The sequence below is a fragment of the Paralichthys olivaceus genome, chromosome 18 (assembly GCF_024713975.1).
Source record: "Paralichthys olivaceus isolate ysfri-2021 chromosome 18, ASM2471397v2, whole genome shotgun sequence".
Taxonomy (NCBI): Eukaryota; Metazoa; Chordata; class Actinopteri; order Pleuronectiformes; family Paralichthyidae; genus Paralichthys; species Paralichthys olivaceus.
In genome coordinates, this window is record NC_091110.1 from 6,285,681 (window position 1) to 6,421,202 (window position 135,522).

At 41.3% G+C, this 135,522-nt stretch overlaps 1 protein-coding gene across 2 annotated transcripts; it reads left to right on the plus strand.

The window, feature by feature from the left end:
- Positions 1 to 29,889: 29,889 nt before the first annotated feature.
- Positions 29,890 to 103,684, plus strand: col5a1 (procollagen, type V, alpha 1). 2 transcript variants are annotated; one of them, XM_069513445.1, is made up of 66 exons: positions 29,890 to 30,278; positions 46,326 to 46,493; positions 52,411 to 52,624; positions 53,089 to 53,251; positions 64,157 to 64,288; positions 65,526 to 65,618; positions 65,704 to 66,162; positions 66,475 to 67,059; positions 67,163 to 67,219; positions 69,027 to 69,068; positions 69,671 to 69,733; positions 69,853 to 69,927; positions 71,620 to 71,712; positions 72,088 to 72,144; positions 72,303 to 72,356; positions 72,572 to 72,625; positions 72,780 to 72,833; positions 72,943 to 72,996; positions 73,087 to 73,140; positions 73,519 to 73,563; positions 74,251 to 74,304; positions 74,697 to 74,741; positions 75,782 to 75,835; positions 75,924 to 75,968; positions 77,159 to 77,212; positions 78,169 to 78,213; positions 78,337 to 78,390; positions 79,379 to 79,423; positions 79,806 to 79,859; positions 82,005 to 82,112; positions 82,695 to 82,748; positions 83,425 to 83,478; positions 84,237 to 84,281; positions 84,814 to 84,867; positions 84,964 to 85,008; positions 85,102 to 85,155; positions 85,244 to 85,297; positions 85,392 to 85,445; positions 86,027 to 86,134; positions 86,341 to 86,430; positions 86,961 to 87,014; positions 87,188 to 87,295; positions 87,397 to 87,504; positions 88,550 to 88,603; positions 88,697 to 88,750; positions 88,852 to 88,959; positions 89,054 to 89,107; positions 89,228 to 89,335; positions 91,843 to 91,896; positions 92,060 to 92,167; positions 92,259 to 92,312; positions 92,415 to 92,468; positions 92,580 to 92,633; positions 92,751 to 92,804; positions 92,891 to 92,998; positions 93,161 to 93,214; positions 93,313 to 93,366; positions 93,609 to 93,716; positions 93,987 to 94,040; positions 94,131 to 94,166; positions 94,276 to 94,329; positions 94,485 to 94,752; positions 95,073 to 95,185; positions 97,671 to 97,739; positions 100,636 to 100,869; positions 101,331 to 103,684. In XM_069513445.1, the coding sequence occupies exons 1-66, from the start codon at positions 30,179 to 30,181 to the stop codon at positions 101,475 to 101,477; spliced, it is 6,111 nt and encodes a 2,036-aa protein (XP_069369546.1). In that variant the 5' UTR covers positions 29,890 to 30,178; the 3' UTR covers positions 101,478 to 103,684. The 2 variants fall into 2 exon arrangements, with proteins under 2 accessions (XP_069369546.1, XP_019937599.2); XM_020082040.2 differs by lacking the exon at positions 97,671 to 97,739 and adding an exon at positions 97,544 to 97,612 and having other exon boundaries at positions 101,331 to 101,631.
- Positions 103,685 to 135,522: the final 31,838 nt, after the last annotated feature.

Consider the following 135,522-nt stretch of genomic DNA (forward strand, 5'->3'; position numbering starts at 1 on the left):
GAGAGAGGAGGAGGAGTAAATAAGATGGGGAGGAGGGGAGTGAAAACGGAATGGAAAAGGTATTGGGTGGCAAAAAAACAACATAGGAGGAGGAATTTGGTAACACTTTACAAACAGTAGACTCTAGAAACTATTCACTTCTCCTATCTGTTAGCTTAGCTTAGCATTAAGTCTGAATACAACTGATGACCTCATTTTTGTGAGCAGCCCTCAAAGGGTAAGTGGTGTAGATAATGGATAGCTTTTGGCAAGAAAACAACTATCTCAGTGTCACGCTATTCCTTTGGACAAATTAATTTTCAACCATTGTAAAAATTGTGATTACATTCCAAGGGCCAACTCTGTACACGGATCAGCCACAACAGAACCTGATTCCTGGACTGAGGAATCTGGATCTGCTCCTCAATATGAGCAACCGTTGTGCAGCTGCAAAATGTGCAATCATCACAAGTCTCATTTTGGTGATATATAATGATAAATGGGGATTTATTGCAAAGTCAAACTGAAAAATGAAGCAGGCTGGATGAAACTTTCTGCTTGGAGAAGAGGCCTCTTGGAGATGTACAAATATGCGCCTGCCAGTGCTTTCAAGAAGCACTGAGGCTTTGCTCAGCTCCAGCAGACGGGGGAACACCGTTTCTGGAAAGGCACATTGAATTTTTTTAAAATGTGGCTCATCAATGACTGGAGCAGGATGAATTTTCCGAATTCCACTGACCTCTTTTCTGTTGAGGCAGGAGTATCAGCAGCAGATAGCCCAAAGCGTCAGTAGATAAAACTGAAACATGTGCACGTGTGAAATGATGTTATTTGCCATTTAAGTAAGTTGTGTGTGAGGTTAATGCAAATAGAGAAGACAGACGGTGAACTGAGAACAAACAATCAGAATACTGAAATGGTGACAGCAATGATGTTTCCTGTTGTCTCAGTAAACAGGCCCACCCAGCCAGCCTTGGGTGTCTGTGTCGTGTGAGTGCCTTCACTTACATACACATATGTGTAGGTGTCAGGCCTCACTGGGGGTCCCTGGTCCTGTTAGAGCCAATTTATGGGGAACAGACCCACACCTGTTTGCCTGTCTGCTGTTTTCAGCAGGACCCAATGGTTGGCCTCCACCTCCAGGACTGGAGACCCTCTCAAGTTCCACGTCGCCAACTTCCTATCGAGGATGGGGGTCTGACTTATCATGCTTTGGGACGACCTCCCAGTAGGGGTGGCATCCAGTGTATCAGCGAGGAATCACTTTGGACAGTGTAAATCAGAGGCAAGGGGGGGGGCGCACTCAGGGGAGAGCCAGGCAAGGGTCAGAGGGGCCGAGCCTGCCCAGGGTACAGCCCTCTCTGCCTGAGATGACTCAACTGCAAAGCATCTCGCAAAGCATCCACGTCAGCACTCTCCCAAAAGCCCACTGGCTTTTTTAATTACAGTCTAAACTATATGTTCCTTATCTGCATGATTCATTCAGGAATTTTATTTCTAGGAGATGTGCCAATGTGTCGTTTCCTTGTTTGTGAGAGTTGAATCTGTGTTGGTACGACTGAGATTATTTACAAGCCATTCTGGAGGCACTGTTAGTTGGGGGGAGAGGGCTCTAATGTCTTTAGCAGACTGTGGAAATGAGGCCTTTCAGCCCCCTGATCCTCTCAGCCCTGCAATCCACAACCAGCTTCCTGTCCTCCTGCGGGACCCTCTATCATTACCGCCCCTCTTTCTTATAATCCATCTTGTCTTTGACCCCCGAACATCCCCATTTCTATCTGTATTATGTGTGCTGCTTCTCTGAGATCTCTTTTTCTCTTTCTTTTTAATGTCAAACTCCCCCTGACCCTCAAATGATAACTACCTTGTGCTGCCAAAGATCTTCATATTTCCACCAATCAATCAATGTTTCTCTGTGTTCACACAAAGCAGCAGTGTCTCCATTCAAAAAGACATGTCTCTGCAGTGGGAACAAATATAAAGTGCTGTTCCCATTTTGTAGTGTTAGCTTCCACATGTTAACACAATTTCTCTCTGTGAAAAAGTTTCTATGCTGAATACATATCCTGAGAGGGGATTTTACAACTCTCAGCTGCAGTTTCTTCATGTTTGGCAATTTTACTTGTAATGTTCACTTGCACCTATAACGATAGATGATGTCATGTTTGTGTTTAGGAAAAAGATGAGCCAATCAGTTTCCTTTTTTTCTCCTGAGACAACTTCTGCTTGTTTTTGCAGGAGCCCTCAGCATCTGGACCTCAGTGCATCAATGAACAAAGGTGTCTCACCACATATTTTTACTTTTGACCTCTGTTACTGGACTGCCACAATTACTGGCTATGTTTACCTTCATTTGATCTTTATATTTTTTGTATACTTTATTCTTGCATCGTTTTCACTTTTTCTTAAATACACTAAATATCTGCCATACCATAATTTCCAGCCTATGTTAGTCTAATGCACAACTTTTTATTGTTTCATTTATTTGTCTTTAAATCTGTTCTTAAATCACTAATTCACAGTGACCGCTTTTTAGTAGTTCTGGACTTTTTTGTGTGCTACTGGATACCTAAACGTCCCTAGGGATCGATAAAGTATCTATCTATCTAGACAAATTTGTCCTTGTTACTCAGTGAGATGACATCTGCATGCGATGGGGTCTGAAAGCAATCTATGAAAAGGACCAGAATGGTTTTAAGCACAAAGATCTGTGTCAGTCATTGCGTTTACTGCAGAGAAGATTTCTAAATACAACATATAATTTAATTGTGCAATGCTTTCACGCAACCTGATGCACATTTGTGCTCTTGCCACTATTAGCCTTAGTAAACGTGTAATTATTAAAAACATCAGCTGACAGCCAGCTGATTGGAGTCTAATAGGTCACATGTCAATTGTTTACACTCACATCAAGGTGGGTCATTTAAACATGACTCCATCCTCACAGACTCCTGCTGCACTAATGCTGCCTCACTGCTAATGCACACTGCCTTGCTTCGGGCTCACTGTTGTGTAGGAGGATTCTGCATTGCGCTCATACACTTTATAAAAAGATGGATGACATGACTGCCCCTAAAAGTGAAGCCAAAGTGTTCATTTCCCCCCTGGTGGCTGGCTGTAGTATAGGTCACCCTGCCTCCTGTCAAAGTGCTTGTCAACATATTGTGTCAAAGATGGTTTCTATCATGTTGGAGTTGTTATCACATTGACATAAGTTCAGGTTTCTGTTTAGTTTGGTTTTGATTGGTTATTTGATGATATAGAAACAGGGTGAAGCAGCTGACAGCTGAGACTGACTCACGATTGGTTGAATATGTGTATTGCAGGACCTTGGTACCGCAGCTCTTTTACTGGATTGCTATTGCAGAGACTCTGGCTCTAAATGATGTAATTGATGCAAGATTGCCGCATTTGTATCTGGCTTTATTTCTGGATATGCATCATCCATCTTTATTCACAGTCTCTGGTTGCACTTTAGCTTAGCATGCTGCTTCACTAATCGAGTGAGCATCAAGCAGAGCCATCAGTACCTGGCCTCACTATCATTTCTTTGTTGCAATAAACGATTTAATTACGACAGAGCACTCCTGGCTGAATGTGCATCTGTAAATATACCTTTGTAACACTGAGAAGTTTACTCTACAGAGAACAAGCATGTTTGGCCAAATTAATATACTGCTAGGAAAGGAAAATATTGTCATTTGCCAACAAAAGAGGGGGAAGAACAGGAAATACCAAACAAAAAAAACTTGAAACCATCGGTATTAAATGTTGTTTGACAGGATCTCCTTGATGTAGTTTCATTATTGCGGACTTGGAAACTTCCTTTTTTCTTGTTCGATAATAAATAGACTCTAAACCCATGGATTTCATGAGAAAAGCCATTAATGATGTATTGGTTGGCTTTACAGCTCGTTGTATAAAAGGCAGCTGAAGTCGAGGCTCATTAAGTGGTGCTAAAGACCATGTCCTGGAGCTTGGGTGAACTTCAGAGCGAGGGCGAAACATGCCTGCAACAGCCCACATCACACAACGCAAATATGTAGCCACAAGATGCCTATCACCTTACGTCAGGGCTTGTTATTGGGGTGAATTAGGAACAAAAGGGATTTTCAATGTTTGACAGGATTTGAAGAGAATTAAAGCGAAAGCAATTTTCAGCCACCGACGTGTGATGCAGCCTCCAGTTGATGGATTTATTTTATCGCAATGTCGCCATAACTCGATTTTTGGAGGCTGATAAAAAAGAACCAGCTTGCTGAATGATGGAAGAAACTTTATTACAGAGAAATTGCACCCCCTGAGAAAGCTTACCACCAGATATGTTTCCTGAGAAAACCTCTGTTAACAGAAGCTTTAAAATGGAAAGTAATATGAACTTTTGTCAGCAATTGGGAAAATATAAGGTTGCATTTGCATAATACGGTTATTTGTATGGACTCTGTGTGCAGTGCCTGACACTTTTAGCTGAGATACTTCATGAATACTACACTATAGGATTATTGCAGGGGTGTGTGCAGGAAGTTTGTGGATGACAAAGGCAAAGCTAATGTGAAATCCTGACCCTTACAGACCTGCAGCGCTGTGCCTTAACCTCAGGTTTTGCCAGGGCGGGACCAGATACAGCTCAGGAATCCAAACACTCACCTCAGGTCAACAAGAGAAGAAGAAAGAGAAAGTCTATGGATGCAATATAAAAACAATCTATTCTCTCATCGTGTTTGCAGCAAGAGATAAGGGACTTTCACAGGATTTCTTTTTTAAAGATGTGGTCAGACCCACCTAAAGAAAAAATGATCTCGCCAGGCCCCAGTGTTGCCATGAATCAAATTTAATTCCATATCACCTGACACCTAAATTGAGTGTCACCTACCAAAAGCTGTGGCTCAAAACAAAACAGGCAGCGGCGTGGCCACATCCGTCCTGCACTGTGACCTCAGCTGCAGAGCAGTGATAAAGACGAGCGTGATTTAGAGCCTTGTTCGATTCCAGAAGCTAAAAGTAGTTGTAGTTATGAAGCCTTAAGCTCACACGGGTGCGGTATTCCCGCACGTCATGTGCTAAATTTAAAAACAGATCCTAAATACAGTAAATAGAGGGTGGCTGTTTTTATCATTTATCAAGGGTTACTACTTGTTTGTCTATGACATTAAATACTTATGACTAAATGAAAAACAACCAAAGGTAAGTTTATTATGGAAAAAAACACCTTTTTGTTTATAAAGAATTTGAAACTTTAGTAGGGATTGATTAGGACTGCATGTGTGGCTTCATCTACTTTGACTGAAAGTTCTGATAATAAAAGCTAACAACCCACTAGCTGTCATCACAATTTGATTAAAATGCAGCTAAATCCTCACTCCAGAAATCTTTCGTCAACTTAAACAGAAAAAGGTGCAGTTATGTAAAAGCTCATTTACGCAAAATTTTTGATACGTATATGGAAGCAGCCAACTGTAAGTTCGTTTTCATCTTCTGAAAGCTTAAAGGTATACGAAAGGAGGAAGGAAGTAATTTCAACAATGTCAGAGAGAGACTTTGCAAGTTACATTTTTACAACCCCCCCCATCACACATTTGTTGTTGCCAGAAACTCTGCGACACCCTTTAGTGAATGTAAAGCTTAACAACCATGCCAACCTAAAGGGCGCATAATGCCGCGCCTGGAACTTTCAACTCGGGGTTATTCAGGTGTGACGTCATTCTAAAGGCCGAGCTCCGAGGTGTAATGGAACACACAAGTATGCGGGCAGTGATAGTTGTATTATTTGAAATTGATAGCAGCATAAAGACTCCATTGATTAAAGTAAGAAGCTGATTGAGAAATTTCACACATGGAATTATGTCTCGTCTTGCACCTTTGCTTACTGATCATGGAACGTGCACTGCTAACATCATTTCTTTGTAATTAACTTGTTATCATGGTTTCTATAGAGAGCATTTTAAACTTTGACAGCTTACAGGTGATTGGTTCAAGACAAGCTTGTCGGGCTGTTATTGGATGAAAAGAGAGAACGAGCTGGTGGAGACTAGAGTTGGCGGAAACTGTGCATGTGACGTAGGAGGCAAATGCAAGGAGACAATCGTCCTGATTATACTTTTGCAAAGTGTTATTTTGCAGGCTGGTTATTCAATGTTTGACTTGACACTTGCAATTGTTCACTACAATCTCCACCTTCACACCTAGAGTATTTACTTACAATGACCTAGTTATTAAAATAGAAACATTGTTTGTGTATCTGCTGCAGACTCCAGTCTGAGCAGAGTATGATAATAACATGTTCAACACAACATATGACCAGAACTATACATTCACCATAGAGGCCACATGCTGCCAACTAGACAGTGCAAGGACACGCCGTTCTCTCTTCAGAACCTCTGTGCTGCCTACAACACGCTGTCTTCCCATGCATGCTTATATGCGCTGCAGTGCAAGTCGGTTCTCCTGTCGAGGCTCGACACACACACGGACATGCCCCTTCAGCTGCTGAAAGTAAAACAGGTATTTCTGATATCAAAGAGCTTCTTCTTCTTCCTCTTAATCTTCCACGAGGACGTTCATAACATACAGGCTGATGCATCATGAAGAAAACTAAGCATAAGAATGACAGTCATGTGGTAATAACTTATTTGTTGCAACCACATTTAGCTTGTTTAAGGGAGTTTTGAAAAATTATGACACACTCTTGTAAAATGCTGCTTGTTTACATTCCCCCTGGGAAAAAATGTTTCTTGTCCCAGAGACCACAGTCGTCCTCCCTCTTTTGAGTAAACACCCACCCAGCCAAATAGTACAGTATACACTAATGAGACAGGCCTCAAAGAGAGGAAGCCGCCATCAAGTGGTGTCAGACGTAGCTGCGACAGGCGTAACTCTAATTGATTGAACATCTCTCGTCAGTCCGTCCATCCTCATTGTTGACATCTGTTTCATCGTTTAATTACGGCCCCACAGGTTTTATCCTTATTCCTTTTCAGAAATTAAATCAAACTGACTTTGGGGATTGGATACACAATGACAAGAATGGGTAGAGATATTATAAAAGAGAGAGGAGAGAGACGTGGAGTGGAGGGATCTAAAAGAAAGGGGTCATACAGTAGGGGAGAAGAGAAGGGAGGGAAGAGAAGGAGAAATAAAGGAGGGAGTGGTGGAAGAAGGGAAAAAAAGTGTTGGAAAGAGAAAACGTGGGAGCTGTGAGAACGTGAGGCAGGCGGAGCAGTGAGTGATGCAAAAGGGTGGGATGGAATTTTCTCAAAAGAAGGAGCCAAGACGAATATGCAGCTGTCAAGGACTTTTGTTCTCCTCAAAAAACATCTTTCAGCCTTTGCGCGACTTGTTTTATAATACACAAGGCAAAGGCTGAGACTCTATGTCAGGGAGGAAAAGAGAAAGGGAGAGAGGAGAGCAAAGGAAAGGAAGAAAGGCTGCTTAACAGTAAATGGAAAACAACCAAACAGGATAAGACACGAGGCAAAATGAAGATCTACAAGTTTGGTTACATATGGAACGAGCTAAAAGTGGGGAGGGGAAAGTGGGAGATTGTGCACAAAGTGAAAAGTACAACACAGCAGAGAGGAACTTAAGAGGGAAACAGGAAGAGAAAAAGGAGAGGAGAAGAATTAATTGTATTTTTGCAGTGCACCATGTATCCCTCATCCTCCCTGTGGACCCAGGGCCTGCGCACATGTCAGCGCACCACTGCGCATATGTTTCTACTATTACATGATAGGCTGTGGAGAAAATATAGGAAAACCGTATCTGTGTGTGCATTGGGAGGGTGCAGGGAGAGAGAGGGAAAGGGGCGGAGTAATATCGACAAAGCTGCCTCTCCAACAATGAGCTCCACCTTCGTCTGCATGTGTATCTGCTCGCCTGAAGTTTTCCAGGCATGGCTCCGGAGCCCGGCCCCCGTCCCCCGTCCCACCCCCTCTCCCCTTACTGCTTTTTCTTAACAGTAACAGAATAACATTACACATCAGCGCCCTTACCTCCTGTTCTCTCTCAGATCTTGACGGCCCCACCTGTCCAGACCCCAAAAAACTCATACACACTTAAAAGGTATATTTCTGTTTTGACAACATGTGAAATGTGGCTTTAGTGGTCATTTCAAATGCCTCTGGGATGTCGTCAAATCCGTGTGAGAACAATTTACCCATCATTACACTGTACATCAACAGTGTGGTCCTGGGGTGAGGACAGCGTGGTGATGTCATTACATGGAAGCCTTTTTTGTGTGTGTCATCCACATGTCAGTCCCATAATGCTGGTGTTATTTTCACAGCCGTGTTACAGCCCGTTTGGCAAGGTTTGTTGAGGTAACGGAAAGACAAGGGGCTCACCAAAGTGCTGCTGTGATGTCATTCTATGAGATCATCTATGACCTTATGCAGTGGTTGAACAGATGTGTTGAGGGGTGCATCCTGGTGCCGCAGTGGTTAAACACGTACTGTAATCATAAAGCCCCTGTTTGGTCCCCAGCACTTTTCTCCTGTGTTGCTATACTATTTATTACCTAATTGTTACATTAAGTCAAGATAGCTTCCATGAGTTAAATTATATTAAAGTCCCCCTCTGGGGAAAATCAAGTTTTAACATGTCTCCTGTGCTTTTTATATGATAAAAGACGAGTAAAAAATGTTTCCATCTTAACATTTTAGTAAACAAATGCAGGTCTGAGAAACGGATTCAGACAGGAAGGTTTTGCGGAGCCACAGTGGCATATTCATACATCCTAGTCATGAAATGAGGAGGGAAGGTGTAGAGTTACATTTCAGCCATTTTTAGGCCACAAGGGAAAATATTTATTGACGAACCTAATGAATGTATAATTTTGAGGAACTGAGTTTAAGGGGCTGCTGGAGTTGGTCATCAAGTTACAGTGAGCTAAATCGGAGACATGTGAAAGAACCGATTGCTTATTTCAAATGGTTTGACCATTTTTTTCTACCAGAAAAAGTTGATTAAACCCAAGCAGCAATAACCTGAGATCTAATACCCATCACCAGATTGATTTGGTTGAGCCCCGGGTGAGGAGTTGTTGTTGGGCCCTCAAAGCTCCCATGTGCACACAGCTCATAGAAGCTTCCTCATATTTTGCACACAGACCGAGTATCCGACCAATAGTCCAGTAATGCAATACTACCTGGCTTCCAGTTTTCTCTTGTGGTAATGTGATGAATCACTGCCAACTCATTTTCAATATTTAGACCAATGCACTGTGTGGTTGCAAAATATAAATTCCAAAGGTGTTACATTTGGATTATTACACATTAACCTTTTTGCACATTTTTTTTACTCTGTATTCAGTGTTCCAAACTTGCCATATTTGCCCACTGGATGGTAATCCGGCCAACATATAATGGTTTAATGGTACACAATGGAACAGACATTGAGCAACAAAAGTATTTAATTGGAATAATGACTGGACACGTAATGAATTTAAGTCCAATATTATACTTTTAGCTCTGACATTGGTCTCTTAAAGGGGAAATACCAGACTCTGTAGCTGCTACATGCTCACCAGTGAGCTGCTAACTTTTACTCTTTGTTGTTTTATGCTACTCGGGTAGAATGCAATTGGAGTTTTTTTCGACTGAAGACATTTATATGTCATGGCTGAAAAGGTTTGTAAACCAAAACAATTTGCTGATAGATATTAAAAAGGATTGTAGATCTGGGAGAAACTGCAGAGTCTCTGCAGGTTCCTCACTGCAAGCAACTACCTTCTATGCTATCTTATCTGATCCCAACCTTTAGGTTTGTATATGTTAAATCATTAGCACCAGCTGATCTTTAAAATGAGGAATCCTTCACATCCTCTACAAGGGCTGAGTCAAAGGAGAGGAAATAATCACATGCACTTGTGGTTGATGAGCCTGTCAAACACACTGTGTGTGGGACTGGATGTATATGGAAGAGTGAAACAAAAGTGTCACAAAGCAAGCAGGAGAAAAACGGAGGAATTCCAGATCTAGGGAATTTATACGACCACACTATAGGCATTGTTGTGCAAGAATACATATTTATTGGACTGTATAAGCACAAAGAACTTTTTTATTTACATCTGCAATTTCGAAATTCCTGGGTAATAAACATACTTAGAATTTGTGTGTAAGACTGTGTGTGTGTGTGTGTGTGTGTGTGTGTTTGAAAAGAAGAGGGCAAAGTTACTGGGGGACAGTAAAACAGGGGTTAAGTCTGTCCCATGTCAACAGGCTTTATATTAACTAGCACTTTGTATATACTGTAAAGACAGACCCTCTTAAACAAATCAGCTGACTCCTCCTTTTCTCTTCCTCTTTCGTTCTCCTTCATCAGATAACCAGCACAGGTGGTGTCTTATCTTACAATACAGGACTTGTCTGATCTATGATTGTTACCAGGGATGTTATGGCTGTAGTCAAATCTCTCAGTCCTCAAAGGGCTGATGAGGTAAAGGCGTTGGAAGGTTAGACCCAAAATAAGGTGTGAGCAACCACTGTTTTACCACCTATTAACTTTTAATGTAGCATGTAAGATATAGGCAGCAGAATTGCATTATCTTAATCACAAGCATGTGAGGCTGGATTTAGGCCCAGTGGAGGCGGTGGAAGCTGTTGTTTCAAACTAAAAATATAATTCCATTTAGACTCATAGTCCCACCGTGATGACACCACCATGTTCACACCAGGTTTACAAGGCTGACCAGTCCTGTAAGTACATAAAGTCCTCAGTCTGAAAAACTGCAGCAGGATGTGATCATGATTTAAGTGGTGGTGAGGCAGACTGTGCAAGACTGACCACAAGGTCTTTGAGCCAAAAAGACCACTGCATACACACAGTGAGGCACGGCCGCTTTCCACAATGAGTGTCTGCTGTGTGAAATCATTCTAAGCTTTCATACATTCAAAAAGCTTGAAGCGTGAAGCTTGTAGGGGGTAGTTACAAGATGATGTGTGAATTTAAAGGAATAGTTTGTTGCTTTGGAAAATGATGGACTCACACGTATGTGTTGCATTAAGCTTGATGGTGGGTGTGCAATGCTTAGCACTGGCTATATCATCATAACTAAAACAATAACAGTTTCATGCTTGGGACACACAACATAGTCGGTTTTCAAGCAAAAGTGCAATGCTAGCTGTCATTACAATGTCTCAGAAGTACACAAAATGCAGAACACAGACCAGTTTAGCTGCCTCTTCTGCATTAACATGATTTGATTGGCTAGCACCTACACTTGCGTGCTTGCTTAAACACTATTTGATTGGCTGCTGCTGCGTCAACTTCCGCGCAAGTGCCGCGATGCATCTGAACCGTAACGCAGTTTGGCAACACATGACGACACTTCATTCATATTGAAAGCAATTTGGGTGAGGTTTCTAACGCATACATGTAGGTCCAGCTTTAGGCCATTGGCTTTCTTGTCAAGAGTTAAATGAGATCAGTAGCTCTCTCATCCACACAGTATATGTCAGTTGCTGGCATCGGCTTAGACACTGCCAGACAAGCTGTTTCCCACAGCTTCCAGTCTTTGTGCAAAGCCAAGCTAATCAGCTGCCAACTGTTGCTTCACGTTTAGTGTACAGGTACAGGTATGAGAGCAGGTTCGATCCTCTTGTCCACCCCAGCCAGAAAGCGATTCTACAGCAGTGTTCTTGTTTTCTCAAACAGCAATGCAGATACTATAGAATTTGGTGAAAGCTTTCTTCTCGGACTTGCAGCAGTTCTTGTAGAACCGTTGCTTGCACTCATGGTGGTCTACAACTCAAACCATGATCATTGGAAGTGTCTCCCCATGACCTGCTTAAAGTGACTACCAATAACAATCTTGCAAATAGCCTTAGTGAAATGCTGAGGCAGTAGAGGCAGGTGGATACAACCACCATTGCAAGAACATGAAAACATGATAGCCCTCAATTTGCAATTTTTGCCGCTGGCTTTCTGATATGCATTCCCACTCCACTCCTGCAAACTAAAAATAATGCAAACTACTTCAGAGGGAACTACCCATCCCTTCTGGCTACAGCAAAGCATCAGGAGTATTTTGATCTTACTTTGATATACTGATACAAGATTCAGATTTATGTCAAGAAAATCTTTTACTGAAAACCAGGCAGATAAAAAAAGTCAGAAAAGTGAGGAGTCACGAGGTTGTGGTGCCAAGCATATGGTTTTGTGAATAAAAAGTTTGGAGGAGGAAAAAAGGAATTAGTCAGTTGGCTGTTGCTTTGTAATTCCTTGGTGCTCTTGATGCCATCTTCTTGATGCCTCTATTGATTTTCAGCTAGGTTTGCTCTATTTCCTGCTGATCCCATCTGGCTTAGTAACAGATTCTACTACGCACCTCTTTGCTTTCACATAAGCTAGAATCAGTGTTGGTGGCTATTTCAGGGTGATTGTACGTCTCTTCAAAGTGACAAACGACAGAAGTTAGTGATCCCTTCAAGAAAAAGCCAACTGATGCCATATCCTGTGCAAGAATGGGGCTGCATTCCTCCAGCAGAGGTCCAGATGGTCAGGGAATCAGTGCCAGTGTGTGCTGCAGGTTTCTGGCAGTCCCTGTGGCTCACAGTCTTATTAGCACACTTTAGATTTTGTGGCTGTGTGTTTTGTGATGGCTACCTGCTTGTGTTTAGATAATGTGGTGAGAGACACAGTTAAGTGGGTTCAGGCTGAGTTCAGAATTGTGTCACCAGAGTTTATTTATGGGTCAGTTTTTGTGTGTCAGTGAACCACATAAGAATGCGGACAATATTTTCAAATATTGCAAAGCAGGATCATTACGGCACTTTTATGATCTAACTGAAACACCACAACAGACATCCTGTCACCCAGCCCATAAGCTGACATGTGATGATGATGACGTCTTTAAAGCTGTGAAGTAGGTGAGCGTTGCATGCTTCCTCTCCTTTATCCTTTTAACCCCCCAAAGATTAGACTTTATATGCCAGGATAATTACAAACAGAGGTTGGCTCTTGGGGAGGGGGTGTCAGGTGCAGAGCTTTGCTGTATTGTGTAAGGACATAGCTAATCGGTGGTTAATGTCTGACAGAAAAAGGTTAATTGACAACACATTAATCATCCAGGGGGGCCAGTCCCACAAGCACACAGGTATTAAATTGGAAAATAAAGAAGGTGAAACGACTGTAACACATCTTTTTTTAACCCATACGTATCCTTATACTTTCCAGAAACAATAATGTGGATACTCCTGATAATAAGGAGAACCTGGTGTGGACAACTTTCATTAACACTGCTTTCTTTCAAAAGAACTAGAACGTATTACCCAAATTCTTCACGCCTCATCCAAAGCAGATGATTTAGAGAAGAATATCTTAAAATCTGATTGCACACAACAGAGACTGTGTGCATGTCAGGTGTCACTAAAAGGGTATAAATCATCTGTTAATTAATAAACCCAATTTAAAATCGCTAATAATATTTTTCAATTCTTGCTATCTATCGTAACTGAACAAACGGGAAAGTTATCATGTGTAATTTTGAATTTAGTCAAGACAATGTCCCATTCATCAACATGGAGGCGGTTGGTTTTATGACCTATTCTGCATGACCTATTTTTATATATATATCGTTTGCTGAAAACTGCTGCCTGGGACTGAAATGGTGCTATGACAATGGATGAGACTGAACCAAAACAGTAAAGTTGTGGGCCAGTGGTTCATAGAGAGTTTCAGCTCTGGTTGAAATCTAAAGTCAACAGGAGCTTGGCATCCTAATTCTCTGCAGGTCTAACGCTATGAGCAAACCCCTTTAATATAGTTTTCACAAGTCACACTGTTTGATGTTGTTTTCATAAAAAAATATTGATTATAGCTGCTTTAAGTTCTTTGGTTAGGCAAATAAGAACTTGAGACTTTAAGGAAAACTTGCAGTTAATTGCAGGTCTGTGACCTCAACGGTACTGGATGAAAGTCTGACTTTTTACTTGGCATCCAGCATCTAAACCTCCAAACCTTTAATCTACTTTCTTCCTCTTCACACACAGTTGGGGGGATTATACTTCCTGCATTTGTACTGAAATGTTGGCCCTCATTAATCATGGATTGTGATTTTTGATACAGATGATTTAAACATGTAATGACAGCTCATCTCCCTCGTTTTGAAGAGATTTGCTTTAGATGTTTCAGTGGGCCCAGTCTACTGCATATAGTCTTTGACCTGTGGATAAAAAGGGATGTTCTCAGGCTGAGCTGAGCCAAACTGGAGGTGGTAGCAGGGATAGGTTTGTCAGCAGAAAGACGGGCATGTTAGACTCAGTGACTCCCTCCCTTCATGCCATGCTGTCAATGTAATGAAGCTCATTCGGTTACCAGTTAATTCCACTGAGGTGTGCCAGGAAGCACTTGAGGCACTGATTTATGCCAGATAGGATGATCTCTCTGTCTGTCTCTGTGTCTCTCTAAAAACATGAACACTGAAACTGAATATTCAGCTATATTTCTAACCACTCCTGGTTGTCTTTAATTAAATCAGTGTCATTCCTCTTTGATTATCTGTAACTACACATGTTTTAGACTTCTGTCTGAGTCATCTGTGACTCAGATTCAGATTCAGATCCAGATTGCCTTTATAGACTCATCAGTATTCTACAGGGTACCATATTTTAATTCCTTTATCCATTCTCCAAAACTGTGTTCTGACATCACATCAAATCCCCTCAGTTGTGGGACTAAATGCTGAGAGGGGCAGACGCCAAACTACAACAAAACTGACCGCAGAAAATGTTAAGTCATCCGCACATCACACACACCATTTTAACATACACCCAGAAACTGCCAGCAGCTCCCGCTTGAGAAGACAAACCCTCATGTTCCCTTCCCTTCCTTCTCCCCTCCTCCCACCCGTCTTGTAATTTTCTGAAGTTTCTGGAAAGTGCTACCTCACCCTCTCTATAAACCCCCCATTAAACAGGGCAATTCTTTTTGTGTGACTTGCGGAAACGTTTCCACCACTTAAAAAACTAGATTGTTAAAGACCCCTTTCATTTATCTAGCTACAGTCCTGTGCTGAAGTAATTTTCCAACTCTTTTGTTGCAATGTCAGAGTTAGTGGTGTTGAGAGAGGTAGAAGCCCTATCTTTACATCTGATGAAAAATACAATCTCTCTCTGTTTCACACACACATACAACGTGTACACGCACACATCCAACATCTGCTTGGAATGTAGTGGGGGCCAGTTCTGCAATGAGGATGGAAAATGGCACGAGGGAGGGCAAGTGAGGGAGAAGGGGTGCGGAGGGGATACGAAGGGGAAAGAAATCTGTTGAAAGGAATTGAATGGAAGGAGGAAAAGACGAGGGACCTTAGTGCAATGGGCTCAGAGACTATAAACCCTGAGATGATGGTCTAAAAAAGACTAGATCTGTAGTAAGCCTCATCAGAGCCCTGCACATGTGCCCAGAGAGTGCAGCACGCATCACTAACACACACTTCAAAGAACAGAGCTAAGGCAGACCAGGAACAGTCTAGACACGCTTGCCCCATCCAAACCCCCCCCCCGTTCATTTTAACCTCTCTCCACCTCTCTTAAGGGTATTTATTTTCCGTCTGTGTCATATTTTGGACTGTGTCACTGCTTCGTGACCTCAGTGACTGATCTGAATTATATTTGCGTACTGTCTTGAAGCTCTCATGCCTGAACTAGTCAGGAAACAAGCATCTATGGCGCCGATTGAAGTTACTGCCAGTGGGTGCTCTTAAAAGTTGAATACCCAACCTCCGTGCCCGAAATAAACCAAATGGAAAAACCATGGCTTGCATCATGCAGAACCATATCCCTTAACTCAAACACTGATCAATAGGCCCAATCAACCTCAAAGTAAAAAAGTAAAAAGATTTGTTTTCTGTATGGTAGTATATTGTATCATCCAAAGCGACACTCTGATTTGTGTTTGGAGTTTGGAACCAATGGACACCTACTGGATAAATGGAAACTTTTAGCTGATTCATGGTCCCCATTGTGAGGGTACCAGGAAAACCAGTGCAGCATTTCATTGGCAGTTCATCCAGTTGAGAACTCACAAGTTTCAATTTCATGATGATGTACAATAAAATGTCATGAGGATCACCATACTATTGTTAATCATTCATCTTCTGGAGAAAATGAATGTCTTTACCAGACGTATTCATTTACAGAATACTTAAGATATTTCACAGGATAATCAAAAACTTTGATTTGCTGGTAATGCAATAGAAAGGTCAGGGGCACACTGAAGTGATTGGATTCATCATCTGTGGACAATAAGGGTCAATACAAAATCCCATGGCAATCAATTAAAACCTTGTTGATATTTCAGTCTACATCAAAGCAGTTGCCTGGCAAACAAACATGGCTATCCCTTCAGCCAGATTGCTTTTTTGGCTGAGCAGTTAAATTCCATTAGAACAAGACAGTATAAGGGGTGTTAGAAAAAGAAAGAGAGAGCAATGGAAAAGGGAATATAATGTACAAAGAGTGGATGAGTAGTTCCCAGTGAGTAGTGGGAAAGTACCACCTCTTCGTCCCTTCCTCCCCTGAAGCTCCACCTTCTCCTCTCTCCCGCCCACACCAGGGATTCCAGTCCTGAGGGACCTGGTCTGAATGGGAGCACTGGAATGAATCAAGGTTAGTTTCAGCAGACGGAATCTTCCACTGAACACCACAGACAGTCTTCACGATGGAGTTGTCTACATGATACTATTACCATTTCAACATCTACAGTCTATGTCTTGTTTATGGAGTGGGCTACTCCATTCTGAGTCACTCTATTGTCTTCTGGAATTGTATTAGGAAAACTTTCAGGGACAGTTTTTGTTCATTTGGAGTTTTGTGGTGTATATGTCATCAGCAACATGAAGCAGTCGTCACACTGGGATTTCGGACGTATGATTTGCCCCCACCGTGCCACTCGCTCTTCAGACCATTATGACTTGTGGCTGTCTGCATATTTTCAACATCGTTTGTGCCCATCTGTGTTTGGACAAAGAGGCCAAAGGCTTTTAAACCACATGTGCTTTCCCACTGAGCATCGTCCATCTTCAGAAAAAGTATCCCTTAACGACCCCCCGAATTTCAGACCTCCTCTCTTCCCTCCCTCTTTTGAAAAAGGTCCTCCTCCCATTCTCTTTTTCCAACTGTGCGCTCGCCAGCAAACATCTGGATTTCAACTGCAGACCATTACATAGTAACTCCTACAGCATTTATGATTTTATAGAGAGAAGTGGCAAGTAGCAGCCATTAAATGACAGACATCCAAGGAGTGGCACTGCTGAAACAGGCGTGTGATGAATGGACAAATTGTGCCCTTATGTTCTTTTCCTCTACACTTACAACTCAATGTTGATAAAAATGTTGATTTAAAAATATACCAGAACATCAAATTCACACATAAAAATCGTAACTGTGCTTCAATTCCTCTTACAGGACATTGTGCTACAATTCAGAGGAACAAGGACGCATGTCTAAACGTGTTATCTCAAGAAATCCATTACTCTTCCTTTGTAACACCTTGAAGGGAGATGATCATGGATTGAAATCAGATCTATGTAGTTCATGCCCTCCTGCCTCTATGCATTTGGCTATTAATGCCTCTTTTTAATGCGTTCATCCATGCATACAATAAACATGGGATTTTAAGCCTCTCATCTCACTCCTCCTGTCTACTTGAGGACTGAAGTTTGAGGGATTCATCCCTTAGGCCTAAAACACCACAGGGAAATAGTTAAAATATTTGAGACGGGTGCTCCTGGAATTCAGAAAGGCCCCTTAACTGCAGCGGACATATCCGTATTACATATGGGTGGGACTTTTTCGTGTGGTGTGAATGTGAACATCTGCTGGGCAGATCTGGGACGGGATAGGATGAGAGGGAGGCAAGGGTCCATCTGTCCTTGATCTCCATGCACTTTATACTTTTGGGATCATTTGTTGCTGAAGTCAAATCTTATGGTAGAATGTAAAACTCAAACATACTAGACTCAGTTTTATAGGCAGCGGATTTCTTCTTGTGAGAAAGACGAGACAGAAATCTTCTGTGGCATTTGAAGTGCATATTCAGAGTCTGAATTCAAACCATGAGATTTTGCCGTCTTAGTCAGAGGAGTAACTGAACCAATGACATCAAGACCACTTAGGGAAAAAGGATGACCACAAGCTGCTTGAGTCAGCACATCTGTGTTTAGAGCATTTCCCTGAATATCTTTCAAGGCTTTATACATAGACGTCCAATGAGTAAAAGGTTACACTCTAAGAGAGGGTTGGAATTATAAACAAGAATAAGCATCTGCAGTCATGATTGTGGCTCTGTGAGGCTGCACTTAGCATTTAGCTCAAAGCACTGCTGTATACTACATTACAATAGGACGATACAATTTTGATGTGAAGCAGGTATTATGTTTAATGTTTTCTATCTACCACTTAGAAATGAATACATAGTATGAAGCCAAAATACAAACAGCAAAAATCAACAAAATACATCCACATGGTACAATGAACATCTGTACAAAGTTTGTCCCAATCCATCTACCAAATGTTGAGTAGATGGATTATCAAGATTTTAAAACTACTCCTGGCGCTAAAAGAAAAAATAGGATTCAACCTCTGGTAACCATGATTAGCTACACATGATTTTTGGGCAAACCATCAATCATAACTGCAAAGGCAATTCAATAAAAGACAAAAATGTCAATCTGCTGGTGGTGCTGATCGAAACATGGGATTACCATAATGTATGAAAAGGAGAAAACTTCTTTGAATGTCTGTAAGATTTCATGACAATTCCACAAATAGCTCCACCGATATTTTAGGAGCTTTTCATTTTTTTCCTTCAAATTTTGCTGTGATGAGGGATTCTCACTGAGTTTGCTCGATCATCTGGCAGGTCACTGGGGAGGATGATCTCTCAGAACATCCAAGATCATCAAAGCTACAACAAACCAACAGAAAAGGAGACAAAAAAAGATTTGATCCAGATTTCAGGATTTCCCCTTCCTACTTCCAGGTGACATCACTAACACTTCAGTCCCACCACTTAAGGCATGTAATTTGGGCATTTTGTGCCGAACACAGCAACACCCAACCAGACTCCAGCTGGCCTCTGCTCTATCAACACTATAAAAACTCCACTTTTATCGTGGACTATTTGATTAGCATATCCTGCTGGCTCCTAATCATTACAGCCTGTATGTGATGTTTAATTTATGACATCAGTTCTCTAAAGACTGAAAAAAAAAGTGTGCGGGACAGAGAACAGCAGGACCTGTGTGAGCCAAGAACAGAGACTGCATGCCACATGTGAGTCCAGGGTAGTGTATTCAAATGCTTACTTTACTGCAGATCCGAATGTACGCTCAGTTCAGGGGCACGGAGGAATCCAGGCTGTTTCTCAGCTGCTGACAGAGTCATAGGGGTCGTTCAAGTGATGCAAATGTAACCTTGACATCCTTCAAGTAATTGGAACAGTCATTCTTTTATATTGATCATTGTTCAAATTTGTGTCTTGCACATATAATAGAATTATCCATCCCACATGGGCTAATAAAACACCAAATGTACCACAGCAGTGGTGCAACAACAGTTTTCAGCCAAGGACATAACAACTTACATAAAACATGAATCTGCAAACAAAGAACTTTTCTCTTCTCTCGCAAACTCCACAGAGATGAAGACTAAACTACAAGTCAGCGGATATAAAGGACATTTCACAAAAAAGACTTAAGAGTCACATCATCATGAAATATAACATAAACATAAAATGGACGTCATCCTCATGATACGATGTACAAAATAACCAAACCAGAAAGTATGGATAATTTCTGGTATGTATAATCACCTGTATGTTGACAAATGACGTATAAGATTTTGAAATCAGTGTTCGTAGCATATTGTGTTGAAGGAATTCACAAAAAATTAAGACTTCAGTGATGAGGTAACATTTCATCCAAGTGATTTCAGTCTGTGAAACCTCATCATACGTTTTATGCCCTGCTGCATTGCTCAGCATGAGTTACACTGCAGAGTCGAGGGAGGGGTTTTCCTCCTGAGCGCAAACATCCAGGCAGCGGGATCCCTGCCAGCGGGGGATTTGCACTCAATTGATAAGAGGCAGCTGGTGAGTTCATGACAACGTGTCAAGTGTGCAAGTGTGTGTGTGTATGTGGAGTGTACGTGTGTGTTTGTTAGGAGAGTGCGAGACTGCACGTTTGAGTCTGAGTGTAACAGTTGCTTTTATGGACTGGTCTGATGTCTTACTCTCTTGCGAGCAGCTGCTGAAGACTTCACATGCGCCCAAGCATAATGTTCTCATGATAATATTTACATGAGCTCAGTTCCAACTATGGGCCAATGGAAACTCTCCTTGTCTTGTGCGCTTGTATCATCATCAAAATCTTTAAAACAAATACCAAGAGAAGGGGGTGTACTTTTGGGGAGTTTATCTTTGCCCATAGGTGCCTTTGTACACATTCATTCATAATCAGCAATCTGTGTGTCTGCATTCAAACAGAAACATCAGACTCAGCGTAATTCCTGCACTGATACTTGAGATTTCCACACTCCCTTTACTTGTCTTACAAACTATTTAGAAATACAGCAAACACTCTTTAATTATATAGTAGCATCAAGACAAAGCTTACAATTCTAAGACGTAAATCAGTGTAATTGTGTTTTTTCCAGCTGACAAAAGCTGGTTGGATGGTTTGTAGGCACGACATGACAGGAAGCAGGTCCTAATGTAACCACAGACAACACAGTGATTCATTGCAAACTTTATTTTGGAGAGGAACCAGAGAGCAGAAGTAAAATACACAATCTCGTCTCACTTCAGTTGTCTTGTGAAGTAAAATGTGCCAACTTTATGTAATAATATCCAAATAGGTCCATTGCAGTGTGATGTGTTTGTGGCTTAAAAATTACTTTTTTTTCTGGCTGCTTTCAGACCTGCATTGACTTCTGGTTAATCTCCTGAAGTTACCCAGAGGGGCAACAGTATAGGCAGGAGCAGAGTTTCTGTGGCCAGCACCTGAGTAAAAACTCTGGATAATGTCCGAATGAGCCAAAGCGAGAATGCAGCATCCGAAGGATTCATCGCAAGTGACGCCGAGAGGATGCAACCCCCCTCCAGAAAATAATACAAATATCTTCAACGCTGATGTCAACTTGGAAAGACAAGAAGAGTGTTTAGTGATAAGGGTTGACGCCAGTGTTCATGTGCTGTATATAAAAAAACGCATGATCCCTGCAGCGGAATGTATACGTTACATTAGGCCTCCTACATGCTGCACTACCGCTAACGTGAGCGCTCTGTCGATTTCTGTGTTGTGAACGCATCTGAGCAGAGGATCTCTCGCAGCCTTATTCATATGTGAAAGGTGCAGAGAAAGTCCAGACTCGATTGTGCTGACATTTTCTGAAGTTCATGTCTGAAAATGGCTTTTGCTTTTTTAGTTATTGCTAGAACTTGCTGGAACAAGCAGCCAACTCTGCAGCCACAGCACTGCCTGCTTTTTGTTTGATGCAGACTGTGTGCAGACATAACCAGGACAAGATGGTTGGACTCATGGCATTGAGCACAGGGCTCATTTTGGGTGGTTTTAAAAAGAGGAAAGTCTACAAAGTCAGCAAAAATCTAAATACGTCTCATTCAGAATACGTTGCCATGTTTTTCTCTTTTACATAAGCCCGAGCTCGATTGACTGTGTAGTTGTACTGCCACAGGGTGCAGATCACGAAACAGTGTGGGCTCCCCTCACAATGGCCGGCGGCTTGTTTCGAGAGGCAGCAGGCCTCATAAAAGACGACCTTGACCCAGCGCTGTCTCAATTCAATGCATCCCTCAAGCAGAGAGAACGTGGAAGGATTGAAGGGAGCGAATGAACTCATGATACAGCATATTGAGGATGCCATGTTATGTAACACTTCACAATTTACAAGCAGCACTTTGTCATCAACACATGCATTTAAAAAGGAGCCAGTGCAGAGGGGCCCAAGTTAATTTTCCTTTCTACCGCCAGTGTACTTTGTGAGCCTATGGTGCAATTATACATAAAAACAAATTGCCATTACATATAACACAAATTCATGGTCAGTCTTTTTTCATTTAATTTAATTGTAAACTACTTAAATTTTATTATTAATTTGTAATCATAACATAAAATGTGTGATTATAATAATTATAATAACTTTATCTGTAGAGCACATTAAAACACAGCCATTACAAAGAGTTTCACAGAGAGAACAAAAAAAAAATCAAAGAAAACAAATCAGGGCTGGTTGGTTTTTAGATCAAATGTGAAAGGTTGAAATATAAACTTCTCCACATTTTTCCCATTCTGCTGGGTTGTCTTTGGCTTAAACAGAAATATGCCATATTTCAATTTTTCCAAGTGTAGGCTCATATTTTCAGTTTCAAAGAAAGCTTTGAGTCCTGCTGCACTCTGTCCTGCAGCAGAGTCGAACTAAAGATCATTTACTAATATGAATTTCAAACACTTTTACATCGTCTTTAAACGTTGCCATGGTGAAGACGCTGAGCTTAGTTTCTGCAAACATTTGAAGAAAGTGTGGATTTAAGTATCCTCCTGAGAAAAAAGACTTGCCAACTTACAAAAGGACTAATTCTCTAACCCATGCATGGATGGATTGCCTAACAGCTTCACTGGGCCCCTCTGCCACAGTCTGTGTGTGAACTGTTAATATTTCTCATCTGAAAGTCATATAGCTCAGTTAAAAGACAATAAACTGTGACAAAGAGACACAAAATGATACACTAACAATTATATTTTTTGTTTAATTCCCATAAAGCTCAGTTAAAAAATGCAAAACAACCACAAAAAATTTAGACATGACCACACCTTGACTTAAAATTCCAAGAAAGAGACAAAAAAGGCTACAAAGACACAAAAATAGTTCTTGTTTGATAGTCACAGAGTTCAGTAGAAAGAAATTAAATGACCGATGCAACACAATACTAACCAAAAGCAAAAACAACAATGATGCAAAACAACCACAACGAGACTCAAAAAGTGACAAAAAATGACCATGAAGAAATGACAAGACAAAAAATAAAATGTTCACAAAGAGACAGACAGTTCCACAGAAACAAAAAGACAACAGAGAAGAAAAAAACAACCACAAAGACACACACATGTCCACAAAGTTATTAGGAAGAGATGCAGCATGACCACAGAAAGACTCAAAATAGCAAGAAAGAGATTCAAATCAATGACATATGACAACATCTCTTTCAAGCTGTGGGTCCTAATACAGGAGGTTTTCTGGGACCCATTTAAACATTATCAATTCAAGCTTAAGCACAGTGTTTGCACAGTGTCACTCTGAGTCCACATACCTACGCGTTCATGAGCCGAGCCACCTTCAGCAGCAGTGAGAGAGGAACATAACCAATAGGTCTTGTTAAAACACGTGGGTAAAAAGCGCCTTCCATAATTACAGTCACCACTACAAACAGACGGCAGGGTGGAGCTAGGCTCGCTGGCGTGGGGAAGGAGACATGGTTAATTTATTCTTTAGACGACAGGCGACAGCTTTGGCACTTTTGCTTCCGTGGCTTAGGTCGAGAGATTTAACATAAGAGAGCGTTACATCTAAATCTGTAAAGTAATCATCTAAAACAGGAGTTTACTGAAAGAAACACACCTCTCTCTCTTCCAAATGCCCCACAGTGGACGGTTTACACTGGTGTTTGCAATTTGGGGAAACCTTTGCCAGTTAGATTGTACTTTATACTTGTTTTGATAAAAAGTATAATTTAATCATTGTGTAATACAATTAATGGTAGAACCCTCAACACCAGTTAACATTATTCATCAGTCCTCATGCACGCCATGCTCAAGTCTTTATCAATGTAAGCAAACATGATCGATTTCATTGTTGATTTCATAAACTTTTAAAATCTAATGGAGCCCAACAAAGTGGGAAGTCACCTCCTTTATAACCTGTATGTATCCATCCATTCACTATACTGCTCGTCCTCATGGGGCCAGAAGAAAATCCCAGCTGACATTGGGCAGAAGTTGGGGTACATACCAGACGTATAAGTTGCTTTCATTCATCCACTGAGCTCTGAACTTCCGGAACTTTTCCTATTAGTCCCCAAGTGAAATGTCGGGAAAATGCCTCAGTGAGCCCAAGTGATATTAAAGGAGGAAAATGTCAGCGGGTGATTGGGCGTGTTGATGATGTTTCTAATATGTTAGTCTCCAATCATCCGAACCATCGTGCGTTTGGACTGTGGGAGGACCCAGAAGAAACCCATGGATGCACAGGAGAACATGCAAACTCCACGCCCCCCTGTCAAACGGTGGATAAAAATTTATTTCCCTATGCTGCTCACTTCAGATGTTATAACAATGCATATTTTCCCCATGCCAAATGCAGCCTCTTTTGGAATATGGACAAAAGGTAAGAGAAAGAAAGAAATGATGGCAGCCATTTGAATCTCCATCCTGAGATGACTGGATGTATTGTGCTGTAACTAAAGGTTTGGGTTTTCAAAATAAAATCAACATTTCTGATTATATTCAGAAAATCAATGTGCATTTTTTAACAAGCACAATATGCAGTAGCTTCACACTGAGAAATGACTGGCAGTTTCTGAGAATCCACTGATTGTATCACCTAACTCTTTCAAAGAGGGTAAGCAGATGTTCTGCATTTCTCGAATAGCACAAGTTGGATCAAGCTCAGAAATGTTAGACAGGGATAAGGTGGCAGCCTTGAACTCACTTCTCATCGGGAACACAGGCCTTTGCCACATGGGTCATAAACTTAACTCCTTGTTACTGTCTGACAAAAGCATGTTATAGCCTCTGGAAACTTGAGAGCATCCAAGCACCAGTCCACTGTTAGAAGTGATTCAGTGGTGGAGGAAGTTTTCAAACATTTTTATCTATATAAAAGCTACACAAATAGACAAAGATGAACTCGAGTAAAAGTAACAGACTGACTTTTCTACTTGGCTTAAATTATTAAAAATAAAAGTACTTGCAGAGTGGAGCCTATAGACTGTAACAATGACCGCCCACTGTCATGGCTCTGGTTCTGGAATTCAATTTCCCATTCATTTTCTACACTGACTTTTTAGAAAGTCCTTATAAAAAGAGATTCAAGCCTTGAACCAGGCCGACCAGCTACGAGATGAATCCTGACCATAAAATATTTGATTCAGAGCAAAAAGAAAAAAATGGTACAATGCAAAGGTATGAGACTGTATAGAATTATGTGTGAAGGAACTACACATCCCATAAACCACTGCGAATGATCCAGCGCTTCTACTTGAATTTAAGCTTGTTGCAGTGATTACACCCCTTTGGACTCTCTTCCTCATCTCAAAAAAAAGCAGCATGTTGTTATGCAATGCTGAATGGTCCGACTGTAGCCGACATGATTTTCATGTGATAAACATTTCCATGTTAACGGCAAGCTCCGCCAATAACAGATGTCTCTATTATACCTGAGGCTTGTGGGTAGTGTAGTGCTTCTCTTTAAATCTTTAATTCAATCTTGTTGCTTGTGGTAAATCTACCTTGGATGGTTAAAGTATTGCAGCTGATACTCAAAATCTATATTCAGAAAATTAATGGGATTCTTACTTCAAGACCAGACAGTTGCAACAGTCTGCTGCATCATTACGGCGGGGAGGCGTGGTCTAACGCTACCTTCAGACACTGATTGGATCAATGGACCAAATCCTGTCTAATTATTGATCACTTTAAAAGAATATTTTAAAATAATGTAACGCATTGTATTATAAAAAGGTAATTTAGTAGAAAATCTACATTTTTGATGATATATGTAGTGGAGTAAAAGTGAAAAGTACTTGAAAGTATACCAACTTAAGCAAAGTACAGATAAAATATGTAGTAACATTCTACCACAGTACTGATGCCAATGCTTTCTGCTCCTGTTTCACACTCCTCTGCACACCTATGCAGGTCACACAGGGCCATGCCTGCATCATTGTCTCACCCTGTTAGCTTTCATTAATGCCAATTGATTGATTCATGTCTGGCATGACTATTTTTTGGCTTTGATTATCCATACAGGAGGAAATATGCGCTCACAAATCTTTTCCAGCATAAAATGTCAAAGCAGAGAAAAGCTGCAGCTGGGAGCATGAGCAGACAAGGTGAGACTGACTCATTAACCACCAGAGTGTTTTTCTTCTCTGATGAACAGGCACTGTTTAGTCATCCTCCCAAGTATACGTGGACCCAAGAGAATTTTCATCCTCTCTCCAGACTTAACACTCAACTCTCCTAATGCTTCAGACTTCCCTCCACTGTGCTTTGTTAGTTTTGCCGTGAACATAAAATACTGGCATAGGATGGCATTGCACATTGTGAAATGGAAAATGTAGTGTCCTGCCATTGTGCATCGTGCCAAATAGGCTTTAACGATGCCATTGGGTTCATGTTCTGTCAATGGTTCTTCTGCTTTCATCAAACACTCCTACTTAAAAAATGTTCAAGTTTTTACAACCGCTTCTTTTGCAGAGCAGTGATGCCTCACTTAGAAAACATCAGGAACTTGACCTAAAGACACTGAACATTGATGCCGTCTAAATTAAAAAAAAACTTTGATTTGGATTTCAAAACATAAAACTGGTGTCTAACTCACTCTTTCTTTTTCTTTTTTTTTTGAAGAGACAGTCAGCTCGTGGGTTTCCCCCTCGCCTCTTGTCTCTTTTTTATCCCAGGACTTGTGTCTGTGCCAACACACAAAACAGAGAATGCACACACACACACACACACACACACACACACACACACACACACATACACACACACACAGTGAGACTGTATTCTCAATACACACTCCTTTTGTTATACTCACAGATTCTCGATCTACAGTAAAACATTCTTTGTTGCGTAAATGTCTAATCTGTGTTTGGAGCTGCCAGGAGCTGCTCCTCAGAGCCAGAATCCACAATTTATCTGGTCTATTGGTTTCATGTTTTTGAATTTCCTACTTCTGTCTTACTACAAAGCTATCATTCAAGAGAAATGAGACCTTACTCCATCACAGCACTGGAGAGCGATGTTTTGATGTGGGGTCTGTGAAAAATGATTGGGAAATGATTAAGAAGATCTAAAGGGCAGGTATGTATAATTCGGGGTGTGCAAAGTTTACAAGACCCTGACGAATGAAATGTTTTTGTTTGCAAGGAAGCTGAAGAGGAAGTAGACATGCAGATGAGAACTCCTGTCTCCTCATGTTGTCTCCTCTGTTTTGCCCACAAAATAAATCCCTCTTAAACACACAATGTTACTGAGATTAAAAGGAATACATTAACATATACAGCATATTTGTTCAAATACAAAGAATTTATATTAATTTATATTAATTTCAAGCTGACGTAACAAGTTGTAATCGAAGGATAAATGACCTTTAAAACTACAACTCTTTGGGGAGGGATGAAAGTGTGACTTCAAGAAACTTCTGGTGCAACAGCTCCTGGTTAACTTTTTACATACAAGTTCATGACGAAAGAAAACATTGTGTGATTCTATAAAATATGACACGTTTTTACTGATTAAACCAGTGCTTTCTAACCTGGATTTGCTCTTACTCTGATATCTTTTACATCTTTTACTCGTAACGGAGTATTTCTTAATTGTCTTATTAGTTATTTGACCAAAAAACTGAATTGCGCCACTGATTGATTTTCTCCCGCTGACATTTCCATCCTGACACTTGAGGGAAGTGGATGCAGAAAATAGGCCTGAAGAAATGGCACTGAGACAGAAACCCTCCTTGTCTCACTGGGGCATTTTTAGTCAAAGATTATTCTGACTGAAAGTTCTCATATGTAACAAAGCTGCCAGCTTCAGATACATCACCATGTTTTTGGTTAGCGGACACATTGAGGGAGTGAGGCCTCGTGCAGGAGTTGTTGTGAGATTAGTGCGGTGTAGGTATAAAGCCGCACTAAACACAGGGCTCAGGCCATAATTTGCCCCATATATCTAACCACGTAACCATTATATGGCTAAGTGGTCAGTTTTGAGTGGTGAGTTTACTCTTGATGTAAATATCTTCTTACCCTCTGAGGAGAATCTACTTATTTGGCAGAGAAAACATTTAACACCTTTAAAGTGTGCACATAATGAGATGAGGGTAGGCTGGGGCGTAACTGCTTGGCTGAGAACTGGTTGATATGCTTAATCATGGTTATACAGCACATGCAGATACAGTCTCTACACTGAATGCACCAAAGAGGTGGGATTCTGCAGTGCTTTTCTTTTTGCTTAATGCCCATCATAGAGAGACGCCTCCATCTGAGTGATAAATAAGGGTCTGTTGGAGTGTGAATACAGATATGGACCATGTGGTGTCACAGGTGGCCTTCTTCTTCAAGTTGAACTGACTTTTTAACAATTTTTGCCAACTAACCACCAGGATATTAACACAGCGCCTCACGACAATAGCTCACTCTGTAACAGCAAAGGTCACCGCCTGTCATGTATATTCAAGACGGTCCAAGTTTACAGTAACCACCGGGCGTTCACGTTCAAACTCGTCTCTCACACAGTCGCATGTGTTCACAACCACTGTGGCGTTTGTTTACTGTGTTTAAAACGGACTTTTACTGGGCAGTTTATGGAAGTCTGCACCCCCCACCGGAGCAGCCATATGACACATTATAAAAGACAGCTGCCATTTTTGGCTCTTTCTGAGACGACGGCAGCAAGGGCTAGTGTCTGATGCTCACTGTGGATTGAACAAAATTGTATTTTTCTTTAAGTAGGTTCACATGATTAAGTCACATGTATGAACTGCTTTTTCACACTGTATTAATACACAATAGTGTTATTTAATATTGTACTTAACCATGGCCTCTGAGAAATAAATTGCTTCATGCTGTTAGTTTGTTGGTTGGCTGATAAAGTAGCCTTGATTGGAAGTTGAGTAGGTTAAGAATAATTTGATAAAAGCTGGGCCGTCTTCCCAGAGGGAGCGGAGCTTAAATCACTCAAGGTCCACACACTAGACTTTTTGTTAGTTTGTGCGGACTTGCATAGAATCTGAGCAAATCATCTCAAGTTAATAACTTAATAAAATTTAATTTCATCCTCACATTACTAACATTTTTTCAATGGGATGCAGAAAACACCATGTGTTGAAATCACAATATTTTTTCACATTATAGTTTTTTTTTATGTCAGCTTCTTTGTAGGGTATCACACAATCATTTGGGAATATGCACCACAGTCTGATACTAAGGACAATATAGTATATTAAAGTGACACAGAACCCCCCAAGCAACTTTATAGCCAAATATTTCATTTTGAATGCATATTTAGAACACCCTAATGATAAAATAAAGAAACATTAAACAATAAATTGTCATTATAATTTTTTGTTTCACATTTTAAATGGTCAACTTTTCCATGAATAGTTAAATTTTGATGAGATGGCAAAGCTAAATACAAATGCTGCTGGTAATGTCAAGGCAATTATATCAATGCAGCACAAAATCACCAGGCTAGAGTTCAATATCATGGCCACTGGGTTATAAATAATATACAGCACATTGGTGGTAGCAGCATTTGGGGATATTTTATAAAGTGGTGCAAATTCTGGGTGCAGGTTAGCATTGTTGCCTCACAGCAAAAAGGTCTTCACACCTAAGCTCATATATTTATATACATATATATATGTAAATCTTTGAGCAGTGAAACTGGAGGCGTGAAACTTTCTCTCAACTTTTCCTCCCTCCGTCGGCCAATAACGGGGCTGCCTCTCATGTATGGCCTGCTCTGATTTGTCCAGGCCTCCTGTCCGCTGTGTGAAAGACAGCCCGGGGGGGGAGAAGACTTTTTTTTGGTGTGTGTGTGTGTGTTGCCCCGTTGGACTTGAAAGGGGGGGGTCTCTATGTGACGACTGAGGGAGGGGGCAGCACTTCGGGATCGGAGGGAGCAGCGGTGCAGGACAGTCGAGTGGAGCAGAGAGGAGAGGAGCAGTGCGGGAGAAGACGGTGTCAGCCATCCGTCAGCCAGCTGGAGGAACCCCACACTCACAAACCCCTTATGGCTGCTTGAGAGATAACGATACACCCCCCCTCCCCCTTTCTCTCTCTTTCTCTGGGACTTTTTTGGACTTTTCTTTTTAAAGTTGTTGTCCAAGAAGTTGCTGCGCGTCAAAGTAGTTGAAAGTTGAGAAAAAAGTGAATCCACTTGCCGTGGACGTCTCTGGCGGTCATGGATACCCATATAAGATGGAAAGTTAAACGGAGGTTAAGGGACGCCCAGATCACTTTAGCGGTGATTCTGCTTTTTGTCACATCGCAAGCAAGTTCAGGTAAGACGCAGCTGGGGAGGGTTTGTGGATGCAGATTGTTTTTGGAGTTGCGCTGCGCTGCGCGTAAAAGTTTGTTTTCTCTGTCTTTTGGGTCATAGTGGACCACCCCTCCTCCTCCTCAAATCATCTTTGTGCCCTTTTTAATGTATTCAACGTGGTCTGCACAAAACCACGGGGCTGTGGTGCTAGTGTGAAAAGACTGCGAGTAACTGGGGGAAAGCTCTTTCTTGTAGAATGGAATTGGCCACTTCTGTCTGTGATCTGAATAAGGAGCAACCCTGCAGTGAGGTGTGCATTTGCAAAAGCATCAGAAAACGATAAGATCTGCACCTGAATAGCAAAAAGATCAACTTGCGGTGGCAAAGTTTACAAGCATAAGAAAGTGAAATAATAAACCTTCTGCTCCAGCCAGACAAATAGAATGTATTTCCCAGATGTCACTTTAAGATGAAATTCGTTTTTCTCTTGCATTCTGCAGACTCGTCACTGTACTATAATAGTAATTTTGCTGTGGTGCAGCTGAAGCAGCTTTTTTCAATCTTTTTTCTTTTTTTCAACTGATGAGAGGGATGAGCATAAGAGGGAGGGGCTGGAGCTTGTCTGAAGTGGCAGGGTGGAGCTGCCTTCAAGGACTGGGACACCATGATCAGGACACAGCCTCTAAAGCAGTGGGCCCTATATGCTAAGACTGCAACAAACTTATATTTCACTAATTATGTTCTATAGAATCTCCACATCTTCCCAGTGACACATATGTAACAGGATATGAATGTAAAAATTTGGAATTTGTAACTTAAAAACAGTTAAAACCCAGTCCGAAGGTAGACTGATGGAAGAAGCGATTCTTTAAAAATAATCATGTACTCGTGTGGGACTGTTGTGTCCCATAGATTCTCAGGCGTCATGCTTTGCTGTGGCAGTGGGGCTGGGGTCTGGTCCTGCATGTATTATTAGCACCTTAAGACCGCCTGGCATTGTTGGTGGTCCGCTGTGAGTCTCTGACACGGGACTTTGAGGTGAACAGGTGGCTTCTTCTGTCTGTGCAGGACAGTTGGAAACTGTTGGTGCGGACCGTGTAATGTGGCTGCCTTAAGCCAGAGAATTTGAAATAATGATTATGAAACACAGATGGAGCTGAAATGGTTTTACAGGCTCATATTTTTCTTGCTGTCAAATGTAAATGAGGGAATCAGTGTAGCTTGTTGGTTGTAAGCTCAACACAAACGTGGTCATCATATAGGCTAACGGTTGGTCCCAGATCTGGGTCATTTTTGATGACAGAGGGGGAGCTGGAGAGGTATTTAGGTGGGACACTACAGAGCATGGAAATGATTGTGATGCTCAGGGCTGGAGTTAATCAGCTCTTAAAACTGACAAAGAGCAGCCAGAGTCTTGTAAGTGATTTTTCAGGGGGCTGGTACACTTCCTGCAACTTGACAAATGCTGAATGAGAAACACTTGATGACTGAGCGTGAGCAATGTGCCAACTACAAGACAGGTTTCATGCAAACTAATTAGATTGAATGTAAATGAGCAAAGCAAGACAGTTAAACTTGAAATATCATGGTGTTGGCTTGAATAAAAAATTGTATGCAAGATTTGCACGTGTCTTCTCCATCATTGTGGGAAAATAGCAATTGCTGACAATTAGCCAGTTTGTCAGCACTGAAGATTCATGGAGGACCTGGATATACTGTGTTGTATGGATGTGTCAACCATGCAGTATATTTGCATTCCAATTTAGAATAGTAAGATAAGCATTGAACAAAGTATTAAGATTTAATTGAATATTTCGCGCTTTACTAAATTAGATATCTGGTGACTGAATAACACTGACATAGTTTATAGAGTTGATGTTGCATCTTTTCTTTTTATTTATATTTTAGATCTATTTTCTTCATTTACCATATACTTTGTGTATTGGGTCCAATAACTATTTCCATTATGGATACAATTCAAAATGGTTAAAACAACCAGATTTGCTCCAAGTGTAACTGTTAAATCAAACCACATTTAATAAATAATTAAGATAAATATTCACTCTCCTTTTATCTCTGCTTTGGTCTCCACCAACTATATAGAGGAAAATCTCCAGGTCTATAGTTTGCTAAATGTTGCACCGTGCTAACACGCTGGTTGCTAACTTTGCCTGTGCACCATTTGGTGTTTGTGCACAGTTGGTTTATTCCAGCTTGTCACTGGAAACACTTGTACGCTACTGATTTATACAAGAACAGAGACCAAGACAAGAACCGCAACAGGAAACAAAAAGTGCTAAATGCTAAAATGCTCTGTAGAGCGGACTGTGGTGAACATCTGCAGTGGCTTTGTTACTATGAGTCACTCATTTCACATCAAGCAGCCATTTGTTTCTATTAAACATAGATGAGTGCAGTTTTAAGGTTGTACTGGGCCACTGACCCTCAGAATGACTGGTCTGCAGTGAAATTAACCCAGGCCTGCTCCCCTGCAAAGTTCTAATGGAGTAGTATGTAATACTCTAAGATAGTATTTTAGCCACTGATAAACCAGAGAGTAATAGAGAAAATATATTAAAATAGGCCTCTAACACTACAGCATATTCTCAAAGTTCCTAGTTCAAAGCAACCTGAGGTCAAAGAGGTTTAACAGAGAGAGTGAGGGAAGTCAGAGTCCTGGCATTAAAGAGGAAACCTCATTTTAAACATATGTGAATAGTGGTAATAACAGAAGGCTCACAAGACATGGAGGTTAAGAATGAAAAGAGGGGTTGGAGTTCAAAGGTGAAGGTCAGGACATTGGGATTGCCACTGCTGTCAGGTTTACAGTTTCAGTGCCTGAAGATACGAATTCTTGCTGCGGCTCCTAGTGTCAGTAAATCCTCCGTTGGCTGGTGGAGGTCACAAAGATAATGAGTTGATTGGTTGGCTGTCAATGTTTCTTGTGCTTTGTATAGAACCTCTTTTTTGCTCGTAAACAGTCCCATTGGGGAGTTTTGTACTTTAGCCTAAGATTCAGAATTATCTTGATTTAGTTAATAATGGTGTATCATCAGTCAAATGTCCAGCTAGTAGACATTTTCATCCATTTAAGTGTAATGTAATGCCCTGGCCTCCCAGTGTGGGACCTCAGTAGTTGAGTAGATTAACGATCAGCATTTCTGCTGTGGACCAAATCTGGCTTCTTCTCCAGAAGGTTTCCTTTATGTTTCTGCTGAGTTGATTTTCTCCCAACTTCCTTCAAATCAATGGACTCTTTTCACGACTCTTGGAACGTCTGTTTTGACTCTTTTTTTGCTGTGGTTTGTTATCATTAATTAACCAAATCTTTATGGGATGGTCTTCGTCCATAACAAATATTCACACAGGACCAGAACCTACTTGTACGGAGTACTTTAGTCATCAAAAATACTGAGAAAACATTCTTTGAATACCATGTGCAAATGATAACAAGGATGGATTTTGGCCAAAGTCACTGATGGTAACAGAAGACAGAGTTGTATAGGTGCGCAAAATAAAAAAATAAAAAGCTAGTCTAAACTTAAGAAGCTGATATTTGTTTTATCCTCATGTACGTTTTAATGGGATAAACAGAAGAAAGCCTCGCTGTTTCACCGATCGCCTTCACATCTGGATTCGATGAGTTCCATTGTGCTGTCTGCTAAGCCCTCTAAAAAGCCAGCGAAATGTCTTCCAGATGTTTTCTTCCCATTCTTGGTGAAACAGGGGACCATGAAAAAAGTTTCTTAAGGAAATACACCGTTCTGGGCTGGTTTTAGTGAAAGATTCTTAATCAAATAACATCTGCAGCCTTATAGCTGAGTTAGTACCTTTGCGATTTAGCCAGGTTTGCGCACACACACTTTCAGGGTCATTAAAAGGTTCTTTCTGTTGAAGTGAGTCGACTTTATGACAAGGTTAAAGGTCGGATACACCTGGTCCACAGCTGTTTCTGTATTTACAGTCTCTTTATATCTGGACAACGCTCTTTCTTAAGGAATTTATAGGGCTAAGCCAATTCAGCCTTTTCTGCCACCATGTGTTGAGTTCTTCATGTGGCCAATTTAAAAAGCTTAAAGATGTGATTGCATTCTTACAGAGCTTGCAGAACTTTCCGTATGATATCTTTTTCTTTTCTTCAGACAATGCTAACAGCTAGTTAGCCCTGAATGAGGCTGCAGACACAGACATACCTTTGCATTACTATAGCTTTTAGAGCCAATACTACCATTGCTCTTTTCTATAGTTAATCATCTTTCAGTCAGACATGTTACTCAGCTGGGATTTCAGTGGGTGGTTTCTTAATCACCTTTAAGTGGGGATCCCGAGGTCCAGGTCCAGCTCAGTCAGATAAGTGGCAGTGAGAAACAAAATTGGCGTCTTGTGTGTGCCTATATTGCCGTGGAAGGAATCTGAGCTAGCTGGACTGTGGAGAGAAGCAGTGACCCTGCATTGCATGTGCCACTTCACCCTGTAAATGCAGACTTTTTGGAAAGGACTCTGTAAATAAGCCTCTAATGCCTGATAACAACATTGGAGATAGAACAAAATATGCAGGACAAGGTTTTGACCCCGTGTTAGAGTTGAGGAGATTCTTTGTTCGCTACGAATAGTGCATTATTTGCCACATCCTGAACAGGATATCATCTATCCCTTTCCAGACTCATTAAGGGTGAAATAATTGTTTCGCACTGCTCAATGGTCCTCTGTGCTCATGACACAGTGGATTTTGAAGCCGGGTGCAGATGGTTTTCTCTAAAAGGTGTTTCTTGCACAAATCTTTCATCTGTTAGAGACACCCAGACAGAGATGAATCATTTCAGCTTTAGACAGAAAGGGCTGATGTGTTCTTTACCCTTACAAAAAGGAACAAAATGGATGCAGTCCCGTTTGAAATGTCAACAGGGACACATCAGTGATGTAAAAAGTTGAAAGTGTTACCTCATGATGCAACTCCTACCCCTGCAGTTGATTTTTTAACAGTATGCTTTGTATAAAGTGCATGGCTTGAGTGAAACGTTTAGTCTGGTCCTGGCTCACAAGTCGACTATTCACTTGAGCTGGGAAACAGTGCTTTTCTCTGTAATGGGGTATTATAATCATTGAGCATGGAAAGCAATGTATGACTCATCCTTTCCAACCCCATTCCCCCTTCCCCAGCCCGAGCTTAGCCACAGCCTGGGCAGCAGAAATCCTGAGTGTAAGCACTTTTTCCTTCGAAAGGGAAATACAATGGTTTCTGGTAAAAAAAAAACTTCATTGAAGTCAGATGTGTTCTATTTTTAATTGCGACTTTAGCAAAATAATACTGTAGCAATTAAATAATAATACAACTTTGTAATGGTTATGTTTGCAGACACTACTTAGTCAAGTCTGGGAAAGACTGCAGTCTTGGAAGTTATAAGGATTTCTCCTGGAACATAATTTGCAAAAACAAAGTTAATAGTTTTTTTTTTCTTCATTCTAACCTCGGAGTCAGTACCTGATTTAGATTTTGTCTCAGGTAAACAATAACTTCTGTTCACCCTCAGGGTTGATGTTGCTCAAGTTTGACACTAGTTAAAGTGGCAGGAGGAGATTAATTGATGGTTGACTTGGCTGTCACTGCAGCTCAGGCAGATTATTTGGCACTACAGGAGATGGTAAGTTTTTCCTACCCCCAGGCTACAGGGTCTGTTATCACAAGAACATTACCTTCCCTTTGGTTTTTCCATGTCAGTGTTATATCAATCTCTCCTATGGTTTGGTTTAGGGTTGGTTCCAAATTGTCCACACCTAGCTGATCAAAACCTTTTATTGATGTCAAGTTTTTCAGTTGCAGTTTTCAAAACAATGATGTCATACTCCAAACACAAAGGAATCAATGCAGAGAGGAAGAAACGGTGACAGTGAAAGTTATAACGTCCATAAAAGGGAAGTTTGCTGAAACTAATTTCTACACAGCATGGGCTTGAATTCCAGTGATACCATGTATTTTATGGACACTGTTAGAATAATATTAGCACCATGCAGGTAGACTTAGCTCGTTTCATCCTCGCCTGATTATATGCATCTGTGTTGGCCTGCTTTTTACCATCGGAGAAATTTGTCAGGAATTGATAAGCATAAGCAGTTAAATCAAATCTTAGCAGTGCTACTACTTTATTTTTAAAATTCTCCATCCTTTCTCTGTGGTTTTCTCTTCCTTTAAGACTTGATGTCAGTATTCAATTCACACTAAAATAGGATAACTTCGAAAATAAGCTTGTGAATACGTTTTTCGGTGTTACGCTTTTATGTGGGATTACTTAAAGCATTTTTTTGCAAATGTTTGCAGTTCATTAATGAGATGAAACTTTCTTTGGAAGAAAAAAACATACAGTAGTTGGATCTATTGCCATCATTAGCTAAGAGGCACAGCACCTCAGTGAGGAGATATTGGAAAATATAATATGTAGGTTTGATAGGCTTTACTGGGTGTTTCAGCGCTGGAAAGCCCTTAACAAGAGGAAAGATTCATCACTGTGCAGAATTTTATATTTATACGATTCAGTTTTATGATTTTTTTTGTCAATGTGTTGGTGCTGGAATAATGGTTTTCTGTGAGTGTGGCTGAGAGGAAATGGTTTTGTAATTTCAGTGCTGCAGGGCCATCTTCTATCATAAATTTCTCAGCAGGCAGCCATCAAAACTATATCTGCTGTGGGAGAGACAGAATGAGGGAGAGGCGTCAATGCAGGAAAAGATTAAATAGGCAGAGGGGACTAAAGCAAAAGGAGGTTTTAAAATGAAGCTGGTGCGAAAAAGGACAAAGCCACAAATGGAAGATGAGATAAAAGACAGAGATAATGGTGATAACACGTTCGGAGCCTTTGGTGTCAAATGTGCATTCAGAGGTGCACCGTGGAATCTTGACTCCGTTTTTCCATCATCGTCTGGTGGAAGGCAGACTGCGATTTATCTTCAGAGCTGTGAGCTGCAGCGTGGAGAGAGTGAAGTAAACCATCTGGTATTCTCTCTGTTAAAGCAATAAGACCTCGGCTGAAACTCACAGAAGAGTAGCTGTGGTCAGAATAACTCTCTGTTCTCTGGATCATCTTTCACATCTGAGCGTCTGTCTTCTTTGTGTCTGTGTGTGAGAGAGACGGAGACAGTACATCTGTGTGAATATGTGAGACTGTATCTGCAGATCCTGCTGGGTGGATTTTGTCTGCATGACTTTCTGTCTGGCTGACTGTCGTTTCTTGTCGTTTCCTGTCATTTTGTGACTGGATGTTAAGGCTAATCTATCCCATCATCATGAGCTGGTCATTAACAGGGAAATGAAGGCATTAAGTCCATAAACAAAAACATTTCTCCCTGTGCTGCCTCTTCCTCTCCACTGCTGCGTTCACGTGCCGCACTCGGTCGAGGTCACCGGGTTAGTGTCATGTGAAGTCTAGATCACAGTCAGCCGATTAAATGAAACTTAATCAATACTGGCACGTGAGGTCATTGACCGACTTTGTTTAGTTCTTGTTGCTCAGAGTTCATACCTAAAAGTTGTTATTTAATCAGAGATACCTGCAGGCATTCATTATTCTTACTTCCTGTCTGTTCAAATCAAAGCTGCTGACAATGTGTTGAATGGTAATAGTTTAGCATGTTCAGAGTTACTACCACTATGGCCATAAGTAGTCATACACAAGCACTATTATAATAGTTGTTGAGATAATGAACTGACTCATGAATGTCAGTTACATGGCAAACATCTAAAGTTTAAAGTTGGTGTTTTTGTTGCTAAGATAGAGTGATTGTGTTTTTTGTTTATAAAATGTAGTTTTTCATTAAATTCCTCTTAATCTCACTTCACACCATCTCCTGTCATTGAACCATACTCAGGAAGATCTGATTGCATTTAATTTGATTTCCGGTCAAATTACCCAACCATGGTAGGGTTTTACAGATGTTTACTAAAATATAACTCACTTACAGTATGTTAGATTTCTGCCTGTACGACTTTTTGTCTTCAGAACTGTGTGTATGTGCGGGCACAGCATGCCGTCCATGTTGGTGCAGTGTTATTGCAAAGCGTGCAGAGGATGTGGAGATTGCCAGGAAATCTCCCTGGCAGTTGTTAAGCAGTCAGTAGATTTAATTAAGCTGCAGTGCTGAGGTGTGTGTGATTGCTTGCCATTTTGCCAAGCAATGTCTCAGTCAGGTTTGCGCTTGCATTAGTTTACTCATGTGTTGCGTGTCTGGTGATACCACAGGATCTCTATGCAGTGTATATAATGTGTTAAATCTAGCAGGCGTAATACCTGTGGTATGCTTCCCAGGTCTGCTCACATGAAACCCAGACACAACAATTTAAGGTCAGATTTGATGAGTGTGTTTCTTGGGCTTTTTGCTGTAATAATCCTGGACTTGAAACCTCGATGCTTTTGTATTTTTGCCAATATTGTGTTTTAACTCCACCACGCCTGAAACAAAGACCCTTTCCACAGATTTGATAGAAGCTGAAACACTTTAATGAGAGGAAACATTTACCCTCAAGGGAGAAAGGCACTATTACAGATTATGTCATGTATTTACTAAGCGTTTGATGGTTTTTAGGCTCTGTGTTCTGATCCAGTTAGAACCTCAGCTGAACAAGCCTCCCTCCTGATGGTTTACACTGCAAAACAAGCATTTGCAACTTTTGCTTTGCTGTGGCTATGGAACATGATTGGCTAATATCAGATAATGGTAAAAAATTCAGATTAAGTGTAAGAGTAGTGCATATAGAGAGAGATCAGTTACACAGTGATGCCAATATGACACTGATGTTAACGGTGCTGGTCATGCTGCCTGTAGCTGCCCAACCAATGAGTGCACTGAATTGAGTAAGAGTGCTACACTTGCTTATGAATTCAACTTTTAATAGAAGAAGAAGAATGTTGAACTCATTCAACCTCTCCAGAAACTTAAACAGTCTCGCTTTAAGTAATTAAAGTCAGGGCTATAACGATAACCTGCTGTAATCACAGTGAGACTCCAGCTTCACAACAGTTGCCTTCACTTAACTTTTTATAACAGAATCAGGTGGAAAGAAAAAACTCTTACACCCTCCCTGTCGGTGATGCACTCTAGGAGGGGGAAGTCTTTCATTGGACATTCTTGTTTTCAGCTGTGCGTGGTTTCCAAGAGAGGCAGGGTCCTCCTTATGGCTGCTAATTACTTCTTGTCCTCAGCACCAGGTCAAGCATGTGCCTGGAGAGTCAGGCCTCACTTCAGGAAGGGCCAGAGGAGGAGGATAGGGGGCAGTGGAAGAGGGAAGAATGTTAATCCCCGCCCCCCATGAAAAAGTCCTAATTCACTGGTCCGGCACCCCTCCTCCTGTCAAATGAGATGGTGCCGTCTGGAGTCAGTGAGCATTCTTACAGACATGGTGTGTGTGTATGTGCATGTGTGCATTAGTGTAAATTGCTGGGAGATGGATAGTTTAGGGGAATGGGATCCACCACAGTCTTGGCACTGAGCCGAAAGCAGGATTATGAATCTGGCACTTGAGCTACTGTTCAGAGAAACAGTGCAAAAAGGTAAAAAGAAAATGTAGCTAGGTAGGGAGGGGAAGATACTTGTAAAACCACATCATGCCTACTTCTCTCTGTAACTACTATAATATAGTATGTTCCATCACGCTTTTGTAAAAGTAATATACACTTTTACTGCACGCTTTTATGAATTCATTAGCCTTTACTGTGCTGTAACCTCATCCAGACCCATGTCTGACAAACAAACCCATAAAAGGCTTTAATCAAAGTTAAGTGCTCCTCTTTTAGCACATCACTTCAAAGATACAGGACTTTACTCGCTAATTTCAACATTACACTTACAAGTTTCCACTACATACATGGCTTTAGTAAAACCCTAATAAGGAGATACATGCTCCCGACCAATCCCAAGTCAGTCTTACCTGTCAGTCGTGACATTTCACCCCATTTTTATGAAATAAAATAAGTGATTAAAACCAAACTTACAGGGAAATTAGCACTTAAACATATATGAGTGAGTTAAGAACTACCTACAAGGACAAACAATCTTTTATGTGTAGTTTGACTTTTTTAATTTGATGCATATCCCATCTATTAACATAGGGGAGGCGGGGTTCATGACCTATAGTGCAGCCAGCCACTGGGTGGTGATCAAGACATTTTGGCTTCACTTTTGGTGAGCAGTCCATCTTTAAATGTATTCAATGGTTCCCCCATTTTTAAATTTACATCCACGAGTTTTGTTGCTTGCACTTCTTTAATTGTGTTGTAAATTAATTTGCCTGTGGACAAAAGAGGGTTTGTAGAAAAAACAGGGCCTTTGTGTGTTGTGCTGTTAATATATGGATCGATTGAGATTAAATGAAGGAAGGGGTTTTATTCAAACATAAAAAAGCTTTTGCAGGGAACTAGAGGTCAAAGGATGCTCTGTATTTACAGTGTAACTTTTTTGTATCATGTTCCATTGCATGAGAGCAGTTTATGCACTAGAGAAAGCGGGACTGACCGGCGGTGTGCATTGGTACACAAGACCGTGTTAGGTAAATAGCTTCTGTGTATGTGCGGAGAACCTGCCATTGAGGATGTGAAGGGCTGTGGTCGCAGGGGAAAGTATTTTTAGCATCATGTGCCAGAGGTGTTTGCCTCTCGAGGGAACTGCCGTGTTAAGTGGGCAAACATCTCAGCTTAACAAGGTGGGACATAGACCCACCTGTGGCTTAGGATGTGGTCAGGACGGCTTCTGCTGAAAGGTCGAGCGCCGGTGACAGAGGTCCATGAATGAAGGTGTGTGGGAATATGTCAAAGAGGAAGGGAAATAACTTTGATGCTTGCGTGTGTAAGTTTCTGAAGTGCCTGACTTCCTTTATTAAAGGAGAAAATGGTTCAGTTGCTAAACCGGTCAGCAGTTGGTGTGGAGATTAAAAGAGGTGGAACACATTAACGGAAATTCATCATCTATCAGTTTTTTATTTTATCTGCATTCATATGCATTGAGCTGAGATTATCCAAAATGTTATCTGGTCCTAAGACACCTACAAAAACTATCACAGTTTGTGTTTTGTGTGGAGAAGCTTTTGACTCATGCGATAAAACAAACTAGTCCGACTGTAAATTGTGTGACAGAGTCTTGGCCTGAACATCAGCCCACCACACTAAAAGCCCCAAAATATGGTCAGCTGCCCCCAGAGGCTATAATTCATAGTCAGGCGATAGCCAATGGTCTCCTAGAGTGATTGTTTTTTAGTTGGTGTGTGGATATAGAGATCGAGATACTGTATCATGCCATCTTTTCACCTTCCTACTACTAGCTGGCCCTCTCCACCCAGCTAACTCTCCCTAAAGTAGAGGCCCTGTAGTCGCTTATAGGTCCTTGAATACAAGAGATTACACATGAGGAAAAAAGGAAAGGAGAGAACAGTTTGATAACAGAACTGACCGATGGAGGGGAAGAGTGGTTAACAGGTGTGGAATGAGGGGGCATCCTCATGTCAATTGCTTCCTTCCTCAAAAAGCTGCTGATCTTCATGGGATTAGCTGGTGTCAGTGTGGATTAGCAAAAGCAACTCTCCTCAGCAGGGGTCGTGAGAGACTTCCCCCTCTTTCTTCCTCCCTTGTGTTGCTGTTATGATGATGTTATTGTTATAGTGACATCCGTATTGTTATGATGAACTGCAAGAGTGTTGGCGGCTGTAGCTCAGAGGAACTGCTTTAAATCATTAATCATTGTTCGTGTGTTGTTTTCATCTATAAACTCATAAAACGGCTGCAGCTTGTTGGAAACAACTGATAATTGTTTACCAGTAGTCACTGGTTGTTTGTGTGTGTTTAGACGTTCTGGTGTGAAGACAACGAAGAGATCGCTACTGCTAATGCATTGCCATGTTGATGAATGATTGTCGAGTAGTCTAACATCATTTTTTGGGTTATTACAAGATGCAAGATTTGAGGCAAGTATTTGTACACATCATCGCCAGTGTCAGGCACCAGGGCATATGCATATGCACGGTTGTGTGTCCATATAAGGTTCTGGAGTGATTGTGTGTCTGTGGTGAATTAAGAGGTGATGGAAAAGGGATGCAAGGTCTGGATGGTTTGTCTGAGAATCACAGACTCGCTTGTCAACCGCTTCCAACTTTGCCATTTAGACAGTTTAACAATCCCTGCGTTAACCAGTTCAGTCCTTGTATGGATTTCTGTGTAACTGTCAGTTATCAATTGATCAGTCTCCCAAGGGATGATGTGCAGATGGATGTTGTTAGGTTAGAGGGAATGACTACAGCAACAGAGGAGACGACTGTTGGTTGTCTGAGAAAAGGGCAACAATAAATATCTGCCTTGGTTACCTAGTAAATAAATGAAAATGCTTTCTGTCTTTCTTAATGTCACATACTGGTGCAAGGCACTAGCAAGGTTTAGACCGCAACAGTGCAGAGATTTTACTTAATTAAAATGAAAGGTGTCATAGCCTGTTATATTAAAGTAGGTGCAGACGACTTCCTAATAATCGCACCACATCTCTGAGACGGCCTCATCCAACTAGAACAAATTATACATTTTGGTAGAAACAACTGAGGCATTCAGGCGCCTAACTGCCTACAATAAACTCCAGAAAAGTTAATTGTAGGCTCTTAAAACGGTCTCTACAAGCAGTTTATTTTTTGTTGCTGGTTTGATGAATGAATAAAACATTTTCAGCGCAAAGTTTTTAGACGCTGTAATTAAACAGACATAGCTTCCTTTTGCTCCCCTGGGAGCTTGTCATGTCTTTTATCCTGAAAGTTTCAAACCCTTCAATTCAGAATCATTACGTCTAATTGAGTTTGGATAATCATTTCAACGCATGATCTCGTCTTTCCCCTGAAACAAGAGTCCCTGTGCTTCAATTACTTACTCTTCATGCTCCGAGCTGTCAAGTGTGAATAATAAACATTGTATTTAACTTTTCAGATCTTAGGCATTCAGGCCTTAGTTGCTAAGAGACCAACTCTGCAAATGAAGAGAGAGATTGAGTGTCCCATTTTTCAGTTCTTATGATCAGCTCTTACAATCTCTCATTACCATTACAAAATAACAATGCAGAACACAAATTTTGATTCATGGCAGATCAATCAGGGTATCTTGGTATCTCCCTAGTTGACAGTCTGTCAAAGTATATATCTACATATACTGTACATACAACATTTTTTGATCTCGTTAACCAAATATTCGTGAAGTTTTTCATTTGAATTGTGTTTTGCTGACCTTTACAAATAGCAGTTTTCTTGTTTTGGCCTCTGTGGCCGTTTATTAACAAACTTTTCCACAGACAACTGACAAAACCACATCCCTCATGTTGCTGCCATCACCATGGCTACCCACAGCTCTTTAATGGAGTGAGTGACAGTGCATAACAACATTACAACAACAGAGTCCCATAACCTCATAATGTGCTGAACCCATGCCCAACAAGCTTTGGTGAATTATGTGAACACATCTCTTTTCCTGTGGGGCCTGGCGTGCCGCAGAAATGCCGGAGACTTGAGTTTGAGTTTGGACGGACTTTTCGGAAATGATGATGCTGTCACTCACATTCACCTCCTAATTAGGTCTTATCAGTCTGGACTACCAGCTATTAATGCAAAGCGTTGCTGACCTTTACTGTCAGTGACAGTTCCACCTCATTGTGGGTCCAAGCAAAGAAAAACCTGGTCTTACTTTTAGTCATTGCTGTTTCTTGTTCGTTGCCAGTAGGAAATCTGCTTCCTGTTTACATCGGCATGCACATGACTTGTGTCAGAACACTGACTTCTCTCTTACTGCAGCAACACCCCCTAATAAGTATAGGGGGACCATACTTAAAGAGATTACTTCTAATGGCTTCACTTATACAACATTGTCAAGATCAGGTGCACAATCAAACAAAAAAGTTGACACTTAATTCAATTTCCTAGTCTTTAAATCCAGACCATCTGTATAGCACAACAAAATGAAAGAAAAGCAGCCTCCATCAAAGCATTCTACCTAATTGAGGAGCTCATTAAGTGAACCTCTGTCATCATGGTGAATGATAGACATTTTCTGGCCCGTGGTTGAGTTTCTGCTTGTCTCTTCATTATGACCTGATGACAGACAAAGCTTTCTCTTTGTTTAGACCCTTCACTTGCTTAGAGGCTCTGTCAGCCTGTGGTATGCACATCCAGGAATATGAATGCAGTTATCTGTTTGACATGCTTATAGGATGGACTAGATGGCTTTTTTTAAACTGCTGGGTGTGGTGCTTGGATTAGCGTACTCTGATTTATGTGTCCCCTGAAGCAATGTTATATTGTGCAGGGTGCCACGTTTGTGTAGACCTCCTGCATGAAGGAGGGAAAAGGCAGAATGAGTGAGATGAGATAGGAAAGCACCACTCAGCACATTATATGACAACATCAGTTCTTGTCTGCTGAAAGAAATGTCTACACACTCTTATTCAAGACTGCGATGGTAATATTTATGCATAAACAGGTATAAACTGTTTGTCCCTAGCGTTTCCCACCGTGCACGTACACAAAAGTCACTCTAACTTGCTACAGAGTGACAGGCACACAGAGTAAAGAGAGCAAGGCAGGAGGACTGCTTTGCATGCCACATATGCAGTCAGAAATATGGTAAGATTGACAAGATTGATCAAAAACAACAGAACAGATCTACATGAAACTTGGTGGAAGAACGAGATGTGGGTCAAGGATGAACCCATTAGATCTTGATCAGTGGGCAGATCCTATATTGTTTTTTCCTTTTCTTTGACATTGTGAGATTGGGTGTTTTCTTTTGTTGGGCCTTAGCAGAGGTATGCACTCAAATTATTGCTAATCCGGTTTGTTGAGTGATGGTATTAAGTAACTTGAAGTCTGATGCTGATTTCTACTTAAGGTTTCTGAATAAAATAACTTGATTACCTACAAGTATCTCTTGGATTTCAAAGCTCTCATTAAGCTTTCTGTAGTCGAAGCTAAGTTTATCCTTTTGATAAGATAATCAACGCAAAATGTAAGAAGCTTTGTTTCCACAATCACTTTACAGCTGTAGAGGAACACGTGCCGCCAAAGTGTTCTTAAACCGAGACCTCTGTCTCAGAGTGTAGATTTCCTTTTTTTTAATTGACCTGATCTGCACGTGAGTCATGTGTAATGACATCCAGCTGGAGGAGGCTGCAGGGCAGTGCACAGTCTACAAGCACTTTTTTTTGTTCAGCCCAGTCGCCTTTCCGCTTTTCCCAGCAACCCTTTCACTGCCAGATGGATGGAGCTATTGAAAGGTTTTTTTTGAACTTTTTGTGTGGTCTTGGTAGCCTGACACTAGCACTGCTGTACCTGAGTGTGTGTGTGGGTGTGTGTGTGTGCAAGCTTTTATACTTGGCTGATGGGATGCCTTTGGTGCTCCAAACAACTGCACAAAAATGCATCCTAAACTCCTGTGCCATAAAATCCCCTGTTGTCTTCTGTTTAGTTCTCCTGGACTTTAGTGTTTGCCCTCCCCTAAAACATCCTGACAGCCCCTTTTCCTTACGGACTTGTCCCTAAAGATGTGACCCGGTGTCCTTTTCTGGATGCTAATGTGTGTCATTGTGCAGCTTGTTATGTGTGCATCTGGCTGAAGGAACAGCTGTTTGTCCTGGGTGGTTTTGGCGTGCGATTGTGCGGTCCAGGGTCAAACCCTGTGTCACATTGTTCTGAACCAGTGTACTCCTGTGGTGGCCTGGTGACAGCCGGGACAACCGGCTTGAAAGTGTGTTAATTGCACGGTTGTGGCCCAACGGAGGCAGCGGTAGAGTCAGCAAATGGAGAGAAGGATGGGTTTTGCTGCAGCTGCAACCCATGATCATGGTGATCTATAAATGGGCACAACTTTGTTTCAAGTCTAAATGGATAACAAAAAATATCCTTTGTGAACCATAACAAAGTCTAGTGCTTCTGAGTCAGCAAAAGACAGACAAACGCAAAATAATTGTCATAATTAAAGCTTATCATAAAATGTTGAACATTTGTGCTGTTTCCGTCAGTGCTAAAATAATCTAATCTAATTCTTTGTGTCTCTTTGTTTTATTTCTGTAGCGGAACCAGCAGACCTCTTGAAGATTTTAGATTTTCACAGTTTACCCGAGGGTGTTACAAAAACAACGGGTCTCTGCTCACATAGGAGGTCATCACAAGGCCCCGATGTGGCTTACAGAGTATCCAGAGATGCCCAGCTCAGCGCCCCGACCAAACAGCTGTATCCAGGTGAGTACGTGACACGGTACTAATACCTCCATCTCTTTTTGTCTGTCTTTTAAATAACATCAAGGATCCTCAATGCCATATTAATCTAATTTTCTATACTGCACCACAAGAGTGAAGGACTGCAAATGTTGTGGCTTTTCCAAGATCTTTAGCAGATCTTACTAGTTGTATCTGCCGTAGCCATCTGGTCAGCCTTATGATGTACTCTCATCTTGTCTGTTCCTAAACCCCCTTCTCCAGGTAGACAATTTATTAGCTCCTATAAGTTGATTATTTATGTCAACTGTACATTTATTTTATGGGATTTTGGGCATATACAATATGTCTAAATAATTCAGCCCTGTAAAGAAGTCAGAGATGTGCAGCACATCTGGACACTTAGTCAGTCCTTAGTCTCACACATTCAAATGTTCAAACTATAAAGATAATGCATTATGACTCCTCGCACAGCAGAAGCCTAAAGATTCCAGCCCTGTAATATTTGATTCTGGAGGAGGAGCTAGACAGTGGAAAAAGCAGTGAAAATAGGGGTGGTAGAGGGGCGGGAAGTCTGGGGTTCAACTTTCGCCCTTGTTCTATTGTGCTGACGTGGCTTTAGGCTGCTGCTCCATACTTTCCTCTGTCTCATCCCTCTGCTCGCTTTTCTCCCTCCTTCACTTTATTTTCCCTCAAGCGCCGTAATTTTCCCCTCTGTCATTTCTTCTAGACGGCTGCTGCTGCCTCACAGTGTACTTTTCTCTCTCTGTATCTCATCTAAACTGTCTGGTGAGACATGCTGAGCTCCTTTCACTGTACAGTTTTTTTTCTTCTTTCTCCAGTACAGAAATTCAAAACCATATTTCTGTGACAACCAATTTTAAAAATATAGATGGATCGGTTTCTCCGCAGCTCAAAGATACAAAAAGTCAAAAAAAGAGCAGCGATGTGGTCTAGAGGGAGAAAAGATAACCCTTCCTGTGAGCTAAGCCTCCACAAAGCTTAGATTGGATGACAGCCCCATTCATGGTCCTCTCAGACATTGCACTGGCCTTAGTGGACCTTTGATCCGTATCTTGGCTCTTTTTTGCAGCTTAAAGCGGAGCCACAGGGCTGCTGCGGCCTGCGTGCCCTATCATGCTCTCCAATCAAACAAATACTGCTCCACTTTGAAGCTCTATGTTAGCGGAGCCCTCTGTTTAGATACACATTCTGTAATTATGCACATGCTACTCCGGATCATCCAAAATAACAGTCTTCATAAAACAAACCAACTTTGGAGGAGTTCAGTACAGGCACCACACACTCTTTAGGTGCAAACAGAATAAGAAGCTGCCTGGAGCTCCAAGGCCCTAACAAGCCAGTGTAAGTGTCTGTGATGTGGTCCCCTCTCTCACCTCAACATTAAGAAAATGTACAGCTAATATATTCCAGAAGGCAGTGAAACGTGTGAGATCATTTTATCCATCTCTTTTTTCCTCCTTAAATTAAGTCTGCTACTGAATTCTTACTTTGGCCCAAAGCCTAGGAGGTAGTTCTCTCTCAATTATCAACCCAGCACTCTGTCTCCTGAAGCCACAATTAAAATATGACAAAACAAAGGTGTGTAAACTCATTCTGTTATGACTAACATTGGTTTTAAAAATAAAGATAAACCTGCAGTAGCTCTGATTGAGAACACACTGGCCCGTGACCCACTAACCACAGACAGTCTGTGATGATGTGTTGGAAAAGGAGCGAGTACAGACATGCAATCATTAAGCAAACATGTGGAAGAGATGATTCATGTGAAGCTACAGAGGCACTGAGAACAGAGGAGTCCTTTCTTACCTTTATTATGTGAATGAGAGCTGAAGAAATAAGGAAATGGGAGACGTAAGCCAGCTTCAATTTTTATAAAACACACTTCCAATCTTCTATCCTCCTTTATGTACTGTCTCTAAATGCAGATACGTCCACGAGAAACAGTATGTCAGTGCACAAATACAAATACAAATTTCCACAAATCTCTGGTTGTACAGGATCTCTGCATTATCTTAAAAGTAAAGTATAAAATGTAATAATCTTTAATCCTAAAAAGTGTTAAATACCCCTTAACAGTGTGTGCTATGTCTGAAATACATTTAGGTAGGTCTAAATAATGTAAACGTTCATTCAACACTACCATTGTGTTTTAAATTCTAAATTGATTCCCCTGGCATGCATAGTTTATAATGTCTCCTTGTGTTGTAGTATTTTCTGCATGATACAGATATTGGCACGCTGTAATAAAACTCAGAACCAACGTGCAACCTAAGAGTATTGATACCTACCGTCTCTGCCTGTAGTTTGCTAAAGAGATAAAGATAAAGAGGCGTATCAAGGGTTATTCTCCACAAAGCTACTTCACTTTCTCTTTATCTAATTATAGGAGGGTATAAGTAATTCTGGGACTCTGATTTCTTCATATCTGTCATTACTCGACATATATGATACATTTCATTCACTGTGGTCTGAAAAAGCCATTCAAATATCTCAAATTTAATTTTGTTGAGAAACCCTGCTGTAGCTCTCACAATATGAAGTCAATACAGAAGAGATTTCCTCCCCCGCTGCCTCTGGTGACGACAGCCTGCATCAGCACAAACAGCAAGGAAAGATTGATGCGCGTCTTCTCCCTGATTGGGGTTATAGCTGTCACCTGGCACGTGTACTGGTAATCAGGGCCGCTGTGGCTCGATGGCACGGGCCATGTGATTAGGGGCTTCTGCTGCAGCATGCGGTGAAATTCAAACGGCCAAGCTGAGCTCAAGAGCTGTAGAAGCAATCGAGACATGGCTCACGAATGACGCAGTCCGTTAACTTCCTAAAACCTCGGGTAAATATATTGATGTTATTTATTATGATAGGAAATATTTCCATGCCACATGTACAGTGAGTCCTGAAATTTTGGTTTGGTACTCATCATTTGAGATACTGTGGATGCAGAATATGCATCATGATATGACAGTAGAAGGAAAACATGATTGTTCTGATATCCAATAACCACCTATTTGGTAACTATTATGGTCATTTAAGCTGATTGAAATAATTATGTTGGTAGAGTAGTTTATCTTCTTGTCTCTTTAAAGTAAAAACAACTGTTGTCCACTGATCTGTATATGCATGTATACAGATTAAAGCCACGTTTAATGACATCAGTAAAATATAACATAATAACTTGTAATAAGTGTAACTCTCTCCCTCTTTCCAGAGTATCTAATGTGATGTGCTGTTATTCAGGCCTTTGATTTAAATCGATCTATCCTGAGTCCTTTTAAGCTCACCTGCATGAAAAACACATCCATCTTCCTCTCTGTCCTTTGTCCAAGTATCTCAATTTTTTTTGCATGCCAACAGAAAGGTACACTTTCCCACTGGAATGTTGCTTGTCTTAAACAGAAGGAGGGCTTTGGACACTGCGATGACTGAATGACCAATTACTATAGGACGCAGGACTTTCTACCTCATTTACCTGCTTGCACGCACACAGACATGGAAGATAATTCCCTTCACTCTCTCCCTGACTGATGTTTATTCAGGCAAATGTTGGGTTGATGAAGAAGAGTTAATGAGGTGTAAATGTCAGATGCCACCGGTGTGAAAATTGAGAGGGGTTGGTAGGACACTCTCGATCTCCTTTAATTTATATATTTCAAAAACTCAAATGCCTCACCATCGCGTCTGATTGTTCAACCTCAGAAAATAAACTGTATATCTAACTAGATGAATGTTTTATGGAGATACAAAGCAGCGCCTGTTAAGCGTATTTAATCTGAGGGAAAATGATGGATGTTGCCTCAGTCGTTAGGACTTGTTTTTTGTGTCTCTGACATCCCCAGACCCTTTTTAGTCTGATGCCAGTGTAAACGACCGGCCTCTCCATTCCCACACACACACACACACGCCAAATGAGGAATGAGTTATCTCTCATCTGGTGGCCTAAGTACCAGTGTGAGAGACACATTCCAGAGAAACCCGAGCTTTTCTGAATGACCCCCTCCTCCCCATCCCCAACCTTTCACTCTGTTACAAGGTCCAGAGGAGAGAGTGAGGAGGAATGGGACCACATATACTCTGATCTATTTTGATTTTGATTCTAAAACCACTACTTTAAATCTGAAAAAAGCCATTCTCCAGCCATTTAAAGATTATTCTTTTCATATGGACAAAGTAGTAGAATTCAAATTTAAATTAGGTTAAATAATAAATATATATATAGTGAGCATATTCTCATTCCTTTGCTCCCCCACCCTCTGTGCCGTTGAGTCCCATTTGCCCCTCAGTTGACTCTTGACCTCCACACAAACAGCCCGTCCTGAGCCAGCGCTGAGTCAATGCCTCTGCGACAGAACGTGACTCATGTGCAGCCGGATGTAGCGACAAATTCTCACTCATGGTTTCTCTTTTCTGAGATTCCCCACCTTTCTATTTTTACATCCAACAGTAACATTTCATATTCAAACTCCTCCATGTTTCTGAGCGCTTGTCTCTCCTCCCCTCTCCCTTTCACTGGCCCGCTGTCGAAGCATCTGTCAATTAGAAACAATGTTTTTCATATGATGCCAAGCTAAATTCCTGAGGGAGCACGCTGCCAAGGCATGTGCTCTCCGCATGATGTGATTTGGTGCCTGGCAATAATGAAGGGATGATGGAAAAGGCAGGAAGATAGGACAGGAAGGCAAACAGACGGCCAGATGCTGACAAGTGAAAGACAGCTAAAAGAAAAGAGAATAAGTAAATGTATAAGAGTGGCAAAATTATTTTTCTCTTCTTTTCCTTTCCCCTTTTTCCTTTTCCAATATCTCTTCCCAACCTCAGCTTTCCACACCGCAGTCCCTCTGAGTTGCCCTCCACATTTTCTGATTGGCCACCTAGTTGCTCCAATTTCACATTTTCCACCCCTACAGCAGAGTAAAAAGGAGGTTTAATGGCTGCACGAGGTGCTAGAAAACCACTGCAACCACAAACCCTGCCTCTCTTTTCCGGTCGTCTGGAAATCTGCTCTGTGCTCTCTGAACAGCAAGGGGCTGCTGCTGGAGTCCCAGTCGCTCCTTTGCTTATGTTTCACATAATCCAGATTGCGGCTACCTCATAACAATAGTGGTTTTGATATCGTCAAGATCTCCCCTTTCTAAAAGATGAGAATGTAGCATTTGCTTGTCTGACCTGGTCGTAAAGTCCCATCCTCTCTCTGGGGTCCTGAACGCCCCTTGAAGAGAGTCTGTCTGGCAGATGTGCCAGACACTTGAGCAAAATGGAGGAAGTAGTTGAGGCTCCACCAAGCAAATGGAGGAAAAACATGTCTTTTTTATGTCTGTTCCTGTACCTTTTATGTGTTTAAATACCACATAATTATTTCCATTTCCACTAATGTCTTTATTTCTCTTTCTCCTGTAAAAAAATCAATCATATTTCCTCTTTTTCTTCGTCAGCCTCTGTTAGATCGATCAGCTGAGGGGAGGGGTTTCAAGGATACTTCGACAAAGTCTCTCTGGATCACATGCTTTTGTCATTATGCTTCTCATCCTGTGCTGTGTTGGAAACGCTCCCACTTTGCATTTCTGCTTCAAACTTTTGTATTTTTTTTTCCCTTTCTTCGGCCTTTATCCATTTCAGATTAATCCTCTCATGTTACAGTCTCCGCACTTACCAAATAGTTTCCTTTCGGAGCTCAAAGCCATCACAGTTATTCCTTTGTTTATTTAGCAGCTCTTTCGATTAGAAGTAGCAATAATAACTTTTATAGTTGCTCTTGACACTGAAGAGCGTACTCTGTCTCTTTAAACAATTACATGATTATGACATCCTGAACAAATAGTCTAGGCCTAGAAGTAGTTCATTCCTTTTATGATGATGAAAAACTACTAATATGTCTCCAAAACATCTGTCTCTCTGTCCAACCCACCATCCATCCTGCCAGGTGATGTGTTCCCAGAGGACTTTTCCATCTTGGCCACGGTGAAGCCCAGGAAGGGCAGCCAGTCCTTCCTGTTGTCTGTGTACAACGAGCAAGGCATCCAGCAGCTCGGACTGGAAGTGGGACGCTCCCCAGTGTTCCTGTACGAGGACCACACAGGCAAACCCAGCCCCGAGGACTACCCCCTCTTCAGAGGAGTCAATCTAGCTGATGGAAAGTAGGTTCACCAGTCGATGAACATGCATGAAAGCGTGTCAGGCTGTTTTTTTTCTTTTGCATCTTCACCCTGTAATCAGAGTCCAAGTGGATGTGTCAGGCTTTAATGAAGTGATCTGTTGTGTCTCTAGATGGTTTAGCGTGTTGACACTAAACCCCATAATGCAGCACCTGAACCAGGTGTACCTCCAATTGATATTCATGCAACATGTAACCTCTATTAGATGTTCTACATTGGATCCCTTACACTTCATGTAGATTGCAGTATCCTCAAATGTGTATCTAGTGCAGAACCCAATTCATGTCAACAAAAAGAGTTCTAAGATTCTTTTACTCCAGAAAACAAAATGGGATGTATTTAAATTTGAAGCCAAACACAAAAGTGGGCTTCAGCCTGTTAGTGGTGTGTCGGTGGACAGCATGTAACCCAGTAAGCATGTGAATTAACTCCTCCTCCCTTTCTAGGTGGCATCGAGTGGCCATCAGTGTGCACAAGCAGACCATCACTCTCATTCTGGACTGTAAAAAGAAGACCACCCAGAAGCTGCTCCGTAGCCCCAACCCCATCATCGATACCAAAGGAATTATAGTGTTTGGAACTAGAATACTTGATGAGGAAGTCTTCGAGGTAGGCATTGTACTCTTTAACTACATGTTGGTATTGGTACTTGATGCATTCAACCACCAGGCTATTAAAGATCGGACACGTAATTTACTCACACTTGTTGCTGGAGAAGAAACCTGCAACCTCAGAAAAGAACTATGTGGACTGACAAGGTTTTTGTTCTTCACTCAACTCAGAGTAGAACAGTCGCATACAAGCTAACAAGCTCAAGCAGCAAGAAAGCTGCTGACAGGGTTATCAATGTCTGAGCATGATGTGTATTAAATTACATCAGATTGTTTGGCTTACTTGCGAAACCTCAATGGTAACAGCAGGTCGGCTTCTGTCCTGCATCCTTCTGCCTCTTTTATCTCCAGCCAGCAAATTAAATATTTACTCTTGTTCAGTTTCTTACTTTGTCACCTTCACTTATGCTCTACTTTGATTCCTCCGACAACGTCAACTTTGGTTTCTTCAGTGGCTCTGCCATGACGTCCACACTAAGAATGGCGAGCTAGTTGTCCCTCATTGCAAACTGCCAGCTCCGGCTCTGGTTTTTAGTGTGCAACGTAAGCAGTAAAGCTGGTTGTAATGTTCCAGCATGGTACACCAGAGTTCAATGGTGCACTTCCAGGTGTCCAGGGGGCGCTGTGGCAGTGACAGTCAGGCCTTTGATTTCTCCCAATTATAAGTTTATGTGCCAGCAGAAGGATTTTGAAGCTATAATTTTAAAGTTTAAAAACTCCCTCGTGTTGCTTGAAGGACTATTTGTGTGCTTGCTTAGAGGGATTTTTGCTAAGTTTACACTAGTTTCCCACTCATCAGTGTCCATTTGATTCCATGTAAAATTGATGGTGCCAAAGTAGGATGAGTGAACAGATTTATAGATTTGATAACTGATGCATTTTTGCATTTCCCATTTCATACTATTTACAAGGCCGTTCTAAACAAGTCCACACAGACCAATTTGACTTTGACTTGAAGTCCTAAAACAAATAACATGAAAGTAAATGCGATTCTTCGTTAAAGCAAAGTACACACTCATATGACTGTGGTGCAAACGATGGTCGTCCAATCCCCATTCTGTGTGTCATGGTGCACAGAATACGGATTGTGGTGGGGCCCACATCCTCCATAGAAGTGTGGATTTAGCTTTTGGAGCCCCCAACATCTAATTCACCCGACCTCTGCCACCCACTCGTACACACCCACTCAAGATTGCAAATCATATTTAATTTAAAGTGCCAGATATTCCACATTTTCCACATAAGAACTTAATGTCCTGGAATTCTATTCCCTTTCCATCTGTGCTGCATTTGCAGCTCAACCTTGCATCTGTTGTTGATGCTGTTTGAAAAGTTCTGCCTCATTGTGGCTCCTAAGCAGCTACAACTACTCAAACTGTTGTATTTCTTTTATTGTTTGTGGTGTCTGGATTCCTGCATGGTCTGAATGGGCATGGGCAACATTTGTGTTTACAGAACTTTTTAAGAAGCAATGGCAGGTTCTGATCGTTAGACTGTGGGGGTTTCGTCTTCCTTTCTACTATTTTTATGTGTATAAAAGCTTTGTGGCAGGAGATGAAGCATTAATCATAATCTGACCAGTGACAGTACAGGAAGCCTACACCTGATCTGCATCATAATATAAAATATGGTTTGCTTTTACTTAGTGTGAAGAATCAGAGTTTGTGTGGATAATGCCTATAACGAGCCCTTGTGTGTATATTTGTTGCTCTTTAACATCACACACACACACGCACACACGTACAAAAATGCTCACAGAGAGGCACAAGGCACAAGGAATACTGTTGTCTTTGTCCCGTCAGAGTTATGCTTGTTTAAAAGGGGATTAGTCTGTGAGGCTGAGGCCCTCAATAATAATTAGTAACAGAGGCTGACTGATGTGACTGATGCTGAGCCAGCTGACCTTTGACCTCACTGCTGCTCAACGAGAACAGACAAAAAGAAAGAAACATGACATCATCCCCTGTACAGTCCCTTCGTGCTCTGCCAAGCTATAGGGGACATGGATACAAGATGATAGACTACGACGAAAACTTTCCCTCATTCTTAACCATTAATGACAGACTCACAACTAAATCCAGATTTTTATATTGAAAAAAAGACATATCTCAGTATGTGCGATACTGTTTGTGCATAAGTGCCAAGTGTCAGATGTGGTTCTCGAGTGAAGAAACGAGGGGAGTTTTTTTTAATTACTCAGATTATGTTCAAATTTTGTTTTGAAAATGTTGCTTAACCATTTGATAACGTTTCCACAGTTTTGCTTCATGCCCATTATTGCGTATCGTTTATGGACTTTGCACATTTAAGTTGATTGCATTATTATCAATATATCTTTAGATACATACAAATACATTATTGTATATAAATGTAATAATGAACTCTTGCATATCTTGCATTCACTATCAACAATGTAGTTTGTCCGATTCCAATGCAAAAAAAAAAGATTTGATGGAGGCAAATTCCAGACTGAAAAATACCAAAGGGGAGGAGCTTTACAACACAGGAGATCACGGAGGTTGCCTTAGGAATGACTACACTTCCGAATGACTTGCATATGGAGCTATGTGGGAAACGAGGCGTTAGGCATAAATCCAGATGTTTTTGATGTGTGTGCTATAGCTATTATTTCCTCTACATCTATGGATGTGACTGCTTTTATCCAGCACAGCTCTACTTTTTGCTCCAATGTTATTGCTGCCCAGAGTAAACTGATAAAGGTTAAGGCGACACAGGAACACTTTAAATCATACAGAGCGATCGGAGCCGCGGTAACAGTCCAGTGGTTACTGTGGGAACAGACGGATATTTTGTGAGGGATGTTTAAAGCCCTCCTGCTGTGTGTCTGCCAGTTGGGAGACAGGACAGGCTCCAGTGAATGCTCAAAATGGAAAATATGCCACATAGTTTCCAAATTATGCTCACCCTGCACTCCTCTCACTCTCTCCTGCCCTCACTCCCTTCTCCCCTCTGTAGTTTAGTCGGATCCCATGTTGACTTTTGCCAGAGTCAGTTACCACCAAGCGGTGGTGAGCATGAAAACACACACACACACATGCACACACACACAAAAGATTTGATTTCACCAGCAGGCCAATTAGTTAAGTTGACTTGAGAGCCTGTAGTTTCCACTCAGTCTCAGAATGCAAAAAAGAAGAAATAATAAGACAAGTGAAAAAAACTAAAGATTTTCGGACTATCCATTTGAGAGCGCTGTTTGTGATGGGGCTTATTTGATCTCATGAAACTTCTAATAGTAGTTGTCTTGCAGGTCTTAAGCCAGAAAATTCACAAAGGATTTTCTGTAAAAAGGACTAAACATGAATAGTCAAATGCAGAGATAAAATAATGTGACTTTACATCTATGAATTGGAGTAAAAGTAAAGTTTCGTCTGCTTGTATAGAAGCCTGGGTCTCTTCTTTCCATACAACAGTCAAGAGAGACGTATACTTACTGTATGCTAAGGGTGGTTTGTGGTTTGGTTTCTGACATGGATTTTGTGGTCACAGAGAGAGCATCTGCCCTCTAACTACCATAATGTTATTTTTTTGTCTTAGCGGTTTGCAAAAGGGTAGTGTGGCTCGTGCCAGTGAAGATCATAAATGTAATCAGAGCCGTGATTATGGGAGAAGATGGGTTATTTACCTGGTAATCACTGCCTTCATGTTGCAATGAGATCGCAATTACTCCTTTCTAATGGCTAATGTCCCTAAAATCACACCTCAGACTTTAAGCAGTGTTTTTACCCTTCATGAATGTATATAGCATGTGGGTATGTTTTTGTGTTGTTCAGAAAGTTGGTGCCTCTTTGACATTGTCCATCTGCAGAACGTGTCCCCCCGATTTCTCTGTTTTCCTGGAGAGTGTGCCAAGAAAAACTCAGAGAGAATTTAAAGCCTATCCCTCAGTTTTAAGTGCAGCCCAGTGAAACAAATGGCTGCAGTTGGTCTGAACACAAACACAGACGGATGAACCACTTGGCCAAACTCAGAGCTAATCTGGGAGGGTGACCTCCTCCAGTGAACCTGAGCGGCCGAAGTGGAGCCATGCGAACACAGCAGTTCTTGTCTGGATCTCCATTGTCTCAGAGGTCATCCAGTTTTAATGTGTGTGATCTTTTAGTGCGTTTTTGTGAAACACATACATTTTGCATATTAGAGAGCTGGAGGATCAGAAAAAAGGTTTTTGTGTCGAGAAAACAAGAGGTTGTGGTTTGTGTAGCCAAAACCTTTGGGCCATGCTCTGGAAATTATGAGGAGATCTTTTCCCACTGATGTCAGACTTGGAACGGCACACATGCCACGTGACATCATCCAGAGGTTTCCTTGGTAGCCGCTGATAGGCCGTCCCGGGCCTGCAGCAACTCAGGGACGAGGGGGCGTCTGTGTGTCAGGGTGAGTGGGTGAGGATATAAAATAGCAGGAGGACAAATAAGGTTAGACGTAGGTAAATAAAGAATTAGAGATGGAATTAGGGGTGGAGTAAAGGCACTGTGATACAAGTACGATTTGGGACTGAGGCAGTTAATGGGGCAGGGATGATGTAGGGCTCCCATGTTGCAACCACAGCCAGGAAAAAGTAGTAAAATCACACAACACGTGAGCTTGATACTTGTTAAGAGCTGTGATGTTGTGATTGCATGATGAGTTTAACACATCCTGTTTTTTTCTTGTTTTTCCTGCCTCCCGTTATTTACATGTTCACATGTTTCAGTCATATAAGGTAAAGATGTATTTACCTCAGGAGTTATTCCTGATTTATGAGTTGACAGTTGTCAAGAAGGATGAGCTGCAGAGAAACCTGACACCAGGAGTTCCATTTGGGCAGAACATTTTAATAATTTAAGCTCATTTTGGCTTAAGTCACAGAGGTAGTTGTAGAAACAGTTTTGCTTATGTTGCCAGGCCGTAACCGGGCATCTGTTTTATTGTTATTAGCTATATTCAGTAACTTTAGCTCAGCACAACATTTTTCACAAGTTCCTGACTCTTTAATTCTTGTTTCTGATTGTCAGAATTGTCCTTCTCTCATGAGGCCCAACACTTGTGCCCTGCACAAATATGAAAGACGAGTTTCCACAACAAAATATATCATGGTTGATGTGCTCTAAACTTGACAGTTCCAAATAAACATGGAAATACACCTGAGGATGCACCACTACAACCACATATACATTGTGACCAGAAATTGTTTCATGACTCCATGAAACGTTACTGAAGAAATGCTTGGAATTCATACTGCAAATGAAGGTTATTTGTTTGTTGTTAAGATTACACAAAAACAGCTCAATGGATTTTTACGGGAAGGATGGTGGAAGGATGTGTTTTGGTCGAGGAAAGAATACATACAATTTTGATGTGGAGGGAGATGGATCCAGGATTTATTTTTGCAAGATGTGGTGTTTTTCCATCATTTTCACTGTTTTCCCAGGGGATAATTCATCAGGTATATTTATGGAACTGATATCTATGAGTGTGTGCACTTAGGCGCAGCTTGAATTTAAGGGGGCTGTTTTGCCTTGGCAGAGCACCATTGAGTGCCATAGTTTCCCTGCAGTGTTTGTATGATTTTCAGTCAGACTTGATTTTTCACACAGATAAAAACAGGTCATGGGGGAAGCGATGCATCTGACATTAATTTAAGAGGCATTCAGACCCCTACAATCAGTCCCATCTGGAAAATATACAGTGATCCAAATGTTTCTGGATGCATACCTTTTTAAAGAATTGGTCGTTATTGATAATGGGTTATTACAGATCTTTGGCCATATTAAATGTATTATCTTGTCTTATTGTACATCATGTGCCACTGTCAAAGCACATATCTATACATTTCAGGCTGCGCAATGACACAGACTCCAGTAGCCTCAGGGAAGATGGAGTTTCCACCATGGATAATTAAGAGAATTTCCCTAACTCATGTCAGATGTTTGTCTTTCACCCCCTTTATTCCCTCCGTTCCCCCTTTACCGCGTCAGCAAGCCTTGAAAGTGTACCCTCAGCACTTCAGCGAACGGCCAAGCCAAACACTCATGAGACTACGTCTGCTAGGTGAGGCGAGCCGCTCCGGTTTCCACCACCCCAAGGAGGACGGGAAATGGGAATATGGCCGCCCGTGGCCCTTGGAGGTGTGGGATTAAAATCTTACACAGATGGGAGTGCGATGGGGGGAGGGCAGGGAGAGAGGAGACCTAGAGGGGGATCCAAATGCAGGGAAAGCATCAAAGATGTGAGGGGTTGGTTAAGGTGCTGTGTAGTGGATAAGTGGGGTGGCAGACGGGCCTGTTGCTCTTGGCAGCTGCTCTGAGCGTTGGGGTTGCACAACAGTCTAGAGGGGAAAGTGCATGTGGGTGCAAATGTACCTGATGTCTGGTAAAGGTAATTATATATTTGTTGGAAGTGCAATTCCCCTGTTGGTGTGTTGCTTGTTTGTACTCAAACAGCTATGTCCACAATGTGCAACTATTTTGTGGATGCAGATTTGTGTGATGGTGCTAATTTATGGCCCCTGTGCAGTGAGCTGACCTCTGCAGTGTGTGTTTCTGTGGTCAGGCACTGGGACTGCAAGTGTTGCCGGTGTGGGCTGGCAGTGGGACCGAGACCTGGCTCAGAGCTCATGGGTGACTGTGTAAATATGCTGTGAGAAGTAGTTCACCTTAAAAACGCAGCCAGAGCTCGGACCTCCCAGAGTGTTTTCCTGCCCTGTGGGACCCTCCCAGACCCATTTTCCCTCTGCTGACACCTGGTGAAATGATAAAAAAACTCGAAGACTTGAATTTTCCTTCTTTAAGCCGCTGTCTCTTTTTATTGTGTGAGGTGCAGGTTAACAGAACCTGTGTGAGCTGACCCTGGTGATATGTAGGAAAAAACAAGTATTGGTTTGTGCGGTTTGCTTTATGTTATGCTGCTCCGAGCCAGGAAAGTGCAAATTTGACAGCACCTCCAGAGCTTAGTCTAATCAAAAAGGCCTTTGTTGGTCTCCTTTTACTTCATACTTGAAATATGTTCGTGCATGAGAAGAGAGAGGAAGACAAAGACGAAGTGTGTGTGTAGTTCATTTCGTTTTAGCAACATTTAAGGCCAATCATGTTGCGATGACCTTTGAAAATGCACCAATATTTGCTGCTCATGTATCATATATTTCTATTCACAAGAGGGACGATGAACTCATTCCACTCTTCTTGATTGTGGGTCAGGTTCAGATGGAGACAGATGTTTGCCTCTGTGCTCACTGGAGCACTCTCCTGCCCCCATTTGGACACAACCAGAACATCCAGCAGGGATTGATATGTGGGGGGGCTAAACAGGGCGAGGCTCAGCGATGAAATCCTAAAAAAAGATGATGTGACATTTCGTTCTGTGGAATATTGAAACGGTAGATTGTTATTGATCAGAATCTTGTTGTTCTGCTTCCGTAATCTTGTTGCAAGTTGCAACCGCCTTTCTTTGTATTTCACATGAATGTGATGTGGAGTGAGGTCTTCCATTGCTGAGAGCCACAGGCAAATGGCATTTCAGCCGGAGCTCGACATGAGAGCACTGGCCAGAAACAGAACCGTATTTCAGCAGAGTCCAGGGAGATGCTGACAGCCGCAGCCGTGTTATTGTCTGAAAATTCTGCCTTAAGCACCACTCTGATGTGCCACATGACGCTGCGGAGTGAAAAATGTCACTGTCCCTTCTCAAAGAGGAGAGCTGATTGCTTGTCTTTTATGGTTCCCCCCTGGGGTTTTGATGTGATTCTATAATTCCAGGGTTTTTTCTTGCCTTTGCTGTGCTGTGTTTGGGTGTGGGTTTGGTGGTGCTTATGTCTGCATATGGGGCTGCATGTTAAGGCTAGTATATTTTAGTCCGCTTTTGTTTTGCACACTAGCTTCCATTTGTGAATAATCTATAATTTCTTGTTTTTTTTAGAACAAGTGATGTGTTCACCCTTATCACATGCTGAATCCTTGACTTTGAATTTACAGTAGTTGCAGTGTGGTCCCCTATATCAAAATATAAAGAAGTAGCTCCCATATTCTGTAAGGGAGTGAATATCTCATGCTTTTATTGTGCTGCTGCACCGTGTTGACCATTGAGCGCCAGAAGACTAAATACATAATGATAAATGAATACATTAGTATGCAGTGGGATACAGTATGGGGATATTTACTGTTTCCCTAAAACAGCAGCTTATATAACATTTTGGCACCATAGTCCGTCTAGCTAAGTGCGGTGAAAGGAGCAGCTCTGGCGCGAAGGGAGTATGTCAGAAGCAGCTTTAGCGGTTGTCGGGGTGGATCAAGACTTTGACAATAGTTTCAAGTGTAGAAGCTTTCATGGGAACAAATAGCACATTTGTAGATTGTGTCTTTTATATCATATGTGTGAAGATGGAGGATAGAAAGGAAAAACAGATATCGGCTATGATGTAGAAATTTTGCATTTTCGCATACACTGTAGATTGCATTGAAAGTCTATAGGGTAGAGTGAAGTGAGAACACTTTGCGTTCATCCTGCCTGGTTTATCTGCAATGAAGATTTTACTGTCAAGTTTGAATGATTTAAGTGTTGCGTTTCACCTACAGACAGAGACGTTTTTGGAATTAGTAGATAGATAATTTTTTTAATTATCTGTGTAAACCTTTGGCTGAGAAATAAGGGGGTACCATTGATTTTACAAGTTACCGTGAGTACCACACATCCTGTGAAAAGACCATACATTTTACAACAGAAAGTCTGTGTGTGGAGGTTGATAGCATTAGCATTTAACTTGCAGGGAAGCTCTAATGAAGAGACGCTAATAAATGACATTAAGGGAGATTTAGGACCCCATGTTCTTAGAGATTAACCCACGCTAATTGAAAAACTGCAGATATCTGCTGCATCGATTTTGACCAGTGCAATCTTGTTTTGTGTCAGTCTGAACTTGGTTTTGTGCAGTGTTCAGTTCTTTTTCTCGTCCAGAACTTATAGCAAAACACTTCAGCACATTCTGTCCAGCATTTTCTCATCCTTTTCCCCTTCTCATATACCTTCAGCCAAAGCCATCAGCTTTTCCATCATCAATATGACCCATATAACGCAACACTTTTTTCTTTTTGGGGCATCCGCATCTCTCTTTCCTTCTCTGAACTCATGTCACACATCATTAAACACGTTCTTCCACACTGCTCCCAGTGTTGCAGGGATGTTCTCATTAATTCTTAGGTGTATGATTAATTATCTCATCTTGGTGAAATTAGGATCAAACCGCTTGTGGTCAGGATCCGCGCTGACATTCCCCCGGCTGCTGTGGGAGATGAAGAAAAAAAAAATGAGAGCATGGGGGGAAAAATAAAAGCAGAAGAATGGCATGTGAATGAGGAAACATTCACAGTGCTCCAGACGGCTGTTTTGTCGTACTCAGGGCCTACTCCTTATTCAATGTGACCTCAACAGTGCACGCCCATCGTCCCCTTTTGGTGCAGCTGTGACACACAGTCTCGCCAGGATGAGGAGGACAGACTGTTGAAAATTATACCAAGTCTCCCTCATGCATTGCGACTTTTGGACAAATGGCTCAGAGGTATCCATTAGAATGTTTCCTGGGAGCTCAGGAGTTCATAACTGGGGTAGGTGGGTAATGGCCACTCCAGCCCTTTGGTCTTGGAGGAAGTAGTGGGATTTGTTTTCTTGCATCCACCATAAAACCCCACTGATGGTATAAGCCAAGGACGGAGCAGGACACATTATCTTGTGAAGTGTTTTTCAATGTTATTTTTAATCTCTTTTTTTAAGAATGACTTCTGTGTGGTTACGTTCAAGCGCAGCCCCGGGATTGGTTGCTATTTAGTGAACTGTCACTAGTTACACCACAAATGCAATCAATTTTCAGTTTGTCAAAAAAAGCAAGAGTCATCCATGGAGAATTTCAGCTGGAAAGACATGTTGAGCGATTTCAGACTTTTGGCAATTGCTGATAATGAAAAACACTGCATGCTCTGCGGCAGGCTGTTCCCAGAGTTACACTGCTTCATGATTCTCCCACCCCCACACCCCCCTGAACGTATAATCATTTCAGCTTAGTTGAACCTGTGTTTGATCAATGTGGAACGACAGCACTGCATTTTGGAAGTGTGATCAGTACATAGTTGGATAGATACAATACAGCGTTTTTGGTGCCATGAGTATTCTGTTCAGAAAACATGTGGCAAACACACACACACACACACACACCCAGCTCCCCATGTTGCCCGGGGATCCTTCTGAACCCTTTTCTCTTTTTCTCTCTTGTTCTTTTCAGTCGACCTCCTCTTTTCTGTATCTTTCTTTAAACCTCTCACCTCTGCTTCTGTTCTTCCTCCCCCCTTGCACTACCATTCAGTGTATGCACAGATACACATACACACACACACACACACACACACACACACATGTTTAAGTCACATCTCTCAGGTCAGATATCTGTATCTGCAGGTCTGCTCATGTTCTCCGTGTCACTCGAGCTAAGTTTATCCATTCATCTCACACAATCAGCTTGAGGGTGGAATCACTCATGTTCTATTCAGATCTCCAGCTGGGCTTATGCGTTCTGTTTAAACTCATTCATCTTGTTAAAGATCTACTCAGAGTTTGTGTGTGTTTTACTGTTTGAACTAGCTACATTAAGTCAGTTATTCCATGTTCTTCTTGTCTCACTCCTGGACCTTGGACAAAGTTCTTCGTCATGCAGTCACCCTGAGATTCCCCCTGCCTCGACCTACTTTCGGGCCTGTTCTGGATGCGATAATGCTGCAGGCAGATGTTCTCCCTCATATTTATTTGCTTTCATTTTTTTCTCACCCCCCTCCTCCACTAATGACTGTTTGCTTGTTTATTTACATGCATGACTTGTAACTGTGCCCAGCAAGTCTCTTGACTTCCTGTTTTTGATTTCCAGGGAGACATCCAGCAACTGATGATTGTAGCAGACCATCGTGCTGCCTATGACTACTGTGAGCACTACAGCCCCGACTGCGAAGTGCCAGTGCCCGATCAGCCTCAGGCCCAGGACCCCAACACAGATGATGATGTGAGTAACATCAACTTTCTCATCTTCAGTTTAACTTCTATATGCTCAAAACTTACAGTGCAGCTTTGTACACACAATGCAGACATGCATAGGGCTCAACAGTGTGGTTCCAGAAGGAAAAATCCCATTCATTTTCTGAATAGAGACTTTGATTATTAACCATGATATTTTTACTATCCGAGGTAGAATTACTGCACTATATGAAACTCTACATACAAACATAGATGATTCAAACTACAATATTTTACAACACTATATAAACAACCATGTTAAATTTTAAGAAGTGGAAGTCATCGGAAAGGGATGATTCCCAGTGGCTTATGGGATACATAGTTCCTTCACTCTTAAAAATAATTAGGTACACAGACTTGTACCTTTGATTTCGAGCTTAATCTGAACCCTAACCCTATCGGAAAAAAAGGCAAATGTTTAAAGGTCATGATTCATTGCGTAGCTGGTTGGCCTGGTTCTAGTTTTAGACTTGAAACTGTTTTCTGAAATCTCGATGGAAAATGTATTTGAAGGAACCAGAGAAGTTATAAAAGTGGGCGGTCACTGTTATGCTCTTCAATTAGATGTAGTTCTGGTGTATATTTGCATATAGCAAAATGCAGTACATTGTAGAAACAAAAAAAAAGAAATCGCATATGCTCTCATGGCTGACCTTGCTCTATAATTGTCTCTAATGCTCAGATCTCTGCTAGAGTAAAGAACTGAGTGGAAAGAACAGTGCTACCAGGCTTTGCATTCACTTAATAATGTTCTGGAATGATGAGGGTGCCTGCCGAAGCCTGCACCGCGCTGTTTTCCACATTAAATACCAGAACACTGTGTGCATGCTAATTAAAGGCGTGTCAGAGAAGTGTTACAAGATGGACAGGAAGCTCTTCCTCTTTACCTTTTTCCTTTTGTGCAGGGGCCTGTCAATATGCCTGCAAGCTACACAAAAACAAACCTTTTTTTTCTAAAGATGGGTGACATATTCGTTTAAGAAAAAAAATTGCTGTGGAAAAGTAATTTGTCATTCAGTCGTAACATGTTGCAACAGGGAGATACAGCATGAGGTTTCAGCATGTGTAAGGCATTCCTGTGTGCTACTGATCAATGGCCTGCCGGGCGCACATGCAGCAGCCAGCTGTGGATTATATTTAAAAAGTCATATTTATAATAATTGATACTGATTCTTTCTCCCTCAGTCTCTTTGTCTCAACCCCACTGTAATATGTCTCTCCTTTAGAAAACAGAGGAGGACCACTATTATTATGAATACCCTTACTATGAGGACGTGGATGGCAAGCCTTATGAATCAGTCGGCAACACTGAAGTCAAGGTAGTCTACCGATGCATGTTTTGACCCAGATGGATTTCTCTATTTTAAATGCACCAAAAGTAGCTGACAAGAATATGGCCCACAGGTGAAAGAAACAGATGGAGACACAGTGGAGACCACAGTGGAGGAGGTTCTGAGGGGTGGCACTGGTGGTGGCATCGACCGCAATGTCCTGACCGCCATCTCCACAAGTTCATCCTCTGGCTCGTCCACCGGCTCATCCACCGGCTCGTCCACCGGCTCGTCCTCCAGCTCGTCCAGCTCGTCCAGCACTGCTGCCGGGGGAGGGGACGCCTATGGAGTTGACAACAGCCCTTACGACAGCTATGACAACTATGACGGCTACGATTCCTACTACGACGAGTCCACAGCAGCACCGGATGGTGACAAGACCCGACGTGTCACAATCTCCAGCGTCGGAACCGGGGGTGATCTGGATCTGGGTGCAGCGGGGAAGATCGACTTGGGCACAGGCGGTGCAATCGAAAGGAGCGTGAGCACCAGGGGATCGGGAGGCACAGCGACCATCATCAATCGAACCTCAGTAAGTTCACCTTAATGACAGTTGCTTCTTGATGGTGTGACCAGTAAGGTTAATAAATGTATTGTTGTACTTTATTGTGTCCTGTATGCAAGGTCTACCTGCACATATGTTCATGTGTGAGATATTTAATCGGAGGCCCTTCATTCTGGAAGCAATGCCAGTGTATTTGAAAATCTCACATATCATTTCTTATTAAGTCAATCAACAGAATGATCTGCAACCATTTTAAAAAATGTTTTTGATGTGTATCCTTTTTTTCCATTTATCCTGTAATATTATTGTGTCTCTACAATTATATCTTTGTTTTTATAGGTGGGAACAACCTACGATGACTATGGCGAGGGATATGAATATAATGTGGACGACCATTACAGCACTGGTGGAGGTGGCAGCAGCAGCAGCAGTACAGTGCTCATCGATGGCGGTGGAAGCAGCAGCAGCAGCACTGTAAATGTCGGCGGTGGAGGAGGCGGAAGCAGCAGCAGCAGCAGCACTGTAAATGTCGGCGGTGGAGGAGGAGGAAGCAGCAGCAGCAGCAGCAGCAGCACTGTACAAGTCGGTGGCGGAGCTGGTGGTGGTGGTGGTAGCAGCAGCAGCAGCAGCAGCTCCACCATCAACATTGGAGGTGGCTCTGCTGGAGGAAGCTCTGTCTCTGTAGGAGGATCTTCTGCTGCTGGAGGTGGATCGGCCAGCGCGGGCACTGGAGCTGGGGGGTCCATCGCCACCGGAATAGACCTTGGCGTGGAGGGTGATGGCGACTACACCGACCTGGATGGGTTCAAGGAGGAGCACATCACCGACTATAGCGATTTAGAAAACTATAACGACTATGACGAGCTGGATTACGACAAAGAGCGCAAGCCACTGCCTGCTGAGACCGATGAGTATTATGGACAGGTGAACATTTCATGGGAGGACAAGATCTTGAAGATGAGGAGGATTGCATGATGATAGAGGAGGGGGCTCTGATCATGTGTGTGTGTCTGTGTTTGGTGTGCAGGTCGACGGAGCTCGTGGCGAGAAGGGACAGAAGGGAGAGCCTGCTGTTATTGAGCCTGTGAGTAGTCACTGTTTGAACAACATAGTTGGGCAGCAGATGTAGGCTGCATATGGGCGTATGTTTATATCTACAAATACATATGTGTGATCCACATCTAAACACAACCCACCCCTCACTTCTGAATCCCGAGGCCCATCACACTCATTCAAGAACTTTCCCATAAGTGTCTATGGGCAAGGCCTGGTCATCGGGACAACAGCATAAACATCTCAAGAATGGCCATGCAAGGATTGTCAATAATCTTTAAACACAGAGTGGGTAGTGTGTAAACAGAAGAAGTACAAGCAGAACAAAAGCTTTTTTTCCCTTCCTCTCTTAAGCTTTGTTTAAATACAAAACAGGTGGAAAACATCCAACCCTCATTCTCACATACAGGTGACATTGTGAACATGAGGACGCCTCTTTTTTGTGTGTTGGCAAACGTGCATCAGACGTGGGAGGAATTTACATCTCCATGCACAGCTACAGTATATACACAGCTACAGCTGTTTCACTTCAAACAACTGTCACCGAGCTCCACGGAGTTTACAAGCCTCAGTGAGTGAGTGTCTTTGTGTTTATACGTGAGAGCAGGACGGAGGGCCTGCTTCGAGTCTATATCCTCGATGTCTGTTTGCTTATGTGTGTGTGAGACTGTGTTTGAGGACACCAACAACTCTGAGTTCACATCACCACCCAGTGTCTCTCGTCTCATGCAACCTCCCTTGAGGTTTAGCCCATTTTCCCAGCACACAAACTGCAGGCAAAATTTAGGCATAACCCAGGGAGTGTCAAAAAGATCAAATGGGGTAATCTTATGATGAAAACGCTTGAGGGTGCAGCTTTGGGGGTTGATTGAAAAAATGGAAGAAACAAAAGCTGAGATCACATAATTCACATGAGTTTGGATAATGTGCAGGTTTCTGTCCTCCATAACAAAGCAGGAAGCCAAATGTTACCACAAGCACAAACAAAGCAATATCTCTGCAGCCACAGAGCAGCGACAATGTGCCTGCAGGTCCACACCGAGCTGAGATGGCCTGTTGTTTTTCACTGCAGGGAATGTGCATATGGTAGAGAAACACTACAGTCAAATAAGTGTATTTCAAATAACAGGCACATGCATACACTAATTATTTATAGTATTAAACTAGAATATCACATAGTAGAGTGCATACCTCTGCCCAACAGTCCCCTTATTTAAATTTAATTTGGATCTGCACCAAAATTGCACACATATTCGTGTCAGTCCAATAACGATTTATTATATTTTAAATCAAGATCTAGGAATTATTCCCAGACATGTCAACAAAAATCAGAGGGATTTAGAGAAAATACGGAAAACGCCCCAAACAAAAATGAATTAAAAATAAAATTTACTAGATCTGGATGTGCACCAGAATTTAGTGGGTTTATCCCTGACCCATATCCCATTATATCACCAGGTTTCACGGTAATCCAATCAGTAGTTTGTGTGTAATCCAAACTAACAAACAAACTCAGAAAATCATCACCTCTGTGGCGGAGGGAACAAACTGTGCTTTCCTCAGCTCGTCCAGGTAGGCGAACACCTGAGGACGTCTTCACCTCAGCGCCTCTGCAGTCATTCGCTCTCCTGTTCTCCGTGGATTAATTGCAAGCATGAAACTGAAATGACAGGCAGGAATGTCCATTAAGTCAGCTAAGACACAGAGGTAGAGAGTTGCCAGGCAGCTGTGTTGGAACACGTATTCATGGACATTCAACGGCCTTAACTGAAGCTGTGTAATAATGGACAGGGGACTTTTATGGTTTCTGATGATTTTTTTGTGTTTTTCTGTTACAGGGAATGTTGGTGGAGGGTCCGCCTGGGCCTGAAGGGCCAACAGTAAGTCAGTCTGTCACGAATTATGTCACCCTCAGCCTCTCCCTCTTCATTTCCTCTGTTTTCAAATCCTCCTTTTCCCCTCTGTGCCTTTCAATCACTGGCATTTTCTTTGTGATCTGTGTCCATTAAATAAAAGCTGATAACAATTTATATCCCCTATTGTTTAAGGCAGTCTACCCATTTGAATAGGAAATTTCAACTTTAAAGCCTTGCTCTGAAAAAATCTCTGGCTGCCTGATCTCTAATGCAAAGGGAGTGGCCAAAGCAGTTTCCCCTAAAGAGATACGGACTTTTCCGCAGATGTTGGAGGAGGTTAATTATTTATCTAGGGAGATTTTTTTTTTTCCAGACACAGTTGCTCTTGACACCCTGCAGATGGAGTCCCACAGAGGCGAGCCACTCAGGCATCGAGTTGTAAACAAATAAAAGAGCGCCTCACAAAAGGATTTACAACTCGACAGGCTGCCCCACATTGCCTCATGCATTCCTTTCCCCCATGTGTGACCACTTTGCAAGATAAAGTCGAGAACTTTTAACAGTGCGAATATGACTGTTCACTTATGTATGTATGCGAGTCAAATGAGATCTTTTGCTTTAAATAGGGTCTGCCCGGACCCCCGGGTGCTTCTGGCCCACCAGGCAGTCCTGGAGATGTAGGAGAGAGGGTGAGTCTGAACTCTAATGTCTCACAGATTTGCAGAGATATAAAAATACAGAATTCTTGTACATTTCTTTCTCTCTATCAATCTCTGTGTGTGCTTGTGTTTGTTATTTCCCATCTAAGGGTCCTCCGGGTCGTTCTGGTCTCCCTGGTGCTGATGGTCTGCCAGGACCCCCTGGCACTGTCCTGATGCTGCCTGTAAGTAAATTACGGTTGTTAAAAACTGGTTAAAATGAACAAAAGCAGGATTCCCACTCTGTTATTATACTCCTAGTGGTTTCATATCCATGTTTGGCCACGTTCAAAGCCTCGTATGATGTATGTTTCTCTGTTTTATCAATAACGCTTGACTGTGGTTTACACAGTCTTCTGGAATGAAGGGAGGCTACCTTTGAAATCATTATTGATGGACGTCCATGACCGTGTAAATATTGTGTAATGTAAAAATGTGCTCTAGCGGCCCCTTGTGGCGTGTTTAATAAGTTTTCTATAGTGTTTCGACTCCATGTATGCAAATCTACATATTACAGGACTTTCTGTTTTCCACATTCCTCAGCCAAAATTGAAGCTATCAGGTGGCTCCCAGGAAGTTGTCGAGCTTTAGACAGGAAGCAAAGCGGCGCAGTCCACCGCAGCACTTACACAGACGTCCTAACTACTTCCTATGCCGTCTGACTTCTTGCTCTTTACTTTTTTTGGAAGACTTGACACCGTCGCTGTCGGACCTGATTAGTTGTACAGATGTGAAGCTGTGATTTCAGTGCTGCACAGAGCTGTCTGGCCCGAGCCATGTGGCGAGCTCTGTCTGGACAGGAACTCAAGTTGTCCTGGTGCGTCCACTGGCAGGGAGCCACGACTTGAAACCCGATTCCTTGAGCTCCAGGCCTAATGAGAAACATGCATTGTTGTTTCACCAAAGAAACTTGGAATTGACACAACAGGATTAATTGGCAATTCTTAACATTGCCTTGTTCCACTTAGTTTTATACAGAAGCAATGTATCCTCAGTGCTATGTGGAAAAAACATAATGTAATTCCCACTAGAGGTTTTTTTTCTCTCTGCTTTTCCATTTAATAATGTGCTGTGGAAGAACATTCTGTTCAAAGTTTAATGTTGCAGAGGAACATCTTTAATGAAATGACATAAAGCACGAGTGAGATTAAGAGAGAAACAATCAAATATAGACTAAAAAAGACAGGAATAAAAATAAGAAATAGCCAAATACTGTGGATTTGATGTGAAAGCAAATAGCCAAGACTTTTAAGAAATGTCTATCTACGAAGTAACTGTGAGATTTAGTGTGAATAGTTTGTGCTCTGGATGAATTTGCTATGTAGTGGATGAGCTGCAGTGGATGTGACTCAGCCCTGATGTTCTGAATCAACAGTCTTATATTTTGAATCTTGGCAACAATGCTTCACTGATAGTGGAATTCACAATATTCCTCTGGCATGCTGCTGTACATCTGTAAACCAACCAGCAGTCAGCCTCCTGAGGACTGAGCTCTGTTCCCAACCCAAGATGCCTGGTCTCTGAACATTTTCACACCACCCAGCCCTGGATTTTCTCCTGTGGTGCAGTGCCTGCTCATCACCACCAGATGCCAGTAGAATGAGAAGTTCATGGCTGCAGAGGCGGCCTTTGATGCTGCTGCTCTGGCACCTGGAAACCGATGCTCAGTTCAACATCTGTTGCATAGCTTGAGATGGGAATTACTGACGATATTGTTGGAAATAGATGAATATTCAAAGTTCAATATTTAATTTGCTGCAGGATTTGCCAGTATTTTAGTAACTCCAAATGTTGCACTGGTTTGTATTTTTGTGTCTAAAGTGCTGGCACAATACTCACTGGAATGAAGTCTTGACAAGCTTTGATTCCCTCCACAGTTCAGATTCAGTGCTGGAGGTGACTCCGGACAGAAGGGACCTGCTGTATCAGCACAGGAAGCCCAGATGCAAGCGATCATGCAGCAGGCCAGGGTAACAGCTCACACATAAAAACATCCTCACACTGGAGCACTCAATATTATTCACTATTCTCCAAATTGCTTATCTTGTTGAAATACTAGTCTTACTTTTCCTTATTGTATAGATGATCTCTGCTGTTAGTATTAGCTGCTCAATGTTATTTTTTATTTAAATATATTTATCATTTATTTTTGCATTATTTCAAACTGTTTTCAATAATTTTCAATTATAGAACATTTATAAGGACGCAAATACATGTACAGCACACACAAATGGATAAATACATGATATATTCAATTATAAATCTGCTAAAAACAGCTTTTATTATCTTATGCATGTTCCTGACTTTGTTTTTCGTCCTGTTCATCTTTTCCCTCCTGTCATCAGTTGGCGATGCGTGGCCCTACAGGTCCAATGGGTCTGACTGGAAGAACTGGCCCTCTGGTATGTATTTCGAATCCTCTCACCACTCAAAATCAATAGAAATTCCTTTGTCAAAGATTTTATCAGCATTTATTATAGACCGCAGCACAGAAATGAATTGGACATGTGGAGTTTGAGGCCAAGTTGCAAACTTATATCTTGATTTTTTTTCTTCTCAGGGTCCACCAGGTGTATCAGGACTGAAGGGAGAGTCTGGAGAGGCAGGACCCCAGGTACAAGATACTAACATTGTTGTGTTTTTAAAGACGGAAATATCTAAAGCTAAACAACCCCCTTCTGAAACCAATGTGTATAATGTTAAACCATTAAAGTAAAATAACTGAACTATTTAAAGTAGAGCAACCTTTTTGTTCATTTTTGTTCAGAGATGGTTTCAGAAATATAAAATGCAGAAAAATAAAGAAATGCTTCTGTGTGTTTCTTTCAGGGACCACGTGGGCCCATGGGATCCCTTGGACCCCCTGGAAAGCCTGGCAGAAGGGTAAGATTCATCAACAGTATATAATGCAATACGTATCGCCTGACACTTTTTTTGGAGTGCTTTAAAAGTCAGGTGTATTCTAGCCATTATGGTATACTCCTTAATTATCAATAGGCCACATATTTTGAAACTGTTGTTTTGTATTTTTTAATAGGGTCGCTCTGGAGCCGATGGCGCCAGAGGAATGCCCGGACAGCCTGGAACCAAGGTACCTTGTCCATCATAGTCATCACTCCTTCAACACTTGATTTTCTACTTCAAGTTTTTTGACTTGGCCTGGACAGGAAGTACTCACAGTTTTCTTTTCTTCTCTTCAGGGAGACAGAGGGTTCGATGGTCTAGCTGGACTTCCTGGTGAAAAAGGACACAGAGTAAGCTGGTTTTGGGTTCTTTATACAAGTGTGGTGGCAACTGCGTGGGTTAGATGTGACACTGTTAAATGTGAATTTTTTTTTTTATAGGGTGAATCAGGGCCGTCGGGACCTCCTGGAGCTCCTGGAGAGGATGGAGAGAGGGTAACGGAGAAACACACACTTGTTTTTCCTTTATTTCCATTATGTTACATTAACCTCAGACTGCTGCTAGAACTAAATATCTAAAGATGTGTATATGCTTCTGTCTGATGTATAAATATCTATTCCTCCAGCTCATCTCCCTCAATACCCTCCTTGATATATCTCTGCACACCTTTATCTGAGTCTAATCTCCCTCTCTGCACTCATTATCAAGAACAGCTGATGCAACCTGATCCCCTCTTCCCCTTCTTTTTCTTTGGGCCTTCTCATTATCTCTCGCTCCGTGTAGCACACACACATCCTCACTTTCTCCCCCATTATTCTTCACTGTCTGTTCCACATTCTGACCTGCTCTCTCTCTCTCTCCCTCTTTCCCAGGGAGATGATGGAGAGATCGGACCCAGGGGGCTTCCTGGTGAACCAGTGAGTGATCACATGTATTACCGTTCAGCCTGATACTGAGGGGATTGCATGATAGAGATAGGATGTTGGCGTGCCGGGGAAGGATCATGGTCTGATGCAAACATCTATCAATTGCAAACTGCAGTCACTGTTCATATTCAGAGGTTTTTTGCCGTGTATTGCTGAGAAGTATATGTTGATCAGGTTTCATCTGTGCAAAAGAATAATCGGAGGTGGTGAAATACAAGCAGCCCACATCAGGCTTGTTATAATAGGTTCCCACTCTCTCAGGCAGGCATTTCCCAACGGAGGGGTGGGAACACAGGGAGAGAAACCATCAGATAGCTTTTTATATCCCCCTGTTATAATTGATTTTGTCCACCAGGGTGTGCTACATTGGTTTGAATTTACTCCTGCCAGGACTATATGTCTTGTTAGGTAACTGTAGCTGCGAGCCAAAGCCCAGAAATTCAAAGCAATGTTTGATAGGCATAGCTGTGGGGAATGCATGTGTAGTAGAGAGGAAAAAAGAAAGGGGCTTAAAGAAAAAAAATGACTCTGCAGAATATCCTCAAGGACATTTGGGGAGTCACGTTGCTTCCTGGAGTATAATTTTGAAACTTGATTTAGCCGAACATGTTCAATAATTCATCATTTCTTTCACAGGTGTGCTATCATTCTCAGTGTCATTTCCTTTTTCTTTCCTAGGGGCCCCGTGGTTTGCTTGGACCAAAGGGACCTCAGGGACCTCCCGGACCCCCTGTGAGTCCCCATGTCCTCCTCTCACCTTTTCATACCCACCACCTGCTACCACAGATTTACTATTTTAGAGAGCGAAATCTATTTTTTATGATCTCATAGGCAGTGGGAGCAAAAGATGCTGCGGACAGCACCCACAGGGAGATACAAAACTCAATATGTAGCAGACAGTGTAGACAAAAAGAAGCGTACGTTATTGAATTTAACGTCAGTACTTCAGACAAATGTTCACAACAATCGTTTGTATTGTTTCAACAGATTTCATTTAACATGGACAGTGTGCATCACTACATTTACTCAGTTTAATTTGCCATAGCAGGATACAGAGACCTCACATTGGTAAAGTATGTTTTTTATGCATGGGCTGAATGTTGTGTTCATCTCATCTGCTGCAGGGTGTCACTGGGATGGATGGCCACTCTGGACCCAAAGGAAACATTGTAAGTAAAGCTGGAATTGATAAAGTTCTCAGTTGAAAAGATACTCTCCACTTGAATGTGTTTTTGAGCTGTCATTTAAATTATATGACTCTTGTCTGATTAAATACATTAACACTGGTTGTAATATCACATTTATTTTCAAATGTATAAAAGAAATCTACATTGATAAGTTGAACTTGGCTCATAATGCCACCTAGTGTTTCATATCCATATCGTCTTGGCCAATTCTTATGAAGAGTTAACCGTCCTTTCATTTGTATATATATTTTCCCAGCACTGCGTTCAAGGCAAACATTTTTGAATTTCCAGGCAGAGACACTCAACCCTAAACTTAAGGGAGCAGTTACAGTTTAATTATACAGTGCACCATTCATTTTCAAAATAAAAAACCCCAAAACTACCCACAAGCCATCACAGAACCCAAAAATTGCATCTATTTCACCAATTTCTGTTTATTTCACCCTCCAATCTGCAGAACTGCCTCGTGTGTCCTCTCGTAACCTCTCACACACACACACACAATCAGAGGATACTTAACAGTTAATGAAGAACAGAGTGGTTGTATTTAGATCCATTTGAGCAGTCCACCACTGTCAGTTGTATTTTTCCAGGTCAATTTCTGGTAGCGTCTGGCCTTAATGAGAAAATACCTGGCTGGAGCAGCTTGTCTGTTCTCTGGAGCAGCGTAATTGATAGTCAGTTTTCTCTCAGGGAAGGTGTTTGTGGTTCAGCAGTTTCTTTCATTAGGGAAGGTGAGAGATTGTGTACTAGGTGTTAGTGTGTGTTCGTCTTCTGCCTCGAGTCAGAGCAAGCTATTGTGTTATTTGCTCAAAAGTTGTAGCCTATTTAGGAACAGGATTATAATAATCCAGTGATGTGTTGTTGGACAGTTTTAATTTATGTCTATTCAGAGCAACACAGAACTTTTCATCCATCATTTGTAGCAACAAATAACCCTTGGACGTTTTGCTCATGTGAATACAGTAATCAATCTTTGTATTTATAATGAGATTACTAAATTAGCTTCATGTCTATTTCAGGGACCTCAAGGAGAGCCAGGACCTCCTGGACAGCAAGGCAACCCAGGTGCCCAGGTCTGTGATAAACGGGTTGTCTGACATTCGATTTCTTTGTATCATCCGTCAAATAAAATGTCCTGAGCCTTTTGTATCCTCTCTACAGGGACTTGCAGGGCCCCAGGGAGCCATCGGTGCCCCAGGAGAGAAGGTAATATATGACATGACTATGGGCTGTAACTAATGGGAAATATGTCGTTCCTGCAAATCGACAGAAACAAAAAAACTGATGGATTAATAAAATTTGAATAATACTGATCTCAAAGCTATGAAATAGCAAGAAACACTCATTCATCTGCATGAATTGAAAAGCCAAGTTTCTGTCTTATTCAGTTCAATATCAATTTACTTACCTGTATCGCGCCAAATCACAACATTTTCTCAAGGCATTTTAGAGAGTGCGATTGAGACCTTACAAGATCAGAGAGAGAAAATCAGCTTTTCCCAAAAGAGAAAAAAATTCCCTTATATTCCAAATGCTTGTCACACTATTATATAAACACGTCCCCATCCCCAACACACAGAGAACTATTGTAGACAGTACAGAGATTTGAATCCCGATAAATTTCAATCCAATTACTGCCAAATTACATTTGCCGGTGGGTATTCAGTTTCTTATTGAACAACTTGAATTTGAGAATGAATAATGAAGGTACTGCTTCTCCTGGTTGCAGATGAAATATGAGAAAGCTGTGGTATTTGATGTAATCAAATTCACAAAAAGTGATTTGAAAACACTGGTTCAAATCTGTTGCCGAGTTAGATTTGATCTTAAAAGCATAGACAATACATAAACAAACCTTTGATACAAAGGCAGAAGCATTGCTAAATGTTGCTAGTCTACATTGTCATGTTTTACTAAAACCAGGGCAGAAGTTATACAAAAAAATACAAGGAATGTTCAACCTGTAGCCATATTGTTTGATGTGTATATTCACCATGCTTGTTGATATCAATCATCAATTCCAGTGGATGAATCTTGCTGATTTTTGTGATCCTTGAATGCTTTTTTTTGTAGCGTCACCTTTTGCGTTTTTGGGAAATTATCACATACCCATGTGACCACTTCGCTTTAAGTATGAGCAAAACTTGTCGCCATTGGCTTCAGCTTCACATTTATGTTACCATACCAAGTCGGAAACATGAGCACACTAAACACGGAATGTTAGTATTGTTTCTTGGAACGTACAAGCAAGATGATCTTAGCGTAGCTCTAGGCAACGGTGTGCACTGCCAGTATGGCTGTAGGCTCTGAAGGCAGACTTTTAGGACTTTTAATCTCCTTGTCATCAGTGTGTGATGTCTTTTTTGCATCTTAACAACTTATCGTCTTCTGTCCAGGGTCCTACTGGAAAGCCAGGCTTGCCAGGAATGCCAGGAGCTGATGGTCCACCGGTGAGTTTATATAACACGCATCCAGAAGAAATGTATACAAGGGGAGCAGCTGCTCTTTTTCTCCCTCTCTGTCTTTTAAAAATCAATTAAGAATCGGCATAACTGTGGTAAAACTACATTTCCGAAGAATTACATCAAATTTTAATGTTTGAAAACCGCTGAACATGTTCAGAGCAGACTGAGATGTTTATTAGACTGAACCATTTGCATGATACAACAGATGTGTAGCAGTTGAGCAACCCGCCCACACAGACACATACATGCAAACACACTTCTTCCCATCTCTGCACAGAAGAAAGACACGTGCACTAATGGCATCTGTGTCTCGGAAACCACAAGGTGGCACCTGGAGGGGCAGGAGATAAGAGAGGCTGTGAAATATAAATAACTGTACTGAAGGAAAAAGAACGGGAAATGATTTGAAAATGAGGGATTTAGTGAAAGACAGGAAAGCGAGATAGAGGATGCATCTTCAATCGACTGCAATATTCTCACTCTCACTCTCAATGCTCTCTCCCTGCCCCTCATCCCTGTCCTCTCTTGTGTCTTTTTCCTCCTCCTCCCTCTCTCACACATCACTTAAAACCCATCAGAGGCTTCGCACAGCTCCTTTGTCTCATGAGAGTGAAATCAATTTCCTTTTTTTTCGGACATCCACGTGTGTATTAGATATGTTTTTTGTGTCTTCTCCCTTTTGTATTAGAAAAATCTCAGAGCGGCAGTCTTGGCTTTTAGAGTCCAGTAATAGCCGGTAGCGGCTCGACAACACTGTGCATTAAAGGATGAAAATCTCAAATGAGGTTGAACTATAAAAGGTTCCGCCTCCAATTTTGCAGTTTGATATGTCCTCCAGTAGTTTAACAACCTCATCCTCGGGTTATAGTGGGTGTTGTAGTATTTATGGTGGTAATTATCCTGAAATGAGATGCAATAATATTTCTCTTAATAATTCATAGGGTCACCCTGGAAAGGAGGGGCCTTCTGGAGACAAAGGACACATGGTAACTTCAATGTATTACTTTTGGAGCCATTGTCTGAGTTCACACATTTTGCATTAATACATTCACATCGTGGGTGTACTTTTGTGTGTATTACAAGCCCTCACGAAATATCTTTCACCCCAGGGCCCTGCAGGACCTCAAGGACCCATTGGTTATCCTGGGCCCCGAGGCGTGAAGGTGAGTTTATCATCATCTACTAAGAAATTCATGTTTAATATTTTTCATCTCCTTGTGCCTTTGCAATTACCGACTGTTAGAGGCTAATTGTTTCCCACATTAAAGTTCCTCTGAAAAAAAGGAACTTATTATTATTCCAAGGTTTATCCAACCAACCATGATTTTGTGAAGAGTTAGAAGTTAAAAGCCACAGTTTCCACAGCTAAATTACCTACAAAGAGGAGATGCATTAATTGTTAATAGACTATTTTTATGTTAAAAAGACATAAGAGGTATCTCAGTGATGCAAAGATTAAGACAGGAGTGTCAATTCCTCAGCTCTTCATTGAGTGCCTATTAGACACACACACACAACAGCTCAAGGCAAACGGCCCTTCTCTTTTTTTGGTGTCATTAGAAGCTGATAAAACCACAACAAAAAAATCCCCTGCTTTATTCTTACATTAAATTCTTCTGACTTTATACAGTCTTTATACCGGGGGGCCAGGCAGAGAAAGTCAGCAAGTAATCCGGAGCCTCTCACTCGGACATTTGCATTCACACATGCACCCCCTCCGGAGAAAATACGGATTATCTGCAGAGTTCAGTGCATGTCTGAAAGCAGCTTACGACATTTGCATTCTTATATGCAGCCAATCAGGAGAATGTCAGGAGATTAACCGGAGTTCAGTGCATTTCTGAAAGCATATGAAGTATCTGCTCCGTCTATGAAGATGAAAAGAGAGAGACAATAAGGAGACAAAACACATCTAAAAGCATCCGTCACAGGGTTTATCCTTCATAGCTCACTCCTTTGATAGGGGGAAAAAAGCAGTGACAGCTTGTTGCATCAGATAGCTTTCCCAATTTTATTTTGGAAAGAAAACTGTAGCCATCACACTGGTGGTGAGTATCATCATGTCACAGTGGCACTTACTACTGTGCAATTCACACCCCCCCCGTCTCTTGTGCACTATATCAGCCTGTAACGTCTGTTCTTGCATCACAGGGAGCTGATGGTGTACGCGGCCTCAAAGGACACAAGGGTGAAAAGGTAAGTGTTCTCCGACTGTTGACTAAAAGACAGAACTTTAGATAAATTGAACTATTTGTAGGAATTCTAAATAACATTAATGGTGGTGAAGATGATGAGAGTGGTGGTAGTTTTGCATGAAGTGTTTCAAACTAACGATAATGTCAAGGAAATCCTGTAAAACTCGTCCGAGTTTTGCGGGTACACAGAAGAAAAAAAGCAATTAGGAGTTTCTATGGCAACAAGGAATCTTGCCAAGACTCCATATATCTGTGTGTGTGTGTGTGTGCACTTGCCTTTGAGTGTGTATTTGTGCATGAATGCGAACCACAAATGGTTCCAACATCTGTATGATCAAATTATTTCTTCGTTACCTCCTCATCTCTCTTTACTTTCTTTCTAGGGAGAAGATGGCTTCCCTGGCTTCAAAGGAGATATGGGTATCAAGGGCGACAGGGTAAGTCGTGTGTGAATCACTTCTGTCTGAAGCATCATCAAATAAATCAAGCTAATTAGATAACTATAACTTCTGCATTCTGATTAGTTTTTGGGGCTAGGTTTTATTTTGCACATTAGCCTCCTATGGGCCCATGCCTCTCTCACCACAATGGAATTGTGGGTAATAAGCAAACAGAGGTTGTTCCCAGTGGCCTCCTTTTAGAGTGTGCCCCTGCGATTGTGTTTACGCGAGCAGTTCTCAACTCCTGTCTAATCCCCCCGTGCCGTTTCCCAGTCTGTCCAAAATACAGCAACTTTAAGCATAAGTTTGACAGGTTCACCCATCAACCAACTCCCTTCTCTAAACTGCTTTAGAGGTTTACGCTGTCAAGTAGTACCACCCTTTTCCACAGTGAGAAACATAACTTGCACCGGGCCCCCACTTCAGACATCAAACCCCCAATCCCTGACCAGGCTGTCTATAGCCGAGTGCAGAGAGGAAGGAGAAATCAATGACACTTTAAACCCCTTCAAGCCTTAGAGAGGGACATGGGGCTCCAGCCTGTTTTCCTCTGGCGATGCAGCAGATCCAGATGAAAGCAAAGATTTGAGGAGGCCCTCTGTTCTGGAGGAGACGCACATGGACCAGAATCTCAATGACTAAGTTTTGAGCGTGCCTATGGAAAGTGTCTGCATGCGAGTGCTCATTTTAAAGTGTTGTCTTTGATGAGCTTGCCGGTGCGAGTCAAGTACAGTTTGCTTGACGCCGTTTCATGTGCACTTGAGTGTGGGTGTTTGCGCGTGCACTCGCGTTCATGTGTAGCTGTGCACCAGCCCTTTAACTAGATACCTTTCATACACCACTAAGTCTACGCTGCAGCGACTGGTTGTCAGTGCGAGTTTGTATTCTATCATTTAGCGTGTGTCCTGCTCGAAGGGGAGCACACTTACAGAGAGCAGCCATAATAGGATCGCTAACTGCTTTGAGGGGCAGGCAGCGAGGGAAAATAGCCCGACTTGCCTCCACAAGCAATTTACACTCAGTTTTAAAAGGGGTGACCTGAATTACCCAGAGTGGACCAGCTCGCTAATCAAGAAAAATCTGTTACCCATCTCCCCATGTGACCCAAATGAATATGAAGATTGTGTGGTTGTAAAGGAATGATTTAATTCAGTGTGAATGATGTCCTGTCACATGAGGATAGGACTATAGCTTCATATATTAACCTGGAATAAACCAGAACTGCTGCAGACAATGTTGCCCATCATTTTCTGAGAACATACAGTATGTTTTTCAGATCTTTAATTTCTTGGCAGATTCTCACCACCAATGATGCTGTTGAGCAATGTTCTGATCAATGCACCACACGACTGGATAAGATGTGGTGTCCACTTCCTCCCAACATCCTGAATTTAGGTCCAAACATCCCAGATACGATGGTAGCCATCCTGCGCAGATTATGTAATATGGAAGAGTCTTTGCAGTAGCGTTCAGGGGATGAAGCCGCTGTAGCAAGATGATACAAGACTGATACAGGCACTCTGGCCAATCATGTGTCAATAAGCTCTCAAGACAATTCAACCCATTTTTAGAGCATCAAATAACAAATTAACAGCCAACTTATACAAATGAACACTTTAACATAGGTGTATCTGGTGGGCATTTAGATTTTTTTAGCTCAGCCCATGTCCCATCCTCCAACATGGAGTACAGTGTATGGGTGCACCAGGCCGTGCATTAGCATCTGCAAAACACAGCAGACATTCTTATCACCTGTAGAGGGCAGTCTCGCTAATATGCGATTCTGTATTCCAGTCTATTCTACTGATTCAGTTACATTTTCAGTGGCTGTAATGTAAAAACACAGTGAAGACCCTCTTTCCTGACATTTGTTAACCCAAACCTCAAACAACGGTGTAAATAGTTAATGGTTTAAAGTAAGTAGTATTTCATGAGAAGTAAAATAAATGTACCTTTTAATATCAACATGGTTGTAAAAGTAAAAATTCCACTTTGCTTACGACAATGACAACAAAAGAAAAAGGTTCATACAAGATATTCAGTTACAAATATGTGTTCAGACCTAACGATAAAAGTGCATAACAGTTATGTTTAAGAATAACGCTTGTGATACTTGTGGCTTGTGCTCCTCGTGTTTCCCAGGGAGAGCTCGGACCAGCAGGACCCAGAGGAGAAGATGGTCCAGAGGGGCCGAAGGGTCGCTCAGGTCTCCCAGGAGATGCTGGTCCTCTTGGAACAACTGGAGAGAAGGTAAGCTCCTTTTGAGAGTTTGGCTCCTGTAACTATAAAGACAAGATATCCCACAAGTACTCTGACTAAATTTTACTCAGGCTGATAAAATAGAATAAAATCCCTGGTAGTTATTTTGTATCGCCAGGCGTGTTTGATCTAGGATGATGGCTCAGTGGGGTTTAACAAGGAAAATTGTTTTACCGATCAGTCTGGCAACCGATTTTTCTCTGCTGCTGTGCTTAAACCAACTGGGAGCAGGAAATGGATTCAGTTCTTATCATTCTCCATTGTTAGATTAAACACCGGGTGAGCTGTTGCTGACAACACTTTAACCATTTTTTGGGTAAAGGAAAGAAAAATATTTATTTTTCTAGATAACACTGCCTCTCAATTATCTTTTAGGTTAAAAATTGTCTTATTACATATGTAAATGCTGTTTTGTTTTCCAGCCTCCTTTGCATAATATATATAGTTTTTACTCCTGGAATAAAATCAATATTCTAAAGGTTTACATGCTCAGGACCAACTTTCTGGAAGTGCAGCTGTCAGTAGCTGGTTTAGCCCTTCGATGAAATCTAATAACACATTTCTCATTTACAGGGTAAACTTGGAGTTCCTGGGTTGCCAGGATATCCAGGAAGACAAGGACCAAAGGTAAGATATTGCTAAATGATACAATCAAAACAATTCTTCATTAAAATGTCTGAAAACAACTCAACCTGTCTATTTACATTATCCAAACTGTTTCCAACAATATTCCAAAAAAATCCCTTATTTTATTCAAGGAAACAAGATGTTTCATTCTTGTCACCTACTGATTGTGTCATGTCTGCGATAACAACACATTGCGAAGGAAAAACTTACTGTTAGCCAGTTGGACAGCTTTTTTTCCTTCCACTCACACAGAATGGATCACGATTATGTATTGCAGTTCGCTGGTGGGTTCTGTTGCCATACCCCTCATATTCAAGCGCAAACAAACGCTTTGATTGATCGTTTTTTTTGTGAACATATAAACAAACACACACTGTACTTGTGCATGTGAATGCTGCTCTTCCTGAATTTGTGATGGTTTTCGAGGCTGAGCCGTCATCTGACTGCTGGACAGGCTTCAAGCTCCCTGATCAAAGTGCCGGGGATTTAAAAAATGCCTTTGGTGTCAGCACTCAGCTCCTGACACAACAAGAATAAAACGTTGCTTTTATTTAGAGAGCACGCAGTCCCCCTGTTGCATTTAATAAGCGGGGAATGTGTCAGTGAATATCCAAGGGATATAATATTTACTGTTTGTCTCTCAGATGATTAATCACTGTCTTTCTTATACACACAGGGATCTCAGGGTTTCCAAGGCTTCCCTGGTGCCAATGGAGAGAAAGGAACTCGGGTATGTCAGATAGACTTCTTATTATTCTGCTCATTCCTACAAGGGTTGGATCAATGCAGGCGCAGCGGTGAGGACATTCTCCTGTCCCGGCTCCAGATTTATCAACTTAGAGGAAGTTGCATAGGATCTAAAATAAAGATTTTTTTTTTTTTTTTTAAACCAAGAGCTGAAAGACAATTGCCTTCCTTCTTCATTACCACTTACACAACTCATTTCATACCACCAAAAGCATTGTTTATCACTTTGAGGTAGCCGAGCAATGTTTCATTTTCTTTGTTTAAGGGATGGGCCATTAGTTCGGCGGCAAGAGTAATGGTTTGTCACCACGGATGCAGCAGGGCACACAAAGCTTTTAATCTTCACAAAAACATTCGTGAAGTTTATGAAACCAAGCTGCCAGACAGAGACGGAAAGGAAACAGTGCTATTAACATAAGTTTCACGGCCCTTGTTTGAAACTTAAAAAGCACAAAAGATCTAATTGTTTTTCTCATTAAAGTTGTATGCAGCCACTGTGATTGCAAGATCTCGGTAAAGCCATTACATTGTGCATTAATGTTTATCAAACTGTCCTATTAATGGATGTAATATAAGTGATGATAAATACTGATCATATTGCAACAGATAATTTCAGATGTTGCCGTTACAATCTGCCTGTAAATCTTGCTGTGTGTTGGCAATAGATTTGTTCTTCTAGAGGATTCTATCTCTTCGTGATGCCACTGCTTTGATCGTCGTGTATGTTCCTTGTGTCCACAGGGAACAGCAGGGAAGCCTGGCCCACGCGGACAGAGAGGACCAACGGTTAGTCTTACTCAGCAGACTCGTGTCTATATACAGATGGCAAAGCTTGGCATCTGAGTGAAAGTGGAGGGTCATCCGGGGGGATGCTGAAGCTCAACAATGACTATGTTTACATGGACACTAATATTCTGATATTTACCTGATTAAGACAATAGTCTTTTTCTGATAATCTTAATATGGTCGTACTCTGAATAAACAAGAATCCACTTAAAATATGTATTCTGACCTTCGTCGCATTATGGTAAATGGTCTGTATTTGTATTTTCCAGTCTGATCAACCACTCAAAGCACAAGTCACATTCCCTCAGCACTTTTTCTATCACTATGTTTTTTAACATTGTATTGGAATTTTGTATGCACAGCTGCTTGAAGTCAGGGATATAAGTAGAATAATCTATCAGCAATTCAAAATATATACAAATCTCATAAACACATATATATATTCTTGTAAGAGTCTAGAATAAGGTCAGATCACAAATAAATCCAAGGACCTTTTCTATGATTTGAATTGTGTTGTATTTTTTTAATCAAGGGGCCTCGAGGAGAGAGAGGGCCAAGAGGACAAACGGGAAAAGCTGGACCAAAGGTGCGTTACATTTATCACTGCTTTGCTTTACACACACACACAATCAGCCATTAGTCCATACGTGCATCAGTTTAATTCCTCTTTTTGTAACTTCAGGGTAACTCAGGAAATGATGGCCCACCAGGACCTCCCGGTGAGAGGGTACGTGCCATCAAATAGTCATAGTCATCAAGAGTCGTTTCAACCACGTGTTGGTTTGGTGTTTGATCAGCTGTCAATTGTGGTTTGTTGCAGGGTCTGCCAGGGCCTCAGGGACCAACAGGTTTCCCAGGACCAAAGGGTCCTCCTGTAAGTCCAAACTCAAACACTGCACCTGCTCCTCTGTATAAACCCATCCTCTTTGTACTGTGTATTCATGGATCTGGGTATGTTTCAGGGACCCGCAGGAAAAGACGGACTGCCTGGACATCCCGGACAGAGAGGAGAGACTGTGAGTAAACTGGTTTGATTACCCAGCTCTTTATGTGTTCCACAAAATCAGCTGTTGTTGACAATCCTGTTTTTTCTCCTCCCATAATAAATAGGGATTCCAAGGCAAGACTGGCCCTCCTGGTCCTCCAGGTGTGGTTGGACCTCAGGTGAGTCTCCATCATTGACCGTCATGTTTATATGTATCATCCTTGATGGTTTCACTTTAATTTTATGTATAGATTTGGTTGCACAGCTTCCACTGCCAATACAAATCTCTATTCATGTGGAGGTACTTGTGGGGGAGCATTAAAATGTGCACTTTTAAATTTACCATTGCACATTCTCTGCATTTTGTTTATCCAACCAAAACAACATCCATCCTTATACCTACATTTCACGAACTGTGACTTAAGTGTCGTTTATACTTGTGCATATTTGCATCAGGCTCTTCATCCATTATGCATAAACGTCTAACTGACTTTCCCTCCCAGTCACTCCGCTAATGCCATTGATGATAAGGGAGCGGTATGTGGCCTTAATGACTAGTAGTCCTCCCACACAGCAAATGCTCAGCTTCTCCACGCCATGGTTTCTAATGGCTGGAGAAATTGAAGCATCCTTTTTGTATTTAAATTATCTTCCTCCTGCCGTCCTCTTGCTGTAGTTTCTCTTCCTCACACCTCTACAACGAGGCTTTATGATGCAGCATGAATGTTTTCAGCTTGTTTTTTTTCCCCTCCAACTCTAGGGACCAACAGGTGAGACTGGACCAATGGGAGATCGGGGCCACCCTGGACCCCCAGGCCCACCTGGTGAGCAGGGTCTTCCTGGATCTGCAGGGAAAGAAGGAGCCAAGGTGAAGCCTGAAGCTTTGTTTATTATCTTGTGTTATTTGCAGCAATTTGGGACCCCATTGATATAATATTTACCTGTAGTAGCACTTAGAACATTCATTTCCCATCCAGAGTTTATTTTTTAAAGGCTGATTTTGACCATGCAACCTCAGTGTCCAACATTTTGGAACATGCATTTATCGAATTAATGTTGTCCTCCATCACACAGGGTGACTTTGGCCCTGTTGGCCCAGCGGGTAAGGACGGTCCTCCTGGGCCACGCGGATTCCCCGGAGAGAGAGGTCTTCCTGGCCCAGTGGTTAGTATTGCCCTTTAACTCCACTTAAGTACAATAGCTCAACACAGATTCAACGTCTTCCACAGCTTGGTTATTGCATAATAGTTCTGGGTTATTAAATCCCTGTAAGACTGTGGTGAACCTCAAGAATCAGACATGATATATCAGATCCCTGAGTGGGCTTCAACGGAAGAACAGTTTGCTCCAGGCTGTTTATTTTTTTTTGTTTTTTATTCTAACTCGACAAAGTCATGTCCTAGTTGTTATGCAATCCACACTTAGTTGTTGGCAGGAGCAGCTTCTCATTTAAACTTGCTGGTTTCGGAAATGATGTGATACACCCATTTCCTTTCTAAGGTAACGGATGGTTGCAGCATTTTTAGTAAAGAACCGTTGTTCCTGTGTTCTCAGCTTCCACTTTGGGGACTATAGGTGGTTTTTTATCTCATGCTGAGCCTGTTTGAAGACGGGGAGTCCAGTGTAAGGCAGGATGTGTGCTTCCCCAACAGATGTGTTTGTTTTCTGAAGCCTTCATTTTTTCTGTTCTGCAGGGGGCTCATGGACTGAAAGGGAATGAGGGTCCTCACGGCCCACCTGGCCCCGCTGTGAGTACAATTGACTGAATCTCTTCCTTTAGTTTATCACTCTTCAAACTCTCTGCTCCTTACAAAAATATAACAATTTGCATTTTGCCTCAAATACTACAATATTGTGATTTTGTTTTTAATGTTCTGATATTTCTGACAACTGATAATATTGCTGTGCGTTGGTGCTGTAGGGTTCTCCTGGTGAACGTGGTCCTGCTGGCCCAGCTGGACCCACAGGCCTTCCAGGACGTCCAGGCCCCCAGGGACCTCCAGGTCCTGCGGGAGAGAAAGGTGGACCGGTAAGAACATCACATAGAGATTACTATGACATTCGAAAAAAAAGCAGCGTAAGGATGATTGACAGCACAGTGTTGGACTGTTACACAACAATCTATTATAGGGAGAGAAAGGACCTCAAGGACCAGCTGGAAGAGATGGTATTCAGGGACCTGTGGGTCTGCCAGGACCTGGAGGACCTCCTGGACCACCTGGAGAGGATGGAGACAAGGTAAAAGAGAAGTTTAACAAAATTCACTAAAGCTGCATTGTAGCTTTCAACTTTTTCACACATACACAGACACACACATATACAATACACACTTACCACTTTACAAAGACTCTAAACTTTACAGCAGAGATCTAAGCCAGAAATTCTTTTGTATATTTCCCTGTGGCCTTAAATGCTCTGAGGGGAATTGGCCTGATAGGGTTTGCATCAATTAGCAGATCTTCAAAATGCAATCCTGCCTCGTTGCTGCTCTGTACCCTTCTGTACAAGCAGGCAGAGGAAAGGGGAGGACTTTGATGGCAGTGGCAGCTTATGTGAAAGTGACCCGTTAGTATTCAGAAGCATGAATAACTCCTCATCCACCTCTAAAAACATTTGCAGGAAGATCAGCCGCTGAGATACTCTGAGGATAATCTCTTATCCTCTAAAGAATGCTTCAGTTCTTAACTGGCCTCACAATGGTCCCCGTGGTGCAGACGGATACAAAGAATACAGAGGGTATTTGCCATGCAAACAAAAAAGGATCTGGAGGAATAATATTTACACATATTCAGACACTTACTCATTAAAAAGCCCTGTCCACAGATAGGGAACAACTCTAAAGGCCTTTATTTAAGACCAACGCTGCCTCACAAAGAGGATTGTCAATTGCCAAAAGTAAATCCCTTTGCTAGTTATTAGCATAATTCCAGCAAACACCCACATCATGTGGAGGTGTTGAAAGCACAGTGCAAGGTTCTAGAAATAGGTTGAGATTGGACTGATTAGCTATTCTGTTTTTGGCTGCTAGTAGCACCAGTGACTCAACTATCACGATAAACCCCCTTCAGATGTGAGCTATATTTATCACTGAAGGAGAGTGATGTAAGTGAAATAGCCACATACAGACCACATAGAAAGTGTCCTTTCAGAGGCAGAGGATACATGTAGTGGAGTTTTAAAGTCATTAGACATATCATTTTGTATTGTTGTTCTTTCTTCCTCTCACTTGTTTTATTTTGAATTGAGATGTTCGTCTTTTCACTGTGATGGTTTAATTCCTCAGGGAGAGCTCGGAGAGCCTGGCCAGAAAGGAAGCAAGGGTGACAAAGGAGAACATGTAAGTGGCTGTTTATCTCAAGCTCATCACATTTTCTTGTGAATGCATACATTTTAAAACTGTTGATTTTGATTTTTTCCATCTCCTCTACAGGGTCCACCCGGTCCCACTGGGCCTCAAGGGCCTGTCGGAGCTCCCGGACCTGCAGTAAGTCAAATCGTTCAATGCCCAGTTTACTACATCCGTTGGCCCACCGTTGTTTGCATGCCTCTCCCATATGTGACCCCTTTATCTGTGGTTTTGCGCAGGGTGCAGATGGTGAGCCTGGTCCCAGAGGTCAGCAGGGTCTGTTTGGCCAGAAGGGAGACGAAGGATCGAGAGGATTCCCCGGACCTCCAGGCCCAGTCGGGCTGCAGGTGCAGACAATAATGGACAAAACAAACTGTGGTCAATTGTCATCATTAAGAAAAACACAGAGGCTAATAATAAATCCTTTGCACACTCCCTCAGGGTTTGCCTGGACCACCTGGTGAGAAAGGTGAAACTGGAGACGTTGGGCAAATGGTAAGCGCTTACTGGAGAAATTATTATTATTATTACAGGTAGTATTCTAAATATTAAGTCACAAGCAGTATGTAGGCAATATGCATTTCAAAGTTTAACAGTTTCTTCTCTACTTCACAGGGTCCACCCGGCCCCCCTGGTCCCAGAGGCCCCTCTGGCCCCCCAGGAGCTGATGGCCCACAGGGACCTCCTGGCGGTATCGGAAACCCTGGCGCTGTTGGAGAAAAGGTAAAACTCACCTCTGTTTGGTAACTGGCTCGCACAGAGGTGGAGATGTGCAGCTACGGTTTTCTTTAAGCACATAAGGTAGCATAGTGTTTTGATGGTCCTATATAGGCATGAAAATGCACCTCTGCACCTGCCTTCACTGTAGCAGTATAAACACAGACATTTCTCAAGGCACATTTAATTCCCCTCAACCATGTTTGTATCTGTATTTTTATTTGATAGTAATTATCTAAAACTAATTTATCGACAGCTAAATGCACTTATCTAGGGAGATTGACACATTTTATCATACTTTAATTCCGTAAGCAAACTGATATATTTGTCTAGCAAAACAATCTGTGCAGATAATTACACACACAAATTTAGATTTTATTGTCTCCTTAAAAGTTTGAAAAAAAGAAGATCCGCAAACTTAAAACTCCCATTTAAGGATTTAAAGTGACGTTTTGAATCGCCATCTTAAATCATGTGATGTATCAGCACCACAAAATATATCATGGTAGATATCGTAATATATATATATACATAGAAAAATCTTCTAATATTATTGGATTTGTTATAGCTCTCATTTTCAAAACCCCATAATTGATGTGTGTGTTATTCATATTTTTCAACATTATATAGTCTCCTGCTTTGATTTCTGAACACCATATTTTCTCTGCTGTATGATAATGTTTGTGCTGCCCTGTGTTTTGGGGCCCTGCTCTTTCCACATAATAGATTTCTCTCAGAGAAGCCTGTGCATTCTGAAACCGCCTCTATCTTTTAACATGTATGAAAGGAGCTGCTGGCCATTGTGGAAATCAACTCCACCTGCTAATGTTCATTCAACTGACAATTTATTCATCCTGCCACAGCCTTTTTGCGTCATGGCACCTCTGAAACAGTTTCAGAAAAAATTAGTTCAATGTTTTTGTGTTTTAAATTTAATTTTAGTGTATGCAAATTTGCCTACACAACAAAAAGGTTCCCAAGTGGGCCCGATATCACCAATCCCAGACCACGATGGCAGCCAACACGTTTTCCATTGTACCCTGCCCATGAATCAGGTGTGATACAGTTTTTATCCAGCTCACTGGTTTTAATAACACTTTGAGGCAGATTCAGTACGCTAGCAGTTTGTTTGAGTGCTCTGTGGTGCAGGCTGTCAATGATACCTCTTTACCAGGCTTTTGCAGCCATTAATATTTCACATACCTATTTATACGATATCCTTTTAAATGGGACATGATCACCCTCCCCCTCTGCCGCCGAGTGATGGACGTACAGAAAATCTAACGGACAGGCTGCCACCCAACCCGACAGCACTGTTGCTGAGTGGAGGCAGGATGAATAAATACTCGGCGGCACCATGCTTGAAAATCCAAGATGATAAATCCATTATTAATGGCAGCTCTCATAAAAATCAACTCCCGCTCTTATTTGTTGCTGCTCTCTCATTATGAAAAGGCCTGCTTTGGCAGCTTTTGCAGCTGCCAGACTGAAATGCTGTGCACCTTCAGCTCACTTTCTGTCCAAAGTTGTGGTGTGATTTGCTTTTTTTTCTCCTGCTTCAAGTCTATAGAATCACCTTTTGCTCCTTTATAATATCCCAGAGGATAGCTTGTCCTCCTGTGAAAACAAACACAGCGCTCTCCCGGCTAATTGTGCCTCAGCTGATCTGGCATTTTACTAGCCGGCCCAGGGAACTGGCAGGCGACCAACCTTGTGCTTTTTCCCCTCATATAACTGTGATGAGCAGCTGTCTCTCACGCTCAAGGTTCTCCCTGTTGTCAGCTGATTCCAGCAGTGCCCCTGTGGTGGACATGAGCAGTTGTTTGTGCGGATGGAGGCAAGGCCCGAACGAAGCTTCTTAGATGCAACATTTGCATCAAGACCAGCGTGCGCTCCTAAAACAGAAGGATCAGTCACGTTTTAAAACAGACATACAGCCAGCTGCTTACAGTGAATTTCATGATAGCAGCAGCAGGAGAGATTCTGGAAGAAATCCTGCCACTAATTTAGGAGCGTCGGTTGATGTCCAAACACAGACCTGTTGTTCACGCTACAGAGAATCTGTTTATGCTTATCATAACACATCACTAGGCCATCTTATCCAAATGCATAATTTTAAAACCTGAAACAGGTGTTGCATCTGCACTAAAGCCCAGAGGGCCGGACGGTAGGTTCATGTGACAGTGAGTAACGATAGCGCCTGGAGTATAGGTGTGTCAACAGGGCAACTATCCAATAAGGCAGGAGGACTGGGACAAGATATATGTGCAGAGCCCGGGGAGAACAGTGAGGTCAGCGCCCTCTTTATTCCAGTCGTCGAATGTACCCGCACTTGATGGATTGAAATCTCTTGTGTCATCTCTTTCTGTGCCCATTTGGTGACAAGGGCACCTGGACTGTGCGAACAACTGTAAATGATGGGATTTTTAGAACCACATCCGTCCACAAATCACCAGTCTGATAACGTACATCTCTGTCTTACCCTCTAATATTCCCTCCCTCTCTCTTACCAGGGAGATGCCGGTGAAACAGGAGAGCCAGGTCTTCAGGGAGATGTTGGCCCACCAGTGAGTTAGCTCATTTGCTTTTCACCATTTTTTCAAAAGATCCAATAAAGACTGAAAAAGACAAAGTATTTCACTACTGAAGAAAAGTTTCTTTTTCTATTAACTATGTGTTTCTGACCCGTCTCTCTGAATTAGATTTGCTGCTAACTGTGTTTTATTCCAGGGTTCAAGAGGAGAACGAGGAGAAAAGGGAGAGTCTGGTCCGGCTGGTACAGCTGGACCCCCTGGCCCCAAGGGTCCCCCTGGAGATGATGGTCCTAAAGGCAGCCCAGTACGTTTTATTCTGTAATCGTCTGTTGTATATAGCAAGTGTCTCTAAATCTCCGAGAAGAAAAATAAATGAAGCTTTTATTGTTTTTCAGGGTCCAAGTGGTTTCCCTGGAGATCCCGGCCCTCCTGGAGAGCCTGGTCCTGCTGTACGTATGACATAATTAATTAAGTGTGCAAACACTATTCTTTACAGTTAGTTTTTTTAATATAATGCAACTTGACTGTGGATCTGTTTATCTCTTATACAGGGATTAGATGGTCCACCTGGTGACAAGGGAGATGACGGAGAGGCTGGTCAGGCTGTGAGTGTCACCTTTTTACAGCACTGTGGACATTTACTGTAAACTCAAAGATTTTTTTTTAAAATTGCAAGTTATTGGATTTAATCCTCACCCTCTGAAATTTTAATCTAGGGTTCACCTGGACCCACTGGAGAGTCTGGTCCCTCTGGACCACCAGGAAAAAGAGTGAGTACCAGCCTCAGCTCTCTCCTACTATCGCTGCAAAAAGTGTTCTGTATGAAAATGTTCTGTTTATGTATTCTTCTATTTTAATCTTGTCATCTATGTGTGTTTTTAAAACAGGGCCCCCATGGAGCAACAGGACCTGAGGGAAGACAAGGAGAGAAAGGAGCCAAGGTAACACATCCAACAAATAATATAAAAACATACTTCATACCAACAGTGTCAAATGCTTATTTTATATCTTTGTGTCTGTGTTAAAGGGAGAGTCTGGTTTGGAAGGTCCCCAAGGAAAGACAGGCCCTGTCGGTCCTCAAGGATCACCTGGCAAGCCTGGTTCTGAAGGTCTCAGGGGTATCCCTGGCCCAGTGGTGAGTAAAACGCATTACATCTAAAATGTAAATGCATGTAAAACAAGGCTACATAAACAGTTTGATAAACAGCAGAACATAGGATGTGTGATATTTATTGAAACATGTGTTGAATGTAAGCTAGGGCTAAACAAAAATAAACGTATTGTTTTTTATGTGCAGGGAGAGCAAGGTCTGCCTGGTCCTTCAGGCCCAGATGGACCTCCCGGGCCTATGGTGAGTAGAAGTGACCATTGCCTTCGAACTCAAGTATTTCATATCTTACACCTCATACCTGATCAGAAACTGTATTAATCTGTCCCCCCTCATCACAGGGCCCTCCTGGTTTACCAGGTTTGAAAGGAGACTCAGGTGTCAAAGGAGAAAAGGTGAGCCCCTCCAGCACCTGCTCCACAACTCTGAATGTTTTCATGTGCAGCATAAAGCTACAGTAAATACTTCAACAAAGACTAATGAACCTATTTACTTAGAGAATAATTAGTTCTGTTGTTTGCCTCCAGCCATCAGATCATTACCCTAATGATTAAAGGGTGTGCCAGATAGATATATGATAGGGCTAATGTTTTCGATGGTGCATTTTTGACTTACTGACTTTTCCCTCTGCCCACAGGGACATCCGGGTCTTATTGGTCTTATCGGACCCCCAGGTGAACAAGGAGAGAAGGGTGACAGGGGTCTTCCTGGTCCTTCAGGAACGTCTGGTCCCAAAGGAGACAATGTAAGCAAACAAAACCACACACGGAAAAAGTCTCACACATGCCCACACATTGCATTTTTTAATCTTTATACAAAAACTGCATATGCTGCAGAAGCTTAGTGCCATTCATGCCAACGATCTGCCTGACGAATGTTATTGATGGTCTTTATGTTTGTGGTCTTTAATTTAGCAGAAGGCAAAATGTGGTATCTGGTGTGAATAACCCTAACACTAATCAATACTCTTGCATCAGGAACAAACACTGTTGTCTCACTCTCATTTCTACTTTAGGGTATTGCTGGTCCCTCAGGTCCCATCGGTCCCCTGGGTCCTCCTGGATTACCTGTAAGACTACATCCATTATTTATGATAGTTGAACTCAGTAACATGTGATGTCGGCGCTAACATTGAATACTCTGAACTTTCCATCTTTAGGGTCCTCCTGGCCCCAAAGGAGCTAAAGGGTCATCGGTAAGTGTTTTTAATTAAAGATGAAATCCGTCAGGAACGATGAAGAGCATTTCATGACTCTCTAAAACTGTTTGACGTTAAAGTTACAGCATTTCTTCCTCCTCTTCAGGGTCAAACTGGACCAAAAGGAGAGACTGGTACTCCTGGACTTCCTGGCCCTCCTGTAAGTCAATGAATCTTCTTATGGTCATTATCATTATCATCTTCTGTGTTATAGTAAATGCAAGTCATTATCTCTTGGTGTTATGGACATTAACCTAGTTACCATCCATTTCTCTGACTGACACTTGTATTTTTCATTTCATCTCTCCTCATCAGGGCCCTCCTGGCGATGTCATCCACCCACTCCCCATCCAGGCTCCCATCAAGGGCCGAATGCGCAGGAACATCGACGCCAGCCAGGTGATGGATGACGCCGCCGTGGACGCCAACTACAAGGACTACGACGATGGCATGGAGGAGATCTTTGGCTCGCTCAACTCCCTGAAACTGGAGATTGAGCAGATGAAGCACCCGCTTGGCACACAGAGCAACCCCGCTCGCACCTGCAAGGACCTGCAGCTCTGCCACTCTGATTTCCCAGATGGTTCGTATCGCATTCTATCTAAATGAGGTCTGTTGTCTGATCCCCATGGGCTTTAGATTATCTTTTTCTGACCTTTTACAGACCGAATATTGGAGAGAATAATTGCCAGAAATCTGAAATCTGTATCTGTAGCTCGAATAGCAGCTTCATGTTTCAACTTACTGTGTCCTTTAGAAAGGCAAAATTAATGATTTTTAAAGGCTGTTTGTACACATAGTCATGCATGACAGTGTCAGACATGATCTTGACCTGGAGGAGAACAGATACGTGCCACTCTTCAATTGCATGCTCTCTTTTTTCTCCCTCTCTGTCCTCTTCAGGCGAGTACTGGATTGATCCAAACCAGGGCTGCTCTCGGGACTCCTTCAAGGTTTACTGCAACTTCACAGCAGGTGGAGAGAGCTGCATCTACCCTGATAAGAAGTCAGAAGGGGTACGTCTGGCTACACACACACACACAGAACATTTTCAGCATCCTGTTTGGGATTTGATGACATTAACTTCATTCTATTTCAGTCATTATTAAGTCATAATACATGTAAGAACATGTTTGTATTCTTATCCTGAAAATTTGAAAAAATGAATTTGTTCATACAATGAGTTCATATATGATCCAAGTCAAATTTAACAATTTGAAAACAATATGAATTCCACATGTGCATATTCGAGTGAGCGTGCACGAGGATAGCATATTAGCATAATGAACGCCCTAATAATACCACGAAAGGCACTTCCTGCCCTAGTGTCAGAGGTGTTAATATAACATCAATGAGTGGAAAGCTTGATCTGAATAACAGCAGACTAATATCACATGACGCCTTGATCGCTCGTAAATTCTGCTCGTACCAGATAATTGGTGATTGTAACAAGTTCCCCTTACATAACTTGAACCTAACAGTTCTTGCATGAAGCCCACTATGTAAAGGCACCATACGCACATAAAACCAATACCTTACAATAGTATATAGAGAAACAGCTTAATATTGCAGAATATATTTTTTCATGTCTGGGACTAACTTGCATGCAAGAATAAATAACCTGTACATCTCCAGAATTCTGTTGAACCTCCTCATGTGCTCGTGTAATTAGCCTCCATGAGATTACCTGGTGTTGTCATGAAGGAAGACGCGGGAGATGAGTCACCAGGACTCCCTGGATTTCCTATGAGGACGGTGACTTAATTTACAAACAAAGTATATCTCAGTTTGGTTCTGACAGTCGGTAACTGCAGGGAGACAAAATCTCTCCAAACAACAAATTTATCCATACTTTGTTGCCATTTTTAGATAAAATGTCACCACCTGAGAAAGACTTTGGCAGCTGTCAGGCACATCGGAGGAGATTTATGCTTCATTATGCATGGAGCGTGTAGAGGAGAGTTGCAGCAGTGGTGTAACACTTGGAACACTGTCTTTGACAAGTCAGGAGGGGGGTGGGCTGGGTAATAGCACAGTGCTACAGCCATTTTAATGATCGCACTCACCAAGCCTCAGAGGAGCAAGAGTTTGCTTAAGCTCAGAATAATGAAGCGATACTTTTTATAGCTTGCTGGTGATGGGCTGCTCTCACCACAAAAAAAGCCTGTGTCCTGCCTTGTCTTTGCATCGTGGCTGAACACACTCACACACACATTTAGAATGGCACAGTTATTATAAGAGCACACGTTCTGTTTGAAAACCGCATTTTCGTTCCATATCAGTTTTAATCCCTGTCCATACCGACATGCCTGAAAAGGCATATCACGTGACCACTCACATACGCTGGGCATGCATGTGTCGGTTTTAAACAGGAAGGCTTGCGTGTACAGCTGGACACGGCACTCGTCTCAAATTGCAACGCTTGCAATTGATTACCCTTGTTGCGTAGCCGAGGCTAATGCCGGTTGGTCTCTTCTAAAAGGGGGTCATCAGTGTGATAATCAGTGAAGGCTACATCGTGACTGAAAATACTCACGTACATCATTGTTTCCATCATCTCAGTTTCTGCTCTTCTGTTCAGGTAATTCTTAGTTTTAGCGGCTGTAAAACTCTTGTGGTGTAGACGCTAGGCTTTTCCATAGCAGAGAGTTGATGCGTTTTTAAATGAAAACATAGTTGGATGTAACATGACAGCCTGGCATGCTTTCATGGATTTTAGAGAAAGAGAAAGTCAGTGCAAGGATACGTTCCCTCCTGTGCTTTGTCCACTACGGTGAAAACAACTAAAGGTCACCTTCAAGGCAGCATGGGTCTAATGTATGCAGTCTCCCAATGATGAGTGCTCACATTCCCATCATTCATTCATTAATGCATTAAGCTTTTGACAACACTTCCATATCAAACCCTATCTAATTATGGAGAATTCATCATTGTCATGCCTGAGACCATTAGAGCTGTGCCCTTGTTGGCCAACTCACAGCTTTTAATGGCATAACAAAGTTACGCCATGGCTGCACAGCACAAACACAACACAGCGGGGAACAGAGGCCAAGGTGTAAGAGCTTGTTGCAGGCGATCATTTGTTAATTAATCACTGTGTATTCATGAATTTTTCAGCAGCAATTTGCTGCCAGCTTCAGTTCATACTGTATAAAATGGCATAATGGCTTATTAAAATCTTTGGTGTGGTGTGGTTGATCTTACTGAATACCGTTTCAGGTCTGCAGGATTCCTCAGAGGACAAACGGGAGGAGACAGAGGGGAGAAGGAGAGAAAAAATGTGTGGATGTGTTTCTGTCAGATCTGTTTTCTTTCTTTAACGCTGCTGTTTTTTCCTTCCCCCGGCTCCGCCTCTCATTTGATCCATATCCCAGGCTAGGCTCACATCCTGGGTAAAGGAGAATCCCGGCTCCTGGTTCAGTGAATTCAAACGTGGTAAACTGGTAAGCCAGACTTCTGACTTTCCCTTTCCCTTCCCTGAACACCTCTTATATTTTACAGAGCAAAATGGCAAAATGGCCCAAAGACTCGCCAGGCACATGGTATAGTCACTACAAGAGAGGTTCCCTGGTAAGTGGCCCCTTGCCTGCAGTCCCGGAGTCCTGGCTGAGGCCCGGACTCTGCGTGGCCGAGGCTCTGCATGTTTCTGGTTCTGCTCTACGAAGTATGTATATGCACTAGCACCTTGCTTGTGGGTTATGTTTTCGCGGTGCATGAGTCGGCACAAGCTGCTCTCACGCTCAGTCCAGCAACAAAGCTGATGCTCTCACGAGGAAAATGAAGGAGAGGTTTGTGGACAATGCAGTAAGGATTTGAATATGCTGAGGCAACATGTTTGACAAGCAATGGAGGTTAACCCATTAAGGTGCAAAAAAAGCAAACATTGGACTTTCATCCAGTGCTAAATAGGAGAAGCATGCAAACGCCGCAACTGGTCTGAAAGGTATGTACACACATATGCTGCATCTGGGCTTAATGGGTTAATAAACAGAAGTATTTACTGTGGAGATTCCTGACTGCATAATCCACTCTGCCACACCTCTGCTACATTAAGAGAGCATCTACCAAGGGTGACTGTGCCTCAACACATGATTCAAGAAATAGAAGTATCCACAGAGAGATGTTTTTGTTCTTCAGTTATAATAGAATACTTCAATTTACACATTAAAATGTTTTAAGTTGTAGATCAACATGTTCCAGCCTCAGCCATCCATCCTCCATAAAGGGAGAGAAACATAAGCAACCATTCAGCTGCACTCACATTCCCACCATCTTCCTTTAAACACTACTTATATCTGACAGAGTAGCTTGAGTCAGGCACAGGTCAGGCACTCAGTCACCACCCCAGGGGCTTCTGGGTACTCAAGTCACTGTTGACTTGCGGCTGTGATGATAAAGAGGTAATGTTTTCTCTGGTGATGTCGGCCTCATCCACACACTGCGGGGCAGGGGGATGACGGCCGGTGGGGGTTAATCAGAAAACGCATGGGAACTCTGCAGACACTGCAGAACACTTTTCTTTTAACCTGAGCCACAGTGTCAACACTCAAACCTAAAAAAGTTCAAAGACTGTTTACATCAGGTGAGTAATTTGGTCTTTTAAATAGTAGATGTCCAATAGTCACACAAGTAAAGGGAGAAAATTATGAGTTTTCTCTATAAATATCAAGTTTGAGTGTTGGTATTCTGTGTTTGTATATGCATGTGTGCTAAGGTGTGTGTGTGTGTGTGTGTGTGCAAGTACAAGTCAAGAAAGAACACAGACTCAGGCGGGTCTGCCGCTCTGGCTGCATGGCATGGACGCTGCATGCGCTCTCCTATCAGTAAGTCCCATTTGTCTGAAAGACAAAGCGACCGTGTGGATCTAATGGATTACTGATGGTTGGTATATGCTGATAGTCACTTAACGGACATTAAACCCGACTGTGACCGGTTTCAAACCTGTTGTCTTTGTCAGTCAGGATTACAAAGAGCCTGAAATCATTTAGATGGATATAGCAAAATCAAAAAAGCTAAATCCTAGGTTAATTATAAATGAATTACCATGTAATTAACATATCATTACTCCGGCGCATTTCCATTCAGATAATTACATTTTCATGGTTTTAACACACTTTTCTCACACATTTGCATAATCATATAACAAGTCTTTATTTGTACTTTGTGGGCAGATTTTTTCCACGTTAATCATTCCACATTATCCCTGGAAATAATCTGCACCCTTCATCACATTATCGTCGATACAAAAAATAAAATACAAAAAACATGACATGAAAACAACAATTCAAAAGTATAAATACATAATGTGTATTCGCTGGAATCCATGTGCAAAAACTATTAAAAGTACTTCAATGAGCCACTGTTCCACAGGCTGTCATCTTCCTTCATGATGATGAATGTGGGCTTTGTAGTTAATTTTGAGCGCATCTCGCCTTAACCAGTCTGGCATTAAAAATGTTCAATGGTGCAATTAATTTGTATTAATCCTCCACTGAAAAAGAAAGAACGCCAGTTAACGTATGTTTTTTAGTAAGTATGCAGCGATCTACACTGTACAGTTGTTTTAGGTAAATACAGAGCCTTGGGGAAAAAAATTAATAGAATGGCATTCAGTAAAGAACACACCTCTGCCTCGTCCCAACGTTCCCGTTAATTCAATTAAACCGTACCAAAGTTCAAAGACATAGATATCAGTCCTAAATGTGCCTGATATTTTTCATCAAGATTCATAAATTATTCTCTGGGAAAACTGAAAATGTTGAAATACGCCCTCACAATGTTCAGTAAAGTGAAAAAGATAATCGGAGGATCATCCCCTGATCTGCACCAAAATGTAATGGGTTCTCCCGATCCGTAAAGTATCCTTCAACCAAGTTTTATGAAAATCGGCCTCGCATTTTTTTAATGGAATGTTGCTCACAAACAAACAGAAACAAACAGACAGGGGTGAAAAGATAAAGTCCTTGGCTGAGGTAACTTTATATTTATAACCTGGTTGAAATGAATAGGATAGTTAAATCAGACGGGCAGGCAAACTCTAGCATGGCTGGTTCTGGTCTCTTCATGGAATATGTCAATAAAAATATGATAACACCACTATTATCCTTTAATAATCAGGTTAACGTGTTGTGTTATATCTCACATACACCGTTAAGTTCTGTTTGCCTGTGCTGTGTATATAAATTGTGTGCATCCTCAGATGACACCCGGATTCTAACACCATTGTAAATAAGAAACAGAGAAATCCCAACACAGCAGTGAAACAGGAAAAGAGATTACAAGCCATAAATTAATTCAGAATGACTCCCAGGAGACAGAAGCACTGCACAATATAGACCTGACTGTGTGTTCACTAAATCTATTGTATCTTCAGGACAATCCTTCCTCTCTGTTTACTCACTCATTCTTTCCACCGCTGCCTGCCCCTGGTGTTCAGTCTACGTCCCTGTTTTATTTTAAATCGCAGCTCTCATACGTGGACGCCGAGGGCAACCCGATCGGCGTGGTCCAGATGACCTTCCTGCGGTTGCTGAGCGCAGCAGCCAGACAGAACTTGACGTACAACTGCTATCAGTCGGTGGCCTGGCACGACCAGGATCAGGACAACTACGACAAGGCCATCCGCTTCCTCGGCTCCAACGATGAGGAGATGTCGTACGATAACAACCCCTACATCCGCACCCTGGTCGATGGCTGTGCGGTAAGTCAAGGAGATGGTTGTGGGAGTGTCTCTGGGTGATTGGCGATAGTAACATCTAGCTTTTGTCTGCGATGGGAATGGATACAACGGGTATTAACTCCTGGGTCAGATTACAATGCAGTAGAAAAGTTTTTATCTGCTACGGCGCCGAGCCAGGAACATGACACCCAGGTGAACGTGCTAATTTGGTAAGACAGCAAGGTGAGAGAGCGCCTCAGTTGTCATTGCGTTCATAGTGTTGAGCATGACTGAAGAAAGGCAAACTGTTCAATAGGAATGGAGTTAATCTCTTTAGCGGGTTTACCCTTATTTAAAACACAACTGGCTAATTTTGGTGTGAATGAGGTATTGATGAACAGAAACTGATGTTTGTTGTATTTGTAGCGGCTCTGTCCGCGACTAAAGAATGTGATGTTTAGCTTTCATGCACCAACTCTCCTCTCTGGTGTGTCTCTTCGCAGTTGAAAAAGGGCTACGAAAAGACGGTACTCGAGATCAACACGCCAAAGGTGGAGCAGGTGCCGTTTGTGGACCTCATGTTCAACGACTTTGGCGGCTCCACGCAGAAGTTCGGATTCGAAGTGGGCCCCGTCTGTTTCATCGGCTAAGACTGTTTACTGAGCAAATGGAGAAAAAGAAAAGCATATTTTGTTTTCTCAGAAAAAAACATTTGAAAAAGAAATAGGACGATTCTATTTGTAAAAAAAAAAAAAAAGTCAACTTTTTTTTTCCATAAAGCAACAAGAGTAAAAATGAAATCAAGTTGAGGATGCAGTGAAATTCTTTTAGAAATAGAGGAAAAACGAAACAACCTCAGTGGGCCTTCTCCATCACATGCAAGTTTTGAAACTGGATGTCAGATACTGCCTCCTACGCCACACACTCACGCAGACACACACCTAGCCCCATGCCATCACTCGATTTAGACCTTCTGGTCCCAAACAACGGAGGCGACCCTGAGAGCTGCAGCCATTCCAGACGAGAGCAGTTTTTTTTCCAAGGACTCCAACTGATTCGGCTTTTTTTCCCCTCATCTTTGGTTCTGATCTCATGTCTTCCTTCATCTCCCTGGCTTCTTCCACTTTTTGTTGGGTTGTTTTTGCTCATTCACTACTAGGAGCTCTTGCTTGTGCATAATTGTCCCCCCCATTCTCTTGGAATGGATCCTCTATATAGATATATATATAAAAATATATATATATATAAATAATTTTTATGTTTGTAAGTACATTCTGTATATTTTTTTCCTGGTTATGTTTATTGCTTCTTGCTTCAAAACGTGCATGTGACTTTATTAATTGTGGAGGTAGGAGGAGGAGGAGATGATGGATACAGGGATAACACCTAAAATTGCAGAGATATTGAAAGTGAGGAAATTCGACTTGTAAATTGAAAAAACAAAGAAACTAACTAATTGGGAAGTCCTGTCTTGTTGCAGTTGTAGAGCACATCTTGTTGTAATTTAAGAACACATGGAAATAAAAAAAAGACGAAAACAAGCTCTGTGATATTATGTGACAGTTGATTTGCAGAACTAATGAAAAAAAGAAAAATAATACATTCCTCCTTTTGTGCCCTCGGAACAAACCACCTACCTTGGTGGCAAATGTCATTAATTTAATAAACGGCTTCTATTTTTCTTTTCCTGAAATACTCATCTGACTATGCAATGAGAGATGTCACTTTTGAATGGAAACACATCAAAGAACCCTGGTGCTATTTTTCCTCTCGTCTGTGGTGCTATGTATTTTTCTAGTTTGTGTTTGTTTGAATGAAAGGAAATTTGTGGCGATAATATTCTGTCACCAGCTGCCCCTTGACTCTTAACCACCACAGTGGACGCAGGTGGATCTGTGTTGCATCCATTTTTTTTATGACTAATGTCCAGCAGTGGTGTCTGCATGCTATTTCTCCTGCTCGCAGGTCAGTGCAGCATGGCGGCGTTATGTTGCTTCGGCGGACCGCACGGATAGGAAAAATGTGTCTTGTACCAAATATTGGGAAGAGAAAAAAGGAAACTAAGATGGTGCTGTTGGCTTTGTTGCTGCGTTTTCGCCTCTCGCTGCTGGGAGAGAGGGAAATGTTTGATGGGCGTGCAAAAAGGGTTATGATCCATTGTCTTGTTTGGTTTGGAAAACTCAACCCTTCCACCAAAGGTTATCACATATATTTAGCTTTAACAGGCTTGAATTTTTCTTATTTTCTTTCTTTTGTATGGGAATGTTTTTCTTGATTTATCCAAAGTAGAGGCAGGTAATGAAACTAGCCAGATCAAGCAGTTTGCTCCTGCAGCGGCAGAAAATGTCTTGTTGGTCTTTTATTTTTGCCCTATTTGTAATTATGCTCTTCGTTCAAACTATGCACTCTCTTTGCTTATGACCACTAAGTATCTACCACATAATTTTTTACAGCCCTTCATACATAGATTTGTTTCCTCTTTTTTAAAAATCTTCAAATATGTGACTTGAACCATTTTCTGTTAAGACAACTCAATATGCTTGTAGATCTCTGGCTTTATCCTTTCATTGTCATGCAGTACGCCCAAATTTTAAAACACTTTGCTCTCAACGTAGAAGACAAACAATTTCTTGTAAATTTCCAGAACCAGCAGTAATGCTGCCATTGTTTTTGTTTTGTAGATTTTCCGTTTTTCGTCTGTCTTTGTCTGGTTTGTTTTTCACAGTCTTGTCGAAACCTGTGTAAGGATAAGAGGATAGAAGATATATTGGTTTTTATGTCAATAAATTCAAGTTTACTGTGGCCATCCACTCTTGTATGTCTTTTGAAGCATTAAAACCTATCTGTATGCATGAAATTGTAAAGTTTTTTCTCTTGTTATGATCTTGTAGGGGAACATGATCTGTAGTCCAGGTTTTTATTCATCGGGATACGTCCGTTTTTTTCATGAATGAAAGATACAAAAATATAAAAGTAAAGGTCATGTCCACAATTGTGAAGTGGAGAGGAAATGATGAACTTGTAACTCTACCAAAGACAATGTTCGTTTGTAGTATATTTATTGTACTATTTAAAATAAAAAAATAAATGTTAAATGATACCATAGTATAAGTGTAAGAGGCCCCCTCTTTACGTGCACACGGGAAAAACAAAAGCTACTGACTAAAGGTGATGAATTTTACACACATGCTGGTAATGCTCCTTTCAGAATACGTCAATATAAAAAGACAGATGTTTTCATGTTTGCAGCATCTGGAGTGTGTGTGTGTGTGTGTGTGTGTGTGTGTGTGTGTGCATGTGTGTGTGTGTCAGTCTGTGTTTGTGTTGTCAATGGTGTTTGAATGCCAAATAAATAATTGGATGTGTGTTTAGCTGCACAACAGGTAAGAATATACTATTAACTGATATACATTGTGTCAGTAATGTCAAACAATCTTAGCTCCACAGACTCGCCACAAGAAAGAAGTTCCCAGAATGCATCATGGTCAGAAATCGCTCCTGATACCTCCAACAGAATCCTCCTGGCTATAGACATTTTTATGGCCGACTAATGTACGTATACCTTCTCTCAGTCTAAGCTCATATTTCCACACTGCCTGCATCACATTAAATATGTATTATTCACTGTATTGCATGCAAGCTTTTCCTCAGCAATGATTATAATAAAGAAACAAATTGGCGATCGCTTTAATCCCACTCTTGCACTCATTTCAATAATCTGCAAATTTAGAGATTTGATCAGATCAGCGGTGGAGAGGATGGCTTGCAGAATGTCAAGTGTCTCATTAGTGGTAAATGTTGCACAGTAAACATTAAGCCTAGTGCAGCAATTCAAAGAAGAAAAAAGTTGTTACGCATGATATGATGATCAATATTTAATGCAATGTTTGCAGAATGGGTTTAGTTGATCAGAATGCATGGAATCTAACTGAGGCAGCATCCTGGGCGAGTTAAGTAGAAACCAGAAACAGCGTAGTGTAGGAAGGCTTGTGAAATATTTTTAGAAGAGGAGTCGGGATGCAGTGAGGTTTAGGATGAATGAGCAGGACACTGTGGGAGACACAAATTTAGACAGCACTAGTTTGTAATGGAGGAAAAGTGTAGACTCACTGAAGTGAGCCAGGTAAAACAGAGCAGCTTAAGGAGAACTGAAAAAGTTTAGATGAGTTTGGTTCCTTAAAAGTAAAAAATACCAAAGAGTAATAATTCTCCAAAGTGACAGTCATCCAATACAATTGTAGGCTGTTGGGATTCAAATTTCTCTATTTCACTGCTGTATTGTGAATTAATGAGTGGGATTGTAAACCTGTAGTGTAAATATATTTGAATTCAACATGGAAATGTCACTCCTCAACCCACAAGGTGTTATTATTAATCGAGCAGCAGTAGATTATCAATGGATTCCAAACCCTTCATTTCTATAGATTATAAATCTATTTAAAACACAGGAAATGTTCAACATGGTGGCAAAAGTAATTTGTGCTAAGCTAAATTAGTCAGCTGCTGGTCGCTGCTACATATTGAACATCTTGGAGTGTATCAATCATCTCATTAATTCTTGGCGATGGAAAATTGAGTATTTCCCCACACATTTATCACATATTTCCTTTTAATTACAGCAGCTGATAAAGTAGGAGAGGGAAACTTTTGAGGGGGAACTGCAAACAACAAAAAAATCTGGTGATGGCCTTGACAGGGAACAAAAACCAGGGCACAGATTTGGAGAAGCAACTAAAATTAAGGAGGAAGCTGGAACCTGTCTGCCACGGATTCAGTGACGTGTAGCCAGTCATATTTACCTTTAGCCTCAGCGACTGAAGGGTTGAAACAACTGATGACACATCAAGGTATGATTAATGACTATCATTATTATTTTCATTACTACAACCAGTCTTACAGAAGTAAATGTAATGTTCCTGGTCTCTCTCTCCCACAAGTAAGCCATAGGAATATCACATGTAAACAAATAGTGGCTTTAATTTGTTTCGTGCCATATTCACCCTTTACCAGATGAGCCATTTCAGGTTCACATCCAGATAACGACCCAAAAAAGGCTCACATTATCTTTGGAGTATTTGGGCCACATTTACAATTTTAGTCTTATTTTGTTCGAACTACAAGAAGCCAGAAGTTCTATTGCCTGAAGTGGCCCACTTCCATATGCCATCTTGTCATAGTCATGACAGCAAACTTTCTGTGATTGGTTGTACTGTTCCAAACTTGCAGGATGTATATTTAGTGCTTACTGAGGATGAGGATGTAACTCTTGATTAATTAGTGAGTTGAGGATGAGGTCCATTCTCAGATTATTCCTTGATCGATCTGATTGACAGGACATTTTCAAGAGGATTCCTGCCTTCCTTACCCTAACACAATGAAGTCTGATTATTAAATGTTACAGACTGCTGCTGCTGTGTGGTCTGGGCTGCTGAGGGAAGAACTGAAGGGTCAAGCTTAAAATAAAAAGTCGAGGACAGAGCCTCTTCCATGTTAATGTGTAATTGCTCTGAGCCTGTGGATCTGCAGCTAACAGAGCCCATTCATAGCCCGGCGCTGCCACCACTGACCTACTTGCATATGAATCAAATAGCGGAGAGAAAACCAGATAGTGTTTCAACACAGGGACTGTCATACAGAAATATTAATACAAGGATTTTCCTCTAATAACCTTTGAGATTGAGGAGTGGCTATAATTGAAGATATTGGTTTTCTAATGTGATTTGAGGCGACCACCCAAGCATTACTTATAGCTGCATCTCTCAAACATCAATGTTATGTTTCTATGTTGTTGTATTAAGCCTCATTTGGGCCTCATAATAAAGTTTTCATTGAAGAATAAATCAAAAAAACTAATTTTACAAAACAAACATTTCCTATGTTCTCCATTTCAACACGCTAACAAATACGACATTGGAAACCTTTATCTAAATTTAGATCAAGGAGGGAAAACCTATCTCCTGAAACTAATGTGATAAACACTAGTGCACGGCTTGTTCTAAACCTGCCTGTTTGAATTGGGCTGTTCTCTTGTTCTGTGTTGAAGCTCTGGAGCTTCTTCAGAATTATTCCTTGTCATTAGTGAATCCTCCACAAACAGTTCTACAATATACTGTCAGTTTGTACTTTGTATTGCTTGTGTGCAGAGCTTTTATTAAACAGTCTGTGGTGCAGAGAGAAGTTAGAAATCTGTTCTTTCTACCTGGTTTATCTGCACTGAAGATTTTATTATAGTCAGCATTTTTCATAAAATGAAACTGAATTTTCTTTATCACTGTTCATGTGTGTGCTTTATATACCATTCTGAATGATTTACTGAACTGCTGTTACTTTTTCATACATTGCAAGTCGACTATTTCAGATTAAAAGCTCTGTAATTCAGCCCGGTATAAAACATTGCAGCAATGAAAAAGTTGTTCTTATTTTGGAGACACATTGCTTAATGTGTTTCTGTAAATGTTGTTGCTATGACAGAGATCATGGTTGGCAGTTGATTCACATTTTTTTATAATGAACATATTGCATGTCAAAATTGCTCCAAATTGAATACCACACTTTCTCAGGTAATTTGCAATAAACATGGCAAGTTTGAAGTAGATTAGATGAGCGGCTCATGAGATATGCATTTCGTAGGTAGACAATGAACAAAGAGGAGTTCAAACACCTCCTTTTGTCAGCTATTAGTTTGGTGAACCAAACGATGTGAGGACATGGTCTGCACTTGACTGACAAACTGCACCGATAAACTTCTCAACAAATTCAATTCAACACATCAACTTCCCAGTCTGCTCTGCAGACGCTGTCAAACAGGAGTCCCAGAGAGGAACAAGCTTTATGTAGACAAGCTAATTCATCACCCAGGTGATTGTGATCTGCATGATGTAGAGTCAGTCCACTCCCCCAATCAGAGCCGAGCTGTGAGTCTCAGATACTCCTTTATTGGTTAAAGCATGCCTCTATGGAAAAGATAAAAGTGGGAAAATACATTAAAGAATATAGAATACAAAAACACATTTAATTTCATACATCAAAAAGGCAAAGTTCACATAAATCATCCAAAAGAAATTATCATTCAAGCTGCCATAGAGAAAGAAATGTGTAGAAAGGAGAGTAGAAAACATGGTGCTTAATGAAATAAAGTAAGCGGAATGTATATTGTTATCAGATAATGAATGCATGAGATAATTACTTGTGGGGAGATTGAACATATTCAAATCAAAATAAAAAGGAAGGATGATATCTCTTAATTGTATTTGTTCCAGATGTTACCAATTACAAAAAAAGGTTTCGGATCTAAATATGAGTGCCTTCAGGTGATAGGAGTAAAATACTAATTTTGTGTTTATTAAGTTTTAGTGTTTTTACCGCACATCTTAATGTGGAACTAGTAATGTGCTTTCGTCTTTTTCTTTCCTTCTCAGCCCAGGTTCTTCTGTTCATTAGTGATTTTTACTAAGTTACCTCTACACTCTGAAATGCATAGAAACAAATAACCACATAGAATAACAATTTACTATAATATTTGAATATAGAAATACTCAGTATAAATATTTTAATGCCAATGTTGACTTTCTCTCTTTAGTCTTTACATCTTCAAGAAGTTATTTTTACAATAGGTCTTTCACTTTGATGAAAATTTTCTTTTGTAGAAAACATCAAAATATGATCATTTCTAGTCATTTCCTACCTCATATCTGACACACATTATTTTTGATGCATTTACTGCAATGGCCAATACTTTAATATATTTTTTCTATTGCTACAGAGTCATGCTTTTTATATATATATATAAGAGTATCTGGCCGTGAGGTGCAGCTCTGCTCTGATTGGTCCATTCTGAGGTAGATTGAGCCTCATCTTGCAGATTGCAGCCACCTGAGTGATGAATGGGATCATCTATATAAAGCTTGTTCCTGCTTGTGCTGTCTGTTTGACGCTCCCTGATCAGTCTACCAGTGCAGTGTGTGTTGATCCAGCAAATCTGGGTTCTTTAGGATTGTGTTTGTCATTGTCTGTGTTAATGAAATTGGCTGCAGAGCTCTAAGTCCTTAAAAAACCTTTATTATGAGTAAAGATGAAATGAAAACAGTAAAAAAATCTCAGCCTCAAGCCATGTTCAGAGTCCTGTGACGCCAGTCTGCAGTTTTAAGAATGACTCCACCAAGCAGCTCACAGCAGGAGGCTCTCAGGCATTAAAGCATCAAAATGAAATGAAACATATAAAGCTGAGAAGAAATAGGCTGAATCTACTCAACATGAATGTATGTGACACAATGAGCTTCATGGTTCATCCAGTGTTGCAAATCATCAGTTTATTTTTATTTCCCAAAATATTTGGCAATTGTTAAAACTAGGGAAGTTTAAAAACCTTCAGTTTTTCAAAAAAAGTCCCCAGAGGAAAATGTTGCTGCTCACAAATAATTGTCTTTTCTTTGTCTCGTAAGAGCAGGAGACTTAATAAGAGAAATTAACCTGAGACGGTTTTTCTTCTGTGATCATTTGTTTTCTTTAGTCTTGAATCTGATCACTGAGACATGTTTCTGATATTGCCAGTTGAGTTTTCTTAAACTTTCTTTTATCTGAATTGTATCTCAATCTTAATTTAGCACATCAGGATTATCAGTGGGAGACACAAACAGGAGCATTTTAAGATTGTCAATAAGGATCAAGCTGAGGCAAGAGGAGCTAAATTAAAGAAGTGTGAGAAAAAGGTCTCGATCACATATCGATCTTAACTTGAGCGCAGTTATTTTGAGGAGAAAAAGGAAGAGATGTTTTTATTTTTCCAAATAGTGCCGATCTATAAGGATGTTGACCTAAATGACTTCTCGAGTAGAAAAAATTACCTGATGGTTTTGCTACAGGAAAAAAAACAAGGGGATCACTAACGTAATTTGGATTCAATCTTTGTCCCCCATGGACCTCTGTACGAAATGTAATAATCCATCGGATGTTTGTTGAGATATTGCAGGCCAACATGGCCACATAGATCCAAAAATGATTGGAATAAAGGGTATTTGTTAATAATAGATAAGTAAAGTCCCTTTTATTGTTTTTGCCAAAATCTCAAAAATACTAAGGACATAACCTCAGTTTGATCAATAGCAACTGGAGTTATGAAGTCAATATATAAGGTCAATGTGGTTTTAAACCGCTCAGATGATACTGTTTTGTGGTTTTTCCCGGTGTTTCGATTTGCTTTAAAACTACAGGACTGCAGTTGTAGAAAATGTGCTTAAATGCTGCAAACCCATTAGAATTGAAGCAGCATGCTCAGGTGCAACAGGCCCTGTTTAGACACAGGTGTTTTCTGTATGATCAGACCTCGGGGTCACGCTGACATGACGTGAACCCATGTTTGGTGTGAGGGGCCGAGGACAGAAACCTTCAAGCAAAGAAAAACAAATCCATTTTACTACTGCTAATTGAAACAGAATCTCAAAGGTGCAGCAAGGAGAATGGCTTAGATGTCACTTAAACTCTGTGTGCACGTGCAAGCTCTGACAGATCTAATCTGGAAAGTGAGGACACCTGTGTGTGCAGAGCCTTCCAACACGCCACAGGCTCCACAATGTTATTTGTATGGTGGTAGTTGCTAGTAGTATGTTCTGGAACTCTGCAGCCTTGCATTCATTAAATCTTATGCCTGGGAGCATGTGTACCAGATGTAATGAATTTTTAGCTGCGATCTGATTGTGATTATAAGATAATGATGAAATTTGTCTCAGGGCACCTGAGTAAATAGTTTAGAAAAAGGATTTGAGACGAGGTGAAACCTGAGATAAGAGCAGATGGGAGAGGATCGCAGGAAAAGTGAAAGAGCGCACGTGATTGAGAAAGGAGATGTTTGATGTGTAAATGCACCACACGCAGCCAGTGATGTTTTCCCTGCAGAAATGCAGGTAAACAACACATGAGTTCGGTTCATATTTAGGAAAATATTCAAATAAGTGTCAGCGGATATTATTAGCACACGGAGAACGAGTTGGTTTCGTCGTCCTGTGAATCTCCTTTGTTCCTCTCAGCTATTAACACGAGGGATGCAAACATCTGGGATGTTATTAACTTCTCTTCCTCAGAAGATGCGAGATTCTCATGGGTGACAAAAGCTCAGATGTCTCAGAAAAATGTTTAAAGCATGAAAATAAGGAGATTAAATTCAGCTACATTTACACAAATAGCACATTTTCTATACCGATGTGTCAGAGTAGGCGGAACAGAAGTTAATATTGTTAACTAAATAATAACTCTTGGCTGTGATGTGTGGAATTCTGTGCCATAAAGGAATTGCTAACAATATGACTTTGAACCTTCTCTCAGCAGGAGAAGCTTTGTCCCACTCATGTAAAACTTAGCACTTGATTTAATTAGATCATCTTGTCTCGCAGCCAGAAGGAAGAGCATATGGTCCCGCACTTTTCTTTTTTTTTTTTTCCCCTCTTCACTCACATACAGTAGCTGTGTTCTATTTTCAGGACACCGGCGTGTCGGGTTTGAAGCTGCAGGGCTCTCCTCCACACTTTGTGCTCCCCTGTAGAGAGAGAGAGGGTCAAAGAGAACTGTGTGGTACAGGATCCAAACAGCAGCCAAGGACGGTCCCACATTAACAGCATTAATTACTATTTCTAGACACTGTGAGAGCGCTGCTTTCCCCCCTTGAAGTCCATCAAGAGAGACACACAAGGGCATTGTAAAATATATCACTTTTGAATATTCCTCCCGCCTTATACACACTCAGCCATGATGCCATTTGTAGGAGCGAGTTGCGGCAATTCTTAATGATTAAAATTGACTTAATTGTTTAAGATACTTAAATCGCATCAATAGGTCGACTCTGAAATTATCAATCATGCTTTTATAGTAGTTTACAGGGGCATAGCCTACTACTCATGGAGAACAATTGCCAGTGCATTGGGTTTTCTATTTGATGTAAGCTACAAAAATATTAACATGACCATATGAGTAACATTTCCTGACATTGATTATATGAGGTCAGCCTGACCTTCACCTTTGGCCACTGAAATCTGTTCATCAAATCTAATCTGTTCCTTTTTGTGTCCAAGTGAATGTTTGTGCAAAGTCTTTTGAGATGTTTCTGAGAGTTTGCATTCACAAGACCAAAAATATGTTTGTAGGGTCACAGTTCATCCTTGAGTCCAGCCAAACATTTGTATCTCATTTTAAGAAATTCCTTCAAGGTATTCTTGAGATATTGTGTTCACAAGAATGCTGTATACTAATGTCATCTCTTGAAGACAGGAATTGCAGCAGGTGTTTGCTCAGATTTGCAGCTCCTGAAAACAAAATGGTTATTTACAGTCAATGACTCGACAGTGACAATATAAGTAAAGAACTTTATTCAAATGTTGAAATATGACCTTGTACCAACAAGAAAAGCCAAGACAGAAACAAATTATACATTTCTCATGTAAAACAAACAAAACTGTTCAACCTTTGCAAGATGCAGGACTGATCACTCATAGGAAGCAGGTGATTGAGGGGGAAAAGTTTTTCAAGAACTTTTATTTGGCTTCATTTAGTAAAGGTAAAACCACAAGGAAGCTTTGCCACCTCAGAAATAAGGAACTGACACCAACAAATCTTTCTTCTTGGGGGCAGAATTCAGAAGACATGCATGCTGATATAAATCCTTTTCAAGGTATTTTGGCAGATTTATAATGTTATTCTCCCTTGAAATAAAATCTTTGGTGTGTAGAGAGAAGAAAAGGTTTAGTGGCAGAGCGAGATGGGGGGGGGGGGGGTCTTTTGTGGTTTGACATTTGGAGACAAAATGGGGAAAAAAATATTCACACTAAAGAGAGCTTAATAGGTCAATGAACACAGGAACCAATACTGTTTGCTCTCAGATTGACTCGAGTGAATTTTATGTGGCTCTGTCAGCTTTCAGCTATTTCTCAGGATATTCCCTCCTCTTCTCTAAGACGGTGACCATGTTTCCCAATGAATTCAGTGGGAAAGAAACGGGGGACTTGTTATTGGACTAAATGAAAGGAAGACCTGGACAGTGCCAACACTGTGCAGTTGTTTAACATGCAAGTGTGCACCAAGCCCTGCGGTGGCATTAGTAGCTCAAGGATTCAGCCAAAAGGTTGTAGACACTGTGTGAACAAAGCTTTTTTTTTTTTTTTTTCGGGTCATTATTTCTTTTATGGCTCCATTTCTCTCTGCTCATAATTGTTCAGGATAATGTACAATATATTTAAAACTCAGGGTTAAAGAGGACATTTTATTTGTTAAAGAGCAGAGCCTCACTAAGAAGTCATTAATACGAGACATTAAGTACATACAAGTGTCTGGAGTTTGCTCAGATAAATACTGCACATAGATAAATGTCAAAATATCATATATTACACTCCATTTATCAGCAGTTTCCAACAATGTGGTGAAGGATATTAATAGGCATATGTCAGTTTTATTCACTCAATGCTTCTTCTCTGTTTTCCCTGGTTGGGAGGGGGGCACATCTCGCAGCTTTCCATTCGCATTGTGTGCAAGACATTCAAATGAATCAGGTGATAAAATCATTTCAGTGTACGTGCACTCAACTGAATATTTCATGACACTGGCAAAAGCTATCGACAACACAATCTCACAACCCTCTCCTGTGCTTTTATTTGCTATTAAATCATTTCCCTGAACAACAAAATGTACTCCAGGCCCTTGTCACTTGCAAATGCGGCTGCTAAAATGCTTGCATGAATTAGCATAGAGATGTGCACACCCCAGCATGTGCATACAGGTACTAATACTTGCTTTACACGACAGTGCCCCGCATGTTTTGGTGTTCTGTATATCAAAATCCAAAGAGAAAGCCCAAGGCTCTTTCTCTGCAGCTTTCTGCAGACACTGACACTAATGGCCAGTAAAACAGTAAATGACTAGCACCTTGCACTTGCCTTGACCGCATTCTGCGCCTCTGCTATTTCAGGCTGTATCATACAAGTGGTGGTTTAAATGATTTGTAATCTTGTCTCTACAATACAGGGATTGTAAAATGGAAGCAAGAACGCATGTGTATCTGTCATAGGGTGTCTGACCCTCCCGGTTTGAAATCACAAGATTTTTGCAAAAATTCTGGACTTTGATTCCTGATATTAAATGTGATAACTTGCACTTTTTCCAGCTTCAACATTTTGTGAGATTCTGGGAACCAATGTGCCCAAACTTGATTTTCCATTAGTCACCAGAATCATCCAGCGTCACTGCATCCTGCCAAATAAAGACATGTTTAAAAAAAATAAGATTATGCAAGTGTGAATGTACCACCTGAGGTCACAGCACATGGAGGTAATTCATCACTGTCATTTCAACATCAACACCTTTCCAGCAGGTCAAAAAGCTGCCTCTGATTAAACACTGAGAGGAGACAGTGATGCCAAGGAGAATCAAACTGCTGAAGCATGTTTGGCCCGCAGGAGTCTGTGGAGCAAAATAAATGTCCAAGCAGTCCTATTAAAAACAGTTACAGAATAATGAGGGTTACATTGCATGCATTAGTTTAACATGTTGTTTTTCTTGCTACAGAAATAAAAACACTGCAACCCTGTGTATAACGATGCGGTCATGAAGTAATGCCACAAACTATCCGTTGATTATTATATTAAAAAAAAAGAAGTGTTGTTCCATTGGGTTCCATAAAATTTGCATAATAGTCCAATTTAGTTCTGTGTGTTAATGTCACACAGTTACTCTTTTTAATCACAGAACAAAGTCTTCCCATGCCATTAGCACCAATGTATCTGGTTACACAGTTGGGATAATGACGATGATGCTAAAACAGGGTAATTAAAAGGGTATAGGTGGTTAATTAGATCAGGCATTAGATCCTCTGGAAGTAAACTTGCACTAAATAAACTGATGTATATCAAATTATCTTTATCAACTCTGACAAATGCCTTTAACTGGAATGCCTCTTTTATTTCATTGCTATAAGTGTGCTTTTTTCAACAGTATATCAAAGACAAATTTCCATGGACAGTAAATTAGATTTATGGGGGACATTTCGACCTGTCATCTCAGGCTATCTGTGAGCGTAATCGGTAACCTTTAATAACGTAAGCATCCAGGTTAATTACATCCAGGACCCTGGTTTTATGTCTCCTTTTAATGCCATCAAACGATGGTCACAACAGAAAGTAGCTCAGCAAAATTTATTAGCATGTCTTCCCAAGATAGCTGGTTTGAAGAGGTGGTTTTCAGGATAGACTGTTTATAAAAATGGACTAAGTGAAGCCAACGTGGAAGTGTCTGAAACCTGCATTCTCCTGAATGACCAGCAGGAGAGTCCACTGGTTACATTTTACTAAAGTCGATTAAAATGACTCTACTTCACAGTTTATTTATAACCTCAAACATCAAGGCATTTGTTATCAATTTATTTTCAAGTCTCCACTACAAAATCATAATTTTGTAAATTATCGTCCCATTTAGGTGCAGTGTCCTCAAGCTCCGTCAGGCTCCACCCCAAAAACATGGTTACTTTTGGATTCAAACACCAAGATGATGCTGGACTAAACACCAAATTCGAGGCTTGGGTCACATGGGTGACAGTGGAGTGCTACTTGCATTTCTCTTATGGCTGGTTGCTAAATAACTCTTGCTGCGAAGCTCATTGCTCACATGCTAGAGTAAACTAGGAACATAGCATTATTCAGACACAGTAGCCATTTCAGTTTTGAATGTGCTGGGCCATTTACTCACTGTTCTGGATTTTGCATCGATTGAGATTAACTGACATGGGGTTGGAGGCTTTTCAAACCATTTAACTCTCAGGTAGCCAGATTGTTGACTAGGTAGGTAAGGGAACAAGGTTACGTGCTTAATTAAAAACATGGATTTCTACTATTATGTTTTTGTCTCAAATCTACCTTGTGAGGTCCATTTTAGACCATCAGTAAAGTGAAATGCTGGTGTGACTGGCTCATTGCTGGATCCCTTAAACATACTATATGTAACTTCAGCAACTAGGGGTCTCTCAGTCACAACAATGATTAAAGTTTAAGGTTGTGAAGTCGTTTAAAGGCAACCAAAATGAAACATCCCGTTAACTTGAATAAGATTCTGTGTTTGAACATTGTAGGAAACATTTTGGACCATGTAAGCACACAAGTCAACAAAATACACATATGTCTAGTTGTTTTTAGACATTTTAATGAAGGATTATGAAATATCTTTATACAAGCAAAAACAATTGTGCGGTTAAAAAATAAAGACATTCTCCTAAAGTCAAGCACATCTTAACATGCAGAGCTGTTGTGCTCTGTGAATTGGAACTTCACTGAGAGGATTCGGTGAGACTAGGATGGTTGTTCCGCTGCTCGTTTCATCAACCTATTGCTATCTGCTGTCTGGAGCCAGACTGACTGATGGGGAGAATAATTCATCTAATGGCGGAACGTTGACACTGTTCACTGCTGTCACCACTCGTCTCCCCTGTTACCAGCAGCACAGGCTGCGGGCTCTCTACTCACGCACACACTGAATACACTCCGATATCCTTTTTCACAAAGTCCAAGAAAAGAAGAATTAACTGCACCATCTTCTGTTCCTCTACTGTCATTGTTTAATCAGTTTCCCTCTGATCTTTAATACCTGCCAGTCTCACAAGAGTGAATCTGTTAAACTCAGGACATTTTGTACCATGTTAAAAATGGCAGATAAGGCCCTATCTTTTTCTCAAAAACAAAAAAACAACCTCTCAAACAGAGCCAGAAAAACATCTCCACCTGTTGCTCCTGAGTAGCACGAATCTCGTCCCCCTTGATTCAGTCAAACTGATTCTGTTTGAAAGTAGACTTCACGTTGCTTTTGTCGGCACCAGGTGTCATTAACAGTTACCCAAAATGACAGCTGGATTAGGAAGTGCGGAGCACACGGCGTTGGAAGAACAACAAAGATGTTTCATCATCAAAACGCCGCTGGATCAAATAAACTTGGGTGATACATCTTTAATGGCGCTCAGGCAGACATCAGGAAGCATTAAGTTTTTAAGGAATAATCCACCCGCAGGTATTCTTACACTTTTAGTTACCATCAATCCGTGACACTCCACTTTACCTCTACTGCTCTGATTTCCTGTTTCCTCTGTAAGGCTTTCAACAAGTCCTAGAGTAGGAGCTTTCATTCTAAGGTTTGAATAACAAATAGAGCATGCTCACTAATTACTACATGCACACTGATTGTCTATCATTGACGTCAGGCTACTGTAAGTGAAGTACTTCAAGTATCCAATCCATAGACTATATAAAGATGGAAGATTTGACAGCTTCCCAAGGTGATATTGATTTCCCCCTAGTGACTGGCTGCAGTAATGGTCATGAATCTAAAAATAAATTGTCATAAGTGTTGCTACGACTTAATTTTTTCTTAGATACCAGACTTAACTCAACCTAACTGAAATATCAAGTTTGGTGGAAATGTCTTTGTCATTCAGACTTCATTGGAGGCGAAGACTACAAGTTTTCCTCCGAGCATCGTCCACTTCTTCTTTTGTTTAATGGTGTGTCAACTTCCTGCAATTGGTCCAAAAGTCTGACCATTCCTAACATGTTCATTCTGCCAATGATATAAACCATTGTTTAGTTGTCTAGATGGTAGTCCGAGGCACCTTTCACACGTATTTTAATTCAGTCTGGACCAAACTATAAGGTGTGAAAGCTACCACAGACCACCACTGTCTGCTGCAACTCCAGCATTACTTAGTACTTACAGCATATTCTTCACTTAGGGCAGCAACTCCCACCCAGAGGAGGCAGTTCAGTGTTCCAGCATGGTGCCATGTCCTCTGTCTCTTATTTTGTAAACTTCACCAACCGTCCCAGTGCTGTGGAGGGTCACAAGCCACTGAAGCCAGACGGACCACGTACTCTGCAAAAAGCCATTCTCCAACCCCGTCCTGCGCTTTGAGATTCTGTCCATGCAGATCAAAAAAGGTGACAAACAACCCTCGCTGAGTCTGACACCCACTGAGCGTTACACACTTGACTTCCTGCTGAGGACACAGACACAACTGTTGATGACTATTGATGAAAATCATGAGCACTGACGCCCTGACTTTGAAGACGGTCTCTGTGTCAAAATCTAGTTTCAAGACTTGCATGATAGAATTTCAGTGTACATGTTGTATCATTTTATATTAACATGTTTAGCCTATTTGCAGTTCAGCAAATTTGGGGCCTGGTAGCATTACAGCACGTACACACAGTAAGAACAATGGGGGTGAATAGACTCACACTAGCAGCTAATGTATTTACACTGAGGCACCGAGCAGGGTAGAGGTGTCATATCGAGTACATTCAGTCATCAATGAGAATAAGACATATCTACAACAACATATGCAAAACGCATAGTAAACAGCAGTTGTTGAGCATGATTTATTATATTCATCAATGCGAGAGTATGTTGTGACAACATGTTTAATGTATTTTTGGAAGCAATGTGTAAGACTGTAGGTGTCTATGACATATGTCTATGCAGGTAAGGCGGACCTGCAACAAGCAGTAGTATTTCTCTGGTGTATGTATTAATCATAATGGAAATGCGCATGTGACATTTAGCGATCTATTTTTTACTTTTGGTGTCAGATCCCAGATGATTTGAATGTCACTCTGCTGAGTTAAGAAGAAAATAACCTAAAAGCAGCTCAGCAGAGGCAGACTGGGATTCCTCACATTAAATGGGTTTTTGTACCATTTTCATTTCATGTTCAGCTCGTTCTCTTGCTCTTTTAATAAATCTAACTTAATCTACAATCTTCTTAATCCTACTGTATTGATTAAAACTTTCTGTTTCTTCTTCCCCCTCGGACTCTCTTGCCTACATATACATCCATATTCCCAGTTTCCTGTTGTGGCGAATAAATTTATTCCATAAATGATAAATCAAGAAGATAGATTTCTTCTCGTTCCTTCCCTTTTCCTTTTTTTTTTTTTTGCCCCATGTTGCAAACACACCAACACATACACACACGATTCATCCCCTCCTATTTTCAGTGTAACTTCTTGAGATACAAAGGGGGATAAATCTCACGAGCATATGCTTTTCCTTAACTAATTAACGCTCTCAACGTTAAATTAGGAATCCAGTCAGCCACTTGTTTGTCATGAAGTGGCAGGCTGTCACCAAAATCCTGATGTTCCCTTCTGCCTCCCCAAACCCCTCCTCACCATTTGTTGTTGTCACTAACTGTTCAGTTCAGGCACCACTTCAGTTCTTCTTTTTTTTAAGAGGAGGGTGCAGCTATGCCTGTCAGACATGTAGATGCCGCCGAATGCAAGCACAGGTGTGCTGTTGGCAACTCGCGCATCATGCAGAAACAGCTCTGACAGCTGAGAACTCTGCGTGATATCTAAGACGCCACCTCAAACACAAACATCAGTTGACAGACTTTTAACAGCAATGCAATATGAAGTAGAGGAAATGTACTGAGCTACACTGTTGCAGGTGTATTTTATGGTGTATATAGAGTTTAGGAAGTTTCTAGAAGTGAAATGTGATGCATGACATGACCTCTTGGTACCAGAAAAAAACAAAGCTGGTTGTTCACTGTGAATGCTGATTGTGCTGTGGCCTAGTTTGCAGGATAACTTGGGGACATATCATGGGACCACGTTTCCTGCAGTAGCTCGTAGCTACAGACTTTGTTGTGGCCCAACTGTTGATGGAATGAAATTTTGAAACTTACATTGATCCATCATGAGGTTATATATAATATACAGGATAACGTATACAACAACTGATAAGTGGATTTGTTTACCTTTTGGACTGGGTCAGGTATTGCTGCCTCGCCCTGAGGACTTCTCGCCACCGCTTTCACCCAATATGCCTGAGATTTGAAGCAATGAGTTGGACAGCATAGGTCCATGTGAGCCAATTGGTAACTGGCAGAATGTATAATCATGGAGAGGGAGTGAGAAATTTGAGAAAGCATTACCATTGAACACGTTTTTTTTTAATGCAGGATGACTCAAATAATACAAGGTTGTAAAGATTGGGGCTTTTATGGAAAAAATAAATCAGATGTAAGTGAATACGTGACAAAGGATTAAATTGAGGATTTTTTTTTTTCATAGGTTTCCACCATTTAGTGGTTGAAGCGTTATATTAAATTGGTACCATTTGCATGTCTGGCCATCCTCATCAAACTCTTAAGAGCAAGAAAGAAAATAAGCCTATTTTTTTAAATCCATCCATCAACCTAATCCGCTTATTCTTTGACATTTTGGAAAGTAACCCTCAAAGCAAAACAATGTCAAATCTGCAAGCAGATATTCTTGTGAAAGTGACCTTATATACAGTGTTACATGTGGACATAACTGTATAAAACATGCGTAGCATAGCAGAATAAGTAGATCACACATGGCTCTGGGAAAAATAAGCCATCTTTCTCTGAGTCATTTAATTATATCATACATCCACTATCTGTCCTCCTTTCTCTAGTTTGCTATTTCCCCACAACGATGTCCACAGTGCCTGATGCAATGGGCTGGCATCCACACATTAATGCCAAAGTCAATGGGAAGACGAAGGGGGTGAAATGATTTGCACAGGACTGTGGGAATTAGTTGCACAGTAGTCAGATACCCTGGGGTAACATGGGAAGGAAATTGGTTCTGGAGGGAATGAGAGTAGGCTGTGTGATGTCATTTATTTGGATGCTTTCGTGCAGAGAGGTGGGGTATATCTCATTACTGCGAGCAATGAACACAGCTGAGCTGCTGCGTAACATGACAACCGGCTGCAGGAGCCCGACACTCTAACAGGGTCTCGTATGTAGGTGGCAGTCGCTAACTGAGCAGTGTATTGTGTGGGCGTGATCCTCTGCCACAGCAATGAATCTGCACTGAAGATGAGCCTTTTAAAAAGGCAAGGCACTCTTCATATTGTCAGTGTCTCGGTTGTCGCAGCATTTGTCTGCGTGACCTTTCTATTTTTTTTCATTTTGTTGATTCCCTGCGAGAGTGGCAGCAGCGGGTGAACAAAACGCTGACGGCTGATGAAAGCTGAGTGGTCCACATTTTCGCTGTGAATAAAAGAGGAATCTGTATTTTCTCTGACACAGAAACAGCGTTTGTGTTGTGGCCTACTTGGTTCTCTGAATTGATGCATAATTGATAATGTTGTGCTGCCATAACACTATAAGTGTCCAGCACATGATGGGCTACTACATTAAAAACATTTGGCACCAGGATGCTCGGGTGACCAGGCTCAATAATAACATCTTAATATTGAGATTATTGTGTAAATTATTTAATGCTGCTTGAGTATGAGCATCATTTTGTGTTCATTCCTTTTTGTTTTCTCATTCCTGAATGGAAAAAAAACAACAACTATTTCTTCTGAAAGAGACTATGTTTGCAGTCATTCTGAAACACTCCTCAGTTCCAAGATGCAAATTGGATCTGTACAGCTCAGCACCAGTGTACTTGTCATTTCAATTGGGTGCATTTAGGCATAAACTGGCCTCAGAGAGAGAACGAAGCTTGGGAACACGGAATTAGCTGCAAGCCAAGTCACAGAGCATTCAGCACCTGATTCTTGACTAGGACAGATGGCAGAATTGTAGCATGATGGCACAAATATGCAAGGGGACAGAGAGGAAGAGGGAGGATCAGAACACCACACACACACACACACACACACGTCTCAGTGTTCGCTTAGGCGTGTGTCCAAGAAACTCAGTGTTTCACAAGGATTAAAGTCTCTCCATGAGACAGAACACAAGACATCGGCGAATGAGATGGTGGATCGTCAGACTTTGCCAAAACAGCTGTCACGGGCCAGTCACGGTATCGGCAATGACATGAGTCACAGTTCCTGTCCACGAGACGTTCATTCTGTCCTGATATGAAGATGTGAAAGAGATTTTCAATTCAGCGTCCATCACGCTTAGCCCACCATGTTCCAAATCCTCCTACAACCAAACGTCACGGGGCTCTGAGCTGTCAGACTTTGTGTGCCGATGGCGTCCGCTAACATCTCAGAGCTGGTTACTGTAGTTTCAGGATTGTAATGGCTTTGACATCATGCCCATTATTTGTGCCCGGGTATCAGCTGTACCTTGTGTAGGCGCTCCACTTTCTCAGGGGAATCGTTAATCCATCAATATTTAGATCCGTCTCCCCACCGTTCCTTGTTCTGAGACGATGAGCTGAGCTAATAAAAACACGGACAGAGACAGAAGCTGATGATAACACATTATCCCCACCATCTAATCCCCATTCTAATTAGCGATGCTGATTTAGAACAAGAAAAAACAAGAAAATAAAATAGAAAAATGAAGACTCTGTGCCAGCCACCCATTGGGTTTGTTTATTGTTTGAACTAGTCAATTAAAAAGGGCCATACCGGCAGATTTGTATGTTTAAAGACATCAATTACACAGCACACTCTTTACTCTACTGTCGACCATTTGCAGTGCACAGAAGACTCATTCCATTACTTCCAGGCAAACATTGGTTTCCAGACATAAGTTTCATCTCTGTATTCAAACCTTCAAAATAAGTTCTACTAGAAAATCCATCAAAGTGATCTAGATTCGACTCAACTGCTGCTGCTCCTACTTCCATTTCATTTGAGTCTTTGTGAGTCTTAGTGCGCTTTTGCAACCACCTTGTTTGGTTTGCACATTCAAACTTTTAAGTTTAGACCAAAACAGGTGCGAGAGGTGCCTCGAACCATGTACAGTTCAAACCGATGGACCAAAAGAAGTGGTCTGGATCAAACTTAACCATGGTTTGTTTTGTTTGGATCGTTCATTCTTTTGGATTAACTGCAGGAAGCTGACAAAACGTTAAAAAATAGAAAAAGAAGAAGCTTTCAAGGATGAGGTGAGCAGGACCCAAACACTGGAGCCACGTAATTAACGAAAAGGGTCCTTAATATAACCAAAAATCCATATCAATTATGGTCATAATGTGGACTGAAACCTTTAAACTAACTTCTAGATGAAGATGGAGAAAGATTAATGAAAGATTTCAGTCACATTTGAATTATTAGTATTTTTAAACCTGGTAATAAGTGGAAGCTTGTTTGTGTTTTTATTGTCACCATTTGCTCCTTGACATAATCATTGTGTCTGTATTGACTTTATCATAGTTTGTGAGTGTTTGTACTTGTTTTTGATACCTCTTATGGACTTTTTTTATTTTCAGGTTTTTAGTGTTAAAAGGGGTGCCCTTCTAAGTAATATATATATATATATATATATATATATATATATATATATCCTTTAGAGTCCCACTCATCATGTTTATGGCCTCTCCCGTTTCAAGGGCCCGCCGCTGGGTGCCAAACGCCACCTGAGGGTGTAGAGGAAGGGGAGGAAATGCTGTCATGCATAATAACTGAAATGTTAGAGTTACTTTAAATGGATGGTTTCAGTTCTACGCTCTTGTCTGTCTGTTGGCCGTTGGACCTGGGCCTCAATTTCCAGTTTTTTTTTTTGATGGTGTTAAGTTGAGTGCAGGCAGTTGGTGAGTCTAGGGAGGTCAGTGGTGACAGGGGTCGGGTAGTCTGTCTGGTAGAGTTTCTGTTAGACTGTCCTGAGTGGGTTAGGGTTGGGGACAGGAGGAACATGGGAAAAAAGGTTGACATTACATAATTTTTATATTTCTTTATATGTTTATACTATGAACTACAGATGAGTAGGTTAGTGACTGTAATAAACTCTGACATGCCTTAATCTGGCCTTGAACACTGGCACTATAGGTTGAGAATCCCCAGCCCTGGTCAGAGCAGCTCACTTGCTGGATCTTCACGACATGTGAAAAGAGAATTCATAGTACAACACCTGGTTAGTGTTTGGAATGGTTAGGGTCGTAAAAAGGAGACATCTTAAGTGTCTAGAGCAGCCTAGGTGACAAATTCATATATGTAACTATATAGGTATAAAGGCTTGAGGTTGACAATGAAGTCAATACAGTGTCCTAACAAGAATAGCTGCTCTGTGTGTATCGCTCACATTTTGAGAAAGAGGTGGAGAAGTTAGAAAGATCCTGCCGCTGACACCCCCTGTCACTCACCTCTCGTATTATCTTTGCGCAGTCCCTCCATCCCATTACTCCTTTTTCTTCTGACTCTTGTTTTTTCTCTCACTGAACATTTATTGCTCCGCTGAATTTAAAACCCCCATCTCTCCTCTCACACTCCATATTCTTCACTTCCTTCTGACTTCGTTTACTTTCACTATCTGCAGTTTTTTTTTTTTCTTAACACAGACCAACAATTTTCTCTCGCTCCTCTATAATCCAGCACTCGCTGTGATTTTCCTTCGCTTCTCCTCCTCTCTTTATGTGGTCGGACATCTTCGTTGTCTTTTCTTCCCTCTGTCTTACTACAGAGAAACATAAGCTGAGCTAGGTGTTTTTTTATTTTGTATTTCTCAGGCGGCCAACGCCTTAATGATGGTTTAATATGTCGGCACACACACAAGGTTACAAGAGGTAAACGAAGAGTGATTAAAAACTACAGGGAGAAACGTAACTGAGATCTTGTTTTGTATCTTAAAAACAAACCGATTAGCCTTATTAGTGGACTTTTACCTCTGAGTGGACAGACACTGAGTGGTTGAGAATAACCACACAAACAGCTGAGTTACAATAACTTGCATTTACGTGACCTGGAAAAGCCTCGCTAGCGTGGCAGGTACATTTCAAAAGCAGCTTCTCTCTGAGTTTCAGAAGTTAACTTGCCCAAGCTGCTGATGTTGTGCAGATACTTTGCTGAGCCCAGAGAATAAACTGGGGGTGGGAGACGGCCTAGTAAAGGCTTTTTCAGACATTGCTTCAGCAACCCTCTCTCTCTCTCTCTCTCTCTCAGTACAAGTCCTCGCTCTCCATGGGATGAACTGCAGCTGATTTACTCCAGGTCAAATCCTCCTCAAACCCTGTGACCAACGACCAGAGTCAAGTGATGACACTTTTCAGAGATATTGAATCTCTACATCTCTAATTGGCTCTGCATGCTTTGCAGTGAAAGTACTCCCAGCTATATGGACAATAGAGATCAGAGATGTTGCAGGCAAAGTGGTTGTCTCCAATAAACCTGAATTGTTTTTTTTATTTTTATTATATATATCATCACTGTTACTCTTTTTCCCATATCCTGGCTGTCACCACACCCAACCCCCAAGACTAAAACAACTTAATATTACCTTTTTTTGCTGTTGGAGTCACTTTGGAAGCCAGACAGGCCCAGAGGGTGCTGATGTCTAAGCCTCTACTGATACACAACATTACAACAAAAACAACTGAGGGGATTGCAGTTTAATAACACAACCATGATGGGTGATGGACAGCAAAGCAGCAGCAGCTTCCTGTTTATATACAAGCCAGTATCTGTGTGAACTCTTTGGGTAATGTGTTGATTCTTTGCAAGCTGAGAATCGTATTAGCAGAGTGTGAAGCCTAATGAAGGCGGCACATCCTCCTGCAGGGGAAGACGTCGCAACCCAGATTACTTGGCTGAAAATTGCATCATCTGCCGAGAGTCTCAATCTCCCCCGAGGCAGAGAGGATCCAGTCCATTCCCACTCCAGGCAAAGCCTCATCTTCTCTTCTCTCTCTCCTCACCGAGCAACCACATTGTCTGGGCTATGAAAAGTGGTGATGTCTTTCCTGTGTGTGTGTGTGGGGGGGACTGAGAAAGTAATGTCGCATTGGGGGATAAATGGGAGACATATTGAATATTCAACAAACGCTGAGCAATGCATACTGCTTAGCGCCCAATTCAGATTCAGTGCTCAGAATATAAAGTCTCCTGCATGATCTGATCATCTGGAACAATCATAACAGCAAACAGAGGTCAGAGGCCTTCGTGTTTATGTTTCATTTATAAGCTGCTGTACAGTGGAAGAGCACACATATGTGAGTAGATAATGAGTATGAGGGTTTTCCAACCATGGGGTCATTGAAGTCTGCTGCACACAGACAATCGTACCGTTTATTTATTTCTATTTAATCAGCCATTCTCGTGGGGCCGACCTCTCCCATGTTTTTCCTACCCTGTGTGTGGATGCTGACTCAGGAGTGAGGATTGTGATGTGAGCAACTTAACATCATCGGATTTTCTCCATAGTTAGAACGTCAAGGGCTTCTTTAAAGACTGAGTCCCGTCAGAGCAGAATTGCAACAAATGTCGATCTAGAGTTGCGATAATTCCAATATTACTTTTTTAGCCTGAGATTGTACTGCAAAAATTCCGAACTGTATTTGATTTAGAACTTTGTATGGCAGGGGTCCAAATCAGGATAGAAAAGAACAGCTCTGTGCTTCACTGTTGTAATGCCTGCAGTCTAAATGGAGCCATAGTCTGTGTTTGTAAGATGCATATTAGCAGTGAAACCTTTGTCTGCATATGCACATAACTGACCTTTAGCTAAACCCCTCCCTGCAACAGCGATTGTCCACTCATAGCTGAGCGCATCAGACCTGTCAAGGTTTGGATTTCTTGACATCATGAAGTGTTGCGTGGTGTCAGTATCTCAAGAGCTCAGAGGGATGTGTGATTTTTTCATTTGCATTTTGCAAATTTGCAATGGATGATCAAACAGTGTGTTAATGTAGCAGCACTTTCCCTTGTGTTGTGAGATGAGTGAGGCACAAAGCAGCACTTTTGGCTCGAGTAAGACATTTATCCTGGTAACGACAAAATTAAATGAGGTCTACCCCAACCAGTGCCATGGTAACAGGCTCCGAAAATGAAGTACATGTATCTGGCAACGACACAATGTGTCTACCACGGCCAACTTCATGATCCGAGAGAATAGTAAAACAAGGAAAGGGCTATGTCAAATAAATTAGGCGGAAAGCTGGTGAGCAAGTAACACCAGAGATTTCTAATGACGCTTCGATCAAGTGGAAGTCAGTGATGTGCTCAACAAATTATTCACAACAAAGACCTAATTGTAACATACAAAGTACAGAAAATGCATGAAGATATTTAAAATGTTACTGCTAACAAGTTTTGGGCGTACCTGCTCCAGCAGGAAATAAATATAATACACTTTAATGGTTATTTAGTGATTAGTCAGAGTTAACAAAAAATAGCAGAATAATAGTGAGTGACATCATTATCTCTGTGTATCTGCTCATCTAATCTCTCTGATGTGGCTGACTGCATACAACCTGCGGCATAACTGCTCATTCTGTATTCCCATTCTCATTTCTTTACCAATGAACATAGAAGAACAGCACTCACTCAGATAAGGTAGCACGAGATTTGTTATAGACACCAGTTCCAACTATTTAAGCTTGTGAGAAAGCATTGTCCATTGTTTTGGCATGATGATGGGCAGGTCTCAATATTACATTCACCTGTGAGTTTTCAGCCTCGGTTGCCATGGAGAAAAGACCAGTCAGATGTGTGAATCTGATTTGAAACAGCTTCATTCTTATTCTTGAGGATAAAACAGAACCGTGGTGACTGAATTTCCATAATTATTCAGATTCTGAAGTAAAATTGATTAACCTGCATATTGCGCATATCTCTATTCTCAGATGTGTTGGAGTCACTGCTTTGGATGTTATTATAAATTATTAGGTAAGAGTTTAGTGTAACAATGGGTTACAATCTGGCAACCCTTTCAATATATACGGATTTAAGCTGAGGAGCGTCATGTTTACCAAACTAATCGGTACAGTCTCAAAGTTTCTTTCATAAGAGTGCAACATACAGTTAGAAATTGGGATACTGATGTATAAATAACCCTTGTGTTGCTTCTCCAAGTATATTTTCCTATCGTAACATTTCAATCACCGCTCGTATAAAATAAGTTCGCACAGGCTAAATGGCTAAGCCTCACAGGAACATGCTACTGCTCCATTTCCATATATTCTACGCATATTAGGGTGCTGACTTTTTCGCTGGAAGATGTAGCTTTAGCCTCAGCCTTTTAGGACACATTATGAGAAATGTAGCAATTAAGACTATATTAAGACCCATTGCCAGGATTTCTTTTTTAAAACGACTGAGCGGGAGATGGATGGTTACCGGTAATGAGGAGCCAGCTTTTATCTATATCGGTCTGAAACCAGGAAACTATTATATCAAACATTAATTTAAATGTTTGAGTAGTAAATCTTTCACTGTATAGTGCTGTGAGAATTGCAATCCAGCAATGGTAGCTGAAGGGAATGGGGTGGAACAAAGGGTCAGTTGCATGCAATGGAGGTGACAATTAGTATTTACTGTTTTTATGATATTAGACATCGGAAGAAAAGCCATCTTGATGGTTATAGAAGTTGTTACATCTTCTCTTGTCTCTTGTAAATACACTTATTTTCTTTTTTTTTTATTATTATAACACTCATTGTCTAAAGATTCTTAAAGGCTGTTAATGATGCCCAATGCAAATTGCTTATTCAGCGCGGCGCCTCTAATAGATGGGGAGGAAATGTTTGGATGGAATCTCTGCACTCCTCTCAGGCTCAAATACATTTGCAAACACAATATCTTTTCTTATTCCCCTACCACTAAATCAAACACAGGGCGGGGATTCTGTAGAAGCCTGCAGATGCTTGTTCAAATTACATCGGAAATTTTAGCAGTCGACAGCGCTCGGGCCCGCTCATCATCGCGCTGACAATTTACCTCCCCTGCCAGTTTAAAGGAGCTGAAGAGTCCCAGCATATGGTGTCAGATTCATTCAGAGGAGTGTTGGCGCAGTTCAATATTGCATGCTCTGGGCATTCAGGAAGGGCTGGTCTGTGTGCACATCACAAATCAAAATTATTTCTGCACGACTTCATTCTCATGCACATCAAATGCACAATCGCAAGAAGAGAATGAGTTTTTTTTGGGGGGGGGAATGTAAAGGAAGGCATTTACTCAGTGTCCAGTAGAGGTGAGAGATATAAAAAGATGTGGCAGCTGCACATCAGCTCCAACATGATGTGGATATGTCAACACAAATCTCACTCAGGAAGATATATGATGTTGGTTAGAGATTTGCAACTTCTCCCTGTCACAACATATTGTCTTGTTGGAACACAGATCTTTAAGGATATGTTAGACCTAACTTGAGGCACCAAAGAGTTAGTTATTCTGAGTTTATCTGCTGAAATGCATTTTTTGCAAATTTAAGATCCTTGTAATTTGTACATTGACAAATCTTGCATTTGATGGGAACACATTTCTGAGGAAAATCAGCTTTAGATTGTCTCTCTGTTAAATCCCCAAAATGTATGTTTAAGATAATATTTTCATTGACCCCGTGATCTGTATTTTTGATCGGTCAGAATTACCTTGAGTTGCCCTTCCAACACACTCAGAGACAGACAGGTCTGAAAACAGGGGCCTAGTATTTTTTATTTTCTTAACAAAGGGGATGAAACAACAATAAAAAATTAATTTAGAAAGTTTTAAGTAGCATTTAAAAGCGATAACAGATGTAGCATTTCTGATCTCAGCTGAGTTTCAGGGCTCGCACTGCTAACCCGTGACTAAACATGTGGCTCAGGGATCAGACTCATCTTAGATGGTGTGCAGGTTCATAGGGAGTTAGTAAATCCTTGATAAACACAGGTGCTTGGTTATGTACCTTTAAAATCAATGGGAAAACATACAGGGTCACGTTTTTCTTGAACCAGTAAAAATCCTATATTGCCCAGTGTGTATCCTTGTAAAGGACTGGAGGAGGAGCTGCACAAGAAGTAGAAAAATGACAAATGGTATCTCTTATTAGGAATTATACTGTTGCAATGCTCCATTGCTCCTTCCATTACTGGATATTTTTTCAATCGCAGTGTGTTTGCGTGGCAGTCAACAGGAATGGGGGAGGGATTGACAATTGCTACTCTATTGTATTGTATGACACTGGGGGGGGTCTCCATCTCTCAGTCACAGTGTTTGTCAGATTTTGTGACGGGGTGTGACACACGTGTGCCCACGAGCAAGGCAGATTCCTGCTGCTCCTCAGGTGTAATTGGTTCATGCACCTGCCTCTAGTGTGGCCATTGATTCCTCCTCGCCTCTCCTGTCCAAGACTCCTATGTAATTTCCCCTCACACTGATCATGAGTCCTCGCAAACGTGATCAACCTTAATCTGTGGTGCTCAGTTTCTCTCAAAAGGTCATCACTCAGTCCACATACAACCCTAAATGAGACGTTCACTGGCGCAGAGAAGCAGCTCCACCGCTCATGTGAAATCGAAACTGTGTGTTGACATTTTCTTGATTACTAGAGCTGTGTATTGACAGGTCAGGGCTGAAGAACAATGAGCACTGAACATGAACAGAACAAGGTTTGGAGTCATGTCTATTTCCGTCAGGAATACACTTACATCATCGGCAAACAACGTATTACAATTGTGGTGACGTACTGAAAGTCAGCCTTGGCAGGGATTTATTGTAAGAACCCGCAAAGCACGGTTTGTTTCCATAAAATTCTGAATTCATTACAGTGCCGTCAATTCATAATATCACCTCCCACCATTTCACTGCTGACTCTGTGGGGACTTCTACCATCTCACATTCAAAAATAATGGTGTGCTAGAGGCTATTTAGCAAAGCATGACATGACAGTCACAATATACTTGTATGTCACTCTCTAGCAAATGTTGTAATAAGGAGTCTGCACTAAACACAATGTATATGACAATGGAGTATTTTGGCCATATTGAAAAAGAAACATTCTTGCGATTTTGACAACAATGTGGTAATACTGCAAGAATAAAATCATGTCACAAGAATAAATGGTACAAAAAAATATAATAATATGAGGATAAAGTTGTAATATGAGAAAAAAAATACATAATTGGAGAAAATAGAATGTTTTAGGAATAAGCAGCAAAGAGAACCCATGCCTGCCAAAGTTCCACACACTATCTCATTGTTTCATGAGAAACTATGAAACCCCTGAATGTCACACAGATGTGACCTCAGTGAGCCTCACAGTTGATTTGTACTCCCCCGTAAAAGAGGCCATTTCCCTTAAGTCTGTGTGGTTCTTTCATCAGAATGGACTCAGTTTCTAACACAATCTGATACTTATGATAATGTGCTGCTTGATTTATTATTTGTGAAACTTAGATAGAAGCATAACTCAAAAAGATACTCCACATTCCTCATTTTAATGCAGGCGTCATTTTAATCCCCCTCTTGACACGTAGCCTAAAATTATGATATAATCATTATCAAAAGCTCAATTTTTTATCCTATAAAGTGGCCCTATCACCGCTATAGAAAATAAGTTCACTGCCAATGATCGAAAAGTTAATGTTGCATATCTTGACAACTGATTCATGATTATACTTTAATGCATTTATATTTAGTTAAGCAGTTATTTGGAAGTTGTCTCCCGGGGTGACATTTACTTGCCTTTATAATGGCACTCAAACACAAACACGGAGCACTTCATTGCCTTGGGTGCATTAACAACGGCAACATTCAAACAGCGTCATTATCATCCGTAAAGCCGGGCAAACTCATTTCATTTTAAATGCATGTAGGTGCACTTCTTTTTCTGTGTGGCACAAAGGCGATAAACAAATCAAAGGAAATTACATTTAGATATGCAAAGCTGCTGGCTGGGTACATTTGCTTGTGAGTCCACTCGTGTGTATGATGTGCTTGAGAATTTGTGTGATGTGTGAGCATATATAAAATGCACAATGTGTAAGGGGTGCAATTTTAGGTCAACATTGACGTATCAACATTTTAATGTGTGCACGAAGCTAAAGATAAAGAAAATGCTTATTACTCCTGTTGAAGTATGTGATATCATATGTACTGTATGTATATATATATATATATATATATTCTGTGGAGAAGTACAACACTACTCACAATTCTTAGCTGTTATAGTGATCTCTGATTGAGGGAGCTCGCTGTTACCATGGAAACGTTTCCCACAACCGTCAAAATCAAGTCTTGTTTGATTCCCAGGGTTGATTACAGTCGGGACTGAAGCACTGACATTGCACTTCTATACTATACACTTTATAAAAAGTTAAATACATTACAAAACTAGGTCCAATTCAAGAAGAATCGCCAGTTGTTGATGGAAAATGATCATTTGCAATGGTTTATGGGATGTGTAGTTTCATGTCAAATCGTCTGGGACTGAATCATTGTTGTTTTCATGTCACTGTCAATTAAAAACTGCTGTAATCTGGTTCAATATCGCTCCCTTCCCTTACATCGTCAGCTGTTTCCCATAATGCATTTTGCCTTTCCCGCAAGTATTTTAGCGAATCAATTTTTATGATCACAATTCATCTTGTAGCTGGTTGTTCTGAAAAATTAATGGGGAAATTAACGTTGAAGGAACCGGAGCTGTTCTGTTTTGGAGTCATTGAATGTTGATTTAGTTGTAATGCTCGAAACATTGTATAAAAACACATACACTAGGAAATGCTGTGTTTGTGCGTATGTTGGATGTGGGCTACAGAACTCCTGAACAGCCACCTCCTTTTCATATCTGTGAGCTCCACCAGATACCGCTTGATTTTCACGCTTTTCAATGATTGTCTTTGACCGGCTGCAAGACGTTCCCTTGGGCGCCCAAAGCAGAAATATTACAACCATAATGAATATCAAAAAAATGCAGTGTGAGGGTTTTAACAAGTGCTTATACACGGTGTATTAGGATGATAAATTCCCCTGCCTGGGCACCCTCCAGATACAGCACAGAAAAAACTATGAAAACTGTGTCACACACACTCACACACAGAGAAAGAGAACGAGGGGAGACAGATATGAAAAGAGGAGGGGGGTTTCTGCACAGCGTCTGAACTTGATTAAAGATGCACTGTCGAGAGATGTGGACAAAAAATATTAGGGGCACCTTTTAATACACTGCAATCTACTATAACAGCACAAACACCCTTGGGATTCATAATAGAGCCATCAGCATGTCTTTGACACAGTATAATCTTTAGAGGAGCATTGAGACGTGCATGATATTAAAACCACCCCCTGCAGGTAGAACGGGCATTGTCAAAATAAAAGCCACCAAACATTGGAACAAAGGCATGCAGATAAAAGCGAGACCTTATTTTGGGAAGATTATCTTCATACAACACACTGTGGACATTCACTGCTGTCTGGGCTGTCTCTTCTTCCACACAGAGGTTTTTTTTCTGTCTTTTGGTCCCTGTGGCTCCTCAGTGTTAAAGCCAGCAGAACTTGCAGTGCCACTTTGAAGTTGTAACATTCACACTGAGATGTCTCAGACTAGCCAATACATCACTATAATCTGAGTGCTCCTTTTGAAATGGTGCTTAACCGAACGTCAAGTGTATAACGTGTGTAGGAATCCTGAGTTGCATTCAAATCGCCGTTAAAAAAATGGAGTGGGCAGAAGAATAAATTGCACATGTTCACCCTCTCTCCTATAAATCACTGCAAGTAGCTCTGGCAAAGTTTCCCACTACCAACTTTGAATACTAAGTCTCTTTTCTTGTCTACTCATCTCCGCATTCATTTTCTCGTGTGCGTGCGTTGTTCAGCCAATTTCTCTCGTGATGTATAATTGAACAATTTATGTATGAAAAAGTAACACAGTGTCGGGCTCGCAAATCCAATTTCCAGACGATGATGAGTGAGTTGGCTATAATTTGCTGGGAGAGATCAACCAAATCTTGTGTCAGCTACTGATAGATATTCCAGCGAAGAGAAACATATTTTTAATCCTGCTGCGGAAATATAATAACTGTCATGGATTGATTCATAGTTAACAACTCACCACACTTAAAACTGTATGGATTTGTTTTTCTGTTGGCCACTTATGGACAGATAATACAAACTGTAAACACAGCACTTTTTACCTTAAAGGTCCAGTGTGTAGGATGTAGCTGAAAGGGAACTATTGGCAGAAATTTAATGTAGAATAATCCTCATGATGTTTTCACTAGTTCGTTTCATCTAAATTGTATGAGTTGTAGTTTTCTTTACCCCAGAAAAGGCCCTTTATATTCAAATACTTTATATTTACATCGAGGGACCCTCTCTACAGAGGCCGCCATGTTTTTTACATTAGTCCAGACCAAACAAACTAAACACCTTTTGAGTTTTTATGACAATAAAAGGCTACCACAGGTTCTTTTTCATGTTTGGAAGGAGAGGGTGAGGTGAGGGGTGTTCAGCTGCAACATGCTATTTCAACACTAGATATCACTAAATTCTACACACTGTACCTTTAAGTGTTAGCTACTTGGATAAATATCGGACAAATACACAGAAACATGGATTTAGTGTTGTGTTTCCACAGCAGGAACCTAATGTTGCATGTCTGCTGCTCAGTCCTGGTCAGGAGGCCTGCTGTTGGTTTTAACACTGATAGGTGGTAAAAACTGCTTGGCTCTTGGCCGGCCGCACCTCCACCGGTGCCTGCTTTGTTAGCCACCATTGAGGGATGGTTCGCCCCTCAACATCTCCAGGTGGCTGAGCTGTGAACAGAAATGTCTCCCTGACTCCCCCCCCTGGCTTCCAATGTCTTCTCCCGTCTTCTCAGCCAGAGCCAAAAGCTTCTTAGCTTCTTCAAAGAGCTCCTTGATGGCTTTGTGTAGCTCTTTGCCAATCAGCCCTGGGTCTTTCAGTAGACGTGATGTTGAATAAACCCTCTTAAGTCGACCTCCACCGAGAAGAGCCTTGTGCTCCATCCACTCTCCCTGCACTCTGCAGCCAAGTCAAAGTATCCCTACATGCTCTAGACAGTCTGGTAATAACATGAGAGCAGGGAGCAAGAACCAAAAGCTGGGATTACATTTCATAGTCCACACAAGAAAAGCCACATTAAACGTTAGCCTCTGCTTATACAACTACTCGGCAAGCAAGTGAACAAGCAAAAGACTGATTCCATTAATGTGGTTGTTTTTGCCACCTTTCTATTGTAGCTTAGCTCCAGGGCGCCAGCAGAACTTCAACTAGTGGTAATGCACACTAAAAGCATTTATGGCACAGGAGCATGAACAAGACAAAATGTCTTTTTTATTAAAAGTCTGAAAAGCTGACTCCCTAGTATGGCAGCATCTTCAACAGATCAACAAAAAGATAGTAGGCTAACTACAATATGTAAAACTTCAATGAACAATCAAAAAGCTAGGGGAGTCATAATGTTGATGGCAAAGAAACACTTTAGAAACTTTGGTTGCAAGACAGAATTATTATTTCATCCTTCCAACTTTTAATCAGTGTCTTTGGTTTAATCGTAGCAAAGCTCATGATTTGTTCAGCACATTGTGCATTCACCTGGAATGAATAGTGCTTAATAAATAAAGCTTTACTTGTTTGCATGTTGTCACAATTTTATCTTCAGATAAAAAAATCATGAGAAAATGTACGCACAGTGCATACAGAATTACAGGTGATGACTCTGGCGACCAGCGGTTAAAGCAGTAGAGGTGCTGTCTTTTACTTCATTGTAAAACCTAATTATGAAGTAAACACTGGTGCTAAAAGGCCTCATGAGGAACTGCAGATGAGGAAGAGACATTTGTTGCACATTAAATCAACAAATATTTATTATGGCAGCTTTAATTGCTACATAACTCTTAATGACGTTTGCAGCTATTAAAGTGAAGTGAGACAAGACACAGCTGTATTCCACATAGCCACGTTTAAATTCTAAAATACACTGTGCTGATCCTCCAAGCAGTCATAGTGAAGATGTCTGCAGCTTGGCGAAGCTATAATTTGAGGACGTGAAGGTGAGGCATTGCTGCAAGTTTAGGCGGCGTA

Bases quoted from the DNA above. Each gene is read 5' to 3' on its own strand.
- col5a1 (XM_069513445.1), top strand. From the start codon at position 30,179: ATGGATACCCATATAAGATGGAAAGTTAAACGGAGGTTAAGGGACGCC. The intron at 77,213-78,168 runs GTGAGTTTATAT...AATAATTCATAG, and splicing joins CAGGAGCTGATGGTCCACCG to GGTCACCCTGGAAAGGAGGG. The intron at 93,717-93,986 runs GTAAGCAAACAA...TTTCTACTTTAG, and splicing joins CTGGTCCCAAAGGAGACAAT to GGTATTGCTGGTCCCTCAGG.